The 144,179-nt window shown below is 44.9% G+C and overlaps 1 protein-coding gene and 1 long non-coding RNA gene across 5 annotated transcripts; one reads left to right on the top strand and one right to left on the bottom strand.

Moving 5' to 3' along the window:
- Positions 1-39,023: 39,023 nt before the first annotated feature.
- LOC146813192 (olfactory receptor 5V1-like) lies at positions 39,024-126,431 on the bottom strand. Of its 4 annotated transcripts, none has more exons than XM_085620082.1 (4): positions 126,302-126,431; positions 126,089-126,212; positions 125,911-125,994; positions 39,300-41,845 (listed from the first exon to the last, which is right to left on the bottom strand). In XM_085620082.1, the coding sequence occupies exon 4, from the start codon at positions 41,800-41,802 to the stop codon at positions 40,855-40,857; it is 948 nt and encodes a 315-aa protein (XP_085476208.1). In that variant the 5' UTR covers positions 41,803-41,845; positions 125,911-125,994; positions 126,089-126,212; positions 126,302-126,431; the 3' UTR covers positions 39,300-40,854. The 4 variants fall into 4 exon arrangements, 2 of the variants coding, with proteins under 2 accessions (XP_085476208.1, XP_085476209.1); XR_014966963.1 differs by lacking the exon at positions 39,300-41,845 and adding an exon at positions 125,359-125,569; XR_014966964.1 differs by lacking the exon at positions 125,911-125,994 and having other exon boundaries at positions 39,024-41,845.
- A 4,858-nt stretch (positions 126,432-131,289) lies between these two features.
- On the top strand, positions 131,290-132,345 carry LOC146813191 (uncharacterized). Its single transcript, XR_014966019.1, has 4 exons — positions 131,290-131,402; positions 131,492-131,615; positions 131,710-131,793; positions 132,135-132,345. It is a non-coding gene; the product is annotated as an uncharacterized LOC146813191 (long non-coding RNA).
- The last annotated feature ends 11,834 nt before the right edge of the window (positions 132,346-144,179 follow it).

The following is a 144,179-nucleotide window of genomic DNA, read 5'->3' as shown; positions in this document are numbered from 1 at the left end:
CCAACTTCAGAATATCCCTCCTCCTCAGTTTGAATGCGCTCCTGAAAGCTTGCATTTATCCCTCCCTTCTGACAGCACCCGATACACAATGGTTATAGTTGGAGTTCCACCTTGGGCAAAAGGCACATACAAGAATTGTCAAAGCCTTATATACAAAAGCTACACATTAGTGAAATACAGATTGTTATCCAGCAGTAACTGACAAATTAATGATGGCCTGCAGAGTAAACTGTGTCAGCTCCACAGTAAATCTATGGAGGGGGATTGTGTAGTTTTACAAATTTTGAAGATCCTGAGTGTGTCCACTTTCTACTGTCATGTCTGAGTATTTCTTGCTCTAATTTTGGGAAAATAAGTGGACGCCGACTAGGATATTTCTATCCACCCTCTCCAGATTACATCTTTAATGCTCAACATAGATGAACACAAAGCACCTGGCAAAAACGAAAGGTGAGTATAATTGGCAGCGTACTACTACACGGAACTCCATGAAGTTGAACCAAAACTCTGTGACTTACGCAACTTCGCTCCGTTCCGTCAGACTCCCAATTAATAAAACAGAAACCTCATATACTTTTGGTAAAATAACAAATATCTCTGTCTTTACATGCTTAAATGCATATAGTCATTTCACAAAAGTGAAAGTGAAAATTTAACAAGCAGTCAGAGACCTGATGATTTTGGGATCCTCCTTAACCTAGGGGAAGAACCAAGCAGATGCCTTGAAAACAAAGAGCACATCTCGATGAATGATTCGATGGTGGTCCCATCCTCTTAGGACCACCCTGATCACAGTTATGGGCAAAAATACAATCCCAACCAAAGGCCCTGCAAAGCATTATGGGACAAGATTAGCAGTGGGCAGTGAATATTATAGTATCCAATATCAAAATAATTCTACAAAGAGCTGCAGTTCAACTAGTCACTACTAGGTGTCCCTCACAAGTCAAATGCAAAAGCATTGACATTATTATATCAAGCTGCAGTTACTAGGTGTCCCTCACGAGTCAAATGCAAAAGCATTTAAACCCTTTCATGAAGCTGCAGTTCCACTAGTCGTTACTAGGTGTCCCATAATGAGTCAAATGCAAAAGCATTTGACTTGAGGGACACCTAGCAACGACTAGTTGAACTGCAGCTTGATGTAATAATCTCAATGCTTTTGCATTTGACTCGTGAGGGACATCTAGTAATGACTAGTTGAACTGCGGCTCTTTGTAGAATTATTTTGATATTGGATACTATAATATTCACTTCCCACTGCTAATCTCGTCCCATAATGCTTTGCAGGGCCTTTGGTTGGGATTGTATTTTTGCCCATAACTGTGCTTAGAGTAGTCCTAAGAGGATGGGATGACCACAGAATCGTTCAGCATGATATGCTCTTTGTGTTCAATGCATATGCTTGTTCTTCCCCCTAGGTTAGGGGGGACCCCAATTTCATCACCTCTCTCATTGCCTGATAATTTTCATTTTCAAAGTTCACTTTTGTGAATTGATTATATACATTTTAGCATATAAAGTTGCTTTATCACAGCATTTGTGGGTGTAGTTTAGTAGCTTCCTCCACTATGTGGAGGAACAGAGTTTTTGCCTGAATTCTGTGGTTTTAATTAGGCCTGGGCGAAAAAATCGTTCCGTTCGCGGAAAATGCGATAATTTGACATTTTCGCGTTCCGCGGAGAGCACGAAAATGTCAAAAATTCCGGTTTCCGCAGCTTGGCGATAATTTGTTTCTTGCTCGCGCTGTGAAATAATACGTTCTCGCTCGCGCGCGATCGCCTTACCTGAATCCCTGCGTGTGCCGACAAGTTTTCTTGATCCGGTCGCGTTCTCCATGAGTTGTTCTATTGTTTTTAGCCATTTGCGCGACAGTTCGCGCCCGTGCGTCGCGCGATCACGTCTTTCTTCTCGTGATCATGCACCGCGAGACAACTCAAAACAATATGGCCGTGCCCGCAAGCAACCACTTGGGTAAGTTGGCGACCCGCAACCATGCAGAAAATCTCGCGAACATGCCGGAAAAAAACTTCGGGAAGACAGTCTTAGAATCTGTGTATAGGTAGGGAAATAATATATCTCAATGTTATCGGCAGGTGATTTTAATATCACTAAGTGCACTCATATTTGGAATCGTATTTGTGGGTTTACTAATGTTCAAGGGGCTGACATTAGCCTCATTATACAGTGAACTTACAATGAAGCTCTACTTCAGATAATTTTAACACACAATTTGACCTTCTCCTCGGATTGTGTATGCCCAGTGTAAATGCAAATCCTCTAACCTTCACAGGAAGAGGAAATGGGAGACCTATAGATTTCTTGCTTCTGACAACAGATCTCGCACAAATCCTTGTGTATTACGAGGAGTGCATTTTTCCCTTCAGTGATCATAATCCTATTCTCTTATGATTCTCAATCAATCGTCATCCAGGGACATCAGACATAAACAAGCTGCCTGTTAGCTTCTCTGCAAATAAAGGGATTTTAATGAATTGGGGGAATGTTGAATCAAGTAAGTTTTTTAACAATCTGATCACAGTAGCTATTAATGATATTACATGCTGTCTCTCAAAGGATATGGCCCGGGATAACATCTTGGAGAGCTTTATTGAAATTAGTACAATTGTGTCACGGGATTTATATATGAACAAACCACTGAAAGAGCAACCCGCTAAATCATGTTTTAGCCCCAAATGTGCGCCAGCGTTCAAGGAACTAAAAATGGCTACAAATAAGACCCCATGTAACATAGCTGACATCAGGGTAGCTAGAAATAATCATAAGCAAGTCCTCGCGAATAGGAGGCAAGAAATCTGAATTATGGCTTGAGAGTATTTAGAAAATCTGGTTGTTTGAAAGACAACAGTCTTTTTTGGGAAACAGCAAATCGGCCTTTTTTTCCCAAATAGCCAAGCCACTGACATTGTATGTCATATTTCTGAACAAGACTGGGTGGATCATTTCACTCTCATCTCTAACTTGGATTATGAAGGGGATGGTCATGAGAAGGGCTTTATATCAGACTCCCTAACATTAAATGAGGAGTGGCTAGTAGACCTTCTAGCCCCGATTTGGGTCCCAATGGATCTATCTAAACATGAGATAGACTTATGGGCCCCAGGTTTAACTAACGTCTTAAGAGCAGAAGCTAGAGGTAACTTAATTGACTCCTAAAGAGAGGCCACCATAATACTAATTTATAAAAAAGGTGGTCAGAATCTACTGGCATGCTACTGCCCAAATTCATTAATAGATTCTACAGCAAAGATACTTGGGTGGGTCATCTTGGACAAATTGGAGAATTTGGGCAGAGGTTACCCCTTTCTTCTCACCATTCCAATAAGGCTTCTGACCCAGTTTAGGGACCGTAAAGCAGGCTTTCAACTTAACTCTAATTTGGAGGATGTACGTCATGGCCAGGAGAACTGCCCTTTATTGTGCCTTTGACTTAGTAGATAGGAGGAAATTGTAGGAAATAATGGAACAGGCGGGTTTGACCACCTTTTGCTGGATCTTGTCAGACACCTGCATAGAGACACAACCACGCAATCTGGGCACTGCACAATACCAATAAGTTTTACTATATTAGCCCCTTTCCTATTTTTATTTTATATCAACTCCGTATATGCTTTTTTGGTTCATGCAGGAAAGACGTCCCAAGAATTGGCACCCATGCAGTTTTGGTACTTTTATAAATGGATGATGCAGTTCTTATAGCATCAACAGCAAATGGCCTCCATAATAAGGGTGGGCGTAGTGGGCGTAGTGGGGCTACGTGAAGCAGCACGTAGTGTGCCCAAATCTACGCACACTACGCGCTTCGCGTAGCCCCACTACGTGCCACCCACCTCCCGCCCGCCCTTCTTTTAAATAATATAAGCAATGAAAAATAAATTAAAGTAAGTCGACTTACCCGTAAGCGCGGCGTCTCCGGGGCTCCCTCTTTCTGTTTCTAATTTCTTCTGGCAAATGCGCATGCGCGGACGCCCGCGCATGCGCATTTCTCGCAAGAAATGCGCATGCGCGGGTGTCCGCGCATGCGCATTTGCCAGAAGAAATTAGAAACAGAAAGAGGGAGCCCCGGAGACGCCGCGCTTACGGGTAAGTCGACTTACTTTAATTTATTTTTCAATGCTTATATTATTAAAAGGAGGGCAGGCGGGAGGTGGGTGGCGGGTGGCAAGCAGCTACGCTTCGCCCTCGGCGTGTGCGTATCGCTGCCCTGCTTCGCCTACTTCGGAAAGTGCGAAGCAGGCAGCGCTACGTACACTACGTGGGCGAAGCGTAGTGCTACGCCCGGGGTTACTCCATAACCTTTAAATTGGTTTTAATGATTTTATGACAAAACTAAATCTTATGGTAAATCACCATGAATCATTTAGCATGTGGGCCCACACTCACTTAATCCATATGGTTTAATATTGCAGGGGTGCTATAGAAAAGGTACCTTCTTTTAAATATCTATGCTTTCTGTTTGACTCTGATAGGTTGTAGGAGAGGTTAAACAACCAGAGAATGCAAAATATTGGGGCAGACTGTGAAATTACATTTAGATTTGCCAAAGGTTAGTCCACAAACCAGTCAAAATGAGGACTTAGCTTTAGCGGAGCAAGTGCTTTTCAATTGATGCATATGCAGCGATCGTTGGGGATGTGCTGCTCCATCGAAGTTACAGTCAGCTGAAAACACATTTTTGTGCAGTCTCCTAGCAATACCCCAAACTACCCAAATTCTCATCTCACACTTGGATTTGGAAATGGGTTTTTTGGGAGATTTGTGTGGGCATATCGCCTTTACAATTATGGTTGAAGTTATGGAGCACTCCTGAGAGTGGATTCTCCAGGGAGGTATTGGAGGATTGTTTAAATCTCAATAATATGACCACCATCCCTTGGTTGACTTATGTTAAAAACAGTTTTTCCAATCTAGGTTTGAGTGCCCTTTTTGATTCTCCTGAATGTATTGACCCTCAAACAAAAGATAGGGTCAAAAAGAATTTCGCTTCATACAGAAGGAGACCAGAAATTAGAGGTACCTTAGCATGGGCTCAGTAAATAGTTATATGGAAATTCTTAATGCACCAGGCACAACATCTTATCTAACCTGGCCTATTAATCACCAGCACAGATTTTATTTAACAAGCTTAAGACTAAACATGGTCCATTATTTTGATCCCTTTCCTTAGGCTAGCTCCTGGGTTGGCTTTCTTTTTCACAGCCTATATGATGCCATCTCCTCTCAATCTACTGTGCAAGTTATGCTATTTTGCACCTTGTACCATAAGTCAAGAGCCCAGTTTCCATGCCCAATTCGCTTGCACAAGCATTTACATTTCATAAAGAAGGACTGGGATACCTACAGTCTTTAGCTACACCAAAAATCTGCTTTTCTACAATTAGCTATATTACTGCAGCTATAAAGCTTAGGAAAACTATGCATCTTAAATCATTAATTGTGGTTTTATAGGACATTTAATTGATTTGTATCTTTTTATCTCTGCTATGATTGTGAATATCGTATTTATTTCTGTGCTTTTATGGCCATTTATGTGGCAGAATAAAGAATATTGATGAGGATGATAACAAGCTGAAACAATACAGGTATTCAACTTTTTATAAAGTGCTTCAAGCACACTTATCACCTACGTTTGTTTTATTTTGTATAGCGCCTACACTGCCTATACTCCACATTACAGCACTGGCACAGGGAGCAGGAGTGAGGGTAAGCAAAGAAATTAAAAAGAAAAGACATGCAGTTCTTCAAAGGACACTAGCGGAGTGGAGTGTTTTCAGAGCAATCGGATGTTGTACAAAGCCTGAGTTGTGGGATGAGGGTGAAGGAGGGGTGAGACTGAAACCACCTACCTCCAAGAAGTGTGTGTTAAATCATGCAGAGAGAGATCCTTTCATCTAGGCCTTGGTGCATGGACTTTATCATCATGTAAAACATAGGAAGGCAATATTCCTCTTCATCGGTGGCTTGATCAGTTTTGTAACGTCCCTAAGTGAATTTTTACAATCATTTCTCAACTCGAAAATATTTGTTTTCAGTCGTAAATATCTCAATACCTACATTTGCAAAATTTAACATCAGCCAGGAAATGCAATTTTGGCTTTCAAAGATGTCTCTGAAGCATACCTACTCAAAATACTTAGGCCATGGGGGACTTTGCCCAGCAAATATTTTTGGCCCTCTGATGCCCTGATTAAGCATAAAGAATTTTAATAAACCTAAAACAGTTGTCCTTTTCTTTTTTAATCTACCCGCAGCAGTGAGCTTTCAGCCACAGTCCGGGTTGCCTTGTCCGAGTCAGGATTCCGAAGTTGCGGGCCTGGGGTGGTGGGGGGGTGGTGCTTACTAATTGTGACCATTAGCGGTCTAGTTTTTTGCCGCCGTCCATGCTGAAAAGGCTCTAGGACCATGGGGTCACCCTACACAAAAAGAAATGCCTGCTGTTCCAGCAACAAATTGAGTTCTTCGGCAACACCTTCATGCAGGAAGGAATAGAGGTCGATCCCCGGAAAACCCAGGCCATCAAGGATGCGTCAGCACCTCTAACAGTGGCTGAGGTCGGCAATTTCCTCAGGATGGCCACATACTGTGGTCGCTTTGAAGTACTGGGTATTTTAGACCCAGCGGTGCAGGGGCACACACCCTATGACTTCGGGGTTTCACCCTGTTCCGGACCTACAGAAACACAGAGTCTTCTGGGTGAAGTCAAAGAATCGTTTATTGGCTGCAGACCAATGACAGGTATCCTAGAAGTACAACAGCGTGTATGTTCTCAGGAGACTGCTGAAAATCATAGGAACGGACTTCTCCTTAAGTACAAAATATCATGCTCCAGGCATACATTCCTTGGTTTACGATATGGTCATATAAAGGCATACATTACAAACGAAAAAGCAGAGTCATGATGACCATCCCACATTCCAGTTCGGCCAGCCCACAATGATTTACACAGGAAGGTTCAGATCCCATGTTTGAAGTAAATAGACCCCCCAATAAATATGAGCATCTCCTGTTTTGGGAAACAAGTCATAAAGCAAGAACAAGCAGGTGTGGAAGAGATTAGCCGGGGGATTGTGTAGAATGAAAGGGTTTTATGACGGGTCAAGCCCTGATACGAATCACAGGTGGAAGGAGGAAGGGGAGCTCGTGAGACCGGTTTGACCCGGGGCAGCAGAGCCAGCTGCCCAGGTCACAGAGAAGTCAGAGGGAAAGCCCGTGTACTGTGAGGCCCGTATTAACTCCATCATAGCCTATGTGAGGGCAATGACAAGATGGCCACTGCTTCCAAAATGGAACCCGCGTAGTTGAGCAGAATACGTGTACACAGTGCATTCGTAGCTAGAACAGCACATAAAGCACTCGTACGTGCCGCATTTACCATTTGCGGTTCGCTAATACCAAAATAGACAGAGGTAGGGCCCTGTCCCCTACGCGGTTCCGAATACCAAAGTACGACAGACCCTCCTTTTGCCCTTACATAGGCAATCACTATACTCATCTTAATCCGAGTCTAGGTCAATGTTCACGAAGTCATGGAGATGTTGCTGTAGCATCATCCTTTTACTTAGCTCGTCCCTCGATACAGGTTTCCTTACACATAAGGTAGCACAGAGGCCACATATCACAGGAGCACACTGTATGCATAGACAGAACAGGAAAAGAATGGCTAAGATCATTCCAATGACCATCAGAACTTTCCAACCCCAGGCAGATATCAATTCCCAGAACCATCCCATCAGTGACCAATCTCCCTTATCCACGTGTATGGCTTCAGATATTTTATGGAGTTTGGAGATGGCTTGATACACTGTTGGAGCATTATCTGGTATGAAAATGCAGCAACTGGATTGGATGACCTTGCATACCCCACCGCGGTCTGCAAGAATAACGTCTAGGACCATGCGGTTCTGCAAAGTCATAAGGCGATCCGCTTGGAGCTCAGCTGTCAAATTACTAAGGGCACCAGCCGTTACATTGACGGTGGATTCAACCACACGAGTCAGCTGTCTCAGGTTCCTACTATTGACCATAGGTCCCCAAAACGGCAGGAAACCCAGGAAAAAGTCTCCTGCTTCCTGACCGGCAGTGTCCTCCTTACTAATCACACCTCTCACAACTCTGGTCTTGTGATAGTCAGAGGCAGCAGTAAATGTCGGCGGTAGCAAGTTCGCAATATAACATGTGCCCGAGAAATCAGGGGGCAACCACGTATATGCTCGGTCATGACAGATGAAATATGTGCCCTTAGCAGCCAAAAACGCAGGGGAAAACTGTGACGGGAAAGTGTACGTTTCAGTACAGTCACTTCTTCCCAGCTGAGCCCTAGGGTTCTGACCATTACCCTGTAAGCAGAACCGACCCATGTGGGGTACGACCCAGATTGGAGATGAGATTTTTCGCTGTCTTTCACCCAGACTGATACTATACCCCGTCGCGTTCCATCCTACATAAGGTCTCAGCTCTTCTTTGGGAATGGACGAGTATGCATTAATATCCCTACTCATATCGGCAACTCCTTTCATCAAAGCCTTATTATTGGTGATGGGTCTGATGGAACGCGGTGGGCGAGGGGAGTATGTATCTAGGGCGTAGAGAAACATGGTTTGGAATGCCCATGGCGATCCATTGTAACTGTACGGTAGCACCAGGTAGGGAATACCCTTGTTAGTGGTATGGGGCATTAACCCACAGACCCAGCAATTGGTCGTATTCATTACCAGTTGGTGCTGGTGCAAGAGTTGGATAAACGAGTTATTTACGAACTCTGATCGTCGGGTCTGTTCGTGCTCAGGCAAAGGGTGAAAAGAGTGAGAGGAGGCAGTAGAAAGAGATATAGGCTGTTGAGTGGGTGCAATGGGTTTTGGAGCAGAGAAAAACACACATCCTATAATAAACATCATGGTACTACACAGTGTAACAAAGCACAAAAAGACAAAACATTTACTTTTTACAATTCTACACATCCTTGTTTGAGAGTTCATTTCCTCAATCGGTCTCTCCATCCTACAAAACTCCATCCTCTACTCGGGCCGCTCGCGGTGGATGAGTTTCTTCTGCTAAGGAGTACGCCTGTCAGTCCAGGGTAACGCCCTAGACCAACCAGAACCGTTGACCTAGCGTCTTCGGCCTGTACCCCAAAGTCTTGGCACCGCGACCCTGCGGCAGAACCCGGATGGTGGTTCGAAAAACAAAAATCAAGAAAGTCCTTCAGATGGGAGAGAAAAAAATGTCAAAAGGGAAATAATGAGGAAATCTTTATTTGTCCATGGGCCTAGGTCTCAAGTTATAGCGGAGACGGCCAGGTGCTGTTTGGTCTTGAAACAAAAGTTCAGGCTCAGTGGTGTCCAGTCGATTTGATGGCGGCACAGCTTCCTGCAGAATATTGTCACTCTCTTGGACTGAAGCTGTGTCTTTTAGGCGTGCGTCACTGAATGGTACAAAGCGAGGTACAATGTCTGTCTCTGAGTCGGCGATACCCTCGTTGACCCACTGGTCATATGGCAGAGGCAAGGGAACTACCTTGCAGTGAGTACCATGAATCCAGTGCTTCTTCCCTTTCACTCGCACTGCTGATCTTGTCGAAAGAAGAACAAGATGGGGGCCGATCCAGCGAGGTTCGTCGTTGCCCTTACGATGGAAATTCCGGACCAGGACCCACGAGCCAGGGTTGATGGGGTGTCCAGGAGGTTCAGAGGCTTGGGGAAGAGTATCATGTACCTGTTGGTGCAAAACACGCAGTTTAACAGTCAAATCATACAGGTAATCGAGCAGTACTGGATGCTCTATTTCACTGAACTTCGTAGGCCTTGGCACACCCCATACGTTGGCCGGGCGGCCAAAGACTACTTCATAAGGACTAAGTCCCACTCGTGAGTGTATCGTCATTCTGGTGGACAAGAGTGCTAGAGGCAGAGCGTCAGGCCATTTAAGACCAGTGCTCGCCTGGATTTTGGCTAACTTGAGCTTTAAGGCTCCATTGTAGCGTTCAACTAGTCCAGCTGATTGGGGGTGATTTGCAGCGTGGAATTTCTGCCTTATGCCTAAACCTTCACATACATTCTTCATCACTTTACCCACAAACTCACTACCATTATCACACCATACCATTCTCGGCATCCCAAACCTGGGGAAAAACTCCTTCACAAGGGCTTTGGCTGTGGATAGGGCAGTGTTATCTTTCAGAGGATAAGCCTCTACCCATTTGGAAAAAGCACAAACAACCACCAATACATATTTCAGGTTGTTGCATCTTTCCATGTGAATAAAGTCCAGCTGCAAAACTTCGAATGGACATGATGGGGGTGCAAAGTGACCGGCCGGAGTTGGGGTTCCCCTACCAGGGTTGTACTTCAAGCATACTATGCAATTCTTGACCACATTCTCTGCACACTTGGGAATCCCAACATTCTGCCATACTGGAGCCAACAACTTACAGATACCTTTCGTACTGATATGCGCCATTCCATGTGCCATAGTAACCACTGGAAGCACATATGCATCAGGCAACAACCATCGTCTATGTTCTGTCAGGTCAATCCAACAACCATTCTCATCCAACTTACCCATACTCTCTCTCCACTTGCTTAACTCTTCTTCTGTAGCTTCAGCCTGAAGCGACTTCACACTCTCTATTGTGTTCTCACACATTCCCACATCATTAACCCATCTTGCGGGGCCTGCAACATACATTCTAGTCTTCACATTCTGTGCTGTCTCTCTCGCGGTCTCATCAGCAAACGCATTCCCACGTCCAACATCATCTGTGACTTTCCTATGCGCACTGCATTTCATGATCGCAACTTGCAAAGGTAGGGTCAGTGACTCAAGGAGATCATTCACCAACTTGCCATTCTGAATTTTAGCTCCATGCGACGTCAGGAACCCACGCTCTTTCCACAAACGCCCAAAATTATGAGCCACGCCAAAGGCGTACTGGCTATCTGTGTATATGTTCACTCTCATTCCTTCAGACAACACACATGCTCTCGTGAGGGCGATCAATTCTGCTGCTTGGGCCGAATTATGTGGCACTCGTGCAGTTTCCACGACCGTATGTAAAGTCGTGATAGCATATGCAGCAGTCGTGTCACCATTAGGGAGCTTGAAACATGACCCATCTACCCATAAAGTGCCATCACATTCAGTCAGGGGAGTATCTTTGAGATCTACTCTCCCTTTCGTCTCTTCTTCTGTCCTGAACAGACAGTCATGTTGCTCAATCTCATCTGAGTCTGCTGGAATCGGCAATAATGTGGCTGGATTCAGCGTATTGCATCTTTTTATGTGTATGTGATTCGCTAACAGTGTGAGTTCATACCCTGATAATCGCGCACTAGTCAAGTGTTGTGTCTTGGTTCTATTTAATAATGTGTCTACAGCGTGTGGAACCATGACAATCAATGTGTTGTCCATTACCAGACCAGCAGATTGTCGGATAGACATCGCTGCAGCAGCTGTCGCTCTCAGACAGCTTGGCAATGCCCTCGCTACAGGGTCCAAGGTGGATGAAAAATACGCGCATGGGCGCGGTCTGTCGCCAAAAGGCTGTGTTAACACTGACAACGCACATCCATCTTTCTCGTAAACATACAATGTAAAAGGCTTGCTATAGTCAGGAGTGCCCAACACAGGAGCTGAACATAATGCATTGCGTAATTCCACAAAACTTTTCTGACACTCTTCAGACCATGGGATAGGATTCGGTGTGTCTTTGCATGTTAATGCTAATAAAGGTTTTGCCAACAAAGAAAAACTAGGGATCCAATGCCTACAGTATGAGGTGATGCCCAAGAAAGCACGCACTTCTCTCTGTGTCTTTGGCACACTCAACTGTGCAATGGCTTGAATTCTTTCTGGGGTCAGTCTCCTTCCCTCCTTCGATAAGAGATGACCTAAGTAGGTCACTTCTTGTCGACAATATTGCAGCTTAGAGAGAGACACTTTGTGATGGTAAGCGGATAAATGGCGCAACAGTGACAATGTGGCTCCTTTACAGATCTTTTCAGTATCCGCAGCGATCAGTAAATCGTCCACGTACTGGATCAGGATAGCGCCACTAGGTAAAACAAGTGCATCAAGCTGCGCTTTCAAAGCTTGACTGTATATGGATGGACTCTCGCAGTAGCCTTGGGGAGCGCGTTTGAAGCGGAAGCTTCGGCCTCCCAGACTAAAACCAAAAATGTCTCTGCTCTCTTCTGCAATTGGGATACTAAAGAAAGCATTCTTTAAATCGATCACTGAAAACCATGCAGCAGAGGCTGGAATCATCGTTAACAAGGCAGTTATATCAGGGACAACCGGAAACTGAGGCACAACAATCTTATTAACCTCTCTAAGATCAATCACAAATCTGTAAACAGGTGGCTGTGAAGGGTCCGTTCGTTTTAAGACAGGTAAAATCGGACTATTGCAAACGTTGCCTCTTGTCTCTTCAATCACACCCTTATTAATCAAGTCGCTGACAATGTCTAACAATGCTTTCTGGCCTTCATTAGAGATCTTGTACTGGGGAATACGTGGCAGTCTGACATTAGCCTTTAAAGTCACCACATATGGTGGTATTTCCAAGAGGCCCACATCATTGGGACCAGTAGCCCAAAGGGCATCCGGAAGGGATGACAATTCAGGTGGCATCGTGTTTTTAGACAAATACATTGGAGAAACCACTTGCTTGCCTAATGTAAGTTGTACTCCTGAAGGAGAACAATACAGTGTAGCGTGCAATCTTTTCAACAAATCTAATCCCAGCAAATTCTCACCACAACCTGTTGTCAGGATCAGGGGCGCTTTCAGCTCGCAAGGTCCAACGGAAAGTGACATGGGACTGGAAATCGGGTTCCTAACCGGGGCGCCAGAAAAACCTACTGAAACATTTATATCGCCAGACAAAGGTGCGCCAGGGAGTTTGGAATGCATGATTGAACTCTTTGCAGCACCAGTGTCTAGCAGAAAAGGCTCCGTTACATTTGCTGTAGTCACCTCAACATACGGTCCACTCTGATCCACTGGCACTGAAACAACTCCCTCTCTCTGTCTATGGCTATCCTAGTAATCATTATTCTCTGCATCACCATCTTCTGCATAATAATCATTATTGTAATACTGAGCCGTATTACTAGTCGCATTAGCTTGCTGATCAAAACTATTAATGGCGCTTTGGGGCGGAAGAGGACGCGCGTTTTGGGGAACACTCCCACGCCCTCTGCCTCTAGGAGCTTGCTGACCACCTCTACCTCTTGCGCCATACGCATTACCGTTCCGTTGCATTAATTTAGGACAACTATATTTAAAATGACCTTCCTCTTTGCAGTATGAACATTGGTTGGGACCTACAGGGACACGTGGTTGATAATACCCATTCATTTGCTGATTAGTCTGAAATTGTTGGGGTTGGTGATAGACACCTTGGGGTTGTCTATAATTATTACCGCCGCCACGTGGTGGATAGGCCTGCTGTAAAAGGACCTTTGTCTTTAGTTCCTTCGTTTTCTTCTCCGCTCTATCTTTCTCGTCTTTATCTCTGTTCTCATAATACTGTGCAGTAGCCAGTATTTGCGCTGAAGAAGAAACAGCCCAAGAACTCTCTGAATCTTTCAACTTTTTACACAGGTCAGGGAGTAAATTCTGCACAAACTTATCCACAAACAACCGTTGGCCACCCTCAGTACTCATATCTTGCCCACTGTGGTCAATAAACGTTTCCTCAAACCTAGTAAAGAAGTCTGACACTGTCTCATCTTTCTTTTGCTTACATGCAGATAACTTGTCCCAATTTACGCGCATCGCAGGCATTATTGTCTTCATATACGTGATGATTCTACCAGGCAATTCAGCTACTAAAGGTTCTGGTTTCGCACCACCCGTTTGTCTAGCATCAGCAGCAAAAATGTTAGCCCAGGTATCCCCTAGTTCTGCATTGTGATCTACATTACGAATTGATCCCCATAGAGGCTGTGGAACAACATTACCAAACAACATGTCTATGTCGGCCAGATTCATAATGCATGACCCTGCCGTCTGTGACAACTCTTTATAATAACCTGCTGGGTTTTTACGGGGATCAGGCAAGGACTGCTTAAGTGCTAACACCTCAGAGCGCTTCCATGGAACATGCACCCAAACACGTTGGAAATGCGCTGGCACAGCGGGGTTATTGCCGACAGCTGCAACTGCTTCTTTCCATACCGGGGGAACTTCTCTCATAGGGTATTGTCGCGCTTTTGCCTTTTTCCCCACAAGGACCTCTTGTTCAAACAATGACTGTTGGCAATCGTCATTCCTTAAGGACAATACAACCGCAACTGCTTTATCTACTTCGCGGTCCACAATTATACCAGTTCCAAAATCGAACCTCACTCTACACAATTCCTGCGGGTTCGGATTTCTACCACTATCCTCCAATTCTTCACAGAGAATTTCGCACATTTTCTCGAATACATATCTCTGTTTCGGGGCATCCCATTGATGGAAAGTGTGAACAACCGATCCACATCATACAGTGAAGGAAAAACGATCCATCTACGCGCCATGTGATCTATTACCTTTTTCTCATCGGGGTTAGGCAATTGGCTGCGCAACTGCTTACGCTGTACACCAGGAGTTGCACCAGATGACCCAAAGAGAGGCGACATTAATGTAGTAACCACATTGGCTAAACGCTGTCGCGCTGAAGGAGAAGCTGAGGCGAGAACAGGGGGAAAAACAGAGGGAAGAAAAGAGGATGTAGAGACAGGTACTGGAGTGGTAGAAGGAAGAGCGTTAGGGGAGGCAGTTACTGAATTAAGCAAAGTCGCAGGAAGTGCGGGGGTAGTTGGAAGCACTACCGGAGGCGCTTGAGAGGACTGCGCTACAGGAATAGGAACTGGTTGCAAAGCAACTGGCGGTTGCGGCAAGGCTTGCAGTATATGCACTGGAGGTGGCATATTTACAAGCTGGGGAGGCGCCGTGGCAGTTTGAGCATACGGGGGTGGCGAACTCAACAAATGTGACATTAAGGGATCTTTCTCCTTTTCTTCTGACCCATCCTGCTTAGAATGTGGCAAAGCTGGGTAACATTTGTCAATCCCTAACTTACGCTGCCTGTGCAATTGCTCATTCATTTGCTCCTCTTCATTATCTTTAAATTGTACAGCTGCTTGCATTACTGACATACCTCCCTCTCTCTTATTCTTTTTCGCTAGCTTAATTTCCTTCTGTTTGGCTTCCTTTCGCCATAAGCGGAAAGAGTCAAACATCGCCGGCCGGGCTTTCTTCTTAAACAATTTAATTTCCAGGTTATCTAAAATATCGGTATCAAAACTACCATTTTGGGGCCATTTTAAAACACCGTCTTTCCTGGTGTAGTGGATCCACACTTCGTTATATGCAATGGGGCCTACGCCATGTTTCACATAGAGCTCATAAGTTGGAGTTCCAACCGGAGGAACCGGACATGATTCTTCCAGCTGGAAATCTTTTCCACAACCCAAACAGAATAATCTACCAAATAGTCCAGAACCAGGCATCTTCGCTCACTAGTCTAGATCCAAACGTCAAAGGATTATCGATTACGATATTCTCGTGAATACACGAGTCCTCTGGCTTTGGGGTTTGCAAACACCAAATCACCAATTACCAAATCAAATCAAACGATCCCGAGGGATACCAAAACAAATGGGAGACGCTCCACTTATACTTAACTGAATATTGCTGATCGATGACGTCACCAGAAGACTCTCTCGATTGTTTCGCTCTCTCAAACTCGTCAAGGGTCCAAAACAGGTCGATTAATCAGGGCAGCAGTCCTTCGTAGCCGTCGGGACGCGGAGAACCTCGCAGAAAAGACTTTCGGACCACGTCGACATGCAGGGGTCGATGAAGTGGCGGCCTTCCTCCGGAATTTCCACACGAAGCTCCTCACGAACCTCTGGCTTGGACTGGTACCGCTGAAATCGGCCCGAGTTGGGCGCCAAACTGAAGTACTGGGTATTTTAGACCCAGCGGTGCAGGGGCACACACCCTATGACTTCGGGGTTTCACCCTGTTCCGGACCTACAGAAACACAGAGTCTTCTGGGTGAAGTCAAAGAATCGTTTATTGGCTGCAGACCAATGACAGGTATCCTAGAAGTACAACAGCGTGTATGTTCTCAGGAGACTGCTGAAAATCATAGGAACGGACTTCTCCTTAAGTACAAAATATCATGCTCCAGGCATACATTCCTTGGTTTACGATATGGTCATATAAAGGCATACATTACAAACGAAAAAGCAGAGTCATGATGACCATCCCACATTCCAGTTCGGCCAGCCCACAATGATTTACACAGGAAGGTTCAGATCCCATGTTTGAAGTAAATAGACCCCCCAATAAATATGAGCATCTCCTGTTTTGGGAAACAAGTCATAAAGCAAGAACAAGCAGGTGTGGAAGAGATTAGCCGGGGGATTGTGTAGAATGAAAGGGTTTTATGACGGGTCAAGCCCTGATACGAATCACAGGTGGAAGGAGGAAGGGGAGCTCGTGAGACCGGTTTGACCCGGGGCAGCAGAGCCAGCTGCCCAGGTCACAGAGAAGTCAGAGGGAAAGCCCGTGTACTGTGAGGCCCGTATTAACTCCATCATAGCCTATGTGAGGGCAATGACAAGATGGCCACTGCTTCCAAAATGGAACCCGCGTAGTTGAGCAGAATACGTGTACACAGTGCATTCGTAGCTAGAACGGCACATAAAGCACTCGTACGTGCCGCATTTACCATTTGCGGTTCGCTAATACCAAAATAGACAGAGGTAGGGCCCTGTCCCCTACGCGGTTCCGAATACCAAAGTACGACAGCTTCATCCCAGACCTGGCCACCATGGCAGAGCCACTCCGAAGCCTCATTCGTGCAGACGTCATGTGGCAATGGGGCCTGGCCGAAGAGGCAGCGTTTCAAGCTATTAAGAATGCTCTCCTTGATCACACCACACTTGTGTACTTCAACCCCACCAAACGGACAGAGATACTTGTGGATGCCAGCTCCGTAGGTCTAAAGGCAGTCCTCACCCAGGAGCAAGAGCCAGGACACTGGCCCGCTCTAGGCTATGCCAGCAAAGCACTCTTCCCGACCAAGAGACGATACACCCAGATTGAGAGGGAAGCCCTGGCAATCCTCCGGGCATGCAGGCATTTCCACCTGTACATATGCGCCCACCCGTTCAAGATCATCATGGACCATCAACCCCTGGTGCCGCTGTTCAAAGGTTTGGCACCACACCCACTGCCACGCATCGAATGGTGGGTCGTCGGGCTCCAGCAGTACGAGATGGTTGTAGCATACCGGCCTGGTGCCAAAAACCCTGCTGACTTCCTCTTAAGACACCGCGCCCCAGCGGAAGACGGGGTGAAGGACCGGATGCTGACTCCACTGAAGCCCACCTGAACATGATCTCAGCGCTAACGTGCCCTCGAGCGCTGAACCTTGAGGAGGTGGCAGTCACAGCGGAAGCAGACCCACTCATCGCCAAAGTCCGTGCCGCCGCCGCTTGAGGACACTGGCGTCACTTCCTACAGTCAGCCAACTCGTGGTTCGGTCCACAGAAAGAGAGCCTAATGCACATGTGGAGGGTCAGGAGTGAGCTGAGCGCCACCCATAGAGGAATCCTGCTAAGAGGGTCTCGGATCATTATCCAAGCATCTCTCCAGGCACGAGCAACGCAACTTGCCCACAGAGGGCACCAAGAGGTGGAAAAGATGAAGGCCTGCATGCAGGAAAAGGTTTGGTTCCCAGGCATGGATGTCCGCTTCGACGAGACCGTCCAGAGGTGCCCCTCCTGTCAAGTGACGAGTGGCCTTACGAGGCCTGCACCTATCCACACTGAAGAGCATGGGAAAAGCCCCTGGGAAAAACTAAGTGTGGACTTTGGGAGCTTCCCGGATGGCCGAGTCACCCTAGCCCTGATTGACAGCTACTCCAAGTACCCCATTGTGGAGGTTGTCATCTCAACGGCCTTCTCGCATATTGGCCAAGCACTGGAGAAGATATTCACCATGTTCGGATGTCCGGAGGAACTCAAGAGTGACAACGGGCCCCTGTTGCAAGGGCACGAATTCCGAGAGTTCCTACAACACCACGGCATACGCACAGATGCATCACCCCGCAGTGGCCCCAAGCCAACAGCGAAATCAAACGCTTTATGAGGAGCATCAATAAATGTCTTTGCATTGCAGTAGCTGTGCACGCCGACCCGGAACAGCACCTACAGAAGTTCCTGTGGGAATACCGGAACACCCCTCAGAGCTCCATGCGCAAAGCACCTTGGGTGCTAAAGTTCAATGGCACCCGCTGGGATGGCCTCGCTACTGCCCCGGGGTGGAAACTCTCTCCCTTTGACGAAGACAGCACCCTCAGGAGAAGGGAGAAGCATAACAACACCACCAGCCAAGCCTGGAGAGCCATGTCTCGCCAACTGCATCAAGGGGATATCGTCAACATGAGGGCCCGGGGGCCCAGAGGGAAATTCCGGACTCACTATGAACCTGGGTACTGGACAGTGATCGATGTGAAGGGAACCATGGTGACAGTCAACAAAGAAGAGGAGACTGTGACTCGTAACATCTCATGGTTCAAGGAAGTGGTCAACCCAAGCCACTGCACAGAAGCGACCAACGACCCCGAAGAACCAGGGGCTAGCCAAACGGAATCCAGAGAAGCAGAAGACCACCATCCTGAACCAGCCTCGCCGCTGAGGGCTCTGGAGGCAACACAAGAGCCTCCAGACATGCCTCCCTAGCCCAGAGTACCAACCCTGGATCCCAACTCCAGCCATGGTCAGCCCAGGTATGCTCTGAGAGACAATCCCCAGCCGAGTACTCTACTGAAGGACTTTGCCTGCCAAGTGAGTGAGCTGTAAAACTTATGGGGAACAGTCAAGGACTGAGTTGGGATGGGCTGTGACCATTAGTGGTCTAGTTTGTTGCCGGCGTCCGCGCTGGAAATGTCCTACCCCTGCGCCCATGCCAGAAGGCGGAGAGCATAGTTAAAAAAAGATGGGCGGAGCTGCGCTAGGCAGTCCGCGCATGAACACTGACATGGTATGAGCGACCCGTTATTCGCAGCAGCGTAGACACGCATGGCGCCCAATCCTGCCAGCTGTAAGGCCTAAATGACAGAAGACTTGCTCAGACTGACTCCATGCTCACTCAGCACCTGGACCAAAGCTGCGCATGTCGGGTTGGGCAGTTGACTTTTTTTTCTGTCCAACCTGACATGCACTTTAGAGGCCTCTCCACCTTTTCCATTTGTGAGCCAGGTAGAAACACAACTGTAGCTTCCATGTCACCTAATGAGCAGTGAGGTTGTCTGCTCGACCTTACCCTTACATGGCTCTCATGCTGTTTTGGTAACATGACAGCATGGGAGCATCATATTGATTGCCTGAAGAGAGACAGTAACTAGGCCTCACCCTCCGGCAGTCTGTCTTCTCTTTTAATTTTAACTATACTGCCCAGCGCCACAGTGATTGTTTTTACAGTTTGGCTGCAGATAAATAATTAATGAGTAACTTGATAGAAGCTCTTAGAGGACAAAAGAGCCTGATGGATGTGACTTGGACTGTGTGACAGCGTGGATACATGGTACACCTTAAGAGCTGTCCAGACTCCCAGGTAACACTATAGGGCCGATTAGGATGGCGGGCGGACTTTCGTCCTCCCGCCACCCTAGCGGTGCTGGGACCGGCTGCCATTGGTGCAGCAGTCCGGCACTGGCAATTAGGATGCCACCGCCACCGTGGCGGTGGCATCCCCTATTCCCAGTATTGTGGCGGGTGGTGCTGCCACAATGCTGGGAATGCACATTGTGCCTTGGCATGCACAAGGTGACAGGCCCCACGCGGTGCCTGCCACTTTGTCCGTGCCAATTCAGGGGGGTATGATAGGTAGCCCCATCTGCCCCCCCACACCCTTAACATCCTGGGTGCCCGCAACGGGTCCCCAACTGAGAAAAACTCATGCCTTTTCGTGGCGGCAACTGCTTCCCGCTGCCATCATAATATGGATGGCGGTGTCTAGCAGACACTGCCACCATATCAGGCCCTTTTTCCACCTGGTCACCTGTGTGACTGGCGGAAAACCGGCGGATGGTCTTTCCGTCTGCCGGGGTACCCCGCCATACTAATGTGGCGGGGGGAAATGGCATGCGAGCGGAGGAGAATGTTGGGCGGATCACCACCGCCATGCAGGCGGTGGCAATTTGCCCGACATTCTAATAGATCCTATGTTCCGTTCATCCTGTCTGTGGTTTAATTAAAAGTCTGCATTGTGTTTTGTCTGCTTTAGCCTAATCACACTCTCCCCAGAGCTAAGAAATAAGTCCTTACTTGTTTTGGTTTATTTTTTAATACATATTTTATTTTATTGATATGAGCCGCGGGCTGCACGTTTCACCTCTTTCTCACTTTCTGGCCCATTTCCTCCATATGTGTCTTGCTCTCCTCTTGATTGTTCTGCACCATGCAGTCATCCCCAGGTGGGAGAAGGGGGTATCAAAAGGAGGATATTGCTGAGCCTCTGTACCTGAGGTGGAGGAGAAGGGAATGCTTCACACCATTCTAGGTCCCTCAGTTGATTGCTCATCAGGAACGCCCCTTAAATACCCAGCACGGGGCTTGCCTAAAGCAATTAACAAATTACTTGTAAAACTAGCCACCAGGCTCCTCTTGTATCACACCTTGTTGGGCAGAGGCAATATGATTGCCCTAATCGGTGCTGTCAACACTACCTCAGTCTTTAAGGCAATGCTGTTTTTTAATTCCCAATGTATGTGTTTGGCTGATAATACTCCCTTGTCCAGAGTAGGCATGAATGCTGTTACCCTTTGGTTTGGAAAGCATTGATACCTTGTGGTAATTGATGTGCTAAGATCCTTAGGACCAGTCGTTGTCATGGGCATTTGCTACCATATAGTCTATTCTCTCTTCCTTCATCTCGAGGGGAGTTGGTTTACTGTGTGTGTAGGTGAAATAATACCACTGTTTGTATCTGTAATATCGATTCACAACTCTTCATAACATGTATAAGCTTCACGAGAAAGCTGAAATGTTAGGGTCCAAAGTGTGGGAGAACAAAGTTCTTGCTGCAATATATTCTTTTGAAGTTAGTGACATTTCAGACCTCAGTTATGCATTTCAAAATAAAAGAGCTCTGGCATATGGCATATTCTTTCTGAATTAAAGTCTATCAAAGCGTGGAGAAAATCAATGCATTTCTTAAATGAGGAAGTGGCATCGATCAACACATCACATATTTTGTGTTTGCGACAAGTACTAAGGTACTTTTGATCAACGGGCCCTGCGTGGATCCTGTAGCTGGCCTGTGCTCGATCATGGGCGGTCTGGACTCTGACTTTGTAGAGATCGAGCACAACCAAATAACCCCTTAAAGCGCTATTTGTTTCTAAGACTAAGAACTTCATGTAATCTTTAAAATTGATATCTAAACTTCTACTTATTGGATTTTTCTCGTTTTGGTCTTTTTTCATTTATACCACCATGATCTGTTTTTCTAATCCAGTGTGGAGTCTTTTTGTGGTGTATATAACTGTTTTACTGCACAAATACCTAACACATTGTCTCTTAAGTTAAGCATGTCTGCTTTGCGCCAAGTTCCCAGAGAGTAGACACTGGTTAATTTTTGCTGTGTACCTGATTTACCCTGACTGGAACTGTGGTTCTTGCTTGGACAGGGTGTATACTCTGCCTACCAGAAACCCAATTTCAAACAGTACTCATAGGTTGAAACCTATGTTTGAATGATGGTGTTCATATTTCTGGTTTCCAAGAATACAGCAAAAAGACTGCTTTGTATTATTTCCTGTATAACTTTACATAGTGTATAACAATGAATACCAAAACTGAGTTGCATTAGTTCAGTTACACTTTTTTCCTGCTCAGGGGCAATATTGAGAAATATCTTTCCATGCATCCCCTACTGTTTACATTCCCTCTAAGGAAAGAGATTCAAAACTGCGCTTTGCAGCATTACAGGAGGTTGGAAATGTGTTGCGCAAATGTTTGTGTAAGTACAAATGATTTCCAGAGAATTGCTACACTGGAATGCCTTTTCAACACATCTAGGATAATATACATTCAATTTATAAGTGCATATTCATCATCTGTGCATAGCAAACGTTATTTTGAATTCATACATCAATATCTATGGTGAATGTCAATGAATGCAGCTTTCAAACACTGATCACAGCTTCCTTTCTGCATAAGTATAAGTAGAATCATAGCTAAATGGAATGCATGACATACATTACATAGTTTTATTTCTTAGCAAAAATTGCATAGTGGCAATCACCTCACAGCACAGGTGGACCTCCATTAGCCATATGAGACTGATAATAAACAACACTTGTATTGGCTCTTGAACGTGAACATGAAATACAATCACAAGTGACTAATCATAATTATAAAATGCAATCACATGTGAGGTCCAATTAAAAATATGCCACTTTAACAGCAACATTTTTTTAAACTTTCACATCTATGGTATGCTTCAATGGAAAATACATTGAATTCATGTCTGTTGAACTATCAACTTGGAGATGGGGTAAAATGTATCGTAGATCACATGTCGACTACATGTAATACTTTTATACTGTTTTGTCACGTGTCATCACAGCTGTACACAATGAGCATTATCAAACCCCACAGATACCTTCACAAATTCTTGAAGTGAATAACAATTCTATGTGCCATGCTTACACAAGAATGTGCCATGTCTACATTCAAAGTGATTTTCCTTTGTGATTTGTTTCAGATACGTAGTTTGGTTTGCTATATGTATAACTTTAGAAAAATATATTATTCTCTGAGCTGGCTTCTTGGGTGATCTGCTGGTGAAACTGGGGCTGAAGGCACTTTATATGGCTTTTCTAATGATGAAGTAGAGAATTAAAAAAAAAAAACTTAAATTACATGAAGGAAAATAAACCCAGAGGATGATTTGACATCTAAGAGTTTTAAGAATATGAACAAAAGCTTAGTGTCCTCTTCTCAAACTCTTCAGTCTGCCAGTAACAGACTCTGACCTAACTAGAATGTCGGATTAAAGAACTGACCAGGCAATATCTTTGGTGCTGGATGCGAAGCTCAACATGACTTGAAAAGGAATACCTTTGATCTTAACTCTCTGTTTGCATTGCAGGCAGATTATGATTGCATGATGCTGAAATGAACATGATCACCTATGGCAGCACAACTGTGATGTGGGGAATCTACTAGTGTGATACAGATATTTGGAAGGCTCAATGTACATGGCAGTTATGGATGTTTATGCACCTTGTGGCTATGTGAAGTTAAAGATATCTTTTTACCTTTTACTGTGCCATTCCCAATATGTAGTTGCTCAGGAGGAGGAAAAGTTCCTTTCCTTAGACTTACTAGAGAGACAAGCCATCTTTAGGAGGGGAACATAGCTTTGGAAGAAATATCTGATGCCATTAAAGACATGTCATCTTGGAAAGCTCTGGGAGAGAAGGCTTTGGTGACAGATTTTTTAAAATAAGTAGACTTAATTTCTGCTCTTTACTGCATAGCAGCTTTAAAGCGGTTGCAGAGACAAGCTTTATTTATCATGAGTCAGATTAACCCTCTAAATTGAGGAGCAAACCTATTCAAGTATGGTTACTTGTTTCTGTCTCTGGGTATTGCAAGACTGGGTCCAAACTTTTATTTTTATATTTAACTGACACTTGAACTTTATTACAGTTAACACTTGCAGGTCCATCAAAAGATTACCTGATTATCTTTTTTTTAGCTTATACAAATGACCCCAATTTTCCCCGCACAGAAACCGTCATGTTACCTTGCATGAATAGGATTGCCGTTTTACATACTGAGGATTATCTGCTAATTTTTTTAGTCCCAGTTTGAAGAGACGTCCAGACACTACCACTCAATAGACGCAATTCATAGGAATAGCAGTCTTCACGAAATTATTTAGAGTTATGTTTAATCATTGTGCAGCATGTGTGTGTGAGTGTGTGTGTGTGTGTGTGGGTGTGTGCATGAGTGTGATTGTGAATGTGTGTTCACATTTTGCTTACATGCTTTGCATTAGATAGGAAGATATATCAGTATTATTAAACTCTCCACACCAATGGAATTGCAGTCATGGTATCCACCCACCAAATCAGTAAGTGTTAAGCAGGAAGCTCTGGACAGAGAAGACCAGCACAGGATAGGAGTCTGGATTTAACTTGTGGCACTGCCTATCAAGGTCAATTATTAGGATCTGATATTTTTGGCCATCACTTGGTCTTGTGAATGGAGGTATTCCCCTGAGACCAGACGTCTCAGCTAGTGCCTGCCCACACATTTCCAATGGCATGTATCAAATCTGTCTTTCTGATTTGCTGCTACTTGCCGGTGGACAATAGTTCAGACTGCCAGTAAGTGTAAGTTCTGCATTATTTGCCTTTAAGACCACAGACTTGTGTGGGTAGAGCTGCATTTTAAACCACATTTTAATTTGGGCAAATGGATCTTATTAATATATCCAGATTACTGCTTGAGACTCCCCTATGAACTAGCTGTATTTATATACTTTGCAGAATTCCTTAATGAACCTGACCACTAGTGCTTTAAAGGCCACAATTAAAAAAATACAATTGTTCACAAATTTCTGAGAACTTCACAATTGTCAATGACCTCCACTAAAATTGCATGTGTGGTGAATGATGCTGGCACACTGTGTATAACCTGCACATTTATCACTCTGTCTTCCAAATGTCTTTTCGAATAACACCAATAATAAAACAAAATCACTCCTTACTCATTCTTAGTCTACTACAACATTCATTGAGACAAGGTTAATATAGTGATTTTTGGTGTAAACTTACATTTTATTAAGTATATTTATTGTTAAAGTTTGAAAACTAATACCAATTGTGTGCATTTCTGAATTATTATAAATAGATTTACATAAGCAAATATGTAACATTGACTCTATTTCATATCATTAATTAATTAATTCATTCATTTCAATGCTTTTTAAATTAAATACAGTAATGCATTTTTTGTTGCGTCACAGTAAAGTGATCAAAATTACATTGATGTAAAAAAATCACAGCAGGATCAGGCTTTTATTCTTTTGCTTCGGAAGGCTTTTTTAGACTGTATATAATGGGGTTACACAGAGGAGTTATAATGATATAAGACACAGACAGACACAGGCATTTTATTTTGTTTTTCATTGCAGGTGTTGACGTTGGTCGCATATATGTAGAACACACAGACCAATAGAATGCTATAACCACAGTGAGATGGGAGGCACGACCATCCTTAGACTGTATTTTTAAGATAGCTAATAAGATGATGATGTAAGATGTAATGATTAAGATGAATGGTGGTATTCCAACAATAACACCACCAATGCTTGAACAAGAAAGCTTCAAGAGGGCTGTTAAATCACAGAAGAAATGGTTGATTGTGTGAGATTTACAAAACGAGAGCAAATATGTTAAGATGTGCTGCAGTGGGATCACAAAAAGTACCACATAGCTTCCTGTAGCCAGCTGCATGCTCAAATATAGTCATGATAGTCGTGTACCATAGGGGATTGCAGATTGCTACATACAGATCATAAGCCATGAGTGTAGGAGAAAAAACTCTGTGGAAACCATAAGTATGAAACAAATAGAGTTGCAAAAGGCACTGTGCAAGAGAGACATGGATGCCCTTAAGAAAGAAGTGAGACAGCATAAGTGGGATAATCACTGACAGGTACATAATGCCAATAAAGGATAAGTTTGTGTGGAAGCAAAACATGGGTGTGTGCAGGTGTGAATTGAAATAAATGATCAGCAATATAAGAACATTTCCCAGCAGGGTCATGAAGTAAATCATTAAAAAATGTAACAAAAAGGGGAATGTGCATCCTTGGAAGGTCTGAAAGTTCCAATAACACAAAGTCTTTAGTCAAAGTCAGACTTTTTCAATTTACTCTTTGAGTGCTGCAAATTATCTGAAATACAAAGACACACATTATTTGATGTTATTTTGCTCAGGATGTCCAACAATGTTCACAAATGCATTACACAATGTGTATGCAAAAAACTAAAATATGCAATGCGATTCTGGTAACATAAGAGACAAATTCTATACTTTGCGGATAGCAAGAGCTGTATGTATTTATTTTTAGTTGTGATGTTTTAAGAATTATGTAGAGTTGTGATCCCTGATCTACATCAATGCCTCGCCTGACAACAGAACGATTAGCCTAAAAAATATCATTAACAATGCACACACTGTACACATTCTATATCCTTGCTATTTTAGTAACTTGGATCATGAGCAACTCATTGTCCATTAGCTTTTTGTCTTGTGTCTAACAATATAACAGGTACAGGGCAAAGGGCTGGTGTTCATTTACTATATTCAAGCTTCATTCACCCCAGATTTTGCATTAGACTGCCAGGCATGACATTGCCACTCTTTGCACCCATTTTCTCAACTAAAGAGACTAAAAAACATCCATCATCACCACCCAATTGACTTCCTAGGACAATTCTAACACATCAGTAGCCTGCATGACAGGACCACAGTACCACAACAAAATGTAGAACAGATAGAAGCAAACATAGAGTGACCTAAATAAACCTCAAAGTTAAGTGATTGAGAAAGTAGAAGGAAGGAGAAAAACTTTAAAAAGTGGAATATTAGAGTGAGACTGTTTGTAGCATTAGGGTGGACCTTCTCTTGAAATGAGGAATCACAGAAAAGGCAACAACATGCCTAGGTGTAAAATGAAGAATAACAAAATCCAGATTAAATAATAGTTTTGCTATTCAAAGTTTTTTCAAATAAGGAAAAGGAGAAGAAACATGCATCTCTATGAACAGAATAGCAGAAATTGCACATGAAGTTATACGTTCATTTAATTTATTTATTTTCAAAGTCATAAATGACCAAAATCTATCTTCATAGTATAGAGAAGTTAATATGAAATTCTCACATTTAACGTATAAAAAGGAACACAATTATTAACAATATATTAAACATGACAATTAACAACAGGTTTTATCATTAGTTTGCATCAGCAAATCTTTCAATTTAGTTTTGAATGGAGTAATAAAAAAATGACTCTCTAGTGCACCTAACTTGCAATATCCTTATGAAACACATGGTTGTACTTTAGCCCAATTATTACTATTATTATTATTATTAGTAGGTAGTAGTAGTAGTAGTATTACTATTATAATAATATTAACTATATTAATTATTATTATTATAAAATTATTATTATTTTCATATCTTCTGCTGTATATTATAACGATATTCCAAGCCATAAAGAAGATCTGTTACTATGTAGAGGAATAAGGAAGATGTCTGAGTGCCTTTATATAGTCAAGGAATTCCAAAGTGACTTTTACTGTATGGCAGATTTATTTTACTTCTTAAAATACATGGAAACACGATCACCCTTGATAAACACTACGAACATAAACTTTAAAAGCACAAACGGTCCTGGGAAATTGAACACACCAAAACAGATATAGTATTATTTGCAAAACAATTTTAGAATCTATTTAAAGTAAATTGGATAAAAAAAATGTTGTGGCTCCAAATGTGTAAAAACATTCATAGATTCAATATTTTCTATAAGGACTTACAGTGTGGGAAAAATAAATATATTACCATATGTATCTCGTTTCTACTGATCACGTTATGTTTAGGAAAACAAATTCAATTAATGAAAAGCCAGTTTCCATTTCCCTTGTTTAAATCACAGCTGTAATTATGCCCTGTTACCTGTGGATGGTTCTGGCAGTAGGCACCGAGCCTCAGTACTCAACTTTATATCTCATTTCTTCTGAGAAGCTGTCTCATTTCTTCATTACAGGTGACAAGAGACAATTTGCCGATGGAATGCAAATTAGAGACAGGCTTTTAAATATGGATTGCAGGCCTCAGTATACCTACAGCTTCTAATACTGCTACTACTACTACTACTAATAATAATAATAATAATACTACTAATACAACTGATATTCGTATTACTATTACTGTAATAAGAATAAGAATATATTATAGAGTTAGTGTTCTGACACAAAAAGAGTTACTGTTATGATAATGGAAACATGTAATGCTGTTTAACCCTTTCACCGCGGCGGGAATTCCGCCGCGGTGCTGGGGGGTGCGGGGGGCAGCGCGGTGGCGCTGTGCTCATGACGGAGCCGCTCCGTCATGAGCCACGGTTGGGCTGTGCTCATGACGGAACGGTTCCGTCATGACTCCGCCCAGTTGCGTTGTCCCCCCGCACAGGCGGGGAAACAGCGCCGCGTAGGCGGAGCGGCCGCCAACGGGCGTGTCATGACGGAACCGTTCCGTCATGAGCACACGGCAACCGTGGCTCATGACGGAGCGGCTCCGTCATGAGCAGGGAAGGGGTTAAAACATTCCTTTTTGATTACAGTCAACTTATGACGTAATCACAGTCAGGTATAGTAAGAAAATATTACAACTCCTTTATAATAATGTCACAGCTCATATACTACAGTCTGCAGAACGTGAGAATGGCAGATCATAGAGTGGAGCAGATTCACACTTGTTTTTTAAATAACAAAATGCATGTCTTCCGTCATCACCTGATCAGGAGAAATGCATCAATATATATTTATAAAGTGCACTGATGGACCTAGTTGTGAAGATGCAGCAATCTCCCCTCCTGTTACCCCACATTCTGAACTAAAGCTGCTTTTGAAAGTGACTTATGTAAAAGGTCTCATAATGTATCTTGCACACAATTGCAAGCTGAACATTTTGGTGTTTACATAGGAGAGATTTCGCATGGCATCTATGTAACAGAGACAAAACATCTCTTTGATGAGAAACAGAAAGAGGAAAATAATTAAATAAGGTATGTGGCATGGCAGATGTATTGTAAGAAATAAAATGCTTAATAAGGTAGAAAGATATTGTAAGTAACCCCAAAATCCCAATACTTAATAAAGACACTCACCTGTTGGACTTAATCATATATGTAAAGTTTATTTCTGACTTTATTTCTAATTAAATACTGCATTTTAATATTGGAAAACACCTGTAATAAGAAAATGACACTACTACTTTCGGGTCAACTCAGAGAGGCAATTGTTTCTCGGAACAGTGAGAGATGATGATGCACACCGCTGGAGTACACTCCTGTTGTCAGTAGCAGAAATAAAATAAAACAGTTGTATCTCTTGCAGTACACAGAGAATGAGTTCAAGTGTGTGTAAATCCTCACCCTTGCACCTTCTGGGCAAAGAGGACATGTCTGTCTTGTGCATTGATACATGAAGGTACCTGTCAGCTTGCCCAACTCCTCCACAGAGATAGCGGTGCTTTTGCCCTGCATCACATTCATACACAGATAAGCACTATGAGCAAACCAGGAAAAATACCAGGTTGGCAGCACCAAATAAATGCAGTAATCATTCCCAAAGCGATTTAACCATCTATATTCTGAGCAGGATAGATGATAATATTTCTTGAATGTCTGTTTTTCACAGATGTAACAAGGCTGTAGCCTGTCCTGGACGTTAAAGTAACAGTGTTTTGCATTTTGAGTACTGCAGTTTATTTGTAAACAGTAAAAAGTGTGTAATAAAAATTCAGATCACACAAAGCACTCTGGACCAAAAAGTTATACTGGCTGAATGTCTGGTCTCAGTGTGGGAAATGACAGCAGTAAGGCAGTGGCAATACATATTATGAGTAATAATATACCCTCAACCATACATGAAAAGGATATTGCAAGTCACCTCAGAGTTTTCATACCCTATAAAAGCTATTGGTCATCATTTTACTGTCTCTATGGGGCCTTAAAAGTTGTCATTGTCTTGTAATACACAGAAGCCTACAAAAATTATAGGAAACCCATATTTAGGTGTGAATTACAGTCTAGCTGGGAATTCGGTGCTCACCACTACCGTGACATGAACACTAATAAAGTTACAGTTAATAGGAACGGCTGGTCATTAGCAGAATTTTAGTTGGTGTTTCTCAAATCGGCTTATTAGCTCTCTTCCTTATGTTTTTTTTACTCTAGGACATAAGGAGACTTTTCTGTGAGACTATTGAACGCTTTCCACAGCTGGGGTCCTCCACAGAAGTACAACAATTTTGAGTTGGGTTGGTCTTCTCTTGTTTCTGGCACGCCAAGATTTCAAATTCCTCTTTCATATTTCCAAGCCACTCAAATGTCAACTTGGTTTAAGTTGCACCATGTAGGCATTCCGTGGGTGGAGCACAGGTGTTCCCATGCATCCATCCTTATTTGTGAAGAGATAGAGACATGGAATTGAGGCAAAATTGTGTGCCTAGTTGAGGCTGGTAGTGTGAGGAGAAATATCCTTAGTTTGTTCTTGTAATATCCTCTTTGTGTGTGTGCTGAAATCTGCTGCTAACATACAAAGAAGCATGGGCTCTAGGGATAGTTTTTGTGCAGGAAGGTACCCCTTTTTATTGCACTTTATTTCTTTCTGCATATAGCATTTTAATATTGGAACACCCCTATAATAAGAAAATGACATCACTACTCAACTGTAATAGCATAATAGGTCAGTTTAGAGAGAAAGAGATACATATTTCTCGGGAAGTGTTAGATGAGATTATGCACATCACTGAAGTACAATATCTGTGTGTCAGTAGCAGACATATAAATAGATTTTACCTCTTGCAGCAGACATAGGCTGTGCTTGATGTCTGTGGATCCTCACCCTTGCTTTTGCTGGGGAAAAGGAAATGTCTGTCTCATGCACTGATGAAAGTACCTTGTCAGCATACATTGCTGCCCAAAAACTATCATGACTATAAAGGAAGGGTGCCTGCTTACAATCTGAATATGACTGTACACATAAAGCATGATCTAAGAGGCCGGCAGTTTGGGAATAGCTTGGTATGTTGCAATAGAATGGACCTGATAGTCCTAACCTGCCATTACATTCTATATTTCTTGAGAAAAGAGACGCTAAGATTCCAGTCTTAGCATCTTCCATATGCTGAGACTGATCCACTTACCTTAAGGAAAGATAGCAAAATGTATAGTTATCCAGGAGAAGACACATACTCCATGACAGCATCCCAGAATGCCAATGTATTCGTAGGCAGCAGGATTACATTTTACTCACAGAAGATGTGCAGTTGGGGTTATTGAGCATTGCAAGGCAGTAGTTTAGCATTATAAAACGAGGGGTGGTGACACCTTATGATGCCCAGTAGTGGTCTTTAGAGAATTATTAACTTGTCCTTCCCTTCTTCCTCACAAGCATCATATTTTTAAGGTAAAGTTGATAGGCACCTCTTAGGTGAGCACACCGTTTTAGATGTTATGAATTATAAAAAACTAAAACGCTTTTACTAATTAAGTCACTGTCCTCACCAGGATTTTAAAGAACAGTGCTGCCCCTCTGTTTCCTGTTTTTTGCTTGCCCTAACTGGACAAGTGGATGACTATGCGTGGGCAATGCCTTGCTCATGCACAAAATCTCGGGAACGGAAGGAGGAGTGGTGAATATGTGATTGTGGTGCATGTCATTTAACTATAGCATGCACTTTAAGGATCTACATTTGACATCATAGGTTTAAATCTGAGAGAGTCCATTTAGCTGTTCATCCTACAGAGAATTACTTAAAAAGTACCAATGAGTTGAGTAACAATAAAGATCCAGTTTCATTTAATAGCATCAGAAGGCCACTTCAGGGGTGAATTCATGCTTTGATAACTTGGGGGATCTGAGTTGGGGCCTGTGTGCTTGGATCTCAGACCACCTGAACTTAGTTTGCCCTGATTGTCAAGAGAACTTTTAGAGTAAATGTGATACAGTGTTTGTGGAAGCACTGTATGATGGTCCATGCAGACAATTAGCCCAATCCTAGAGTTGCAGAGCAGCAGGCTAAATCCCAAAAATGTGGTGAATTTCACACCAATGCAGAGAGCGTACTTAGAGGGGTGGATTATGGATACCACTATTCCACCTGAGTTCAAGCACATTCATAGAAAACACATATTGTGACTGTAAAGGTGTGGTGTCCTCACCAATACAAATTGGAGTTGAAGAAAATCTCTTAGTATGTTTTTCCACATCCAGCTACATCCATGTTTCACTATCTACAGCAAGTATAGATAGCCATTGAGCTTGCAGTGTAACTTTCACCTAAGAAAAGGGGGTAAATGGGATCTTAGAACCTATTTATGCCCCTTTTGTAACTATAATCAATGCAATGTTTGTGGTGGTGGAGTAGAACTAGGATGAATTTTCTTAAGAGGTTTGAAAGGAATCTTCCTCCCTCTGGAACTCATGGTTACAGATGTGGCAAGGAAAGTTTTTCTACGAAGACTGAAAGCTCAGATGCACAAGCTCCATAAACGTTCATGCTTGGTGCAAGCATAGAGATCTACACATGGGACTGTCAGTATTCCTACATTCTCCTGTCACTTCGACAGGTTGAATCTGTGCCTGTCTATTACCACTTTACAAGTCAAATGTAAAGGCCAACGCTGAGGCCTAAGCAAAGTCTGGGAGCATGGGATCTTGAAATATTTTGAGCATCCTGATTTCTTAAACATTTCCTCAAATGTTATCCAAGTTTAAACCTTCTGACCATAAGTTGAGATTTCAGCATAGGAAGGGAGATGATTGTGACCCGCCCCAGCATTTTCCAATTTTGCAGTACCCTGTTTTTTAATCTCTGCTGTAAGTGAACCTCACTTAACGTTCCTCACTTACTGTAAGCTCTGATAAAATACCTTGGAGTGCTAACTACAACTGCCTGCCTTTTGTTCTAAGACCTCCTGCTGTGCAGCTTGGGTAAGTTGCTGTGCATTTAACTACAGCATGCACTTTAAGGTTGTATATTTGATACCATAGGTTTAAGTCTGAGAGGGTCCATTTAGCTGTTCATCCTTCAGAGAATTATTTAAAAAGTACCATTGAGTTGAGTAACAATAAACGGCCAGTTCCAGTTAATAGCATTAGAAGGCCACTTAGGGATTGAATTCATGGTATGGTAAACAGGGGGATCTGAAATGGGGCCCATGTGCTTGGATATCAGACCACCTGAACTTAGTTTGCCCTGGTTGTCCAGAGAGCGTTTAGAGTAAATGTGATGCAGTGTTTGTGGAAGAACTGTATGATGGTCCATGCAGACAATTAGCCCAATCCTAGAGTTGCAGAGCAGCAGGCTAAATCCCAAAAATGTGGTGAATTTCACACCAATGCAGAGAGCGTACTTAGAGGGGTGGATCATGGATACCAGTCTTCCACCTGAGTTCAAGCACATTCATAGAAAACACATATTGTGACTGTAAAGGTGTGGTGTCCTCACCAATACAAATTGGAGTTGAAGAAAATCTCTTAGTATGTTTTTCCACATCCAGCTATGTCTATTTTCACTATCTACAGCAAGTATAGATAGCCATTGAGCTTGCAGTGGGGATCTTAGAAACTATTTATGCCCCTTTTCTAACTATACTCAATGCAATGTTTGTTGTGGTGGAGTAGAACTAGGATGAATTTTCTTAAGAAGTTTCAAAGGATTCTCCCTCCCTTAGGAACTCATGGTTACAGATGTGGTAAGGAAAATATTTCTACGAAGACTGAAAGCTCAGATGCACAATCCCGATAAACTTTTATGCTTGGTGCAAGCATAAAGATATTCAAAGGGACTGTCTCTGTTCCTACATTCTCCAGTGACTTCGACAGGTTGAATCTGCGTATGTCTATTACCACTTTACAAGTCCAATTTTAAGGACAACGCTGCGGCCTAGAGCAAAGACTGGGAGCCTGGGATCTTGAAATATTTTGAGCATCCTGATTTTTTAACCCCTTCGGTGCTCATGACGGAACGGTTCCGTCATGAGCCACGGTTGAGCTGTGCTCATGACGGAACCGTTCCGTCATGACCACGCCCGCGCAAGAAACCGTCAGCACAGCGGCGGAATTCGCGCAGCATGGAAGGGGCTAAACATTTCCTCAAATGTTATCCAAGTGTAAACCTTCTGACCCCAGGATGAGATTTCAGCATAGGAAGAGAGATGATTGTGATCCGCCCTAGATTTTTCCAATTTTGGAGTACCCTGTTTTTGAATCCCTGCTGTAAGTGAAACTTACTTAACATGCCTCACTTACTGTAAGCTCCGATAAAATGTCTTGGAGTGCTAACTACAACTGCCTGCCTTTTGTTCTAAGACATCCTGCTGTGCAGCTGAGGTAAGTGCCTGTGCATTTAACTATAGCATGCATTTTAAGGATATATATTTGACATCATAGGTTTAAGTCTGAGAGGGCCCATTTAGCTGTTCATCCTTCAGAGAATTATTTAAAAAGTACCATTTAGTTGAGTAACAATAAACGGCCAGTTCCAGTCAATAGCATCAGAAGGCCACTTAGAGGGTAAATTCATGCTTTAGTAAATAGGGGGATCTGAAATGGGGCCTATGTGTTTGGATCTCAGACCACCTGAACTTAGTTTGCCCTGGTTGTCCAGAGAACATTTAGAATAAATGTCATACCGTGTTTGTGGAAGCACTGTATGATGGTCCATGCAGACTATGAGCCCAATCCTAGAGTTGCAGAGAAGCAGGCTAAATCCCAAATATGTGGTGAATTTCACACCAATGCGGAGAGCATACTTAGAGGGGTGAATTATGGATACCACTCTTCCACCTGAGTTCAAGCAAATTCATAGAAAACACATATTGTGACTTTAAAGGTGTGGTGTCCTTACTATTTCAAATTGGAGTTTATGAAAATCTCTTAGTATGTTTTTCCACATCCAGCCATGTCCATTTTTCAATATCTACAGCAAGTATAGATAGCCATTGAGGTTGCCGTGTAGCTTTCACCTAAGAAAAGGGGGTACATGGGATATTAGAACCTATTTGTGCCCCTTTTCTAACTATAATCAATGCAATGTTTGTTGTGGTGGAGTAGAACTAGAATGGATTTTCTTAAGAAGTTTCAAAAGAATCTCCCTCCCTCTGGAACTCATGGTTACAGATGTGTCAAGGGAAATATTTCTATGAAGACTGAAAGCTCAGATGCAGAAGTACCCTAAACTTTCATGCTTGTGCAAGCATAGAGATCTTCACAGGGACTGTCACTGTTCCTACATTGTCCAGTCACTTCAACAGGTTGAATCTGTGCCTGTCTATTACCACTTTACAAGTCAAATGTTAAGGCCAACGCTTAGGCCTAGACCAATGTCTGGGAGCCTGGGATCTTGAAATATTTCGAGCATCCTGATTTCTTAAACATTTCCTCAAATGTTATCCAAGTTTAAACCTTCTGACCCCAGGTTGAGATTTCAGCAAAGGAAGGGAGACGAGTGTGACCCGCCCTAGATTTCTCTAAATTTGGAGCACCCAGTTTCTGAATCTCTGCTGTAAGTGAACCTCACTTAACGTGCCTTACTCACTGTAAGCTCTGATAAAATGGCTTGCGGTGCTAACCGCAACTGCCTGCCTTTTGTTCTAAGGCATCCTGCTGTGCTGCTGGGGTAGGTGGCTGTGCACTGGTTGCAAGTGAACGTAAGTTAGCAGTAGTCTGCACCCATATGTTAGCAGAGTGGGATTACTGTCTAACTCAGCTCAAAATCAATAAACTAGTAGCATGTTGCAGATGGATTCTTTAATAAATTGATTATGTCCTGTGCAAGCCCAACAATTTAAATGGGGATCCAAAAAGAAGTATGCCCTGTTATCAATATAGTGTGAGTCTGAAGTGCCTTCTTATAGGTCTGTTCTGCTTTACTATACTCACACTGTAGTTGAATACTGCACCACAATATCATCTTTGTATTGGCTAAATCTAGAGAAGAGATTAACATATATTTCTGTAGGTTTGAAATGTTCCAGAGTGCACAAGACAATTCCTGTGTGGGGGTGACCCCCTGACTCCTGCTGAAATGTTTTACCTGAAATTTGGGGTCATGGGGTAATCTTGAGAGCAGACCCCAGCTGAAGGAGATTACCAGGAATTCAGACAGAAGCATCATAAACTTAGAGCAGCGCCCTTTTGCTGAAAGGTGGCAGCAGGGCACTGAATATACCAAAAAAATGTAATATCAGGCTGATGAGATAGAGGACAGAAGGGCATAATTTGAAATCTCCCTCGTCAATGGAGGATAATTCAAGAATTAGCACAAAGAAAAACATAAACAATGTATACACCAAACTACCTGAAACAAACACTCAAGCAAGGGAACTTTCAGAAATGGTGCTTGATCAGACAATAAACTTCAACAATTTTTTTTAGTGCCCATTATCCTCTAACTGTGTCTCCTGAAGGGACCTTAAAGGATATTAGAGAGGTCACTTCACAGTAAACAGATTGAGGCACAATTCATGATTGGTGACCCCACTAACTGGATTAGTTGGATACAATTTTAGTGGACTCAACATTTACATGGGTTCTTGGACAATATTTATCTGGATTATAGCAGGGATCCAGGTAAAAAGTTAAAATATCTCACCAATGAACTTTACTACTATTTACCCTCAACATGATTAAAACGATGATTTGATGGATATAAGATGAAATACAATGGTTAATCTATTCACTCATTACTGCTGAAATGTTTTGACTGATAGCTTAGCTCCTACGTGTCAATGGCCTTCAAACTCCCTGCCCTCCTACTGCAAACATTAAATGCATAATATTGAGACAAATTAGTCTCATACCTGTTTTACACGATCCAAATTAGATGTTAGACCTGGCTTCCTTCGTGTGGTTTCCCCAAACCTTTTTGCCCCTTGACTTCCTGTTTTTCTGACTCAATTTTTGCTGGCCTTAGTATTCTGCATAATAAATCCCTGCTCATCAATGCTAAAGTGCATGTGGTCTTTCCCTAAAACATGGTAACATTGGCATATACACAATTGGCATATTTAATTTACATATACGTCCCTAGTAAAGTACACCACCTGTGCCCAGGGCCTGTAAATTAAATGCTACTAGTGGGCTTGCAGCACTGGTTGTGCCACCCACTTAAGTAGTCCTTCAAACATGTCTCTGGGCTGCCATTACAGTGCCTGTGTGTATTGTTTTAATCTGCCATGTCAACCTGCCAAGTTAACCCTCTTTCCAATCCAAACCTTCATTTAGAATACATATAGATCATCCCTAAGGTAGGCCCTGGACAGCCCCAAGGCCAAGGATGAGTGTTTTTGAAAAAAGGACATGTACTGTTAAGTTTTACATGCCCCGGTAGTGAAAAATTACTACATTTCTTTTTCACTACTACAAGGCCTATCTCTCCCATAGGTTAACATTGGGGTTACCTTCTTACATTTGGCAATTGTATTTTTATTGGTAAAAGAGCTATACTTTGAGGTTGGTGTATCTGAGCTCACAATTTTAAATCACATCTTATTGGAATGTCGGATTTTTAGTTGTAAGTCTGAAAATGTCAGTTTTAGAAAATTGCAATTTTCTCACTTTAACCATTTTGTGCCACTGCCTATCTCTAAATATACATCTGGAGTGGGTGACAGCTGGGTTTTGTGCATTCCCTCTAGACAGCCACACACAAAGGGAGCTTATGTTTGCCTAATGGGCAATTCACATCCAGATGGGTCATCACCAGGCTGATGGATCATCATGTGCAGGATGGGAGGGAGGAGCTGATACTTGCACCTGAATGGGGCTGTGCCTGTACCCACACAAAGGGATGCATACCCCCTGTAGTGAGTCTGGAGTGAGGGCAGAAAGGGCAGGGACCTTGTGCACTTCAAAGGCCTCTCTTTGAAGTCTCCCCTACTTCTAACTGGGTATTGGTACTGGACCCCTGACACCACCAACTCAATATACTTCGGCACCTGAGGACACTCTGCAAGAAGGACTGCTGTCCTGCTGAAACGACTGTCACTGTGCTGGACTCCTGCTCCACTGTGCTTGACCTGCTGTCTGCTGTCCTTGCCTGATAGTGAGAACGACTGGATCTGCATCTCGGCATCCCCAGAACTAAGTGACTCCAAGAACTTGTTTGCCTGCTAAGCCTCTGGGACATCAAAGACTTCATACAACCCCGCTACAGCCTCTGGAATCTGATAAATATGAGTCCAAGTGGAATTGTTTTTTTCTGGTTGTCTTTGCTATAATCCCTGCATTGTCATTTTTGCACCAGTCAGAATCAATGCATTCCCTTAAATGCCAACGTATCACTGCTTCAAGGACATCTCAGTGTCGGCAGCACAGTTTGACATTGATGCATCACCTTCCTCATCATGAGTTCGAAGACAAAGCATCTTCCAAAATGCATGACTTTGGAACTGACACATCACCTATTTTGTAGTGTTTTTGGGCCCACATATATCTTTCTCTTTCTGTCAAATGTTATACCGCTCTCTTGGTCCTCTGATGGACCTTGTTTTGTGCTGAGAGAGGTTGGATATGGATAACTGGACTATAAACTAGAAATAAGACTTTTGTAAATTACTCTCAAAACAATGATGTAAGGTATAAGATTATTACTGTAAGCTCAAATCTCCTAAAGAAACATAGGCGAGCAAAAATCATATACACCAAAAGCTCACTTAAATCTATACAGAGCAATATCATGAGTATTTGATGCTCTGAGATCTCTCTATATGATCTCCCCTAGTCATCTGTAAACCCAAATTACTAATGCACATTCATGTGGATAGGAATAAATCATGATAGCTGAGTCAATATGTAAGGAAAGATAAGGGCATTGGTAAATTTGCAATCAGGCCATAAGACAATTTTATGAATTTCTAATGAAATACAAAAAGATCAAGAGGTTAGGAAGGAACATGTAATATATCAGTTTGAGTAGTATCCCAGGGGTAAGAGACCACAAGTGCATATAGAATATGTGTCAGTTCTGGAAAGGAAGCCAGATGAGTCAGACTAGCCAGGAAAGTTTTCCAAATTCTTCTTTAGGGTTCGTTGTCAGCATGCTTGCAGAACTCTATCAGTAAAGAAAAATCCAGCAGCAGCCCATGCATCACCAACACCAGCAAACAAGCCACTTCAGCAATGTCTGTTAAATCAGGCAATAATTTATTCTTAACGTTCCGGAGGTGCCACCTCCTGGAATCACCTTATCTGGTCCTACCACTCAGTCCATTGGTCAGTTCATATAGGATAGGTGTCAGATGACATAAAGAAGGTACAAAATGTGTAGAAATAGTTGGGACAGTTACGCAATCCTTAAGCAATCCAATATGTGAAATGTAGGAACAATGCTCCTTTGGTCCTTTTGCTCCTTTTGCAAGAGAACACAAGCAAGTTCACAAAGACAGTTGACCTGGACTGCAACAAAAAAAGTAGCAATTTATTTTGTACAATATTTGAGAGCTCAGGAAAGAAAACATTGTTTCACGTTATTGGTTGTACTGAGGAATTCTCTCACAAGCAGTGGATTTAACAAATCAAGCAGTCAGGCCCATTTTAAATTAGGCTAACATAACCTAAAACATATAGAATTATTTAGCATGCATTCATAGGAAGTTTAAGACCTTGTGATTGTAATATAACTCTGATGTACTTGAGATAATTTTGTTTGGTTGCAAATAATTTGAGTCTGTGTGATGTATTACTGCTTTTTGTATGAGCCAACATGTAAATATATTTCATAATATAGAATTAGATTAAAGTTTCAGGTGAGTAACATCACTATATAGGTAAAATGCAATCTCTGAAAGTTTCCCAGATGTATCGTTGAGTAGAAATGTGTAACACCTACTTTCTCTTTTGCCATTTTGGTGCACACTTTTACACACATACACACATAAAAGACAGATTTGGTCAAATTCTCCATCATAATTAAGTTTAAACAAAATGCTTGAAACTTTTTTTTTAGCAATATGAATGAACTTAAACATGATTAGAGGTAAATTTCAGAGCATTAGAGTTCACCCTCTACACGTTTTTAGCATACGTTAATAAAATATAACACTTTGTTAATCTGTAAACCACATTCTATATAAGCTAAACAAACAATTTAATCTTTTCTGCATGCAGTTAACATGCAGCAACTAGAAATTCTCTTGTCTTGTCATGTTTTCTTGAATGTGCAGTTGGTGCACGTTTATCATTTTTCTCTCCGGAAGTGTCATAATCAGTTTCTCAAGTCATCAAAAGTAAGTTTAAATGTGGTTTGCTCTCCAACACCTACAATCCTAAGGATCGTCACCAATGCATCGCCTCTGACTTCTCCTGGTATCTTGCTTCTCTCTGTCAACACTTCTTCTCTGAAGGTACTGTTTGCAGTGGGTCCTGCATGCCTCCTTTATCTGAACTGCACTCCAGCACAGTCAGACTGACTTTTCAGATTTGAACTGGTCAAGCATGACCAGACAGTCCCGCTGAGCACTTTATGTTTCTAAGCACCATATTGAATGTTTGTTGTTTTGATCTAGTTTTGCTCATTACATTTGGCTCTATTTTGTAATCTGCTTATTTTCGTGTGGTGTTTTCACTGCTTTACTGTGTTTATCGCTGCACAAATACTTTACATACTTTACACATTGCCTCTTAAGTTAAGCCAGCCAACTCTGTGCCAAGCTACCAGAGGGTGAGCACAGGTTAGTTTAGGGTGTGTATATAACTTACCCTGACTAGGATTTGGGTCCCTACTTGGACAGGGTGCATACCTCTGCCAACTAGATAAAGTATTTTCATTCTGTTCTGTCTGTTTTTGTGATCTTTTTCTCTTGAACACAAAAGTAAAACTCATCTGCATTTTATCCTTTACTTGCATTGGTATATATCACTCTCAGAAAAATAAAATCGTGTTACATACCTGACACTTAAATTAACATCATCCAATAGGCATGTATTTTCAACAAATATTAAATTGAAAATGATTACCACTGAATGTTTCCAGTCTTAAATTTATGATTTGCCTTTTTAAGGGCATTTTTAAACTCTGTGTTTTTCAGACTGTATATAATTGGGTTACACAGTGGAGTAACTATGATATATGACAACGATAATATCTTGTTTTCTTTTATTGAATATGATGATGTCGGTCGCATATATGTGGAGCAGACAGATCCATAGAACAGAATAACCACTGTGAGGTGTGAAGCACATGTGGAGAAAGCCTTTCGCATGCCTTCTGTAGACTGAATTTGAAGCACAGTTGATATGATTTTGATGTAAGTTGTTATGATTAAAACAAATGGCATTAATCCAACAAAAGCACCAATGACATAGGTAAACACCTCAATAGTATGAGTGCTAGTGCAGGAAAGTTTCATAAGAGCTGTCCCATCACAATATAGGTGGTTGATTATGTGGGACTGGCAGTAGGAAAGTCCAGACATTAGTACAGTGTGTGGTATTGCATCAGTCAGTCCAACCACCCAGCTCCCCGCAGCTAACTGGAAGCACACTGCTTTATTCATTATGATCGTGTAGTGAAGAGGATTGCAGATGGCCATATATCTATCAACAGCCATGACTGCTAGGAGGAGAAATTCTGTGGAAACCATAAATACAAAAAAATACACCTGCAGCAGACATTCAGTAAGAGACATGTATGTGCCCTTAAAAAAAAAGTGGGCCAGCATTTGAGGGAAGATAAATGAGGTGTAACTGATATCAAGGAAGGACAAATTGGTAAGGAAGAAATACATAGGAGTATGAAGACTTGCAGAATAATAAACTATGGCCATTATGAGTAGGTTTCCCATCATTGTCAGCAGATACATCATCAATAAAACAGCAAAAAGTGGAACTTGCAACTGCAGAAGATCTGAAAATCCCACGATGAAGAAGTCAGCAGATGAGGTCAGGTTTCCTTCTTCCATATGACCACAGATGTAGCTGTCAATTGTTCAATGATAATCTGATCTGAAATGAAATACACAGAAAATGTAAGAACACAATATTTTTCAAAGATCACTGCTTCACCACATAGCACTTAAAATGTCTCATTTTAAATTATCTACCCCCACTCTCCCAATGAATGGGGTTCCCAGATGCTGCACTAATCAGGTTTCAGGGCATGGCTGAAGGTGAGGGCAATACACCCCTGCCTGCTGCAATTCTTGTGAACTCTATAAGTTCAGGAGAGGGCACACACCCTATCTGCAAAAATTAAACCTCGAGCCTAGGGAATGGGGTCCCATGGGAATATCACTCGTTACTTAGCATGCGCTTAGTACGCATACCATTACAACGCGGTCGTTAGAACGACCGCTTTGTTAGTTCGCATACCTTTACTACCCAATTCGGAACAACGAATTGCAGTGGGTGGCGCTGGATGTTGGAATAGTATCATTTACTATTCCAACTCCAGTCTATGCGGACACTAGGGAAGGTGTTGGATTTTAAATCCAACACCTTCTCCTCCTAACGCAAGTCGCTGTTCCAACTTGCGTAGTAAAGGTATACGAACTAACAACGCAGTCGTTCTAACGTCCGCTTTGTAATGGCATGCGAAGAATCGCATGCGAAGTAAACGCTGTTCACCGTCCCATGGGCCTTGTGCAGACACTGAGGGAGGCCGCAACTCCTTGATCCTTCTCGGACCCATAATCTATGATTAAAACTTTCACCCTAGGCTTAGGGAGAAGGGACTCCCTATCCTGTCTCCTTATATGATTTGTTTAACTTTTCTTCAGGACATGAGACTCAACGTCTCCGAGCCCTAAAATGGCTGCCACTACATATTTGTTGATGTGGTCACAGCCAATCTGATTTTATCTTTAGATCTGTTAGCATTGTAGATCCTCTGGTATCATTGTTCACTTTTCCTAAGAAAAACACATTTTGGGACCCCCCTCCCCATTAAGTGTTGAGAAAATAACCAGGCCAAAATCAAGGCACTGCTGCCAGCCACCTGATCTGCATGGTGAAAGGCAGTATAGAATGGGGGTTGGCCGGCTGTAAGGTTGCTTGATGCAGGACCTTATTGTAAACATCTTCTTTTTTGGACATTATTGAAGGTTTGAACCCCTTTAATGTCTAGGGAGGTGTTTTTTTGTTAGGTGGGTGACAATCTGTAAAAAGAGGGGCTGTGGATGACTAGAAAGATATACCATATGATTGGTGAAAGAAAATTGGCCAAATGTGTAGCGCTTTGAATTACTTGAAGCCCACAAGCCCTATAGAACACTGTCACAGTGATTGAAGGAGTTCATCAGTGATGTCATTAACTATGTCATTTGAGATGGAATAAGTGATGTTCTTAATGAGGTCCTTTAACATGTAATTAGTGATGTAATATGTGGGGTCATTAGCAGTGTATGGCAGAGGTGCAAGTTACAGTTAGTTCAGTGTTTGTTTTTTGTTTTCTAAATTATAGTTTTTATCCAATTTCAACAACTACACTTGCAAATAAAGTCCTGATCCAGCATTATATGCAAGAGCAGAAGGTGAACTTATAACAAAGGAACAGATCTTTAAGGGCTGATACAGCTAGCTATTGTGGGCTAAATGGCTTAAGGAAACTCTTGATGTCCTAATTTTAAAAATCATCTTCCAGAAGATACAAGTGGTTGCAAAAACCATCAAAGTTCCAAATATTCAAAAGCTTTCCTGCCTCCTACTGTGACTGGCTGCTGATTTCAGGATGTCGGTTGATTTTTAAACAGGGATAGTAGGAGGTGTGAGAGTGGACAGCAGTCAGTCCCTGACTCTTTTTGTTCGGAAAAACATATTTTCTTTGTTTGGCCTGGCCGAGGGAAACACTGATAGAGAGGTAAATTCTCATGTCCCTCCTTGTTTGGCCCCAGGGACACTTAGCAATGGTAGGAAGGAGAGGTGAAGGCTAGCTGTGTGCCCTAAGCCACAAAATCTGCCTCGTTTACCCCAGCAGTCAACATATCTTGAAAAAACAGGGGATCAGGACACTAGAAGGATAATAGCAGTGGTCCTATACCAATGATTATTGTCCACTGCTGCCTCATTGCCTTTATTGGAACTCCCATCATTCCTATTTCTAATTACCTCTACATACTTGCCATCACAATCCTTGAATGATATTCTACTAACTATGTTTTTTAGACTGATATTTCTGTACATGATGGACTGATATACAAATGTATGAATGAAAGCTTTGCACTGCTAATGCGTCTTTGAGCTCCTCGTTCCACCTGAATTTCCTCACTCCTATCTCCATTACATTATCCTCTTACACTCTCCCATCTATCTTCCCATCTGTCTCCTTTTCCTCCTCAGTCATCATTATGTTTGTTCTCTGTTCTTCCTTTTTCCTCTTCTCACCATATTCATCTATCCCTCTCTGTTTTCTCCCATTCTTCTCTCGCCTACTGTTCCCCATTCTCTTCTGTCTCTTCAATGTGCATCTAAATTTGGCTCAGTAGTTTTCCTCCCCTCCATCCTACTATACTTCCTGACATGCTTATATATGCCCCCTTTCTACTGCTCATCCTTCTTTATTGCTGTTTCTTAACTCCTTTTTTGCCTTCTCTTATCCTTATCTCAGTCCCTCTATGGTCACTGTGTCCTTTCTTTCTGCCACTCACCCTTTCCCTTCCAATTCTTTCTGTTCTCAATTACCCCCTTATACTCTCTTGAGAGTTTCTTTTTTCTTTTTCTTCCTTCTGCCACCTCTATAGCTTTCTGTTTTTATATCTTTTATTCTTTTTCAGCCTTTTCTGCCATTCCTGCCTCTCCGTCTCTGCAATCAATCTCAGCTCCCTGATTACCATCTGTATCACCTTCCTTCCTGCCTCGTTCATTCCTTTTTTATAGTAAGACCTATCTTTTTTTTTGTTTTTCTCCTCTCCTCATCTCTTCAAATTATTTGTCTTTCAGTTCTTCCCATGCATATTACCACTCCTCCAACGTGTTGCTTTCTGTTATCTGTCCTCCATATACCTTTCTCAGCCATATCATCATTTTTAAGCTGTGTCCTTTCTTTGACCTTCATGCATTATCTCACAATCTCTACTATTTCACACTTTTGGCTCCTCTTCTTTTTACTTGCTGCTCTATCACCCTTTTGCTTTTTCTGCCTTCCTCCCTTTTCTCTCTCCCCTCCTTTTTTCATATTTTTCTTCTACTCTATGATCTTCCACCCTCTCTCCCTTTCTTTTTTCTATCCTAAAGCTATTCTTTAATTCCTGCTTGCTGTCATTTGTTTTTCTCCAACACCACTTCACTACGGCAATCCATCAGTTACATTCAGACACTGGGGTGCAGATCACGATCCTGTAAAAACCGGGTACGAGCCGTCCGACGGAGCATATTCTCCGTCCGACGCGTACCCGGTCGTAACAATATACAAACATGGAAGTACGATTCGCACGGAAATACTATTTCCGTAAGAATCGTATGAAACCCCGACTGACGAAAATAAACATACAAATGTGATCCGGGAAAGCGCCAACGTGACGTCGGGTCGCACGCAGCCTGCCATACACGAACCAGGAAGTACGATTCGCACCGACGTCATCCCGCACGGACAATATTTTCCGACAGCCAAAAACTGCCGGGAAATCAGGACGACGCGAACAAGGAGTACCTGCACGCGATGGACAGACATGGACCCGAACCTACGTGTCATCCCGGCCCTCATAGCAGTCGACCTCCTCTACAGGTTACGACGCAGACGCCGCAGAAGGTCAGAACAACAAAGGGAGGGGGGAAAGGGGGAGCAGGAGCAGGGGCAGGCCACAAAACCCCCACCAAAATCACACAGCACACATGCCCTGGACATACCTGACCCCCAGGCCCTGGTCACTACGAGGGGGTGGGGGCGTGTCCAGCAAAGCCAGCGTCCGCCACAACAGAAGTGCTTGACGACGCAAACCGGCAACACAACAATACAGGTACATCCCGTACCCACGCCTTAAGAGCGTGGGTATGAGTTGTACCACGCCCACACCTACGTCACCCCAACAATGGCGGGACGGCTGTACCCACGTGGCAAAGGCCTGGGTACGGCCCGCACAAGCATTCCATAGCGTGGGTACGGATATGTACGGACCGTACCCCCACCCCCGTATGCATGAAGCGTACCCCCCACCCCAACAGTGTAAGTACAACCCATACCCTCACCCGCGTACGTATGGAGCGTACACCCCACCCCAACAGTGTAAGTACGACCCGTACCCTCACCCACATACGTATGGAGTGTACCCCCCACCCCAACTGTGTAAATACGACCTGTACCCTCACCCGCGTACGTATGGAGCGTACCCCCACCCCAACAGTGTAAGTACGACCCGTACCCTCACCCGCGTACGTATGGAGCGTACCCCCCACCCCAACAGTGTAAGTACGACCCGTACCCCCACCCGCGTACGTATGGAGTGTACCCCCCACCCCAACGGTGTAAGTACGACCCGTACCCCCACCCGCGTACGTATGGAGCGTACCCCCCACCCCAACAGTGTAAGTACGACCCGTACCCCCACCCGCGTACGTATGGAGCGTACCCCCCACCCCAACAGTGTAAGTACGACCCGTACCCCCACCAGCGTACGTATGGAGCGTACCCCCACCCCAACAGTGTAAGTACGACCCATACCCCCACCCGTGTACGTATGGAGCGTACCCCCCACCCCAACAGTGTAAGTACGACCCGTACCCTCACCCGCGTACGTATGGAGCGTACACCCCACCCCAACAGTGTAAGTACGACCCGTACCCTCACCCACGTACGAATGGAGCGTACCCCCCACCCCAACAGTGTAAGTACGACCCGTACCCCCACCCGCGTACGTATGGAGCGTACCCCCCACCCCAACAGTGTAAGTACGACCCATACCCCCACCCGCGTATGTATGGAGTGTACCCCCACCCCAACAGTGTAAGTACGACCCGTACCCTCACCCGCGTACGTATGGCGCGTACCCCCCACCCCAACAGTGTAAGTACGACCCGTACCCCCACCCACGTACGTATGGAGCGTACCCCCCACCCCAACAGTGTAAGTACGACCCGTACCTCCACCCGCGTACGTATGGAGCGTACCCCCCACCCCAACAGTGTAAGTACGACCCGTACCCTCACCCGCGTATGCATGGAGCGTACCCCCCATGCCAACAGTGTATGTACGGACCATACCCCCACCTCGTATGCATGGAGCGAACCCACACCCGTGTATGTTCTAAGCGTACATATCCTGATATAGGAGGGTTGGGTACAGAATCCTCCCAGCAGTGCCCAGACACAGGAGGGGTGGGTGCCTAACACTCCCAGCAGTGCCCAGTCATAAGAGGGGTGGGTGCAGAGTCCTCCCAGCAGTGCCCAGACACATGAGGGGTGGGTGCAGAGTCCTCCCAGCAGTTCCCTAGTCACAGGAGGGTTGGGTGCAGAGTCCTCCCAGCAGTGCCCAGACACAGGAGGGGTGGGTGAAGAGTCCTCCCAGCAGTGCCCAGTCACAGGAGGGGTGTGTGCAGAGTCCTCCCAGCAGTGCCCAGACACAGGAGGGGTGGGTGCCTAACACTCCCAGCAGTGCCCAGTCACAGGAGGGGTGGGTGCAGAGTCCTCCCAGCAGTGCCCAGACACAGGAGGGGTGGGTGCAGAGTCCTCCCAGCAGTGCCCATTCACAGGAGGGGTGGGTGCAGAGTCCTCCCAGCAGTGCCCAGACACAGGAGGGGTGGGTGCAGAGTCCTCCCAGCAGTGCCCAGTCATAAGAGGGGTGTGTGCAGAGTCCTCCCAGCAGTGCCCAGTCATAAGAGGGGTGTGTGCAGAGTCCTCCCAGCAGTGCCCAGACACAGGAGGGGTTTGTGCAGAGTCCTCCCAGCAGTGCCCAGTCACAGGAGGGGTGGGTGCAGAGTCCTCCCAGCAGTGCCCAGACACAGGAGGGGTGGGTGCCTAACACTCCCAGCAGTGCCCAGACACAGGAGGGGTGGGTGCCTAACACTCCCAGCAGTGCCCAGTCACAGGAGGGGTGTGTGCAAAGTCCTCCCAGCAGTGCCCAGACACAGGAGGAGTGTGTGCAGAGTCCTCCCAGCAGTGCCCAGTCACAGGAGGGGTGTGTGCAGAGTCATCCCAGCAGTGCCCAGACACAGGAGGGGTGGGTGCCTAACACTCCCAGCAGTGCCGAGTCATAAGAGGGGTGTGTGCAGAGTCCTCCCAGCAGTGCCCAGACACAGGAGGGGTTTGTGCAGAGTCCTCCTAGCAGTGCCCAGACACAGGAGGGCTGGGTGCCTAACACTCCCAGCAGTGCCCAGTCACAGGAGGGGTGTGTGCAGAGTCCTCCCAGCAGTGCCCAGTCACAGGAGGGGTGTGTGCAGAGTCCTCCCAGCAGTGCCCAGACACAGGAGGGGTGGGTGCCTAACCCTCCCAGCAGTGCCCAGTCATAAGAGGGGTGTGTGCAGAGTCCTCCCAGCAGTGCCCAGACACAGGAGGGGTTTGTGCAGAGTCCTCCCAGCAGTGCCCAGACACAGGAGGGCTGGGTGCCTAACACTCACAGCAGTGCCTCTGCAAAGAAAAGGGTGGAGTACCCACAGATCCAATGCCCACAAATGTCAGTCAGGTGCACAAAGATCCTGCAGTACATGTACCACATGTGTGCGAGGCTGGGAGTATACACATGCATAGCGCCAAAAAGAAAACATGTACACATGAAGTCATGACAACAGTCTACATACACAAGTACAGTGACCACCAAGGACGCCACGAATGATGCAGGTGGAGACATCGCTCAGCATGCATGGCCCAAGTCTAACGAGTCCGTCACACACCCAGCCAATGTAGACACAGCTCAGCACCACATATTGGAAAGACCCTGCAGGGAAGATGTCAGGTTACACAGAGGAAGGAACACACCTTGGGACGATGTCACCATGCAGTAACTGCTTACATGAACAAAGTTATGTAGCCAACAGCTTGTGATGGCACACAGATACCAGGATCCACCCTATGACCAGCACAAGACTACAATTCCCACACACCCAACACACATTATCACCACCCAAAATAATGGGGCAGGTCGACCAACAGCAGTACCAGACAGACAGTAGTGTACTAAGGAAAAATAAATTGCTTTATTCAGCATCCAAAAATCAGTTTGTCCCTTGAAAGTTCAAAATGTTCAATGCCCATAGGGCAATCCAAAGTTCAAATCCAGGTGGGGGACACAGTGGGACGCGTGTCCCCTAGCTTGCCTGCACAGTCAGACTCCTTCGTCTTCCAGAGCGGGGAGGGCATCATGTGGGGGGGAAGGACCAGGCACCGCAGGGACATGAGGGCGAAGGGTAGGCGTCGAGGGTGCAGGGATGGAGGACTCCACCACAGGGGATGGGGCAGGGCCAAAGGCGGAGGCCAGGATGTCGCTGCACACCTTAGCAAGGTCCTTCAGCGACTCCCCTGCACCTGAAGGAACCACAGGCCCCAAGGAGGGGGGGGCGGAGGGATGGGTGGCAGCGCCACTGGGGGAGGGTGTGGACAGGGGGGGGACTCAACCACCCTGACCGGGGACTCCCTTGACCGCTTGCGGGGTGGTGTCACAGTGGGGCTCAGGGACAGAGCGGCCATGAAGGAGTCTTTGTCGGATATGTGGCCAGGAGAGCTGAGGAGAGGGGATTTGGAGGGAGTGGATTGGGTGGAATGCAGACTCCCACTCTGGCTGCGTGGCTTACGTTTGCCCCCCGACCCAGTGGGTGTGCCTACTTCACTCTGTGTGTGCGTGCCAGGAGGTGTGCGTAAGACCGTCCCTGCTGGTGTGGTGCCTGTGTCTGTTGTGGTGGGTGCATGCTGATGTCTGGGTGTACGTGGGACAGGCATGGGAGTGGGAAGTGTGGATGGGTCAGGGGTAGGGGGTTGGACGTAGCGCTGCAGGAGACCCACTGCTGCAGTCAGTGTCGAGTCAATGGACCTCAGCAAGTTGCGTTGGTCAGCCTGCGATGAGAAAATGCCCTCCAAGTATGCCTCCATGTTGTTCAGCACTTGGCTGTGGCCATGGAGGACATTAAGCATCGCAGCCTGACCAACCTGCAACTGCCGCTGGATGTCCACAGACTCAGCATTGGCGGCAGCAGTGGAGACAGGGGCAGGGGTTGCGGTGCCTGGCAGGAAGGAGACATGTGGTGACCGGGCACGCTGGGAAGGGACACCAGCAAGTGGGAGGCGGCTGATGGCAATGGAGGGGGCGGGGAGAGATGTTGTGCCGCTGTCAGCTGCTGGTGCAGCCTCCGCCCACTCGGAGAGATCATCCTTGGACCCGTCAGCTTCATATTCTGTCGTGCCAGTGGACAGGTCCTCGGCCTCACTCTCCTCCGCCTCAGTTCCACTCAATGTGCCAGCCACGATGTCAACGCTGGCACTGGTGCTCGGTCCCTCCGCTCCGTCTGTGCTCATGTCTCCCTCCGTGTCCCCCAACGATGCTGTGGGCAAGGTGAAGAGACAGCAATTAATCATACACCTGTATACATATGTCACATGAGTCCAATCTACATAGGTTACAGTGCATAGCCTGAAAAGAAAGATCAGTAACATCTACAAAACAAGGTACAGATGTAGGGCATGCATTACATAGTTGGTTGACCCACCATGCCACTGAAAAACCATGGAGAGCATGACACAATGGCAAATGACATGAAATGGAGTTTGACAGAGGAGCCAGGCCCTGGGGACAATCCAGCACTGCATCTGCACCACACAGCGTTGCCGAAAATAGGGATGAGCAGGGACCATATCCATGAACTTGAGGCACATGCTGCATAGGTAATACTGAAAACATGCCCACCATGACTGGCTCACTGCACCTTGAGTGTATGTCCAGACAAACATCACACACTGGCCAGACCTAGCAAGGAGACATCAGGTTTTGACATGTAGGCTTTGCCCGCACCAACCACCCCCTACATGAGACAATTTGTTGAGACACAGGAAGCACTTACATCTCTTAGTCTGGGTGAAATACACATGGGCTGGATAAATGCAAGATTGGACACAAAATACCCAAGGTGCGCCTGTCCAAATAATCATGTACAAATGGTCATCATCAGATGATTGTAACAAGACACACAGGCACTGGCCACCGTGAGTATGAACAAGGAAAATCAGGTCAGGCTGTACAGTGGACACTTGTACTACATTTTACGTCAATATACATGGTGCCAGGGGACAATGGCACAGAGCACAACCTATGCTGTAGACACTGAGAGTGTCCACATTTTGTGATGACACACATGACACCTAGGAAAATATGCCCCAGGGGACAGTAGTGGCCACACAACTCCATGGTCCTGAATGGGAATGACTGCAACACACGCCACCATCCCTGCACTATGCGTATCGCACACTCATGCACATCATGTCACAGGCCACAACATAGGACATGCGTGCTGTAAGGCATGACACTTGAGAGACTAACTCCCATGTCTGGACTGTACTGAACTGGACAGGGCACTGGCAAGGTCCCAAAACCTGTTACACACCACCCCCACACATGATGCTACAGGCATAGTTCACGTGGATAAAGTGCCAGCCTACATAACCTTGTGAAGGAGTGACTACACACAGACCAGGGAACACATTGCAAGGAGGGGAAGGGAGGCAGGAGAGCACCGCTATACTGTGGGTAACAGGATCTGCACAGCACCTTTAAACCCTGGCAGTGTATTCATGCAACTGTGCACTTCCAAATGCTGGTGACACACAACAAACACACATGTACCTACCCCCTTCCTACTGCTGCTTCTCCTGTAAGCGCCTGTCCAAGTCTGGAAATACCACCGCCAGCACACGCTTGTGGATGTGGGTCAGACAGCGGCGCCCGCGGTTCTTATGGGTCTCAGGTGAGTCCCCCAGCAGGACCCGTGCGATTCTCCGCGTCCAGCACCGGATATCCTGCCAGCGTTTCCTCACCTGGGCCAGGCGCCGCTTGTGACCCTCCGTCCTCCTCACGGCACTGGCGGCGTTCATCCAGATCTGCTTCTTGGCAGAGGCGCCTACCTGTGAGGATGAACAAGTGACACTACATCAATACACCTGGCACATGTCACAGAGACACATATTAGAACAAATTTGCTGTTTACAACAAGGCATAGTATGCATCCAACGCATTGCACCTTTGTCATAGGGACATGATCCTCTGGGGAAGGGCAAAAGCAGTACGTGCCATTGAAAGTACACAGGTGGAGTGAGGGCAACGACACAATCAATGATCCAGGCTCACACTGTGCATCACAAGCTACACCAGGATAATGTGCAGCACCTCTAAGCAGTCACATGCCACAGGCCACTGACGCTACCTCAGCAGAGTACACAGACACACACAGGCACAGGACATTCACCTGCCATTGCCAAATGCAGCGACAAACCTCACTCTGCACATGTGCTACTAGACGGGGGGGCTCACAGGTGTGGGGCTGGCTCTGCACGTCAGACACACAGCACTGCTCCCTGCTCACATCACATGGGCAGGGTATATCCATCCCTCATGCAGCCCGGGTGCCACACTCCACATAAGCATCCACCCAGATGACAGGGGACTTACACACACACCGATGTCCAGGGTACGAACACATCATGTGGACACTCTCAGCACAGGTACACAGAACTAACACACATCTGTGGGTACAGTCACCTGTCACACTGGGCTGACCACATAATCACATGAGGACTGTAGAGGCTACATTCCCAGGAGGACAAGACAGGCAGAATGTGGCATGCACCATGCAGTGATTGTCACAGTAAACACAATGCAAGTGAGGACGGCAGACATGCACCACAGCATGCTCTGGCTGGGAGACATCCGGCATTCCCCCCCTGGGACCCCCCCTACAGTACATAGCATGTGTGTCACACCTGGACACAATGCCAGAAGTCACAGTCACAAACAAGGGACACAGTCTGTGCTAGTAGACTCTGCACTCACCTGATACCCTGGTCACCCATACAGCAGGGGGTACTGTGGGAGGATCACATCCAGCAATGCCAGGTTCTCCTCCAGGGTGAAAGGCTGTGACCTCTCCACAGACTTTGACATGGTTCCAGGGAATCAGTAGCAGCAGCTGGGTCGTAGAATCCAAAGATGTGCAGGCAAGTGCTCCCTCATGGGACCTGGCTGCCTTATATCTGCCTTGCTGGCCTGTTTCATGCACAGGAGTACAGAGTGATTGGTCACTCACATTTGCATCCTATGTTTCCTCCAATCCCTTCAAACCTATCACAGTCAGTGGGTTCTGATTGTGTTTTTTTCTTGAGCATGATGTCAACTCCAGAACCACATTGCAACAAAGTAGATTTCTTCAAACTGACTTCTGCTGTGCACCTGCTGAAAAAAATTCAAACTTTAAACTTGGTCTCCATGACAACCAGCATGCATGTAGGCCTTTATACTTGTCCCTCATGTGTCCCCTATGTAATTTGGAGTTTCACACACATGTACGGTGCGTACCGGGGCCCTAGGGCACCCCAAAAGCATAGCAACGGCCCGTACAGGCGTGTGTACGGTCTGTATCACTATGGGTGTGCTCGCGTATGCGTACCCATAGTGATAGTGAGCGTACAGGCATGTGTACGGTCCGTATCACTATGGGTGTGCTCGCGTATGCGTACCCATAGTGATAGTGAGCGTACAGGCGTGTGTACAGTCCGTATCACCATGGGTGTGCTCGCGTATGCGTACCCATAGTGATAGTGAGCGTACAGGCGTGTGTACGGTCCGTATCACTATGGTTGTGCTCGCGTATGCGTACCCATAGTGATAGTGAGCGTACAGGCGTGTGTACGGTCCGTATCACTATGGGTGTGCTCGCGTATGCGTACCCATAGTGATAGTGAGCGTACAGGCGTGTGTACGGTCCGTATCACTATGGGTGTGCGTACCCATAGCGATACGGACCGTACACACGCCTGTACGCTCACTATCACTATGGGTACGCATACGCGAGCACACCCATAGTGATACGGACTGTACACATGCCTGTACGCTCACTATCACTATGGGTACGCATACGCGAGCACACCCATAGTGATACGGACCGTACACACGCCTGTACGCTCACTATCACTATGGGTACGCATACGCGAGCACACCCATAGTGATAGGGAACGTACACAGGCCCTCTGAGCGAATGTACGGTGCCTTTCACGCATCACAGTGGTGACAGGCAGCACACAGGAAGGAATAGAGCTGACGTACTTGTCCATGGATGGACATCAAGGCATTGTCTGGGCATTACTACATGTGTGGGGCACAGGTGTGAAAGTCTGTGATGTGGCACATTACTCCTGAGTCGAGGAGGCAACAGATGTATGATGTGATGTGTACAGATGTTATGTGTGATGGTGCAATGTGTGCCAGCCATGCCCTTAACTCCCTTGACATGTGTGTATGTCGTACTGCACACTTGGGATGAGCGTCACTGGCATAGCACAGTCAACAACACACGCAAGTGTCCCCTGATGCCCGCTACAGGGGTTACCACACCAGACATGTCACTACCCACGGTGCACGATGTGTCTATGTCATGTATGTGTGGTGTGTTCCCATTAGCTTGATGTTGGTGCTCCCTCAAAAGCATCAGCTGTTGCAGCAACCAACATGTGTCTGTGTGTAGATGGACATGGCACACTCTTACGCACACCAGGCCACATGTGGTATCGGATGTGATGTGCGTATGTATGCATGGGACACGGAGTAGCATAACAAGGACATGTCTGCATCCTCTCAATGTATGTGTGGTGAGTCATTACATGTACACCTTATTGGCAAGGTGTGTGGGCTGTCCTAGTGTAATGTCATGTGACCTGTGGCTCTAGTGTTCCGCTACCTGTATCTGAAATCGACATCCTACTTCTGCTGATGTGTTGATGTATGTCACTCCTGTGTTGCGTCTGGCTGTTCATTTACACTGGGACACAGCTAATCCCATGCCATGGGATGTGTAGGTTCACAATCTCCGTGTGGAGCTGGGTCTTGGTAGGAGTGTCACCTGGCAGCCATACGTGTCCAGGGCATGTGGCACATACCTGACTCCGTATGTAGCATATGTGTATTGATAGATTAACATGTGCTCAGTACAAGTAAATTGTTGTTGTAGTGCACTCACTCTTCCTTGTCACTTCCAAATTACTGCAGAGCGCCGCCTCTTCCCCGACCAATTCCGGACTTGGCTGACATGCGGGAGAATGACTGTATCCGGTGCTACCGCTTCCCCCAACCGTTGATTGAGGAGTTGACGGCAAGGCTGGCACCACACCTGCAACCACTGCACAGGTATCCTACGGCACTGACACCCAAGCTGTAGGTAATGGCAGCCCTACATTTTCTTGCCACGGGTACCTTTCAATATACCATAGCTCATGTTGGTGGCATGTCCCAGAGCATGTTCAGCCGTGTGCTGCATGATTTCTTAGAGGCCATGTTGCTTCACCTGGATGAGTTCATCCATTTCCCAACTCCTGAACTGTTGACTGGGGTCAAGCGTGGATTCTATGCCCTGGGAGGGATGCCCCATGTCATTGGGTCCATAGATGGGACACATGTGGCTTTGGTACCACCACAGGCACAGGAGGTAGCGTACAGGAATCGCAAACACTACCACTCCATCAATGCCCTTGTGGTGTGTCTGTCCAACATGGTGATTTCACATGTCTGTGCTCGTTTTCCAGGATCAGCACACGATGCCTACATCATGAGGCGTAGCCGGGTGCCTGAAATGATGACGCAGCTGCGCAACGAACGAGCATATGTTGTTGGTGGGTACACTCTGTCTGTCCTGTATTTTGCGTAGACTTACAGCACGACCGCTTCACCTGTCCTACTCATGTCCATGTGGTTTCCATGTAGGGGACGCTGGCTATCCCAACATGCCAAGCTGATCACACCTCTCCGCAACCCCATCACGCCGGCCCAGCTCCGCTACAACACCGCCCATGGCCGGACAAGGCGAGTGATTGAGAGGACATTTGGCCTCCTGAAGAGCCAATTCAGATGCCTCCACAAGACCGGCGGCGCCCTCCCATATGTCCCGGCGAAGGTCTGCAAAATCTTCATGGTCTGCTGCATGCTGCACAACATGGCAGTTGAGAAAGCTGTGCCACTCATCCTGGATCAAGATGATCAGGACCATCCACCTGTGGAGGACGAAGGGCTTGGCAATGGGGCTAGTGATGTGGAGGATGTGGTTCCGCAAGAGAACATCCGGAGTCGGCTCATACGCGACTTCTTTGCTTAGTGGTGAGTACCAGTGTCTGTGTGTGCACGCATTGGTCCCCGTGTGGCATGTGTTGCGATGTGTGTGTCCATCTGCATGTATGCCACGTGAGTCAGAGGTGTGTGTGGATGTGTCACTGGAGTGATGGTGCCAGTGATGAGTGTATTTCCCCAGTCATAATTGTGACCTAGCATGTTGTCATCCTTACATGTGTCGAGTACATGCACATGCAAGTGGGTGTGCTTTTTGTGGCTGACTTCTTGTGTGTCTCTCATCCCCAGGTACTTGCGCATGCTGTCTGCTGGTTGCATTGTTGTGGCACTGCTATTCCTCATGGACACAACATCGTGTGCTGACTCAGCGTTACACGCACGGACAAGTTTGGAAGTCTCCTTAGGGTAAGGGATGCCTCAGGGGTGTATTGGGTGTGGCTGTTGTTTCTGATGTGTGCACACTGCCCCTGTCGATGTTTGGTTCCTCTGCAGACATGTCGCATCACCATGGGACACATTACATGTAGCTGGGTACACCTGAATAGATGGTCAGACTTGTTGACAGTCATCTGTGATGGGATAGTGGATTGTGATGATGGCATCAATGTGTGTAACACTGCCCTCGGACACATACGGTTTGCATTGGCTTGACATGATGTGGGACTTCCACATCAGAGGATCAATGGTGTATGGCAGCCTCTCCGTGAGCAGCAGGGGGTGTTTAGCTGTTGGCCAACACTTGTGTGCCAGTTCCATGGCTATCACGCATTTGTGCAGCAGAAGGGGGTTCCAGTGTTGGACCCACATGTTACTCCACATGACCTGTTTATGTGTACTCCGAGTTGCCTCTGCATTCCCAAATACATGAATAATAAAGGTGTCCCTATGCCTCCAAGGTGCCTATTCTCAGTCAATGCTGGTGTGTTGCCACGGTGCATACAGCATGTCTGGCATGGTTTTCCGTGATAGTGGCTATGTGTCTATGTGTCGAGTAGCAAGATGCAAGCCGTTTGTGTGGGATTAGACTGTGTATTGTGCATGATGTCCATGACTGTGTGGGTATTGTGACATGTGCCATCCCCATGCATCCAAAGTTGGCCAGGCCACCATTCTCTGCATCCACCTGACTCAAGCTTGCAGGACATGGTTCTGCCACCTGTCCACACGTACCTGGGTGCCCCCCAGGACACTCCACATGATCCCTGACCTCTGCGCATGGCTGTCGCTGTACTCACTATGTCTGTCGGCACGGTTGTGCGGCCACCCCCTCAGCTGGTTGGGCCCATCACGGGTGTGTATGGTGCTCCATGTGTGTCTTGCCTAATACATTGTGAGCCATGTGTGTCCTGTGCCAGACTCTGGCCCCAGGGTGTGGATGGTTGGAGTCATATGAGAACTCTGGCATGGTTAGACTTAACAAGACACATGTAAGGTAATAATGCAAAATGTAGGCATCATCTCTTTATTGTGTAACTTTTATTTTTGTTGGGGTATGTGGGGGGGGGTATGACATGAGGGGCTTTCCGGGTGTGTGGAATCCAAAGTTCACTAGGGGAGTTGGTGTCCTTTAGGGGTGGGCGGATTTTGCGTAATTAACTTTCGCAAATTATCGCGAAAATGTTTAAAATTATCGCAAACAAGCGGAAATATCGCGAAGATGCGGAAGTTTTTTTCTTGCATGTTCGCGAGATTTTCTGCATGGTTGCGGTTCGCCAACTTACCCATGTGGTTGCTTGCGGGCGCGGCCATCTTGTTTTGAGTTGTCTCGCGGTGCATGATCGCGAAAAGAAAGACGTGATCGCGCGACGCATGACGTCACTGCGGGCGCGAACTGTCGCGAGACAGCGCAAATGGCTAAAAACAATACAACATCTCATGGAGAACGCGACCGGATCAAGAAAACTTGTCGGCGAACGCAGGGATTCAGGTAAGGCGATCGAGCGCGCGCGAGAATGTATTATTTTACAGCGCGAGCAAGAAACAAATTATCGCCAAGCTGCGGAAACCGGAAATTTTGACAATTTTCGCGCTCTCCGCAGAACGCGAAAATGTCAAATTATCGCAATTTCCGCGAACGGAACGAAATTTTCGCCCAGGCCTAGTGTCCTTGCCATTGGAAATCCTCAGAGTCCATGCCACAGTCTTTGTCAACATTGGTCAGACAGTGACCAGCAAGTCCATGTGGCAGAGAATGTCTTTTGCTGATGAGCTGTTGTTGGTCCAGTGGGCCAGGTGCCAGGCCAGGTGTCCTGGGAGATGGTGCTGTTGTGCCGACCCTCACGGTCTTTTCCGTGGACGACCCGCCCTCCTGCGGGATCCCTCAGAAGCAGGCCGTGATGTTGTTTGGGATGCTCCGTCGGATGTCTCCTCCTCCTCCTGATCCCTCCCTGTGGGTGGTGATGTTCTACGCCTGGCGGCACAGGGAGGGTTGCCCATGTTGTCGGCTATCCGACGGAGTGCACTGTGAATTCCCCTGAACACCGTCACAAGCTCAGCCTGTCTGTCCTCCATCCGCCCTTGGTGTCGCAGTAGACAGGCATGTTGCTCCGCATGTTGCTGGGCCTGCTGGGTCTTGATCTCCTCGAGGATGGACACAACCTGGGCCATGCCCGTGGTGTCCTGCCGGTATGTGTCCAGGATGTTTCTGACATGGGCATATACCGGTTCCGCAGCCAACTGGTCAGGCTCACGCCTCCGCCGTCCTCTACTCCCACCACCCCTACCCACTTGCACCTGGCCTGCCCTTGTGGGCACATCGGGTCTCCGGGACCCCTGAGGGGTGGTATTAGCGTTGTCGCCTGCCTCCTCCTGGGTGCCCGGTACACCGTGTCCCTCCTGGTGAGCCTGGATGCATTGTGGTGGTGGGGCAGGGATCTTGGGTGTCTCCTGGGATGTGGCAGGAGTGGGGGTGGTGGTTGGCCCAGTTTTACCTGACGCAGGTGCTGCAGGTGGTTGGACACCAGAGGGGCCAGGTTGGTTGGGGTCGTCCACAGAGTGGTGAGAGTCGTCGCTGCTGGTGGGATCGGCATCCCGCAGAGCCGGGTCCTGTGAGTCTTCCCCCCCAGTGTTGGGGGGTGATCCACGACGTTGACCTGTGTGTGAAAGAGACAATGTTATTTATGTTCCATGCAACATCCATGTTTCATTCGTTTCAAAGTTGGCACATTTCCTCTGGGAATTTGGATATGTTTTGCATTCCATTCACAGTGCACTTGTACATGGGTATATCCCTTGGCCACAGCTTTTGAGACTTTACCTATGTGTGGCTCAGTCTTACTTGTTTTGTCAATTGTGACTGCAGTCAGCATTGGAGTGAGCAGGTGTGGCGAGCCATGCATTGGTGCCTTCCGTGTTGCACTGTACGTGGGCACATGGAGTTGTTCCACACACTTATATAATGCAGGTAGCTGGCGTTGTGCTCGTACACAGGTTGAGACATGGCCCTGTGTTTGGCCATGGAGAAGAGAGGGGGATTGAGGCACTGGCCACCCTTGTCTACATGCACGCAGTCCACCTGCTGATGGGCAGACATTCCCACACCCCACAAGGCTGAATTGGTCTCCCTGTGTGTCCCTTTCTCACTCCCTCTCTGTCCCCCTCTCCCTCCCTCCCTGTGTCAGCCTCCTCCCTCTGTCCGTCTCCCTGTGTCTCCCTCCCTCTCTCTCCCCCTCTCCCTCCCTCTGTGTGCCACCCTCTGTCACCTCAGCCCAGCTTCCTAGGCACACACTTTTAGCAGATCTTTGAATGGCCCTTGGCTTGTTGATGTGAGTTTGTTTCTGATCTCCAGGCACCCATTGGGTGTAGTGTGTGTGTCTGCGCTGCTGCTGTGGTGGTGTGTACTGCCACTCTTTCACAGTGTTGGCTGTTCATTAGCTGCTGTCATGTGCAAAAAGTGCCTTCACCCCCATGTCTTAATGCAAGGCGTCCGCCATTTGCTGGCAAGTCTTTCCTGTGTGGGGACACACTGTTTGTCTGGCTGTGACCTAGGCCATATGGGCAAAGGGCATTGTTGTCTGCTTCTGAGTTGCACTATGTGATTTTTGGGGCCCACACTCCCGCCATCCGGCTTACCGTGTCTTGTGTTGGTGTTTTCTGTGGCCTGTGACTTGGCATTGTCCAGCTGGGTGCATGGGGCATGGTGGCGCTAGTGGCATGTGCGTGTTCATGGAGTGTGGTTGAGTCATGCGATAGCTTTGGGTGGTTGCGTGACTGATTGTGAGTTTGGTTGTGGATGACGTTCCCTCAATGTGAGGTGAGTTGTTTGTGTACTCACCCGGGTCTCGGAGTCCTTCTAATCCGTCCACTGCCACCACCGGCAGTATGGCCATCACCCTCTCCTCCCAGGGATGGTATTGTACGGGTCTGCGGGGCGGCCCTCCTCCTGTGATGTTGGCCTGGTTGTGGTCGTCGGTCATTTTGGCTCGGACCCTCCTCCGCAGATCGTACCACCTGGCTTAGCATTCACGCCTGGTCCTTCTGGTGGACGCAACAGCATTCACAGCATCGACAATCCTCTGCCACATGGCTGTTTTTTCGGAAATGCTGGTCTGTCTGACCAATGTTCCAAAGAGGTGTGGCTCGACTCTGAGGATTTCGTCGACAAGGACCTCCAACTCTTGGCTAGTGAACTTTGGATTCTTGTTAGTGGGCATGGTGAGGGATGTGGGTGTGGATGGTTGTGGGGGGTGTGGGTGTGGATGGTTGTGAGTGTGTGGGTGTGGTTGTGCAGGTGTGTGTGAATGTGATGAGGGGGTGTTTGTGAAGGTGTGTGTGTGAAGGTGTGCAAGTGTAAGGTGTAGTAAAGGTTCAAGTATGGTGCTGTAGGTTGTCTGTGGGGTCTGGCAGCAGTGAGTCTGTTGCAAAGGCTCATGGTTTGTGTGTGTGGGCCCTTTTTATTGGTCCATTGGTGGGTGTGGCTGTGTTTGAACTTTGGGTGGGTGTGTTATAAGGAGTGGTTGTGTTTTGGGCCTCTGTTTGGGATTTTGGCAGTTGCAGGTCAGTGAATGTGTTGTATTTGTGCTTGTTGGACATGTTTTGTGGCTTTATGCCATTCGAATAGTGTATTCTTGTGTTGTTGTGCTTTGTCCTCGTTGTGTACGTGCGTTTTTAGCGTGTGTACGGTGTGTACTTCGCCAATTTTGTTGTACAGTGCTGTCCTTGTGTCTGGCTTGGTACGACTCGTACATGCGCGATGTTGGGTGAAAGTGCTGGTGTTGGGGCCTGGGGTGCGCTCCGTACTTAGACTGTTGGGGTGGGGGTACGCTCCATACATACACGGGTGAGGGTACAGGTCGTACATCCACGGTTGGGGTGGGGGTACGGGTCGTACATACACGGTTGGGGTGGGGGTACGCTCCATACATACACGGGTGAGGGTACGGGTTGTACATACACGGTTGGGGTGGGGGTACGGTCCGTACATACACGGTTGGGGTGGGGGTACGCTTCATACATACGCGGGTGAGGGTACGGGTCGTACATACACGGTTGGGGTGGGGGTACGCTCCATACATACGCGGGTGAGGGTACGGGTCGTACATACCCGGTTGGGGTGGGGGTACGGTCCGTACATACACGGTTGGGGTGGGGGTACACTCCATACATACGCGGGTGAGGGTACGGGTCGTACATACACGGTTGGGGTGGGGGTACGGTCCGTATATACACGGTTGGGGTGGGGGTACGGTCTGTACATACATGGTTGGGGTGGGGGTACGCTCCATACATACGCGGGTGAGGGTACGGGTCGTACATACATGGTTGGGGTGGGGGTACGCTCCATACATACGTGGGTGAGGGTACGGGTCGTACATACACGGTTGGGGTGGGGGTACGGTCCGTACATACACGGTTGGGGGTACGCTCCATACATACGCGGGTGTGGGTACGGGTCGTACATCCACAGTTGGGGTGGGGGTACGCTCCATACATACACGGGTGGGGGTACGGGCCATACGTACATGGGTGTATATACACGGGTGGGTATACGGTCCGTACGTACGGGGGTGTACATGCACGGGTGGGGGTTCGGGGCGTACATACGGGGGCTGGGGGGGTGGTTCGGCGCATACATACGGGGGCTGGGGGGGTGTTTGGCACGTATGTGGGCACATGTCTCCATGGTTGCTATGGGAGTTCGGTGCGGATGGTGTTTTTTCCATCCGATTGTAACATCGGACGCACGGGATGGATCGTACTAGCGCGGTCGGACTTCACTTTTCACATTTGTACGGTAAATCGTCCGAGGATGTGTCGGACACATTATCCGACCCGAGGACGTGTGGGGAATAATTCCCAATGCGATTCGTATGGTCTTTTTCACATGCGAATCGTAGTTGGCAGTTTGTACGGCACTTGTACGATTCGTACGGTAAAAAGACCGGATACGAGTCGTACGGGGAATTTTTTTACAGGATCGTAATTGGCACCTGGGTCTCTCAGGTTCACAAATAAATGATTTTCTGCTCTTTTCCAGACTTGTTCTTTGCCAATATACACACAGGCTCCCTGTTTCTGGAGTTGACGATCTATTAACTAAACTAGAGCTGGTGCTCTTTGACCCACTCACAATGCTGGTCTCTGGAGACACTGCACAAGCTGCTCCACTGATAGCTATGCTATGGACATTTTAACACTGTTCCTAAGTATTCTGAAATTATCATTGCTGCTTGGCGTCTATTTATTTCTTCTTAAATGTATTAGACAGCTGGTTTGCTACAGTAATTGTTTGGTGTTTCACAGGAACTACTACACACACACTTTTAAAGCTACAAGACATTTTGGTAGAGTAATTGTTTTAACAAACTATGTATAATTTATGTGGTGGATAGATCATATTTTACAAAGCATAGGTCTTGACCCCTTTAGTACTGAAACAGATGTCCTTTCACTCAGCTAGTGGTGAGCAGTGAGCCAGGTCGACTGTAGAGGAAGTGAATGAGTGGGCATGGCCTGGATGCATCGCTCGCCGTAGGAAGCAAGAGCAGGTTCGCCACTGGTTCCGTCACCTAATTCTGCCATTGACACCAGGCACGTATGTGGGCACATGTCTCCATGGTTGCTATGGGAGTTTTTCCATCCGGTTGTAACATCGGACGCACGGGATGGATCGTACTCAAAGTTGAGGAATTAGTTGCTGGCTTTGTGGCGAGACTCTACTGACCTGGGGGAGAGGCCTGGTGTGCTCCACCAAGCTACAAGCTTCTCCAAGTTTCTCCCAGGTGCCCCCTAATGCCTATCGGAGCCAGGCTGTTTTGAAGAGTGTTCCACGCCTCTCCCCAATAGGAACTGGGCGTGCTTGTGCCTTCCTCCCTAAGCTGCTAGTCAACACCTTAAGGGAGGGGTGAGGCTGTGCACCTTAATTGTGGCAAAGCTGCAGAAACTAAAAACTGGCATCCAATACCTGCGGGAGGCAAAGGTAGCAAAGCATAAGGACACACTCCCCTGGTTCTAGACTACCAGCCCATTAGCCCTCCAGTAACCCACCATTGGAGCTTCAGAGTTATATTGGTGGCTGGTGATAGACCCTAGACAGTTGGCAGGGTCACAGAAGGCAGGCCCAGAAGTAGACTGAGCTATTCCGGTGCGACTTGCTTCCCCTGCGCCCTGTCACCTCACACAATGTCCTCCATTTGTCCACCTATGAGTGTACTTGCTTGTAGCACCACTATTGCGGACAGAGGTAAAACGACTACGGCCAGGACCCAAGTTATATTGCGCAGCCTTAGTCATGCGATCCGGCAAATCACGGTGGCCGAAGGTGGCTAAAAAGGGGCGAAGGAAGAGCTCGGATCATCCACTAGACCTAGGTTCGCCAGAACAGATACTTCAACTAACTCCATCAACACTAATAAGAGCGCACCAGTCTGACTCAATAGCGCATGTGACCGCAACTAACACTTCATTAGGGGTGGACACTATATGCTACCAGCCAAACATCACCTCCAAATGTAACTTTTTAAAAGATGCAGGGGCAGTCCTCTTCTCCACGAACATAAACATCAAGGGGCTTCCTGTCCCCTTAATGCCCGTGTGATCATTCTTAAAAGGGCTCTGCCCCTCCCCCAGCCAGAAGAGATCTCAGGAAGCTGTATGGCTCCCAAGAGTCCTGAAGTCTCTAAGAACCCCTCCCATAATTAAGATGCCCTTGTTGCCCTGGGCAGAGAAGAGGAGCAGCTTGTTCACCTTGGTGCAAGAACTCTCTTTAGTCCCTCAAATTAAGTGGAACAAGAGTTGTCAGAGAAAACAGCTAGGGAGACTGACTCAAAACCTAAGGCTGCGGGTGACTCAATGCAGCCTTTGTTCTGCTTGTCACTGGGAGGAGAAGACTTGTCTCATCTAATCACTCAACTAGAGGAAGAGGAGAAAAAGCAGATTTCCCTTGGGCCTGAGGCTTTATTAACCTACAAGGCAGGACTCAGTCCAATGACACTCGAGCAGCCTAAGAGAGCGTCACCACCATTTGATGTCCAGGGCCACAAAGGATGCAAAAAAATCACATGGATCAAATCAATTGGCCACATTGAGGAAGATTCACAAACCCTTGCGAAAGTCCTCTCTTATCTCCATTCAAAAAGTATAGGAGAACATGCTGGCCTCGTATGGCAATCAAGCACAGAAAAACTTTAGGCTTTTACAATCGTCAAAGAGGAACCTGTTAAATGGTAGCGGCAGTTTCAGTCGATAACCTTTCAAGTATTGCCCGGCGGTAATCGCCTCTTACACCATTCGATGATTAACCAACAAAAGAGGCAGGCGCCGGAGACTGGAAGGCAGGAAACAAAGTTTTATTCCGTCGGAGCAGAACAAGTCAGATCGGACAGCAAGGTATCGTCTCGAGGTGCTCTAACCACATCTCTGAGGCCTGGCCTCTTATACACAGGTTTATTGCTTTATTACATGTGATACATTCTTGTTGAGACTTTGATGTATGGAAAGACATCCTTGGAATCCCCACTTCAAGCTTGTTCCTACACATATCTACAGTAGAAGTCCCCACCCCACCCATAGTAGGAGATGGCTATCACACAGCTGGACATTCCGCCAATTCCTGGGGGTGTGTGCGACTGGTCGGGTCTCAGGGGGTGGGGTGTTGATCTACTGTAATCCCTTTGATGTGGGGTGTTTCCCTTACAGTAGGGGCAATAAACTGCTTCCGCAGGGCTAGGTGATGGCCTGGGATCGGTTCGGACAATCGGGCGCAGAGGAAGGGGGTTATCAAAAGGATGTATGACCATGTATGGGATGAAAGGAGGTGTTGGTCAGGCGCGGGATGTGGTTCCATGGCAGGGTCACACAGAAGGAGAGGGTTTATGGCCCATGTATGAGAGAGCGGGGGTGGCCGGTGCGCGGGGGGCTGTTCGCAGTGCCAGAGGGACGCGCTGGCGATCGGCAATGAGCGGGGAGAGGGGCCATGGTGTCTAAAAATGGCCACCGTGTGTTTCTGCGTGCGGCGCTGGAGAGAGACAAGATGGCGCAGATAATGTTCAGTTACTAACTAAATTTCCACAGTCCTCCCTTTTAACATATCTCGCCAGCTTGTTTAGTTCGCATCTATCCCCATAATACCTCGTACTTCTACTTCATACAGGGCTTTCATTCGTTCTGCTTCAAAGTTCAGAGTCTTTAGGACAGACAGGAATGATCTGGCACAATTGTACATAATTTCATGTAGTTGATGTGATAGGCGAGGAGGTAGTGCATACAAAATTACATCAGCTGCGTCATATGTCAGACCCGGAGATAGGAGGAGGGAAGCTTGCTTGAACACAAACAGGATACCGTAAAAATGTTCTTGCAAAAGAAGGAATATCACATGCATTACTTAAGGCCTAGACTTCGTGTGGATCAAGCTAGACAGCATAGTCATGTGCACGGCTGATGTTATACAATTGTCATTATACAAAGTTAATGTTTCTTAACTACCAGTGTACAGTTGGAAGTGACCGATGTAATATCATGAAAACTCGATTGGAAGATAGTCAATACGAAAGCGGTTGGGAGAGGAATTCAACTCAACATGAGTTCCAGTCAGGGAAGGGAGTTCTTCTTTCCAGTGTCCTATTATAGCGAGCCATCACTGGTAAGCTCTCATTGTTCTTCTTCTTTCGTTGGCACTGTTGAGCACCGGCGGTGGAGCTAAGGTCCAGCTCAAATCCATGTTTTCACGTTGCAGGGTGTGACCATTCTTTGCTCTCGGATCACAGTCCTGTTTTGTCCTGTTCCCTAACTGATCTTATCATAGGTACCTTGAGGCGGGGTACCCGCATTTCGTTCTTCTTCTGTCAAGTCAAGTTCAAAATCCCTTATGAAAAAGAGGGGGGGATAGGGGCGTGCTTTTGGGAGGCCGAGGGAAGAGGGGGTGGAGTGGGATCGGATCAAAAAGCGGACCAAGGAGAGCAGAATCTTTTAGCACTGAGCCCATCAATCGGGCTCGACGGGCTGGGACTTCAGGCACGAGCTGATCAGTGAGCGGGGGCTTCGGGATAGCCCTTCTTTCTATCGCTTTCCATGCTGAGAATGGTGCCTCGTCCCGCATCTTTTTGCTCCATGGCTCCCCCTTGGTCGACGCCATAGATGTTACATGATCCGCAGCCAGGCTGTGCGTCACGTCCGACCCCTTTCCTCCGATGGCCGCATGTTATCTTTGAATGAGTACAAGAAACAGAATCTTAGAGAACTGGCAGGGAAGACGTTTACACACTTCATTCTCTCTCCCAACCCCAAGTAGTCGGGGAAACGTTTATCGGTCACTCTATGGCGGATGTCTATTAACTCCTATGTCGGTGTATGCTACTAACTCATTAATCATTGCTGTGGTGCAGGTTTGTGAGTGTTCCTGCAAATTTCCATCATCAGGTCTGCTAGGTGTTGATTCCTGTACCTTATAAACGTGGCAAGAAGTCTGACATCTATCAACTTCCTCGTCTATCAAAATTCGAACCGGCTTCTCCGGCAGAGACTCGTCGTTCTAACACAAGCCCTGTTGATTCATATTTTTCTCCAGAGACTGCTAGGTTTATGAAAAAGTGTGAGGTGCTACTGTCATGGGCTCACAAATATCTGTTTCGGGGAGGAACACAAGCTAAACATTTTTTTTTTTTTTTTGAGACAATAGTTAACCCTTATCAGTCTTAGGCGATGTATCTTTAAAAACAAGGTCATCAGCTGTATTGCTTAAAATATCCAGGGACGGCTAGTACAGAACTGGGACTATTCTGGAAGGACGGGCTGCTTAGACGCTCTATTTCTGTGCAATGGGCGGGGCGGTTCTGAGCGATGGAGGTGGAGTCGTTAGAGCCCTAAAACAACAAAAACCACTGACATATAGTTCCCGTTATAAGGGCCAGATTGGGAGACATCAGTCGTCTTACCTGTCCTTTCTTTCTCCATTTTACAGAAAGGAGAGGTAGTAGTGTGGCAAAAATACGGTTGTTTCGCTTCTGTCAATTTGTTCGAACACTGTCGTGTTTAGGCCAATTATACATATACTGACGAGGTACAGTGTCGTCATCTATTCAAAAAGAGGGCAAAGGAGCCTTCAGCGAGGGAGAGAGAGAGAGAGAGAGAGAGAGAGAGAGAGAGAGAGAGAGAGAGAGAGAGAGAGAGAGAGAGAAGTGCGCATCAAGTAGGCTATTTGGTACACGTACGACATAAAACGAGAGAGAGAGAGAGAAACGTGTACGGTAATAGGTTACTTGGTGTACACACAACATAGAGCAGCACGGGTCACTTTTACGTATAAAAAAGCTGGGGGAAAACATAAATTCAACGTTCATGCACACACAAATACTGGATAGGGTGTAACAGTACATACATCAAGCACAGAAACCTAAGACGAAGACACAGAGCTATATTGGGTAAGGGGACCTTTTCTTTCCTATCCTTTTTCTATGCGTGCTGCGTATTTTCAGTATTTTCCGTGATTCATTTTGGGGGGGGTGGTCGGACTTTTTACTCCCCTCCCTTTCTGGGCAAATTTGTTGGAGGCCTCATTTTTGAAAAATACTTACTCCTCTTTTTCCGGCCGGACATTAGTCCAGTCGTGTTTATACTCACGGTGGAGCCTTCCGACCCCTGGGCAGGCGGTGATCCAAACTGAGGCAGAGGAGGAGTATCGGTCGGACGTTCAATGGTACAACTCTTATTTTCTAAGTGGATGGAAGAAGAAGTGGTGAATCTAAAACATGCCAGTATCCCTAACTTCTGGGCTGAGGGGAGGTTTTGGATGAACCCCGACCTGGGGTATTCTTAACTTCTCTTAGTTAGTCAGCACAAAAATCGACTCACTGGTGGTACATTTGGGTCATCAGTTGGAGTCGGGTTCGTCATACTGAAATGATCCTTCGAGTTTCTGGCCTAAGTCACCCTCCAATTTACTAGCTTCCGGGAGAGGGAGAGTCGTATCTTCAAACGAGGAGTTACCATATTCGGGTTTATTTTCCCATCTCCTTGATCGATAGGCAAGCATTTCAGTCATACAAAGACGTTCTCTCCAGCGACCCAGGCATATGCAATACATACACATTCATACCGTACAATCAGGGCACGTACGAACAGTCATACCATACAGTTTATCACGTTCTCAGTGATGGTTTGCACTCCACGCACCATCTCACAGCGCTTGTCTATGTCTTTCCCTACATGGAGCACGGTGCGGTCCATGTCCACTCCATTCTTCAGTCGGAACTCCGTTGTAGCCTACAGAGAAGAAAAGAAGGGGGGGGGGGCAGCATTCAAAGCACATCAGCGTGCATACACACGAAAAAGTTCTACTTACCACGTACCAGACTAGCTGCAGGAACGTATAATACCACAGATCTTGACTATCCTTTTCGCATCGTACTATATCCTTCCTTTCTACCATACCAAAAATGCTTTATTTTATTTGTCCCTAAATTCGAGTTCCCTCTTCGTGCATTTGTTTCTCAATTAGTCGTATATTATGGGACAAAATACAATACCTTACATTCGGCAGATACCTTAAGTTACGGTCAACCATTTTCTAGCAACTCTGGAAAAAGACAGGTGTGATGGATTCAAATTTTCACCGATCCAAAATTCAGGAAAAGGGTCTGCATTATCTGTCTTCCATTGTTTGGGAATGACAGCCGTTATTCAAAACCTTACCAACCTAGGCGATTGTTATGACGCTGATTCCATAATTCCTTCGAAAACCCTTTATTGTGAAAATGTCAATATACAAATACGGGCCTACAACCGTTTAGGCCGGCCACGGTGCAAGAGGCGTCGAGTATCATGAGCAACACTACCTTAACGCAAAAATAAAAATAATCAATAATGAGAAGACCAGCATCAAATAAGGTTGTTCGCATGCCCAGTCAGTACCCTCCCCGTCCCCCCGCCCGCCATGTGCAAAAAGACCGTATACATATCCCTTAACATCAATGCCAAGTAACCGGAATGCCATAAGGAGTTGTAGGTCCCTCCTACATCGGCGCCATTTTGGGGCGAGGTTGGGTGGGTCCAGGGTACAGTCTAAATGTTTCCACTAACTAGCGGCCGGACCAGAATCCCTTTCGGCAGTTCAAAAGTTCTGGATAACGCCAACGGAAAGAATAGACAGCACAAACCGTGACTCGAAGGTGGGGAAAGCAAAGTTTTTCTTTTTCCTACCGGGTCATGCTGAGGTTCCACCGGAACTGATTCGAGTTGGTAGTCTACAGTGTCTCCTGGTAATTCAAACAGAAGCTGGCGTCAGCATGAGGGCACCACAATCTCGCAGCAACGCCGTGGTCCTTTCGGTGAGCGGGACAGCAGGCGTGTCTCTCTGCCGACGCCCTGAATCAGTCTCTCTCACGGCACCAAATGGGGACAAGGTGGCTGCCGCCCGGGGCAAAGACAAGTTAATGTGGAATGATCGAGCAATAGTGACGGTTGCCCCCACCGGAATTCCGCGGGAGTCGATGGTCGATGACTCCCGTAGGATCTGCAAAGCTGAGAGGACATCTTCAAGGGTGGGGTCCCTGCCCGAGCAGGCAAGCTTTCGAGTTCCAAGGTAGCCCAGAGCCATCTTAGTGGACCAGGCCCGAATCTGAAGAGCCGGCCGCCATTTTGAGAGTCCTGTGGCAGCAGCAGTTCTCCACCACAGCCACCGGAGTGGGTCCCCCGACCAGCCAACTGCGGGGGGCCACTTCTTGGGTGGAGCGCTAGTGGAAACTTGGTGCAGAAAGGAACCTCCGCCTGGGTGGTCGTCCGGTAGGTGAAACGTTAATAGCTACCCTGCTGCAGCTGGCCGGCGAGTGAAACGCTAAGGGGTGCCCTACTGCAACTGAGGAGCCTCCACCTGGGGAGGCGGGGGAGGCCCGTTTGCGTCGCCTCCCCCCCAGGGCACCCCACGCCGTCTTTCTATGCTGCATTTGTAGGATGGCCAGACCAGTGCAACAACTTGCTGGACACCACCTCAGAGCCGTCCGGATCTCGGCGCACCGTGTTGCCTCCGGCCTACTCGCACAACAGTCCGCCACTGATGCCGCCTCACAGGCCGATGGATTTTGTGGGCGTGTTTATAGCCCAAAGCCGACTAAAAGACAGGTCAAAGCATCCCAGTGTTGCTACTCCGAGGAAGGAGGGGCATGGACTGTGTCAAGCGGACGGTGAATGCTTTGGGATGGGTGTTGCGGCAGGCTGCCATGTAAATAGTTGTTTAAAAGAGTGTTTTAACGTGTTTTACCCTGTTGGAGTGTTGCATATACCTACAAGTTATTAAAGCGTTTTAATCATACTACTTTGTTGGAGTGTGGTATATATAGGTTGGGAGGGAGCGTATGGAGGGGGCATATTGATGATCAGAGGACCTAATAGCAATTCATCGTTTGCCCGTTGCTTGGAAGGCAACTCAGGGTAGAGCGTAGAGGGGGTCCTAACAGGGCACTGGCCTGACGTTTCAGATTCTTGTTTTTGTTTAGCTTCCTTTCTCTCCTTTATTTCTTCCTCTAACTTTCTGGCGGCAAGGTGAGCTGCCTTTCGTAGTTCTTTTTCTACCTTTACTTCTTCTCTCTTTTTCCGTTGCGTTGTTTCTTTGCGCCACATGCCGATACTGTCGAGCATAGTGGGCGTCGTTTTATTGCTACGTAGAGCTATTTCTAGCGTTTCTATTTTATGGTCATCAAAGGATCCCATCAGTGGCCACTGACTTTCGGAGTCCTTCTTTGTATATTTATGCCATAGTTTGCTATAAGCTACAGCGACTAGTCCATATTTAGTAAACATGTCCTTATTAGGGGTGCCTTCCAGTGGAGCCGGATGGTTCATCTCTAATAAGCGGTCCGGGCAGAACCAACTACCAATCAGTGGGGAGAAGATAGGCATGACGGGTTACAACGGGGACAAAAGTCTGCACTACCTATCTTTTCACTGCTTGCAAAGACTAGACAGAATATCTCTATTCCACGTTATTTGTAAGCAGAGAATACCTCAAAAGAACCAATATCGAACAACCAATGTTCGGACAATCAATCAATGGGGAGAAAAATAGGCATGACAGATTACAAAGGGGGACAAAAGTCCGCGTTACCTACCCTTCACTATCTGCAAAGACTAGACAGAATATTTCTATTCTACGTTATTTGCAAACAGAGAATATCTCAAAGAGCACTATTCTTCAAAAACAATCAATGTTCGGACAATCAATCAGTGGGGAGAAAAATAGGCACGACAGATTACAAAGGGGGACAAAAGTCCGCGTTACCTACCCTTCACTATCTGCAAAGGGAGAGAGAGTATTTCTACTCTTCCCCGTTTGTAGGCAGTGAATATCTCAAAAAGAACAATCAAATAAGCAATACTAGTATTTTCAATCAAGCAATCAATCGTTTCGCAATTTGTCGTGTTACACGACCTTACCCGGACCGCATGGACAGTTTCTCGTCTTCCGTCTCCAGCGCCCGATCGTCCTCTACTCTCCGTATTTGCCGCGGCACTCCTGATGGTTCCCAGTCAGGACCGTAGATCACTCGAGAGAGGTCTGCTCGGAACCAGTGAAGTTCGGATGATCGGCTGCCAGACGAGGGTCTATCAGGCAGGAGCTCTTCCCGATCGTTGCAGTCGTTCACTCTGTCGTTGGGACCTCTCCCATTGGATCCACGTGTCGCTGATGGGCCCCACGCTTGGGACGCCAATTGTTAAATGGTAGCGGCAGTTTCAGTCGATAACCTTTCAAGTATTGCCCGGCGGTAATCGCCTCTTATACCATTCGATGATTAACCAACAAAAGAGGCAGGCGCCGGAGACTGGAAGGCAGGAAACAAAGTTTTATTCCGTCGGAGCAGAACAAGTCAGATCAGACAGCAAGGTATCGTCTCGAGGTGCTCTAACCACATCTCTGAGGCCTGGCCTCTTAAACACAGGTTTATTGCTTTATTACATGTGATACATTCTTGTTGAGACTTTGATGTATGGAAAGACATCCTTGGAATCCCCACTTCAAGCTTGTTCCCACACATATCTACAGTAGAAGTCCCCACCCCACCCATAGTAGGAGATGGCTATCACACAGCTGGACATTCCGCCAATTCCTGGGGGTGTGTGCGACTGGTCGGGTCTCAGGGGGTGGGGTGTTGATCTACTGTAATCCCTTTGATGTGGGGTGTTTCCCTTACAGTAGGGGCAATAAACTGCATCCGCAGGGCTAGGTGATGGCCTGGGATCGGTTCGGACAATCGGGCGCAGAGGAAGGGGGTTATCAAAAGGATGTATGACCATGTATGGGATGAAAGGAGGTGTTGGTCAGGCGCGGGATGTGGTTCCATGGCAGGGTCACGCAGAAGGAGAGGGTTTATGGCCCATGTATGAGAGAGCGGGGGTGGCCGGCACGCGGGGGGATGTTCGCAGCGCCAGAGGGACGCGCTGGCGATCGGCAATGAGCGGGGAGAGGGGCCATGGTGTCTAAAATGGCCGCCGTGTGTTTCTGTGTGCGACGCTGGAGAGAGACAAGATGGCGCAGATAATGTTCAGTTACGAACTAAATTTCCACAAACCCCAAGGGCACCAAGAGTCATTCTGGGTTAAAACACTTGGAATCTTGCAGAGCTCTGTGGAGGCAATGACTTCCCAAGCCAACAAAATGGATATAAAGATCAGCCTTCTGAACACTCTAGCATTGTAAGTAGCCAGAATTGATCATAATATTTCTAACCTAAACAACCTGATAAAAAGGAGTCAGTCGGGCACACAGGGGCCCAGCCAGGGATGCAATTGCTCCTCATTTCTTCATAAGTTATATATACTTTCAGAGATGATGTCAAAGCTAGTGGGCAACTCGCAGGTTGTGGTCAATGTAAAAGCCCAAAAGAACAAGGGTGGTCGCAAGAAGAAGAAAAATGAGTTGATAATGGAAATCAGGCTGATCAAGGAGATGGCTCAATGGTGACCACAATAGCTGAGGCTTGGAAACCACAGCAAGAGAACTCAGGACACAGCACCACTGAAGGCAACTGCCTGATCGCATTAATTAAGGGCACCAACCCGGGTGATAAGTCGCCTCCTTAGCTGGACCATATGATTCTGGCATGAAGCAGTAGAAGGGGAGACAAAATGCAAGAGATAAAAAAGGAAGGGCCACAATAAAAATCTAATTCTGAAACATACCATGGTGGCCTACCCATTCTTCCTCACTATATAAAGACCACCCTTGCTGCCCTGGTCAAAGAACAAAATCCTCCCAGCTTCTTGGAAGTGGCTACCACAGATGCAGGTCTAACCTCAGAGCTCAAAAGACCAACACTACAGAAACTTCCCAAGCAAGTGACCCACAAGAGATATCACTGTGCCAGTCATAACAGAAACATTAGATCCCCGCACAGACCTTCCAACATCAGCTAAGTGGAGCTGGGGGCCCTACTGTCTGTCTGAACAACTCAAACAGCAATACGAATGGGGAAACTGTGCATCAAATGACCAATACCAGGAAATCCCCCAAGCAAGTGCCTCACATGGCACCACAGGATCAGTCATGATGGCCATACTGGGGCACCAGACAACCCTCCCTCAGACATCCAACCTGGCAGGTCAACCTCAGACTCTAAACACAGATGATGGGGGACCTTTTGTCTCTCTCAACAACATGAGAGAAATAAGAGTGGGGCAACAGTCATGTTCCTTTAACAACTGTGAAAATCCCATAATCAACATGTTCTACCAGCTCCAGCCAAAAGCGACCCTGCAGTACCTACCCACCTGGACTGGAATCTCTATCACCTACTAAGCTACGTGCTGGCTGCCAAGACAATTCGCATGTCACAACTAAAACAGCCTGCATGCTATTTTATTCGGAATACATGTCCAGGGGTCCATTTGACAAATTACTAATTGAGGTACTATCCTCAAGCTAGCTCAATCAATGGAAACTGGAAATTTCCCTGGTAAACGTTTATATCCACCCAAACACCAGCTCATGGACAGAGGTCTCTGACAAGCTGATTTACATCACTATAGGCCTTAGGTCAGAGAAGTTCAGCAAGGACCTTATGATCTCAGGTTACCTCAAAATGTGGCTAATGAGTGCACTACCTGCAAATGAGATGACATAGGCACAAAATAGGCACTGGATGACACCAACTCAAAATTCCCCGGGGTGGCACAATGATAACAAGAGAGGGCAGTTCTTACAAGGCAATCTTGAACACCTTGGTCTTAGAGCTTTATATGTCTGAATACTTTATTACAAACCGCCTTGCCTCTCATATGTGTAGAGGTGTGCTGAGGTTCTCAAAGTTGAGGAATGAGTTGCTGACTTTGTGGCGAGACTCTACTGACCTGGGGGAGGGACTTGGTGTGCTCCAACAAGCTACAAGCTTCTCCAAGTTTCTCCCAGGTGCCACCTAATGCCTATCGGAGCCAGGCTGTTTTGAAGAGTGTTCCACACCTCTCCCCAATGTTATGTTATGTTATATTATGGTTATTTCTAGAGCGCGTGACTCACCCTGGGGCATCTCGGCGCTATACCTGGTAGAGATCTAAAGAGAAAGTGAAGGGGAAAGAAAAGACCAGCGGGAAAAAAAACAGAAGTAGCTCGCAAGTGATCAAAACAGAAAGGTTTTCAATTTCTTCCTGAAAGTGATGAGGGAAGGGCATTAGCGTATGGAAATGGGAAGAATATTCCAATAGCGGGGTGCGAGATATGAAAAGGATCTCCCACCTGAGCGGGTAAGGTGAATTCGTGGGGTCTTCAGGAACCCTAGTGTATTTGACCTAAGGTCACAAACTGAAATTTGTTTGGTGAGTCTGCGCGCTAGATATTGAGGGCCTTTTCCGTTTAAGGCCTTATAAGTGAGACAGCAGGTCTTGAAATATGCTCGTTTCCCTATTGGGAGCCAGTGAAGATCTAGCAGTAAAGGGGCTGACGGTGATCCCGGAGGACGGTTTAAAATCATTCGCGCGGCAGTATTTTGTATGACCTGCGGTTTCCTAAACAGTGTCGGGCCTAATTCTGCCAATAGCGCGTTACCGTAATCAAGGCGAGAGATCACCATGGCCTAGACCAGCGTTTTACGATGCTTGGTAGGTAAATAGGGAAGTATTTTTCGTAGGAGTCGTAGGCTGTAATAGCAGGAGCTGGAAGTTGCTGCTACATGGTCCTTCATGGATAGAGCTTGATCAAGTTTGAAACCCAAGTTCTTTACCATGTGTTTAGCGGTGGGGGGAGTACCCAGATTGTTGGGCCAGCAGCCCTGGACCCAGCACAGAGAGGCTTTCCCAATTAGCATAATTTCTGTTTTGCTGGGATTTAATTGAAGATATTTCTTAGTCATCCAGTCGGCAATGTTGCGGATTCCGGCTGCAAAGCGAAGGTGTTCGAATTTTGCTTCTGGGTTGATTTTAAAAATGAGCTGGGTATCATCTGCATAGGAGATTATCTCAAATCCATGATTCTGCTATCTTTGCTAACGGGGCCATGTATAGATTAAACAAAGTGGGACTAAGGCAAGATCCCTGAGGAACCCCTTTGTCCACGCAGTACTTGTCTGAGCGGTAAGGTCCCAGCATAATCGTCTGGCTTCTATCCGACAAGAAGTTCTGTATCCATTTTAAAGCCTGATCTTGAATACCGCACGATAGCAATCTCTCCAATAACTTGGCATGTGAGATAGTGTTGAATGCTGCAGACAAATCCAGGAGGACCAGAATAGCTGATCCTCCGGCATCCATTTCTAATCTCAATGAGTCCGTCACTGCCAGGATCGCGGTTTCGGTACTAAATCCTGGCCGGAACCCTGATTGGGAAGGATCTAGGTGGTTGTTAGATTCTAGGTAGAAGCGTAACTGTCTATTAATAGCCGATTCAAGAAGTTTGCCTAGCAATGGTAGCAAAGATATAGGTCGGTAGTTATCCAGTATGAGAGGGTCTGCGGCCGGTTTCTTCAAGATGGGTTGAACAAAAGCTTCCTTCCATGCTGGAGGAATAATACCCGAACTGATAGAACAGTTGAAAATTTCTTGAATTTCCGAGGCGCAGCATGGGGCTAGGAGGGCCATAATTTTGGGGGGACACAAGTCACTAGGAAAACCTGATTTAGCAGAGGATATTAGTTTAGAGACTTCCGTTATGGAAAGAGGTTGAAATTGTATAAGATTATCAGAAGACTGCTGGTTAATTTCTGTGGGGCTCCTACAGGGGGTTTCGAACTGGGTTAGTGGGGGAGGGAAATTAGCGTAGATCAGGGAGATTTTCTCTTGGAAATGAGTCGCAAGGGAGTTGCAGAGATCCTGTGATTCCAATTGAGGTGGTATGCATACTTGGGGTGAGACAAAGTCTTTAACTATATTGAATAGTGTTTTTGAGGAATTAGTGGCCTGATCAATTTAATTTAGAATAAAGAGTTTCCTTGCTTTTTTTATATTTTGATGGTATTTTGATGGAGACATTTTAAAAATATGTCTATCATGAGGTATCTTGCTGGATCTCCAGCGTCTCTCCAGGACCTTACATCTTGTTTTTTCCGAACCGAGTTCGCCTGTGTACCAGTGGACTGATGGTCGTTGTTTGAAAGGGGAAAGATTTTTCCCAGGGGTCACCGAGTCAAAAGCCTGAGTTAATCTGGAGTTGAAATTCTCCAGCAGTCTCAGGGCCGGTGGATCTGCCGGGGTATCTGCCTGAGAGTGTACCTGATAGGCGGCCTCAAAAGCCTCTAGAGATAAGTTATTCCAAGGTCTACGGAGTTGCTTAGGGCACGGTCCAGTTCGTGGTTGAACCATTGCCTGATGCTGTCGAGTGGAAAAAGGGACCATAAAGTGGTCCGACCATGTTAGGGGAAGGGGGGGAATGTCAAATAAATGCCCCATATTGGTAAAGATCAGGCCTAGGGCATGACCTGCCTTATGGGTAGGGGCCGTTGTCAGTAGGGAGAGCCCGATTTGAGTTAGACTACTTAGGAGGTGATTCACCTCAGGGTTCATAGCATCTTCGCCGTGGAAATTAAAATCTCCGAGCAGCATAAAGTTGCTGGGTGCTAGAGCCTGCATGGCAATCAGCTCAACTAATTCATTTGCAAAATGAGTCCTGGGTCCTGGTGGGCAATAGATCAGGGCCCCATTCCAGCAATCCAAGTGCGGTCTGGTGACTTTAAAAAATTCTAATTCCAGGCCATCCGTGCTATGTGTGACAGTCCATTGGACATTTAGATAATTCTTGAAAGCAATAGCGATCCAACCCCCCTGTTTTCCCTGCCTATCCAGATGGATGAAATTGTACTCATCCGGTATAGCAAGATTAATCTGAGGGTGGTTAGTGGGATTTAACCAGGTTTCGGTCAGAAAGCATAAATCTGGAGTGTGGGAGCTGATCATGTCCCAGATTTCAATCAGGTGTTTTGCCAGTTATCTAACATTACATAAAATGAATTTTGGAGTATGCTGGACTGTCTCGGCATGGTCGGTCCTTGACGATACGTCTAACTTGCAGCAGAAAGAGCAGATTTTACATGCTACTGGTCCTTCCAGGTTGCAAGGAAAAGTGTTTGGGCAACTAAGCATGGGAATTGGCTGGGAGACTATCCTATTCTTAATGTCTAGTAAATCTGTGGTGGAATAGGTTATCTGAGTCACGCTGCGGGAAGTAGTCATGACTTGGGCGGCCGTTCCTGGCTTAGGGCTTGTAAGGGCGCGGACGGGCGCAGACGGGCTTGCCGAGGGTGCGCCTTCGGCGCGCCCGAGGCGCGCCCACTGCGCGCGTCAGCTGCGCGTGCGCTCAAGCTGGGTCATTTATGGTGGAGAAGCCCGACAGCTAGCCCGCTACCTGCTTGACTCACCCAAGATGGCGGTCGTCACCAAGCAGCGAGACGGGCTTTCCGCGTCTGGTATTCAAAGCGTGGCTCTCCAAGAATCAGGAATCACAAAGTATTGACGGTAAAATTCAGTGCAAAATGGCAGGTTAAAAAGAATTAAGTTACAGCAGCAAAACGATTTTTATAAACGAGCTTAAAATATCCCCCGCTAGCGCGTGTCTCCCGGCTTCCGCCTCAGGAAACTATCAGGTACCAATAGAAACTGGGCGTGCTTGTGCCTTCCTCCCTAAGCTTCTAGTCAACACGTTAAGGGAGGGGTGAGGCTGTGCACCTTAATGTGGCAATGCTACAGAAACTAAAAACTGGCATACAATACTTGGGGGAGGCAAAGGTAGAAGGCATAAGGACACACTCTCCTGGTTCTAGACTACCAGCCCATTAACCCTCCAGTAACCCACCATTGGAGCTTCAGAGTTATATTGGTGGCTGGTGATAGACCCTAGACAGTTGGCAGGGTCACAGAAGGCAGGCCCAGAAGTAGACTGAGCTAGTCTGGTGCGACTTGCGCCCCCCTGCACCCTGTCACCTCACACAATGTCCTCCATTTGTCCACCTATGAGTGCACTTGTAGCACCACTATTGCGGACAGAGGTAAAACGACTACGGCCAGGACCCAAGTTATCTCGCGCAGCCTTAGTCATGCGATCTAGCAAATCACGGTGGCCGAAGGTGGCTAAAAAGGAGCGAAGGAAGTTCTCAGATCATCCACTAGACCTAGGTCCGCCAGAACAGATACTTCAACTAACTCCAAAAACACTAATAAGAGTGCACCAGTCTGACTCAATAGCGCATGTGACCGTAACTAACACTTCATTAGGGGTGGACGCTATATGCTACCAGCCAAACATCACCTCCAAATGTAACTTTTTAAAAGATGCTGGGGCAGTCCTCTTCTCCAGCAACATAAACATCAAGGGGCTTCCTGTGCCCTTAATTCCCATGTGATCATTCTTAAAAGGGCTCTGCCCCTCCCCCAGCCAGAAGAGATCGCAGGAAGCTATATGGCTCCCAAGAGTCCTGAAGTCTCTAAGAACCCCTCCCATAATCAAGATGCCCTTGTTGCCCTGGACAGAGACGAGGAGCAGCTTGTTCACCTTGGTCAAGAACTCTCTTTAGTCCCTCAAATTAAGTAGAACAAGAGTTGCCAGAGAAAACAGCTCGGGAGACTGACTCAAAACCTAAGGCTGCGGGTGACTCAATGCAGCCTTTGTTCTGCTCGTCACTGGGAGGAGAAGACTTGTCTCATCTAATCACTCAACTAGAGGATGAGGAGAAAAATCAGATTTCCCTTGGGCCTGAGGCTTTATTAACCTACAAGGCAGGACTCAGTCCAATGACACTCGAGCAGCCTAAGAGATCGTCACCACCATTTGATGTCCAGGGCCACCAAGGATGCCAAAAAATCACATGGATCAAATCAATTGGCCACATTGAGGAAGATTCACAAACCCTTGCGAAAGTCCTCTTTTATCTTCATTCAAACAGTATAAGAGAACATGCTGGCCTCGTATGGCAATTAAGCACAGAAAAACTTCAGGCTTTTACAATTGTCAAACAGGAAACCCAAGGGCACCAAGAGTAATTTTGGGTTACAACACTTGGAATCTTGCAGTGCTCTGTGGAGGCAATGACCTCCCAAGCCAACAAAATGGATGTAAAGATCAGCCTTCTGAACACTCTAGCATTGTAAGTAGCCAGAATTCATGAACATATTTCTAACCTAAACAACCTGATAAAAAGGAGTCAGGCGGGCACACAGGGGGCCAGCCAGGGATGCAATTGCTCCCCAGTTCTAGATAAGTTATATATACTTTCAGAGATGATGTCAAAGCTAGTGGGCAACTCGCAGGATGTGGTCAATGTAAAAGCCCAAAAGAACAAGGGTGGTCGCAAGAAGAAGAAAAATGAGTTGATAATGGAAATCAGGCTGATCAAGGAGATGGCTCAATGGTGACCTATACAGCTGAGGCTTGGAAACCTCAGCAAGAGAACTCAGGACACAGCACCACTGAAGGCAACTGCCTGAGCGCATTAATTAAGGGCACCAACCCGGGTGATATTCGCCTCCTTAGCTGGACCATATGATTCTGGCATGAAGCAGTAGAAGGGGAGACAAAATGCAAGAGATACAAAAGGAAGGGCCACAATAAAAATCTAATTCTGAAACATACCATGGTGGCCTACCCATTCTTCCACACTATAAAAAGACCACCCTTGCTGCCCTGGTCAAAGAAAAAAATCCTCCCAGCTTCTTGGAAGTGGCTACCACAGATGCAGGTCTAACCTCAGAGCTCAAAAGACCAACACTACAGAAACTTCCAAAGCAAATGACCCACAAGAGATATCACTGTGCCAGTCATAACAGAAACATTGGATCCTCGCACGTACCTCCCAACATCAGCTAAGTGGAGCTGGGGGCCCTACTGTCTGTCTGAACAACTCAAACAGCAATACAAATGGGGAAACTGTGCATCAAATGACCAATACCAGGAAATCCCCCAACCAAGTGCCTCACATGATACCACAGGATCAGTCATGATGGCCATACTGGGGCACCAGACAACCCTCCCTCTGACATCCAACCTGGCAGGTCAACTTCAGACTCTAAACACACATTATGGGGGACCTTTTGTCTCTCTCAACAACATGATAGAAATAAGAGTGGGGCAACAGTCATGCTCCTTTAACAATTGAGAAAATCCCATTATCAACATGTTCTACCAGCCCCAGCCAAAAGCGACCCTGCAGTACCCGCCCACCTGGACTGGAATCTCGATCACCTACAAAGCTACGTGCTGGCTTCCAAGGTAATTCGTATGTCGCAACTACAACAGCCTGCATGCTATTTTATTCGGAATACATGTCCAGGGGTCCATTTGACAAATTACTAATTGAGGTACTATCCTCAACCTAGCTCAATCAATGGAAACTGGAAATCACCGTGGTAAACGTTTATATCCACCCAAACACCAGCTCATGGACAGAGGTCTCTGACAAGCTGATTTACATCACTATAGGCCTTAGGTCAGAGAAGTTCAGCAAGGACCTTATGATCTCAGGCTGCCTCAAAATGTGGCTAATAAGTGCACTACCTGCAAATGAGATCACATAGGCACAACATAGGCACTGGACGACACCAACTCATAATTCCCCGGGGTGACACAATGATAACAAGAGAGGGCAGTCCTTACAAGGCAATCTTGAACACCTTGGTCTTAGAGATTTATATGTCTGAATACTTTATGACAAACCGCCTTGCCTCTCATATGGGTAGAGGTGTGCTGAGGTTCTCAAAGTTGAGGAATGAGTTGCTGGCTTTGTGGCGAGACTCTTCTGACCTGGGGGAGGGGCTTGGTGTGCTCCACCAAGCTACAAGCTTCTCCAAGTTTCTCCCAGGTGCCCCCTAATGCCTATCAAGAGAGGGCAGTCCTTACAAGGCAATCTTGAACACCTTGGTCTTAGAGCTTTATATGTCTGAATACTCTATGACAAACCGCCTTGCCTCTCATATTTTACAAGGTCCGGGGCTCTTTTAATTGACTACACCTCTGTCAGTCTCCCCCTGCTTAACAACATCATCTCCTTTGGCTTTGGAGAAAAAATGGATGGCGTCCTCAAGAGATATTCTTCAACATTGGGTTTGATTAGTGTACAGTAGACCAAGGGATTGAAGGCCACACAATTAACCTCAAATGTATCAAGTACACTACTGACACCCTCCCAACCCTGGCCTCAGAAGCTAAATATCTACTGTTATATATTCATATCTTTGAGAGAGACCCCCTGTCTTGTTGGGTAAGGTTTACTGAAAAATGTGCTAGTCTGCATGCTAAGCTCGTGCAAGACAAAAATAATAAATCCAACACGCAAAAGTGGGCCCTCAAACAAGGATGAGGAACAATTCACTTGATAAGGAGGGTCAAAAGGAGAATCAAACAGCCTTGGAGAACCCTTACAAGGTCACCAATGGGCCCAATAATATTATGCACAATAAGGGAGGCAAGAAGAAATCTAATGGTGGAGAAAAGGAACAATCAAAGTGAGGGATGGGTCTTCTTCTGTACAAAATGACTGTATGACATCAGGTCAAACAATTCCGCAAACATTTGGTGATCTGTAAATGAAGTGGGCAAAATTCTCTGAAATGTGGTCTCCTCTATCATCCCATAGCCAATCTAGTACCACTTAATGTATGACCACTTCAATCAGTTGGCTCAGTCGGATAAGCACCACAAAGAAGGAGATAGCCCCCCCCATCCCAGGAGCAGTGATCACAAAACATTCTGGTGCTCTATTACTGATACTTTAATCCAGAAACAAATAGCAAAGGACCACAGAGAGGGGGCACCAGACCCAGGCAAAATTCCACCAGCCATTTACTAGGAGGATCCAATACACAGGGCTGCACAACTAACCCCACTATGCTCAACCATCTTGCAGCTGAAAAGTGTCCCCCCTTTATGGCATGGCTTGATACTCATACCGATATTCAAGTGAGGTGACAAAGGGGTCCCTGGGAATTATCATTTGGTAGCTCTAATTGACAAGAACACCAAATACATTGCAGGGTTGCTACTAGGTGAGCTCCTGCTTTGGGCAGAGACTAATTATATCATTTGGATGACCCAAAACGGGTTCACTAAGCACACAGGGACTGCGGTGAACCATATGGCACTCTCCCTATTATCTTATCATGAGGAATCCAACAACCAACCAATTTTCCTGGGCTTTATCAACAACAAGTCTGCATTCGATAGGGTAAACAGGGAGAAGCTTTGGCAGAAATTGTCACCTCCTCAACATGCCAGAAGGCCCGCTCATGGCCCTGGAATTACTGCATCAAGAAACAGGGTTCAGAATAAAAATTAGAGATGTGTCTCGCGTGTCTAGGCCAATTAAAACCACGCATTGGTCTCAAGCAGTGTTGTATCCTGGCACCAACATTATATAACTTGTTCTTATCTGATCTGACCCCTACTTTGAATTCAGTTAATTCCCATCTGCCCAAACTAGGGGGCTCCTGAACCTGCTGTACCCGCATAATCTAGTACTGATTAGTTGAACCAAGACTGGCCTGTAGTGCCTTCTGGATGCTACTTCAGACTTCTCAACTAGTAATGGCCTTCTAATCACCAAAAAGGAAACCAAGATCCTGCTGCTTCAAGGAGCTAGACTACAAAAACCAATATGGTTCCTAGACCAAGAAAAGTTAGCATCAACTTAAGGTTTTAAGCACCTTGGATTCCACTTCAATAATAATGGGAGACTCGGCGACTAATTAAATGAAATAAGGAAGAAGGGCATCACCTTATCCTTTCCCATTAGGTCTCTTTACACAAAACAAAAATGCCCTACGCTTATGCCTATGCCTATGCCTCCACAAACAAAGAATCTACTCACCTTAACTTATGGAAGCAAGGCTGTTAAGTGATGGGACAGCACAAGAATGGATAGAATGCTTCTCAAGATCAACAGCAACATTTTTCAGATTCCTTCCCATTTATCTCCAGCCCAGACTAGGCTGGAGTTTGCATTTATAAGCTGACACTGGCAGGGAAGGTGGCCTTTACAATGTGTTGTCACAAATTCAGGTCAGCAAAAGAGGATTCACTGGGCCATCACCTTTGGTCTGAACTGAAAACAAATCAAAAGTCAGTGGCAAAGTCCTACCTGTCTGAGGTCCTAAGCACACAAGTGCCTAGGACCCCTCAATTATCCATCAAGAGTTTAAAAGCTCAATGCATACATGGCTGGATGACACTGCACACCTATATGCATCTGAAACTGCAGCATTATGTAAGTGATCTTTATAATGTTTGGACCAAGGTACAGTTCATGAAACTCATGATGGGGATAATTCTGACCCTAATTTATTATCCTGAGTAGAAAAGATGTGAGGAACAGGTGAATTGTCAGCTATGCAACCACGGTCAGGAAGATATTATCCCTATTCTGCGCTTTTGCCCCACCATTGTGGCAGAACGGAGGGAGAGGATACGAACAAGGTGGAATGCCTGGGTCATAAGGTCCAGCAGGGAGGTAGAGTTAGCCTGCTTTGAACCATTGGACATTGAATTAAACTGTGCACTGATGACATGTATTCATTGGTTCTTAAAATGGTTGGAGGCCATGTCTCCAGCACCTAAAGGGAACCAGTGTGGTTAGACAACTGGTTTCAGCCCAATACTCAGCTCCTGATCTTTTATGAATGTGCATAGGCTGCACGCTGCGTAAAGTCTTCACACACCTAGCACTTACTCCAGTGGTCTATTGAGCTAGTAATGCAGATAGTGTTTTTATCCCTTACTGTACATTGCTTGGATCACTTTGAAAGACCTTCCCTCTAAAGACTCATCAAGTGCACGTTATGTCCTAGAGCTTGCAAATGCACCTTTTTAGCATTAACAGCTTAAGCCCTTTAACCAACGTGTGCTTTTCCCCAGTTATTATTCTAGTTTAAGTACATTGAAGTTTTTCCGTTGCACAGGTCCACCAGTTGGCTAAAGTCTTTAGATGCCTAGACCCTTGCACATGTACCTCCTAACGACAACAGACTTGAATTTTAAAAAAATACATTTTACCAGTCTGCAATCCAACACTTTCCCTACTGTTTCCCTACTGCTGCACTGACGGGTGTAAGAATTGTAAATGTTACCCCTCTGCAAGCAAACACTTTCCCTACTGTTGCACTGATTGGAGGTGGAACAGTAAATGTTACCCCTCAACAATCCAACACTTGCCCTACCGTTGCTCCGATAGAAGTGGGGAAAGTAAATGTTAACCCTCCGCAATCCAACTCTTTTCCCCACTGTTGCAGTGACTAGAGTGGGAATAGTAAATTTGAACGCTTCGAAATTCAACATTTTCCCTACTGTTGCATTGACTGAAGAAGAGAAGTGCAGAAAGAACCAACCGAGGTGCAGAAAGAGTCTAGAGGGGTGCAGAAAGAGGCAAGAGAAGTACAGAAAGAAGCAACAGAGGTGCAGAATGAGACAAGGGAACTGCAGAAAGAGGCAAGAGAGTTGAAGAAACAGGCAAAAGAGGTGCAGAAAGAGAGACCAGGGCTACATACGGAGGCAAGAGAGGTGCAGAAAGGTAGAGGAGGGATGCAGAAAGAGGCAAGAGGGATACAGATATTATTTTCAAGAGAGGTGCACAAAGAGGGAAGAAAGGTGGAGAAAGGAGCATGAGGGGAGCAGAAAGAAGCAAGAGAGGTGCAGAATGAAGCAAGAGAAGTGCAGGAAGAGGCAACAGAGGTGTAGAAACAGACAGGGGAGGTACATAAAGAGGGAAGAGGGTTGCAGAAAGAGGCAAGAGAGGTACAGAAAGAAGCAGGTGAGGTACATAAAGAGGCAACAGAGTTGTAGAAACAGACAGGGTAGGTACATAAAGAGGGAAGAGGGTTGCAGAAAGAGGCAAGAGGGGTACAGAAAGAAGCAGGTAAGGTACAGAAAGAGGCAACAGTGGTGCTGAAATAGGCAAGACAGGTACAGAAACAGACAAGAGAAGTGTAGAAAGAAGCAAGAGAAGTTAGGAAAAAGCAGTAGAGGTGTAGAAAGAACCAAGACAAGTAATAAAAGAGACAAGAATATTGCAGAAAGAAACAAGAGAGGTGCATAAAAAAGCAAGAAAAGTGCAGAAAGAGCTAAGTGAGGTACAGAAAGGGGAAATAGAAGAGCACAAAGAGGCAGGAGGGGTGCAGAAACAGGCAAGAGAGGTGAAGAAAGATAAAGAGAAGTGCAGAATGAAGCAACAGAAGTGCAGAAGGAGCTAAGAGAACTGCAGAAAGAGGAAAGAGAGTTGCAGAAACAGGCAAGAGAGGTGCAGAAAGAAGAAAGAGTGGTACAGAAAGAGGGAAGAGGGGTGCATGAAGAAGCAAGATAGATGCAGAAAACGGCAAGAGCAGTGCAGAAAGAACCAACAGAGGTGCAGAAAGAGGCAAGAGGGGTGCAGAAAAAGGCAAGAGAAGTGCAGAGAGACGCACAGAGGTGCAGAAAGAGGCAAGAGAACTGTAGAAAAAGGTAAGAGAGTTGTAGAATCAGGCAGATGAGGTGTGGAAAGACAGTACGGGGGTACAGACAGAGGCAATAGTGGTGCAGAAAGAGGGAAGAGGGGTGCAGAAAGAGGCAAGAGGGGTACAGAAATGTAAAAGAGTGGTGCAGAAAAAGCAATAGCAGGGCAGAAAGAGGAAAGAGAGGTGTAGAAAGAGGCAAGAGAGGTGCAGAAAGAGGCAAGAGGGGTACAGAAATTTGAAAGAGAGGTGCAGAAAAAGCAAGAGCAGTGCAGAAACTTGAAAGAGAGGTGCAGCAAGAGGCCAGAGACCTGCAGAAAGAGGAAAGAGAGGTGTAGAAAGAGGCAAGAGAGGTGCAGAAAGAGGTAAGAAGGGTACATAAAGAAGCAAAAGTTGTAAAGAAAGAAGCAAGAGACGTGCTGAAAGAAGCAACAGAGGTGCAGAGAGAGGGAAGAGGATGGCAGAAAGAGGCAAGAAAAGTGAAGACAGAAGCAACAGATGTTCAGAAAGAGGCAAGAGAAGTGCACAAAGAGGCAACAGAGATGTGGAAACAAGCAGGAGAGGTGCAGAAACAGGCAAACCAGGTACAGAAAAAGAGAACAGAAGTGCAGGAAGAGGCAAGAGAGGTACAGCAAGAGGGCAGAGGGGTGCAGAAAGAGGCAAGACAGATGCAGAAAGAAGCAAGTGAGGTACAGAAAAAGGCAACAGTGCTGCAGAAAGAGGCAAGACAGGTGCAGAAACAGGCAAGAGAAGTGCAGAAAGAGGCAAGAGATGTGCTGAAAGAAACAACAAAGGTGTAGAAAGAAGCAATAGAAGTGACAAAAGAGACAAGAGAGTTGCAGAAAGAAACAAGAGAGGTGCGTAAAAAAGCAAGTGCAGTGCAAAAAGAGGCAAGTGAGGTACGGAAAGAGGCAAGTAAAGTGCAGACAGAGGCAAGAGAGGTGCAGAAAGAGGAAAGTGAGGTCCAGAAACAGGCAAGAGGGGTGCAGAAAGAATCAAGAGAAGTGCAGAAAGACGCAACATAGGTGTAGAAGGAGGCAAGAGAACTGCAGAAAGAGGCAAGATAGTTGCAGAAACAGGCAAAATATGTGCAGAAACAGGCAAGTAAGTTGCAGAAACAGGCAAAAGAGGTGCAGATAGAGATTACAGGGGTGCAGAAAGAAGCAAGAGAGGTGCAGAAAGAGGGATGAGGGGTAAAGATAGAGGCAAGAGGGGTACAGAAATTTGCAAGAGAGGCGTAGAAAGAAGCAAGAGCAGTGTAGAAAGAATCAACAGGTGCAGAAAGAGGCAACAGGGGTGCAGAAAGAGGCAACTGAAGTGCAGAAAGAAGCAAAAGAGGTGCAGAAAGAGGCAAGAGAACTGCAGAAAGAGGAAAGGGAGGTGCAGAAAGACGCAAGAGAGGTGTGCAAGGAGGGAAAAAGGGTGCAGAAAGAGGCAAGAGGGGTGTAGAAAGAAGCAAGAGTGGTGTAGAAAGAAGCAAGAGAAGTGCTGGAAGAGCAGAAAGAGGGACGTGGGGTGTATAAAGAGGCAAGAGAAGTACAGAAAGAGGCAACAGAGGTACAAAAACAAGCTGTATTGGTGCAGAAAGAGGGAACAGGAGTGCAGAACGTGTCAAGCGAGGTACAGAAAGAAGGAAGAAGGGTGCAGAAAGAGGCAACAGGGTTGCAGACAGAAGCAAGTGAGGTGCAGGAAGAGGCTAGACAAGTGCAGAAACAGGCAAGAGAAGTTCAGCAAGAGGCAAGAGAAGTGCTGAAAGAAGCAACAGAGGTTTAGAACGAAGCAAGAGATTCATAAAAGAGATAACAGAGTTGTAGAAAGAAACAAGAGAGGTACAGAAAAAAGCAAGAAAAGTACAGAAAGAGACAAGTGTGGTACAGAAAGAGGCAGTTGAAGTGCAGCAAGAGGCTAGAGAGGTACAGAAGGAGGTAAGTGAGGTTCAGAAATAGGCAAGAGGGTTGCAGAAAGAGGCAAGACAAGTTGAGAAAGAAGCTACAGAGGTGCAGCATGAGGCGAGAAAACTGCAGCGCAAGGCAAGAGAGTTACAGAAACAGGCAAAAGAGGTGCAGAAAGAGAGAACAGGGGTGTCGACAGAGGCAAGACAGGTGCAGAAAAAGGGAAGAGTGGTTCAGATAGAGGCAAGAGGGGTACAGAAATTTGCAAGAGAGGTGCAGAAAGAATCAAGAGCAGTGCAGAAAGAACCAACAGAGGTGCAGATAAGGCAAGAGGGGTACAGAAAGAGGCAGCTGAGGTGCAGAATGAGACAAGAGAGGTGCACAAGGAGTGAAAAAGGGTACAGAAAGCGGGGTACAGAAATAAGCAAGAGAGGTGCAATAAGAAGCAATAGAAGTGCTGAAAGAAGCAACAGAGGTGCAGAAAGAGGGAGAGGGGAACAGAAAGAGGCAAGAGGAATGCAGAAGAAGGCAATTGTGGTGCAGAAAGAGGCAAGACAGGTGCAGAAACAGGCAAGAGAAGTACATAAAGAGGCAAGAGAAGTGCTGAAAGAAGCAACAGAGTTGCAGAAGGAAGCAATAGAAGTGATGAAAGATACAAGAGAGTTAGAGAAAGAAACATGAGAGGTGCAGAAAAAACCCGGGGAACTGCAGAAAGAGACATGTGAGATACAGAGAGAGGCAAGTGAACTGCAGAAAGAGGCAAGAGAGGTTCAGAAAGAGGCAAGAGAGTTGCAGAAACAGGCAAAAGAGGTGCAGAAACAGGCAAGAGAGTTGCAGAAACAGGCAAAAGAGATGCAGAAATGGAGAACAGGGGTGCAGACAGAGGCAAGTGAGGTGCAGAAAGAGGGAAGAGGGGTGCAGAGAGAGACAAGAGGGGTGCAGGAATTTGCAAGAGAGGTGCACAAAGAGGGAAGATGGGTGCAGAAAGAAGCAACTGAAGTGCAGAAAGAAGCAAAAGAGGTGCAGAAAGATGCAAGAGAACTGCAGAAAGAGGAAAGAGAGGTGCAGAAAGAGGCAAGAGAGGTACACAGGAGGGAAGAAGGATGCAGAAAGAGGCAAGAAAGGCAAAGAAAAAGCAAGAGAGATGCAGAAAGAAGCAAGAGAAGTGCTGAAAGAAGCAAGAGGTGCAGAAAGAGGGAAGAGGTGTGCAGAAAGGAAGGAGAAGTGCAGACAGAAGCAACAGAAGTGCAGAAAGAGGCAAGAGCAGTGCGGAAAGGCAACAGAGGTACATAAAGAGGGAAGAACAGTGCAGAAAGAGGCAAGAGGGTTGCAAAAAGAAGCAAGTGAGGTGCAGAAAGAGGCAAGACAATTGCAGAATCAGGCAAGAGAAGTGCAGAAAGAGGCAAGAAAAGTGCTGAAAGAAGCAACAGAGGTTTAGAAAGAAGCAAGTGAATCATGAAACAGACAACAGAGTTACAGAAAGAAGCAAGAGAGGTGCAGAAAAAAAGCAAGAGAAGTGCAGAAAGAGGCAAGATAGTTGCAGAAACAGGCAAAATATGTGCAGAAACAGGCAAGTAAGTTGCAGAAACAGGCAAAAGAGGTGCAGATAGAGATTACAGGGGTGCAGAAAGAGGCAAGAGAGGTGCAGAAAGAGGGATGAGGGGTAAAGATAGAGGCAAGAGGGGTACAGAAATTTGCAAGAGAGGCGTAGAAAGAAGCAAGAGCAGTGTAGAAAGAATCAACAGGTGCAGAAGGAGGCAACAGGGGTGCAGAAAGAGGCAACTGAAGTGCAGAAAGAAGCAAAAGAGGTGCAGAAAGAGGCAAGAGAACTGCAGAAAGAGGAAAGGGAGGTGCAGAAAGACGCAAGAGAGGTGTGCAAGGAGGGAAAAACGGTGCAGAAAGAGGCAAGAGGGGTGTAGAAAGAAGCAAGAGTGGTGTAGAAAGAAGCAAGAGAAGTGCTGGAAGAGCAGAAAGAGGGAAGTGGAGTGTATAAAGAGGCAAGAGAAGTACAGAAAGAGGCAACAGAGGTACAAAAACAAGCTGTATTGGTGCAGAAAGAGGGAACAGGAGTGCAGAACGAGTCAAGCGAGGTACAGAAAGAAGGAAGAAGGGTGCAGAAAGAGGCAACAGGGTTGCAGACAGAAGCAAGTGAGGTGCAGGAAGAGGCTAGACAAGTGCAGAAACAGGCAAGAGAAGTTCAGCAAGAGGCAAGAGAAGTGCTGAAAGAAGCAACAGAGGTTTAGAACGAAGCAAGAGATTCATAAAAGAGATAACAGAGTTGTCGAAAGAAACAAGAGAGGTACAGAAAAAAGCAAGAGAAGTACAGAAAGAGACAAGTGTGGTACAGAAAGAGGCAGTTGAAGTGCAGCAAGAGGCTAGAGAGGTACAGAAGGAGGTAAGTGAGGTTCAGAAATAGGCAAGAGGGTTGCAGAAAGAGGCAAGACAAGTTGAGAAAGAAGCTACAGAGGTGCAGCATGAGGCAAGAAAACTGCAGCGCAAGGCAAGAGAGTTACAGAAACAGGCAAAAGAGCTGCAGAAAGAGAGAACAGGGGTGTAGACAGAGGCAAGACAGGTGCAGAAAAAGGGAAGAGTGGTTCAGATAGAGGCAAGAGGGGTACAGAAATTTGCAAGAGAGGTGCAGAAAGAATCAAGAGCAGTGCAGAAAGAACCAACAGAGGTGCAGATAAGGCAAGAGGGGTACAGAAAGAGGCAGCTGAGGTGCAGAATGAGACAAGAGAGGTGCACAAGGAGTGAAAAAGGGTACAGAAAGCGGGGTACAGAAATAAGCAAGAGAGGTGCAATAAGAAGCAATAGAAGTGCTGAAAGAAGCAACAGAGGTGCAGAAAGAGGGAGAGGGGAACAGAAAGAGGCAAGAGGAATGCAGAAAAAGGCAATTGTGGTGCAGAAAGAGGCAAGACAGGTGCAGAAACAGGCAAGTGAAGTACATAAAGAGGCAAGAGAAGTGCTGAAAGAAGCAACAGAGTTGCAGAAGGAAGCAATAGAAGTGATGAAAGATACAAGAGAGTTAGAGAAAGAAACATGAGAGGTGCAGAAAAAACCCGGGGAACTGCAGAAAGAGACATGTGAGATACAGAGAGAGGCAAGTGAACTGCAGAAAGAGGCAAGAGAGGTTCAGAAAGAGGCAAGAGAGTTGCAGAAACAGGCAAAAGAGGTGCAGAAACAGGCAAGAGAGTTGCAGAAACAGGCAAAAGAGATGCAGAAATAGAGAACAGGGGTGCAGACAGAGGCAAGTGAGGTGCAGAAAGAGGGAAGAGGGGTGCAGAGAGAGACAAGAGGGATGCAGGAATTTGCAAGAGAGGTGCACAAAGAGGGAAGATGGGTGCAGAAAGAAGCAACTGAAGTGCAGAAAGAAGCAAAAGAGGTGCAGAAAGATGCAAGAGAACTGCAGAAAGAGGAAAGAGAGGTGCAGAAAGAGGCAAGAGAGGTACACAGGAGGGAAGAACGATGCAGAAAGAGGCAAGAAAGGCAAAGAAAAAGCAAGAGAGGTGCAGAAAGAAGCAAGAGAAGTGCTGAAAGAAGCAAGAGGTGCAGAAAGAGGGAAGAGGTGTGCAGAAAGGAAGGAGAAGTGCAGACAGAAGCAACAGAAGTGCAGAAAGAGGCAAGAGCAGTGCAGAAAGGCAACAGAGGTACAGAAAGAGGGAAGAACAGTGCAGAAAGAGGCAAGAGGGTTGCAAACAGAAGCAAGTGAGGTGCAGAAAGAGGCAAGACAATTGCAGAATCAGGCAAGAGAAGTGCAGAAAGAGGCAAGAAAAGTGCTGAAAGAAGCAACAGAGGTTTAGAAAGAAGCAAGTGAATCATGAAAGAGACAACAGAGTTACAGAAAGAAGCAAGAGAGGTGCAGAAAAAAGCAAGAGAAGTGCAGAAAGAGCCAAGTGTGGTTCAGAAAGAGGCAAGAGAAGTGCAGAAAGAGGCACAAGAGGTGCAAAAGAAAAGAGCAAGAGAGATACAGAAAGAAGGGAGGTGCAGAAAGCAGAAGTGATGTGCAGAAAGAGGCAAGAGAAGTCCAGAAAAAGAAATAAAGCTGCACAAAGAAGCAAGAGAAATGCAGAAAGAGGCAAGAGAGGCACAGAAAGAAGGAAGAGTGGATTGAGCACCATTTGCACTAATTTGATACCCACATTTAAAATAAGTAACAGGCGGCCATTCCAGTTTTGCAAAGGGCCTTCCACCATGCTGTAAAACTTGTCGCTGGACTGTTCCCATGAGGCACAGGGTCAGACTGATTTGCATATGGCCATGTCTGAACTGGGGTGGCGGAGTGAGCTAAAGAATGATGATGGATTAAGCCCAGATCAGTTGACTGGGGGTGAGTGCTTGCAATGTTCAACACTCCGTCCATCATCCCCTTTGGGTTTGCTTTGTCCACCCTAAGTTGGCAGGGTATGCCCAGACGTGGGTCCCTTGCTCACTTTGCCACTGGATTCACGCTAGCCTGGCTGATGACGGCTGATTAGCCAGAAACCGGTCCCAGGATGCTTTTTTCTGGTCCAGGGAAGACATGGCTTGGCAGTTCGGGCTGGACTGTTCCCATGAGGCACAGGGTCAGACTGATTTTCATATGGCCAAGTCTGAACTGGGGTGGCGGAGTGAGCTAAAGAATGATGATGGATTAAAACCAAATCAGTTGACTGGGGGTGAGCACTTGCAATGTTCAACATTCCGTCCATCATCTCCTTTGGTTTTGCTTTGTTCGCCCTAAGTTGGCAGGGTATGCCCAGACGTGCATCTCTTGCTCATTTTGCCACTGGATTCAAGCTAGCGTGGTTTATGACGGCAGATTAGCCAGGAACCAGTCCCGGGATGCTTGTTTCCGGTCCTGGGAAGACATGGCTTGGCAGTTCGGGCTGGACTGTTCCCACGAGGCACAGGGTAACACTGATTTGCATATGGCCATGTCTGAACTGGAGAGGCGGAGTGAGCTAAAGAATGATGATGGATTAAACCCAAATCAGTTGACTGGAGGTGAGTGCTTGCAATGTTCATTACTCCGTCCATCATCCCCTTTGGTTTTGCTTTGTTCGCCCTAAGTTGGCAGGGTATGCCCAGACATGAGTCTCTTGCTTACTTTGCTACTGGAGTCAAGCTAGCCTGGCTGATGATGGCTGATTAGCCAGAAACCTGTCCCGGGATGCTTGCTTCCGGTCCAGGGAAGACATGGCTTGGCAGTTGGCAGAACGTCCATCATCCCCTTTGGTTTTACGTAAAACTTGTCGCAGCATTTCTGGTAACGTTTGAGCTGTTTGAGCTAGATATACGTTTTTTTGTTCAAATATGCACATTATGCAGCAGATGATGGATTATGTTGTAAAGGTGGAAACTATCTAATTATGCGAAATTCGGTGCTGCCGAACAGTCGCATAATTCAAGTGGCCCTGCTCATGCATCTTTGGGAGCCAACTACCCCTCCTATTATCTCCACAAAAGAGGATTGCTAAGTTCTCATAGCAGGCCACGCCCCCTTTTCCCACCACTCTGCAAACATGCTCCATGGAGCGCTCTTGGATGTGGGATGAAATCCCCTTGACTCCTGAGGGTCCCTGTGGGCCTACTAGCCCTCCTGTTATTTCTAGTAAGCCCCACACAGCTGGATTGTTGAGAGTGGTCAGAGGCCACACCCTCTTTTCACACCACACTGCAAACGCACCTACTGGTGCACTGCTGCTCTGGGGATGAAGTTCACTTTAGTCCTTAGGTATTCAAGACAGAAGAGGACCTCATCACCTGACCAGCAGTGCGCCAAGAGGCACTTTTGCAGAGCCCTAGGACCTGGCTCACCCGTGGTCTTAAAACAAAGGAAGCGCGAGAGCCCGCACTTTATTTTAAAAAATGTTCTGCCGAATTTGTGGTCCCTATGCGCATCCTGCCGAAATTTCCTATAAAAATCCTAGGGGTTCAGGGTTTCTCTACCATGCCCCCTTTTCTTATTTTTTATATTTTTTTTTCACCTTTTCCTTTTGACTCGGTTCAACCAAGTCACAAGATGGCTGCCAACACTTCTTGGTTTGAAGTGTTGGCAGCCAATCGGAATCAAGCTCATGCTCGGGAGGATTTGCAGATCCACCACGGTCACCAGATACTACTATTTTCTTTTTTTATATGAATTTATCAGGAACTACAGAATGGATTTACACCATTTAAAGCAAAGAGTGCACTCTGGACCAAGAGCTACCTCTCTGCTAAATTCGGTGTAATTCCGTTCTGCAGTTCGGGCTGTAGCTGCGGCAAATATTTCATTTGGAAATTAACATGGAGAAAACGTGTTTTGGGTACCCCCTTTTTTCTCGGCCCCCACTTCACGAACCACCCCGAAACATTCAAGACAGGAGCTGACCTGAGCAGGGCATACATTTTAAAAAGTTTGCAAAGATTCAACAAACAGCACCAAAGATATTGGAACAATAATAAACGCTTATATATATGTGTGTGTGTGTTTGTTTTATTTTTTATATATATCATTTATTTTTTATATCATATTTTTAAAAACTTTAAAATTATAGCATAGTTTAAAATTATTAGATTAAAATATTTTCACATTTAATGTAGGAATTTAAATGTATATTTTCATATATATATGTAAGTGGTTAATTTTTTAAAATATGTATTATAGTTTTATTTCTTTATTAATTAATTAAATACATTTAATGTATGTTATATTACTGTTACTTGAAATGTGAATAATAGGATTTGTACTTCTTGTAGGAAAGGCCATAATCAAAAGTATTTTACTGTTTGTATAAGTAAGTCACTGTGAATTTTACGGTTTTTTAATACATTTCATGTGTGAAGGATGTGGATTGATGATATATGTTTTTATTGTTTTATAAATGTTTTATAACCTGTGGGACAAGAAACCAAATGAAGATCACAGATATATTTTTGTTACTTTGCGTTTATAAGCTATATTACCTCTAATATAACTCATGGAGTTTTGAACTGTATCAAAGCTGTGCATTAAAATTGCAAGCATAGATTTAGATTCTGATTGCTTTTCCCTCAATCTTTTGTTATTGTAAGATTGCTAGAAGGATTCCTTTGGGTTGTAAAATGTTATTATTGTTGTACCCCTGATGCAGCGGAGTTTACCAGCTCTACACATTCATACACTGCTGGGATGCCTTCGGGTAACCATGTGCTTTATAAATGCTATTTAATTCATTCACACAACACTCATTTGGGCCCATATACATTCATACACTCAATGAGCTGGCAAATATCCACTGGTCATCAATTTTGTTTTACCCTAGGAAACCTTTACACCAGTATTCTCACTATTCCTGTCTCCTGAGTAAATGCACATTCGAAAGATCTAGTAATAGATTAGAATAGGGAGGAAAAAAAAATACATTAATCTTTTATTCAAAGAACCACAGACTCAGAAGGAGTTTTAAAAGTTTATCTGAATTAATAATTTTGTGAGTTAAATCAGAATACTCATAGACACATCAAGATTCTCCATCAGGAATAGTAGTTCAATTCGTTTATAATTCAATTCACATTAATTAATCTCATATGATGACAGTACCTGAGGAGAGAAAGACCAGAGAGCAAAATACGAAGCACAACCCACAGAACTATATTTACCTAAAATGGTGTGAGGACCTAGACATCAGAGTATCAAGGATTCAGGACAGGGAAGGTGACAATTTCTAGTGTAACGCAAGCGTTACACCCCTCTCTGGTGCTACTCTCTCAGGCTCGGGCTCGTTCGGACCCCTTCCTAGATGTGCCTCCTCGGCTATTCCGCAAATTTTCCCTAGTGCTGGATTGTTCAGTCAGTTTGAAGCAAAATTGGGCAGCATCTCAGGATAGCATCGGCATCTCGTGGTTTAAGTGTGTCTAACTATCTAGGACTTACCTCTGTTATACCAATTCAAATGTATGATCCACCCCCAAATGTTTCAATTCCATGTTCACCCGCAATTTGATTGGGCCAAGCAGTGGGGTGAGGACATCAAACCATACTAAGGGGCATATTAACAAGGCGGCGTGTCTTGCTGACTTAGCGCCCATTTCCAGCACGCCTAACTTTGCATCGCTAATGAGATGCAAAGTAGGCGTGGCAGTGAAATCAACCATGGAAAATATCGCGAAGGCAGCTTTGCGATACTAACAAGGAAGGGTAGCGATTTTTTAAATCGTGTGAAGTATGCCTTAAAACAGGAATTTAACGTCTGTTAAATTCCTGACTAAGGCATACTTAACATGGGGGGTGGATTCTGTGCCTAAGACCACAGGCCCTATCATCCAGGATATCGCTGTTTTCCACCATGGAAAATGGCAATATCCACACTCTCTCTGGAATTTGTATCGCCTCAGCGATGCGCGTTGTTAATAACGCACTAATCGGGCGATAAACTCCAGAGATAGCCGGCGATAAATATGCAAGCGCGCTTTGCGATATTTATCGCCGGCCCTTGTTAATATGCCTCTAAGTGTAATAATGTTCTATTGTCCAATTCCCCGCCCCTTAATTTTAATACCCACAAGCTTTATTCCCACATGCATTTCATACGTGGATCAATAAAACTATAATACAATGTTGCATCTTCTTCCTCTCGTAGGGTCAAGAGTTGTTCTTCCCATGTCCTTGCTGGGCTTAGGGATTGACAGCCAGTCAATGATCGCATTGGTCTCAGGACAAGCAGATGTTGCACATGCATAGTTGCCACAAGGAAACAGAGATGCGGTCACCCTCCAAGGCCTAAATATGAACTATTAATAAAGTCAGAGAAGAACATGTTGGAATGCTAAATTAAATGAATTCACTGTATACCCCTTACTTCTACTCTAACCCCATCTACTTAATATTTATTTTGCATTAATAGCTCAGTAAAACTTGCATAGGTTAGTTGCAGCACAGCATGTGCATTAGTGCGGGGGTTTAGAGCAGCCATATTAAAAGCTATTGCGCAGCTGCAAAGATTTCCCCCAAGCGACAGAAAACGTCATACCACGTAGATGTGATAGACGCATGCGCAGAAGAGTTCTCGCGTTTTTGGCAGCCATTTTAGTACACTCTGGTTATTCATTAGTGAAGCACATAGAAAAGTTTCCCCTAGATACGATATGTAAAATGTGGTGCAAATTTTGTATTCACAGGCAGGTTGGTTACAATGTTACAGGTTATTCGAGAGGATTGCATACGAGCAAGTTTCTTTTGATACGATACCTTGCTCCATCACCCCCAATTGTGTTATGTTTCAAATCCTGAGTTTATGGGTTAGATTTACTGACACTTTGTATCACAAACCTGGTGCAAATTGTTATTTTGTGGTTTACTTTCCAGTGCAAATCCTGAATTGTGTTGGAAAGTAGCCCTATAGTAGTACTAAGTGATTTTTAGGTCAAGGTGGGAAACCGCGGATGGTACATAGATGTTCCCATGCACTCACCTATAGATTATGATTCTAATATCTTCTTTATTAACTTTGGTAGAAAAAGATTTACATCAAAAAATTAGATCTCCTCAAGGCAGTAATAAAGTTGGAGTAAAGATTTATTTTCCACAAACCTTTCTGACTTTGCATGTGTGCTGCACCGTACAGCACACATAAAAATCGGTAAAGTTATGAACTTTGTCAAAGCATATATTTTTGTGCCAGAAGGTACCTTCCATTATAAAACCCACGTTTGTCATCATGCATGTGAGAAGGTCATCCTTGCAGCCCTGATCGCCCTCAGTTTTTCCTTGAAACTGGCTTTGCAGACTGTCTTTAAAGTTTAATTATATGTAAATTCGACTTTGGAATTAAAGGTTCTTTCTTAATGATGGGTGGTTGCTTGGTAAGTTTATATAATAAAACACCTTATAACATTAAATGTAATATAACAAAATCCCCTTTACAAATCAATTTACAGGAGACTGCGCCTCTACTTTACACTCATCTATATATGAGTGCACATGCACCAAGGGAATGAAGGTATAACACAGCACAAGTGTTGCTGAGAGCATGTGTCGATGACGGAAATGCAGAATCTGCTGTGTGCATAAAGCTGGGATGCACAATGCATACAATCCAGAGACGATCATAGCCACATGGGGCTCCTTGCACAGCACAGCTGTGACGAACTTGAAAAGGGAAACATCGTTTACAACGCGGGGATTACATCACGATGCCATTACATCGCGGTTTTTACAATGCAAGTCGTTACAACGACTTGCGCTAGATGGCGCTCTAGGACAAGGAATAGTATAATTTACTATCCAACACCTTCCCTACTGTACGTCGACTGGAGTTGGAATAGTAAATTATACTACTCCTAAGTCCTATTCCTTGTCCTAGAGCGCCATCTAGCGCAAGTCGTTGTAACGACTTGCGTTGTAAAAACCGCGATGTAATGTACCGCGATGTAAATGTATGCGTTGTAACGTCATACATCCCTTGAAAATGATGGAATAAAAGTTGTTGATGTTCACATTGGACATTTCAGTATTTAGTCATGTTATTTTTTATGAACACAAATGTAAGCAACAGAGCGAACCAGGTTTATTCAGCCCCAACTCAACAAATGGCATATATTGTTAAACATGAACATGCAATATCAGTTCTCTCTGTGGGTGATGAGCTTCAATGTCCTGTGTCTCCCCACTATGGCGTCTCCCCTTCTTTGAAGATCCAGGCCCATCTGTCGCAGACACTCTGCTAACCCTTAAGGGCTGGTGCTATGTTAGACCTGTGGGCTGCATTACCTGTCGGAATGTCTCATTTGTGCAAGGCTACTGGCTGCAGCGCCGCTGCGATGAATCATTCCAACTTGGGTGAGTGCTCTGCATCTGCACAGCCATGTTATGGCAGATACCAGCCTTTCCACGGAGCACCATATAGGCTGCAGTGGGTTTTAAGGATGCATTTGCCAATGCCTGTTGGCATCTGAGTGAGCAGCCAAGACCTGGAGCAGGCCCTTCACTGCTGCAGTTATTAGATCATACCAGGTCAGATGACTTCAGGCCCCTCACACAGGGGTCTCCTGTGCTCTCTGTCATGCTACTGAGCTCCCAGGTGACCCTAAGCTGTTTCAGGTGAATCAATACCATAGTTCTCTCCAAACCACAGATCTGTAAGGCAGTAGGAGTGCCTAGTGTTGCCTTGGGTGAGTAATTATGATGGCTGCCTCAGTCCTGGCCTGGCTTCTTTGGAAAGGTGGCTCTCTGAGGCCAACCAGACTGTGTATTGTCAGTTTCATTTGCATCTACAAATATGGTGTGACATTTATTAACCTCAGAATATTTAGCATATGACTAAATTGTAAAACACAAATAAATTAGATGTAATGTTTGTAGACTCTATTATTGATGGCATTTGGATTTCCCTTTTAGATACTTTATATTAGTAAAATGTGTTATTGAAGGAAAGGCTCATACTATAAGGACTACATTAACCATGATGCATTGGAACAGATGCACATTAAACTCACTTGCGAACTTGGAAATGGAGCAAGCTTGGCTATTATTGATGCTCCAGTCGTGGTCTCTGGGTGGAAAGCGCCTTCTATCCTTGTTCCACTAGCGATGAGGGCATCTTGGCGCTGTGGTCCCCGCCTGTCGCTGCTGCCTCCTGCCTCTGCTTCCCACAGTCTCTTCTTCTCCATAGATTGAAGCTCTTACAAATCTTTCAGGACTTCCTCCATTCTCTTCTTTGTAAATCCAACAGCCATTAAACGCCTTGCATTTGCCTCCTTGTCTGTTTCTTGTGATCTCTGGAATGGCGAATGAGGCATTTCCAAAACGTTTTTGCACTCATCCACCAACATTTTTCATTTCATGTTCCTAGTCACTGAATGAATGATTTATTTATTTCCGCCCTGCCCCTGTCGTCCTGGCTTCACAACGTGTCACTTTTTGAGGCTCACATCAGGGTTTGTGAGGTGTGCTGTTCTCCCAAGCTCTGCCACAATGCGCCTGCTTGACTGCCCAGGCCTCTGACGTCATCAGTTGCTGCTCAACTCATGATTCACTGTTTCGAATGCAAGTTCAAAGGCAAATTGGAAATCGGTGTTTAATGATTGTGAACATTTGGAACTATTAGTTCACTATTTAGTAAACACAATGCATAGTACATATATTTTTTTTTGAAATTGACGAATGGCCATTTCCTTTGTTTGTACATTAGGCCCAATTATCTGTCTGGTCAAGTTGCATTTTTTCCATGGGTCCATCTCTGCGTCTTTCATGAACCCTTGCACTTTCTTACTTAGTTTTGTATCCGGAATTCAGTTTATGCGCTTTTCTCCTCGCTGCAGGTTCCAATGCCGGGAAATATAAGAAAAGTCTCATCTTTGTATTTATCGCCAAAACAAAAAAGTAGATAACTAAGGAAATGCATTGGAAGTTAGAACCTCTGGCGACCCAGCCAATAAACTGTACTGCCTGGAACTGGAGGCTTTACGGGGACAGTGCCAGGAGCAGCTGGGGCCAGGAAAATGCATCGTTTGGCAGATGAATTTGGCTTTCAACATTTGGATTAGGGGCCTTGTGTTATGGGTGAACTGCCAGTGGAAGAGGTAAAAGGAGAAGTGAGAGGTCGCATTTCAGACCTGCTGTTCGCTGAAAGTACAAATTCTGTTTTTGAAGGCTGGCGGTTCAAATCTTCCAGATAACAGCTGAGACAAGACTGAAACAGGCTTCTAAAAGATCCATACTATGCTATTTTCCTGCTCATTCACCGTCTCACTGTTATATTTGCCTAGTTCTCCCGTGTTTGCTCTCTGTGAAATGTCATTCCGTATTAAAATGATTTTCGGTGATTCTTGGGGAATGATTAAAGAGGGAAAAAGGATCCCAGGCTCTAAAATAAAGATATGCACCAGTCGCTATGACTGAGCCCCCTTCGACCTTGCTCTGGCTGGACACCATCCTGCCACAATAGACATATCTCACTCATAGCTCCTAGTCAGGGCATGCATGGGGTTGTTGGGCATTGGGATCCCTCTGTTGCATGAGTGCAGACTCAGCTTGCTCAAATTGTTCCCTGTCATTCCTGGAAGAATCAGGAAATTCTGCCCCTAGAAAGGGTTGCCCAAGTTCTGCTCATATCAATAACTGTGATTGCTCTTCCAAATGCTGCCATGCTCGCATAAAATAGACGTTGAACAAATCTACAGCAGGAAGCTGTATCCCTGCCTTTCAGTCGCTGCGTGGTGGGCTATTCAATCAATCACCCTAGGGTTTATACAGTGCGCGGCTCCTCAAGGAGTGTACCGGCGCCACTCCTGTCCCACACTGGATTACTGGGCCTGGACTACTGGCATTTCACTCTTTTGTTGCTCAGTGCTACGTTCTTCCCCTGCCGTCGCTTCACTTGGTGCGTATCCACAGTGCAATTCAATCAAAAACACTTAGGGCCTCATTTACAAGAGGTCTGCGCCGCCGAAGCGTCACTTTTAATGAGGATCCATCGGTGCAGGCCTTTCAATCATATGGTGTACGTTAATGCAGCGCAAATTGTTGCGTTGTCTCACACTGTGATAGAGAGCCGTGCCCTGGATGTTACAATGGTTGTTCCCACCTAACAACCATGGCATTTGACACATTCCCAGATTTATAGCAAGTTGTAAACCAGGAAGTGCAACAAAATCCTACACCTCCCCAGTAGTGGGGTAAGGGTTGTTGTCTTGTAGGAAGGTGTCCCTTCCTCCACAAATACAACCTGATTTCAATGCAGACACCTTTGCACCATGGTGCAAGGGGGCATTCGTTGGTGCAAGGCAGCCATTTGCGCACCAGCACTGTGAAAGAAGACAGGAATTTGCTGTATTTTATAGATATGGCACATTCCTGCCCTTTTCTTTTAATGTAGGGTGCACAACCAGAAGCTTGTGGTGCTGCCCTACACCAAAATTTTGTAAATGTGGGCCTTAAAGCTCAACCACCTCAAACCCCCCTCCAAAACAAATACACACTCAACAGTAAATGTAAAATGGGATATTTCTCTGACAGCAAAATTAGCACAGAAAAGATCACTTTGGGCTATTGTGTTTCTCCCAGTAGCACCTTCCATAGATATCCCAAATGCACAAAATTAGCTTCCATCACAGTTTACCAGACAGACCATGCAACAGATGTCAACACAGCTCAAAGATGCCAGAGATCCAGCAACATCTGACTTAGACTGTCTCCAATAACTCTTTAAGTATTATGCCACCTCCCTAAGCAGATTGGCGACACATGATTTCATCCAATACATCTTTACAAGACTAACTGTCCATTGAGCATGAGACTGACACCCAAAAAGTGATGAACCAGAACACACACACACACACACTGAGTGCTGCTCAGCACCCAGACAGAGGCAGAGGAACGAGGCAGTACTGGTAGGATGTGTGACAGCATTATAACAACATGCACTCACTTATTCAGTACTGTGGAACCACCTCACAAGTAGCCTAGCTAGACCTCATGCAAGGAGCCATCATCATTGAAGCACATCATCGCCAGAGGCGGTTGTATGCCTCAAGGTCTTTGCGGGTGTATCATCTGACGTAAGTATTGTGTTCTATGCATCCATTACAAAAATATCATCATATAGGATAGAGATTGAACATTGTTTTTTTACACAGTGTATAAGGAAAGATATTTTTGTCAGAATTTATTTCTGCACAGATATTCTTTTAAAACACATCTAAAACACCCCTGGAGTACAGTGTGATTTTTAACTAACTTGCAACTCAGCTCAATGTCACAAATAATGTGAGTGTGGGTACCGCTAAGTTGGTAGATTAATCAGAGTGAAATGTAATTCTTTCTCAGAAAAATAAAAACATAGATGAAATACCTGAATTAATCTCAGCACTGGTAATTCTTTGTTTATGTGATACTCGATGCAACACCATTTCAACCGCAATCCTCTGCTGATGCTAATACTGTATTTCGACACTTATTTGCCCATGTCTTCTTCCATTAAATTTTAGCTATACATATATTACAAATATTTTTTTTTCATAAAGACACATATGTCATCAGCAGAAGATTGCGGTCGCGTGAGTTATAGTTGCCTGCACTAACTATAATGCGGGAATTTCATTGTTTTTTTACGAGTGAAATGTACAGCTAACTATAACATGTGTGAAACCTATGGTTTTTTCAGTGAATTTGCAAGATTTTTTTAATGCTAATTCCTAACTATAACGTGTGTGAAACCTATGGTTTTTTCAGTGAATTTGTACGTTTTTTTAAATGCTAAGTTACCATTCGTGGCGTGCGCGCCCAGTTAACGCAGTTCATACCGTGCGTGGGAAAAACGCGTTTTGGGACCCCCCTTTTATCTCAGCCCCCGCTTCACGAATCCCCCCGAGACTTTCAGGGTAGGAGCGGAGCGTAGCGCCCCACCTATTTTGAAAAATTCGCAAGGATTCGTCGACCGGCGCCAAAGTTATTCAAAATAGAATGTTGCGGATTTCCTATGGAAACGTGGTCCTAACTATAACTACCTACTGGCGACCGGCAGTAGGTAATATATATATATATTACCTACTGGCAGTCGCCAGTAGGTAGTTATAGTTAGGACCTATTTTCCATAGGAAATCCGCAACATTCTATTTGGAATAACGTTGGCGCCGATTGATGGACCTTTGCGGAATTTTCCAAACTTTTGGCCAGCTCCGGTTCGCTCCTATCCTGAAAATATCATGGTGATTCATCAAGCGGGGGCCGAGAAAAGAGGGGGGTCCCAAAACACATTTTCCCCATGCATTTTCCCATAGGACCTGTTGACGCCGCTACAGCCCGAACTGCTGAACGGAATTACACCAAATTTGGCAAAGAGGTAGTCCTCAGTTTAGACTCGTGCCTTTTGCTTAAATGGTGTAAATCCGTTCAGTAGTTCCTGAGAAAATTAGAGTTAAAAAGATAGATATATCTGGGCGGAGCCTAACCACACATCTCACCGTGAGATCTGATTGGCTGTCAGTACTTCATCCAAGAAGTGTTGGCAGCCATCTTGGGACCAATATACATGATAGCACCTCATTAAAAAGCATTGCAGTTAATAGAAGGTTTTAAGACTTTAGTTATATTATAAAACATTTGTTGATAATACCATACTCATTTTAGGAATTGTGGTGTGTTCTAAGGTGATTTTACCATGTGAAAAAGCCTTCTGCTGTGATATCATGAATCATGTTTGAGAGAAAACTATTTTCTCATGCTTTTCCCACAGAGGTTTGGAAGGTGATCTATAAGCTAAACTGAGAGCAAATTTTCTGTAAATTCACATTATCTTTCTCAGTCATGTGAGAATGAAGTCTGAAATTCTCAGTAAAAAATGTACATCCAACAAGGGCAGACACTGTCAGTTGATTCCTTTCTGTTCTACTGCAGCTTCCCAGAGTGTTCTAAAGAAAATCTAGAGCGCTAACAGTCCTACTTATCACAAACGTATTGCACACTTGAAGCCATCTTGATTTGAATAAAGTGGTAACTCTTAAAACATTTAATTTAAAAAGGAACAACATGAGGGGGTTCATTTTGCCATAGAAAGTATGATTAGTGCTACAGAAAGAAAAATTAGGGCACATTTTGAGTGACTTCTCAAATCCTCTTCTATTTCATTAAAAAATTCTGACATGCAGACTGAAACATGCACTTTCAATACCAGCAGCAGATTTCCCTGGTGAGCAGTAGCTTTACTACAGTGATCTAATAAGCAACTAGAGTGCTAACATTCTGAATGTATGGCTCATGTGTGACACATCTGAATGCCTTCTTGATGCAATCAATGTAAAAAACTGAAAGTATTTCCTACTGAGGAGGCTGTAGTAAATGAGGAAATTAGGAAACTTCATAACAAATAAGTCTCCCAAAATGGCCACCAGAGACAAAAGAGCCCAAATGTAGCCCAAATATCACCCATGATGTAGCCCAAGTATAGCCCAATGACAGAATGTCCCAGAGTGTTCTAACGAACAACTAGAGCGCTAACAGTCTTACTTCTGACAAAAGTATGGCACACCTGAAGCCATCTTGATTGGAATAAAGTAGTAAAACTTAAAACATTTAATTTACAAAGGAACAAAATGAGGGGGTTCATTCTGCCATAGAAATTATGATTAGTGCTGCAGAAAGAAAAATTAGGGCACATTTTGACTTCTTAAATCCTCTTCTATTTCATAAAAAAATTCTGACATGCAGACTGAAACATGCACTTTGAATACCAGCAGCAGACTTCCCAGGTGAGCAGTAGCTTTACTACAGTGATCTAATGAGCAACTAGAGTGGTAACATTCAGAATTTATGGCAAATGTGTGACACATCTGAATGCCTTCTTGATGGAACCAAAGTAAAAAACTGAAAGTATTTCCTACTGAGGAGACTGCAGTGAATGAGGAAATTAGGAAACTTCATAACAAATACATCTCCCAAGATGGCCACCAGAGACAAAAGAGCCCAAATGTAGCCCAAGTATCACCCAGATGTAGCCCAAGTATAGCCCAATGAGAGAATGTCCCACAGTGTTCTAACGAACAACTAGAGCGCTAACAGTCTTACTTATGACAAAAGTATGGCACACGTGAAATCATATTGATTGGAATAAAGTGGTAACACTTAAAACATTTATTTTACAAAGGAACAAAATGAGGGGCTTCATTTTGCCATAGAAATTATGATTAGTGCTGCAGAAAGAAAAATTAGGGCACATTTTGACTTCTCAAATCCTCTTCTATTTCATAAAACAATTCTGACATGCAGACTGAAACATGCACTTTGAATACCAGCAGCAGACTTCCCTGGTGAGCAGTAGCTTTACTACAGTGATCTAATGAGCAACTAGAGTGCTAACATTCAGAATTTATGGCAAATGTGTGACACATCTGAATGCCTTCTTGATGGAACCAAAGTAAAAAACTGAAAGTATTTCCTACTGAGGAGACTGCAGTAAATGAGGAAATTAGGAAACTTCATAACAAATAAATCTCCCAAGATGGCCACCAGACACAAAAGAGCCCAAATGTAGCCCAAAAATCACCCAGATGTAGCCCAAGTATAGCCCAATGACAGAATGTCCCAGAGTGTTCTTAAGAACAACTAGAGCGCTTACTGTCTTACTTATGACAAAAGTATAGCACACCTGAAGCCATCTTGATTGGAATAAACTGGCAACACTTAAAACATTTAATTTAAAAAGGAACACAATGAGGGGGTTCATTTTGCCATAGAAATTATGATTAGTGTTGAAAAAAGAAAAAATAGGGCACATTTTTAGTGACTTCTCATATCCTCTTCTATTTCATTAAAGAATTCTGATATGCAGACTGAAATATGCACTTTTAATACCAGCAGCAGACTTCCGTGGTGAGCAGTAGCTTTACTACAGTGATCTAATGAGCAACTAGAGTGCTAACATTCAGAATTTATGGCAAATGTGTGACATATCTGAATACCTTCTTGATGGAATCAAAGTAAAACACTGAAAGCATTTCCTACTAGGGAGACTGCAGTAAATGAGGAAATTAGGAAACTTCATAATAAATAAATCTCCCAAGATGGCAACCAGAGACAAAAGAGCCCAAATGCAGCACACATATCACCCAGATGTAGCCCACATGTAGCCCAATGACAGAAGTGTGCAAAACACTCATTTTTTGTGTATTTGCAGTTTTATATAGTGCAGGCTTGTCAGGTATTCCAGTGCTTTACAGGAGCATTGGTTACATCACACAAGATCAAATTCATTTTGGTTGTAGACGTGGGGAGATTAAGTGATTTGACCAGAATCACAGAATGTTGAGCTGAAGCAGAAACTCCAACCTGGTTCCCCAGTTGCAAAGTCTGCAGCTCTGGAAATAACACCACATCCTCTCCCCTAAGTGCAACATTTAATCAAGTGGTCAACTGGATAAAAAAACAAAAAGATTACAAATAATTAAAAGTTCTTTGTCGCTATTTGAAAACTCAGAAAAGATGTCCTCATTTTAGTTTTTTAGAGCACTAACCATAATTTTGATGCAAATAAGACCCTCTCATATATGTAATTTCTAAAGGAAATGCTCTAGGTATTACAGTTTTGATTACATCAAGATGAAGTCAGGCGTTCCACACTTTTGTAATTAATATAGAAAGTTAGCAATCTAGTTGTTCATTGGGATACTGTTGAGAGGCAGAGGCCAGGGCCACGGACTCTGAAAATTGAAGGCAGGTAGGAGAGTGCAGAGGCAACCATTTGACCACACTTGGCAGGCAGGAAGGTCAGTGGCAGCACAACAGACTATGGAGGGTAGTGGAAAGGGGGGCAGGGGAAACAAACCAACAATACCGGACTGGCAAGAGAGGCTGTGGCAATATAATAGACCATTGTTGGCAGAAGGAAGAGGCAGTGGTAGTACAACCATACATGCCAACAGACCCGTTTTAGCCAGGAAACGTCCAATGTTTTTAAGCTCAAATGGGCTTTATTTGATCTGTCTCCTGTCAACAATCTTCTCTTTTTCAATGTAACTCAAAGAAGAAAATTAATACCCCAGTTTTTTTTCAAAATCTCCCTCTTACCAAGTTCAAAATGTTCGCAAGTATGGTACATTGGATCATGGTAGGCAGGAGGAATTGGGTAGGGATAACAGAGGACAGGAGGGACATGGAGAGGTGCACCAAACTGACCCTACAGGGCGGGCATCAGGGTTTGCAGCAGCACAATACACCACACAGGGCATGCGGGACGGGAGTGCAGCACAACAATCCATAGAAAGCAATAGGGAGTGGACAGGACCATGCACATGGACAACAGAGAACAGAGGGGAAAGAGGCAATGGTAGCTAGCTGACCATAATGGACAGACAGGAGAGAAAGCTGCAGCATAACAGACCATAAAGGGCAGGAGGGACGGATCAGGGGCATTACAATGGAACAGACAAGCCAGGAGGGAGGGAATAGGGGTCTGCACATGGAAACAGAGGGCTGGAGTCAAGGGGGCAGGGCAGGAGCAGCAAGATGACCATGGAGGTCAGGCAGGATGGGCACTAGAAACATGACACACCATGGAGAGCAACAGTGAGACTATGATGGCATACACACAGACCCTGGAGGGAAGGTGGGAGGGGGTCAGGGGCAGCTAGCTGACCACACAGGGAAGGTGAGAGGGGTTATGGCAGCACAGAAGACCATGCATAGCAAGCGGGAGGGTTAGTGGCTGCACAATGGCTATGATGGGCAAGAAGGAGGGTGCAGGGGCATGCACAAAGGACCATGGAGGATAGAAGGGAGGGTCAGGACCTGGGCACAGACAAGAAAGTTCAGGGGAAGGGGCATCACAACAGACCGCGTGGGGCAGGCAGGAGGAGCAGTTGCAGCACAACAGACCAGGGAGCGCAGAAGGGTGTGGCAGTAAAATGGACCATGGAGGACAGGAGGAAGGGGATAGGGGCATGGCATGTGTACAGGCAGGGTGGAGGTGGCAGGGACAGGTTACAGTCATCTGACAATGCAAGGCAGGTGGGAAGGGAGTGGCAGCTCAACAGAACACTCAGAGAAGATAGGAGTGACAGGTCCATGGAACATGGTGGGCAAAAAGGATGGAGCAGGGGCCTGCACAAAGACATCGGAGGGCAGGAGGAAGGAGAATAGGAGCAGCAAGCTAAGCACAGGAGGTCAATGATGGGCCATAGAATTGGGCAATGGAGGGAAGGAGGAGTGGACTGGTACATCATGCTAAATGGAGGGCAATGGCAGCACATCAGACCATGCATGGCAGGAGGGAGGAGGCTAGTTCATGGATTCAGACAACAGAGGATAGGGAGGAGGTGGATGGGGCAGCAAGCTAACTGTTCAGAGAAGGTGGGTATTAGGAACTTTATTGTTTTTAAAATGTGTGTCTGTGCGAACTACTTAAAATATGAACAAGTATGCAGCATAATCTGACTTTTATTCAGGAAGAAGAGGACGTTTGTGACTGTGACTCCGGGCTCACATGGCAGAAACACCCCCTGACCCACCACCCCTATCGCAAAATGTAATGCCCGTGAAAAGGGTAGGTGGACGCAGTGTTATATAGAACATAGTCCTGAGAGCACGATTGATAATGAAAACTAGATACAGTATATGGTATAAACTATGCACCAAAAAGTGTGATATAAGATGAACCGGGGCGTGAAATATAATATGCAATACATTGTGCGCAATGACAGATTCATTGGAGAGCGCGAGATAGAACAGGCACTAGCGCTTGCTATGCGATATGCGCCTTGGAGTGTAATATGCACCGGGCAGTGTTGTGTAAACTAACTAGTCTCTAAAGTCGTAATATAAAATATGTGCTGGGGAGTGCAACGTTGCATATGCACTGTGACAAAGATATGGATCCCAAATTGTAATATGTATGGCATAGCGCTGTGCTTTATAACATAGGCATCGAGGAAGGCACGTTAGATGGGGCAATATAACCCGTACGAAGGCAAGTTTGGCATGATATATTCACTGGGTGGTGTTACAGTGCACATGGGTTAGAGAGTGTCATAGCATACGCACTAGCTGGTGGAAAACAACACAGAGGTGTGTGGCACTCGGCGGGCACTGGTGGGTGTAACACAGCATTGGGCTCAGCCAGGAGCGTGCTGTGACTCTCAAGTGAGGTTTGTCTCCTTTCCAGAGAGTTAAATAAAAAGTATTACACATCTGGCGGTGGATGTGTGTTTTATTAACCGTGAGGGGGGTTTCTTGCATAGTTTGGTCGAATTTTTGTCAAATCCTCTTTGAATGGCTTGGTGTGCGTGTGTATTAAATGTGCCCGTCAATAGCTACCCATGTTTGTATAAATAAACAACAAGGGTGTCTACTTGGAGAGTACCCACCGGTGGGGGCGCCGGGATTAGGCATGGTAGGGTGTCAGACACGTCAGAGCTTCACTAGCGGTGTAAATACATTCCATATGGATTCATTGCATGCATAGTCGCCTTTTAATGAATATCACACAAATCGTCATGGTGATAGGTACATACGGTTTGTCCAGCATGTCCTAGATGTTTCTATAAATATATATTTTTTTTAAATAATAAAAAACAAAGGCCGGCCCCGGGGGATGGGGTCCCCGGGGCCATAAGTTGCCTGAGGAGGGGGGCAACGTAGCCCTCCTCCTTAAGATGTTTTTTAAAAAAAGGCCATGACCCGGGGGTTGGGGTCCCCGGGGCCGATTAAGGCCTTGGGAGGGGGGCCACGTGGCCCCCTTCCAAATTAATTTTTTTTTAACAAAAAAAAATAGGGTGCAGGCCCTGGGGGATGGGGTCCCCAGGGCCAATAAATTAGAAAAAGAAGGGGGGCCACACAGCCCTCCTTCTTAAAAAAATAAAATAAATAAAAGACCGGCATCGCGCCGGAGGCCATGCTCCCTCCTTGCAGCACTCTGCAAAAGCGCCCCCTGGCCAGTTGTAAGTTGGGGAATGAATTCCCCTTCAATACTGAGGGTCCCTGAGGTCCAACTAGCCCAACAGGTATCTCAAGTATGCGCCAGGGAGCTGCGTTGCAGACAGGTGTTCTGAGGCCACACCCCTTTTTACACCTCTATGCAACGCAGCTCTGTGGCGCTTACTGGAGGTACCTAGTGGGCGAGTTTGCCCCTAGGGACCCTCAGGATTCAAGAGGACTTAATATCTCAACTCAGAACGGCCACAGGGCGCGTTTACACAGTGGTGAAGGGAGGGGACGGGGCCTGAGGTGACTTGTGCAAACGCCCTGTGACGCGTTTTAAGTTGGGGAAATAATTCCCTTTCAATCCTGAGGGACCCTGGGGGCCAACTTGCCCACCAGGTGCTTCCAGTAAGCGCCACTGCTCTGCGTTGCAGAGAGGTGGTGCAGGCCATGCCCCTTTTTACACCTCTCTGCAATGGCGCTTACTGGATGTACCTAGTGGGCTATTTTGCCCCTAGGGACCCTCAGGATTCAAGAGGACTTAATCTCCCAACTTAAAACGGCCCCAGGGCGTGTTTACACAGTGGTGAAGGGAGGGGACGGGGCCTGAGTTAACGTGTGCAAACACGCCCTGTGGCGCGTTTTAAGTTGGGGAAATAATTCCCCTTCAATCCTGAGGGACCCTGGGGGCCAACTAGCTCACCAGGTGCTTCCAGTAAGTGCCACTGCGCTGTGTTGCAGAGAGGTGGTCTAGGCAGTGCCCCTTTTTACATCTCTCTGCAACGCAGCTCTGTGGCGCTTACTGGAGGTACCTAGTGGTCTAGTTGGACCCTAGGAACCCTCAGCATTCAAGGGGACTTAATCTCCCAACTTAAAACGGCCACAGTGCGTGTTTACACAGTGGGGAAGGGAGGGGACGGGGCCTGAGGTGACGTGTGCAAACATGCCCTGTGGCGTGCTTTAAGAGGTAGTTTGAATCCCCTACCCTATTATATACTAGGGGCTTACAGAGGAGGGCATGCTAATCACAGGGGGACCCCAACGCATAGTGTTCCCTAGTGTATGTAGGTGTTTTCACTGTATTCTGAGTGTCTTTTAACATAGCACTGGCTATAGGACTGGTTAGTCAAACTCAGTTACCACCAGTATCCGTCTGAAAAAGTTGAGGGTTATTTCTGCTCTTCTGTTTGTTCTTTCTGCACGTTATCCTTCTTCCTGCACTTTTCTTCGTCTTTGAGGACTTCTGTTGCTTCTTTCTGCATTTCTTTTTTTTCTTTTCGTGCGTTTTTTCTTCTTTCTTCACATGTCCTATCTCTGTAGGCATAGTTAGAAATTAGCATTTAAAAAACATTTGAAATTCACTGAAAAAACCATAGTGATGTCATTTGAGATGTCATCAGTGATGTCATGAGTGATGTCACTGACCATGTCATGAGTGATGTAATATGTGAAGTCATAAGCAGTGCATTGTGGGCGCGCGAGTTATAGTTAGCTGAACTAACTATAACGGGGGAATTTCAATGGTTTTGCTACGAAAGAAAAGTCCAGCTAACTATAACGCCCCTGAAACCTTTTTTCAGTGAATTTCTAAGGTTTATTAAATGCTAATTCCTAACTATAAGGTGCCTGTAACCTATGGTTTTTTCATTGAATATATATATATATATATATATATATATATATATATAATTCACTGAAAAAACCATAGGTTTCACACATGTTATAGTTACGAATTAGCATTTAAAAAACCTTGCAAATTCACTTAAAAAACCATAGGTTTCACACATGTTATAGTTAGCTGGACATTTCACTCGTAAAAAACCAATGAAATTCCTCCATTATAGTTAGTGCAGGCAACTATAACTCACGCGACCGCAATCCTCTGCTGATGACCTCAAATATTACATCACTGTATTTAGACACTTATTTACCCATGTCTTCTTCCATTAATCTTTAGCTATACATATATTACAAATATTTATTTTTCATAAAGACACATATGTCATCAGTGATGTAATATCTGATGTCATCAGCAGAGGATTGCGGTCGCGTGAGTTATAGTTGCCTACACTAACTATAACGGGGGAATTTCATTGGTTTTTTACGAGTGAAATGTCCAGCTAACTATAAAACGTGTGAAACCTATGGTTTTTTAAGTGAATTTGCAAGGTTTTTTAAATGCTAATTCGTAACTATAACGTGTGTGAAACCTATGTTTTTTTCAGTGAATTTGTACGGTTTTTTAAATGCTAAGTTATGTTTTTATAAATTCTTTCTTGTTTTCAGATTTTTCACCGTGCGTGCACCGTGCGCGCGCTGTGGGCACTCGGTGCGCTTTGCGCACCGAGCACCCACGGTTCACAGTGCATGCCGTGCGCGCACGGTGTGCGCACCTCGCGATTTAAAAAAAAAAACATTTTTTTTCTCCCTTGGGGGTCCTTCTGTGACCCCCTGACCAAGGCTAGGGGGTGAGGAACTGTCCACTCTGCCCCCTTTTCACGTTCTCCACTTTTTTTTCACCCCCTCAGACTGCGAGAGACAAAATGGCGGCCGACACTTCCTGGTTTCGACCGATTCGAATGTTTACCGACATCTAACAACCAATCAGAATTGCACTCGCGCACAGCAGGGTGCGCGCACAGTGCGCGCACGGTGCACGCGTATAGATATTGATATGCTTTTAAATGCTATTTTGACAGGAAATACTGAACAGATTTACACCAGACCTGCAAAAGGCACTTCCTTGACCTTATGGCTACCTCTCTGCCAAGTTTCACGTAATTCTGTTCAGCCGTTCGGGCTGTAGCTGCGACTAAAGGTCCTATGGAAAAATGCATGGGGAAAACACGTTTTGGGACGCCCCCTTTTTCTCGGCCCCCGCTTGACGAATCACCCCGAGACTTTCAGGGTAGGAGCTGAACGGAGCGCCCCATTTGTTTTGAAAATTTCGCGAGAATTCGTCAACCGGCGCCAAAGTTATTCAAAATAGAATTTAGAGATTTCCTATGGAAACTAGGTTGTAACTATAACTATCTACTGGCGACCGCCAGTAGATAATATATATATTTATATGTACTAAGTGAACAAGAAACTAACATTTTGGCATTATGACTAACATTCAGCGCTAAAAGTAATTTCGATTATGCCAATACAAAAATCGATGTGTTTAGATTTGTTCGCAAATTGAAATTGCGTAAGTTCTATTCAACTCACAAATCTACCAAAACAACGGTATCTGCACCACCAAGTTTAAGTCCCACTCTATTAACGGCGGGTGATGCAGAGCTTCTACAGGACTTACTGCACATGCAGGATGAGACCGTAACTCTATCAGCCAATCCAGGTTTGGGTCATGGAGGATCAATAGCACCTACCCCATTTAAACCAAAATCAACATTTTGTCCCCTAATGTTAAAAGATAACATTGATATGTTTCAAGACAAAGTGTCACAAGAATTAATGAATCTGCATCAAAAACAAGCCAATGCAAATATGAAACATCGGTATCGTGATTTTGCCTATCACCAGCTTGTCAAGAAGTTGCAGAACAATGTAAACATTGTTATCCGCCAGTCTGATAAGGGCGGAAACGTGGTACTGTGGCCAAGAGACATGTACATGGAGGAGGCATTGGGCCAACTGAATGACAGGCAATGTTATAAAAGATCATCTATGACTGAGGTTAAACAGGCGTGGAATTTATTCCATACAAACCTAATGGCTTGGAGAAGTATGGGTTTAATAACAATGGAGGAGTTTAAATTCCTGAAGAATGACCATCCGGTGATGCCAATAATTTATTTCATCCCTAAAATGCACAAAAACAGCATGAAACCACCTGGCCGCCCCATCATTTCTGCTTGTAATAACATTATGGAAAACACTAGTAAATATGTGGATTTTTTTCTGCAGGAATTTGTAAAGAGACTTCCATCGTACATTCTAGATACAGGTGATCTATTGAAGAAAATAGAGGGAATACCGTGGCAATCAGGGTACCTCCTTATCTCTTTAGATGTATCCTCCTTGTATACGAGTATTCATCACAGGGATGGAATGAAGGCCATAGAGTATTACTTTAATCTGAGACCCATCTATTTTCATGAGCATAACAGAATGTTACTGTCAATGATTAACATGTGCCTTGAGAACAACTTTTTTCTGTTTTCTAACCAAGTATTCCAGCAGGTGAGGCGCGTGGCTATGGGGGCATGTTCCTCCCCTAGCTACGCCTGCCTACACTTGGGGTATTGGGAGGAACATGTCCTCATACCTACATACACTAAAATCATGTCTGAGAACATTGTGAAGTGGTATAGGTATATTGATGACCTTTTAATAATTGGGAACGGGCAAGAATGTGAAGCTAAACAATTTATAGACAATCTGAATAATAATGAATTGAACCTCGGCTTCTCTGGGCAAATCTGTGATACATCTATTTGTTTCTTGGATGTAGAAATCCAGGTTTGTTCCAATACATTACAGACTAAATTGTTTAGAAAACCCACGGCTGGGAATGCTATATTACATGCCACTAGTCATCATCCGGCACATGTAATTAGAAGCATTCAGTACGGGGAAATGCTTCGTATAAGAAGAATCTGTAGCAATGACATTGACTGTATTATTGCGCAAAGAGAGTGCAGGACAAGGTTTTTGAGTAGAGGTTACCCCATGGAACGCATTAATAAGGCCATATGCAAAGCTAATGAACCAGGCAGGGCACTTGCACTTACAGGCAGAAAGAAATTGGTTTCCGATGAGCAAAATGAGTCAAGATTGATTCTGACATATAATAGCCAACATCAAACTATCCGCAAGATCATAAAGAAAAATTGGGCATTGTTTGTGAATGATCCGGTATTGGGGAGCCAATTACCGAGATCCCCTAGTATCACATATAGAAGGGCAAGATCCTTGAGCAATTGCCTAGTATCTAGCAGCCCAGAAATCAGAACCAATAGTACATGACTCCCCTTAGCACAAGACTGTCTGTATACAGCACAAATTGACTTGTAAGACTGAGTACGCGGTGTATGTGCTGGAGTGTCCGTGCGGCCTGCGCTATGTGGGCAGCACCCAGCTGCAGGTGCATAAGCGGATACTCCAGCACCTACGTGCCATTACCAATGGGGACACCGCGTGCCCAGTCGCCAGACATTTCAATGAGGTTCATGATAGAAACTCGGCAGGCCTAAAATATTTTGCCATAGATACAGTCCCGCCCCTAAGAAGAGGTGGTAATCGAGAGTCATTACTGCGCAAATTAGAAACAAGACACATTATTCTCATGGACTGCAAAACACCTCATGGACTGAATGCCAGTGAAGACTATTTTACCTGTCTCTAACTTATTTTAATGTAAATTTATAAAGCTGCCTTCTCCCGCGACCTATATGGTCTTTTTAAAGATTTGATAATTTTAGAGTACTATCTTATACACTTGGTTTGCACATATTTATGTTAATTTATCTTTGCATCTTTGCACATATATCAATAGGATAGGAGTGGGGGAAATGACTGACATTTGTCCTCTATTTTCGATGAAATGTTTGTTAACATCTGAGATGTCGTACACAGAGCATAAAAACCTTTAGTATCCTCAAGGAGACTAATGTTTAACAAACAATCTTTTTAAACAGATATCTGAATATTTATATATGATATTTATTTATTTATTTATCTATATTTATATAGGCATAGTCCGTTTTTTTATACTTGAGAATTCACATATGTTTTAAAGTCAATATGTGGAGGATTCTGTGATTTATATGTTTTTATGTATGTATATATTTATATATAATCTGTGTAGATATCCGTACTCACTCCATTATCGTATTTTACGATGATTTTAAATCATGTATTTTACATTGATTCTGTTCTCTGATCTATCATACATAATTCTTAAGTTGTGATGTGATCAAAGTATGTTTTCTATATCTATTGCTAAACAGCACACCTGATGCAATTGGTAATGAGTTTTGCGCTTGCACTTTAAATACTTCCTTCACGCCCTCAAACGTTGTCATGTGATCAAGGCCCCACGAGGGCTGAAACGCGTAATGGCGGCATTGGTGTTGGGCACTAAATAAACGCTGGCACAAATTTACTTTGGGTTCGCTTCGTCTTTTCCAAGGATTGGTTACCTGTAGGCGATTTGCTTCATATATATATATATGTATATATATATTATCTACTGGCGGTCGCCAGTAGATAGTTATAGTTAGGACCGTGTTTCCATAGGAAATCCGCAACATTCTATTTGGAATAACTTTGGCGCCGGTTGACGAATCCTCGCGAAATTTTCAAAATAGGTGGGGCGTCAAGGATAGTGTTGACAAGGGGCTTGTGATGTGAAGTCTTCCATCAAAGATTTATTGCACACTGACTGCTTCCAAAGATGTTTCGGAGCTTGCGATGCAGAGTCCTGCATCACCATCAAGAATGCCATCGACTAAGGGCTTGCACTCTGAAGAGCTCTATCTAGGATGCATGATGCAGCAGTGGTTCTGAGGAGGCTATGGACTGTGATGTAAAGTCCTGTGCATTGAATCAGTCATGAGTTGTTCTGGTACAGAGTTTTGGGAGGCGATTTATCTATGATTGGGCTTCCACCACTTGGGAGGGCAGGACTTACAGCTGTCGGGCCCTGGTGCTAGGTACAAGGTTGTTGGAGACTGCCCTGTCCCTGAGGTTTTGGTTAAGAAGTCAGCCAAATGGCCATTGGAGTCAATCTGGTGGTCTAGTGTTCAAGATGCCAGTCCAGTGCTACTCACTCAGGCAGAAGAGAGGAAGGGCAGTAGGGCAGGACTACAGAATGCCAGTCCTCCTTTCAACAAAGCAGCACAACAGTACTTTCATAGGATCAGATGAGTACTGAAGAGTTGAGTCTGAGGGTCCAATATTTATACCTGGTGCCCACTTTGAAGTAGGAGAAAGTTCTGGAGGTTTCAGGCATCCCCTTGCTCTTGCCCTCGCTTGTCGAGGAACACAAAAGACTGGTGACCAACAGTATGTAAGAGAGTTCAGACAGAGCCCTTGTGATGTGCAAGCATGGAAGGTGACAGATCTACCCCCTTGTTTAGTCAGAGTTTCCCATCTTGACAACACATAAATTTCCTTTGTCTCCCTTTGTCTAATTTTCTGGAAGCAATAAACAGAGCCAAACTGCCAGCTACACCAAGTCCTGTGACCCATGAAGCAGGCTGCAGGCATCAAATAGCTAGGACAAGAAAATGCCAACTTCCCAAAGTGGAATTTTATGAATTATGACTTAAGATTCGATTTTACCATTAAAAATGGATTAAAATTACAATAGACACCCAATTCGATATTCTGACCTGCACCCGGTTTAAAGTTACCACTTAATAAATACAATAAGTTAACCCAATGTTATCCTACAGGAGAGGTTGGCCTTGCAGTAGTGAAATAGGAATTTAAGAGTTTTTCACTACCAGTACATGAAAAACTTAAAAGTGCATGTCCAACTTTTTAAATACACTGCACACTGTAATCAGAGTTGGTTAGGGTTTACCCTAGGGGGTCACTTATATGTATTATAAAGGAAGGCTTTGGCCATGTCCAGAGGTTTATTTTGACAGGTTGACATTGCAGTTCAAAAGTGCAAACACAGTCTGCAATGACAGACCTGGAACATCTTTTACAGGGCTGCTTAAGTGTTGGCACATTCAGTGTTGCAAGCCCTCTAATAGTATTTAATTGACAGGCCCTGGGTACATAGGGTGCCACTTTACTAGGGACTTATATGTAAATTAAAAATGCCTATTTGGCATAGGCCAATTCTTCCGATTTTGAGGGCGAGAGCACAAGCACTTTAACAGTGTTTCGAGGTGGTACAGTCCACACAATCAAAAGGCCAAAAAAACGAATTCAGCAAAAATGGCAGACGTAACGGCCAAATGTCTGAGGGGAGAGCACCCTGAGGCTGACAGGTGTCATCCACAGTAAAATGAGTCAAATACAGCTCTAAGGAGTCCCAGATCCACCTGTGAGCAGTTCCTTGGGTGAGAGTAGTGCTCTTTACCTCTTTACATTTTTAAGACTGAAAGGACCGGACCTTAAGGAATAAAACAATCACAAGTTGACCTCGCAACCCTGGGAGCTGCATTTACATTATACTTCCGTGGTAGAATGCACATGTTTTTGTGTTTCTTATTGTCATGGTAACTCATGAATACAAATTGTTTTTGCCACATTAATTTACTACTTATTTTTTCTGAATTGTATTACAACTGGAAGCCTTTAGAATCTCTTTAAATTACTTGATGGCATTAATGTCCATACAAGTAATTACTGTAAAGGAAGGGCCAGTGAGGGTCCTGCTAACCACTGGTGACCAGAACCTCAAAAGTACCCAAAAAACATGTGCCGCTAGGAGTTCTTTATACACAGTTTGGGACAGATTTAGCAAACCTTTGTACAGGTGCAAACTCATGCAAAGTAAAGAAAAATTGTGCAAAGTCTTGCTAAAATGTTTTCTTGCCAGCCCAAAACTATTTTGCGCTGCTACATTGCCCTAAACAAACACAAATGGCCCAAAGTTTTTATTTCTCCTACCTTTTTTCGCACTTCATGTGTGCTGTGGTGCCCATTAAACAGCCAATGTGTGAAATGCTTCAAAACAGGTCTAAGCATAGCGTTTTGTACTGAGGGTTCCTCCAGTTGAAACCCTGTGCTAGGCGCTATGGAAGCGCCGCGCAGCGGAAGAGACCACCAGAGCCGATCTTAGGGGGGTGGATCTGCGCTGTCTCTTTCTGCTCCGATAAATGCTGAGATGTTGTGAAAGAGGAAAATGGCCTTCCTGAGCCATGATGCCAGGAGACCGCTCTCTCCTTAAAACGCAAACATGGAGACCGCAGCGCATCGAGTTGTACGTTGTGGCATTGAATCTACAATACATTAAACAGCGTTAAGCCACAGCTAAAATTGCTTCGAAGGATGCATCGAATATACACCATTAACAATAAAGTGCTCTGTAAAAGGCGCTTCTCTGATTTAGAGCTGGTTTTCTGTATAAACGAAGCCTTCCTGTCTCCTCGTATGTCCTTCGTCCCTGCCCCCCCCTCAAGCATCCTTATCATCTTATTCAGATGTGGGATTCACACACTATTGGTGCACTCGAATGTAAAGTATGTGCCTGCTCAGACCCACACAGCTCACACAGTGCAAACATTCCTTGCCCACTTTCAAGCACTATATTTCCTTTAAAGTTTCCAAAAGTTTTTGGATGAAATAGCCCTGTACATGCTCCAACCCCTTAACACATCTTTATGAAACCCCAAAAAAAGTTGAGATGCAACTGGAACCAACATCCTGCACCTTGCTGAAATCCAGCAACTCAAAGTTATATTTTTGGGGTGCATTAGGATTTCTAGATTTTATTTTCAATTATAATTTCTGCTTCCGAAGCTTGGAGTGGACAATCTTACCACTAAAAGTAGAACATAAAAGAGGGTGGTGGCCGCGAGAAGGCAGAACTCCCGGAGTGAAGGGCACAAAGTGAAGAGAGAAGTCAGTTCCACCCGGAGACCCTCAGTCGCTGTTACTGCCGGAGTGAGATGCTTAAGTAAGTCAGTCTGCCACCTGGAGACCTTCAGTCGCAGTTACTGCTGGAGTGAGATGCTTAAGTAAGTCAGTCTGCCACCTGGAGACCTTCAGTCGCAGTTACTGCTGGAGTGAGATGCTTAAGTAAGTCAGTCTGCCACCTGGAGACCTTCAGTCGCTGTTACTGCTGGAGTGAGATGCTTAAGTAAGTCAGTCTGCCACCTGGAGACCTTCAGTCGCAGTTACTGCTGGAGTGAGATGCTTAAGTAAGTCAGTCTGCCACCTGGAGACCTTCAGTCGCAGTTACTGCTGGAGTGAGATGCTTAAGTAAGTCAGTCTGCCACCTGGAGACCTTCAGTCGCAGTTACTGCTGGAGTGAGATGCTTAAGTAAGTCAGTCTGCCACCTGGAGACCTTCAGTCGCAGTTACTGCTGGAGTGAGATGCTTAAGTAAGTCAGTCTGCCACCTGGAGACCTTCAGTCGCAGTTACTGCTGGAGTGAGATGCTTAAGTAGGTCAGTCTGCCACCTGGGAGGGCATCCCAGGACTGAGAGGGGCGCACGCAGAACAAGTACCGCTGCTGTGCAACTAATCAAACTAGGTTCATTTAAGTTTTTGCAGGTTGACGTTTGAGTGAAGTTGATTTATTTTTAACTATCTTTTGGTGACCTATAATTTACAATATGTGTCATGGACTATGGTCAGGACAAATAGCTCAGGCAAAAGGAAACAGCTTTAAAGTTTCAAAGAAGAGTTTCATTTCAATGAGCAACAGACAGCTGGTACTGTGACTTAAAAAACAAGCAATGGCAAAATCAACAGGCTGTCTATGATAACTATTTGCTTTACACAATGCTTTTTGCTTTATACTAGATGGCAGCTACAAGCATCCACCTGTCCACGGTGGCCACTTAGCATGTGCCAATTTTTTTTATGACCCAGGCCTGTTGGCTTTGTCACTTCAGTTGGATACAAAGGCCTGTACGCTCTTCTTAGTCGAATGCTGCACCAGATGCATGTCTGGCCAAGGTCTGATGATGGACACTGGTGAAGTGAAGGTAAATATTGCGGCTCGTTTAGCGAGCACCAAAACTATGCTCCTGTTAACCTTATTACACGTGGTTTGACTTGTGAGTCAGAATGTCTGGTTTGAAGAGATACAACTACATCAAATGATGAATAATATGGGGGCGTGGTTAACCAGGCCAAGGACTAGTGAAGGCAGGGGCGGCTGGTGTACACGGGCAAAATGGGCGTCGCCCTGCCACCCTGGCGGACCAAAAAAATGCCTGATGGAAAACACTGAGCAGCTATCAATAAATTGTGCTGGCTGCTCGTGCTCAGTGAATAAACATGTACAAAATTGGATTTTTCTTTAGGGGGGTGTGGGGGTATGGCCTTTGCTCTGCAGTGTCTGCACATGCTTTTGGCTAGGCGAAGATTTCTTCGACCTAGAGCCAGAAAGCAGGGCAGTGACGACACACTGGTGGGTGCAGCCTGTGTCTAACTAGCAGAATAACATTTCGATTTTGGGCGTTATTCCCTTGGCCCAGGGCGGAGCTGGAGGCCCTCCATTAGTTCCAATGGCCGAGGGTGGAGCAGTCCGGCAGGCTTAGAGTTTGTGGGGGTGTGGCAGTGGCCTTTGTCTCCTCCACCAGATCCAGCAACAGTTGTTGTTGTTTCAAGTGATTGGTTTGCTGGGGTCTGGGGGAGGAGTCGAAAGACCAAATCAAGAATTTTCCAGTTTGGGCTTGTGCATGCTCTCATTGGTATTGCCACGCTGTGCACTGCAGTCCTCTTGGTCACGACGAGGAGCCCGGCTTGAGAACATCGATCGAGTATGTCATCATCACGTCAGTAAAAGACAGGGGTAAGTCAGTGAAAGTGAGAAGCGACACTGTTTAACTGTTGTTTCTAATTTTTATCACTGTCTACTCTGCTGCGAATCCGAGAATTTACTTTACTGTTGCCTGCGGGCCCGGCTGGCAGGGTGACTGACTGACTGACTTTGATTCTGGAATCTGTGGCGGTAGTTGGGGGGGTGGTAGAGGAGGGTGCTCTGGTTACTGGCTTAGAGGCCTTGGCTCATGTTAGTGAGTTAGTGTATGTTGGTACATACACACGCCACGGCGCAGGTCGGACTCGGAGCAGACTCAACTTCAGACAGGGGCCCAGGCACAAGCAGAAAGGAAACAACACGCATTCCTGGCTCATAGATTAAAACATGCATGCCCGAACAGTCTTAGGAAGTTCGGGCATGCCTGCGAATCCAATATTAAAAATGTACTTTACTGCCGTCTGCTGGCCCGGCCTGCAGCCGGCAGGGTAACTACTGACTTTGATTCTTTGGCGGTAGTTGGGGGGTGGTGGGGGAGGGTGGCTTTAGTCTTGGCGCTTGTTAGTGACTGTCACTTGACTTAGTGTATGTTACTACATTTACATTACATACACGCCGTGGCGCAGGTCGGAGTGGACTCAACTGCAGACAGGGACCCAGGCACAAGCGGAAAGGAAACATGCATTCCCTGGCTCGGAGCAGACTTAAACATGCATGCCTGAACTTCAGAAGACTGCTTAAGTGTTGTTTTTAGTTTTGTCACTGCTGCGCTAATTAACTTTACTAACGCCTGGGGGCCCGGCCAGCAGGGTGACTTCTTTGATTCTGTTGCGGGGGTAGGGGTTTAGGGGTGGCTTAGAGGCCTTGCCCTGGTGGCATATGTACATTGTTGTGTTGTGTGTTTTCGTTTTGGTTTCGTGTTTTGGGCAATGGGCAGCAGAGACAGTCTGAGTGAGGCCCCTGTCCCCTGCGCGCCTTCCTGTGCCATTCTTAACCATTCCATTCACTGAAACTAAACTGCTGCTTATTCCTTTCGGTTTACATGGAGATTGGTGTTTTTACTCGTCCTTTTACCTTTATGAATGCCAGCCATTCATAAAGGCAGATGACGAGTAAAACCAATCTCCATGTTTAATCAAAACAAATAAGCAGTATTTTCAGTTTGTCTTTCAAGCGTCTTCTTAAAGACGCAGTTGGTTTGATGTTGAGCCCTTTTACCTTTTACCTCATTTAATCCCATATTGGACATGATTTTTCACACCTGTTGGTATAAGTGGGCTTCGCAATTTCAACAGAGCTGAGGCCTGCAAGAACTGCGTTTGTTAACGTAAAAACTTAACATGGCAGTGCCTCTAGGTAAGGGAAGTGTTGCACCGTGTCAGCTGCAGATGTTTAGCCAGGGTCTGGCTGGTGCCCTGCTCCTTAGGTCGACAACTTCTCGTCGTCTGGGTTCACGATGCACAATGATTCCATGGGAATGCTAACAAATCAGAGCAAGCGACAATGATTGACACCCATGGCATGCTTACAAAGTTGACAGTCCCCAAAAGCAGAGTCTGATACCTCGTGGCTAATGGCTTATCAAATACTTACCCAAGGAAAGGGGTGGGATGAGTAAATACAAGGTTCACTAGTAGAACAACAATGGAGATTAGTTTACGTGTACAAATAACGTTGTACGTTACTACCTAATACGTTTATACGTTTTTTGTAATTGCCCATACGTAAGCTATAATTGAAGAGGACGCATGGCGTGGATCTCCTTGCAGTTCTAATAGTAAAATAAAGAACTCTGCACCCCAAAGCCTATACATATTGGAGGATCCTAACATTTTAAATTGAAAAAATAAAATAGCATGATATCTGTTATCCTAGCATTAAGTAGACGCCCGCTGGGATGTTCCCCTATATTTGAATGCATTTGATTATTTGTGAACTCTGACAGTTGGGAAAACAGATATTATTTTACCACGGATACATGAATACTTATTTGCTGCAACGCAAGGCTTCTTGTTGCTAACACAGGAACAAGAGATAATCGTCACCACAGCAGACGGACAGTTTAGTTACCGGACTGCAGTGACAGCACATCATTCACGGAGAGTCCCTTTAAGTGAATGATCAGACTGTTCACTGTTATATGTAGTGCACTGCAGGGAGTAATTCTTGGAAGGCTATTGGAAACTTTTTTGTTTAGTTTACTCTTTTGTCGTACTCGTTTGCTTTAAACCATGTGATTTGTTCTGTGCACATAACTACATTCACCAAATGGGTGGCACGAGCCATCAAAATTTATGTGACAGTGTTAGAATAATTGGTTGGATGCGCAGCGTTTGTGATGACTTTCTGTATTGCTTCAATTGTCTGTATTTTAAAAATGAAGCATGTTTACAGTGCCCCAAAGAGCAATGCATGAATGCATTGTCTGACACATGACTTTGACATACTATAAAACATGACATGTTTGTTTCCATTATGCCTCCTTGTCTCCGCCTGTACTCCCGAGTTTCCCTCGCCTGCTTCTTCCCGCTCTCCTCAGGAATCAGAGCATACACTTCACAACTCTGTACAAAGACCCAGAAACGTGAGTGACTATGCTGAACTTAGTGGCCATGCTGGCGCAGTGGCGTGACATAGTGTTTTTACCAATAAGCGTCTCCACGACCACACCCATGCTTATCTTTACAAACTCCGAAGGATGAAAAGCAGAGGCTCGCCTGCCGTAGAGTCAAGCTCGTGACCTTCAGGCTCCACATCCATTGCTGACCCATGAACTCACCTCACTGACTGACTCATGAACTCACCCTACCCTTTCTAAACTGTTCTTCAGCTATACCTCACCCCTCAAAGGTGAAGGGTTAACCCCTGGGCTGAGATACAAAGATGCGGTGTGATTAAATGCAAATTTCAGCTCTGACAGCTCGAGCTTGCCAGAAAGGAGGCCAGTGGCGTACATGATGTGTGTTTTCATAATGTTAGTCAAACCTCTCTTGGGAACTTGACTCACAACACTGGCTGGGGTCTGAGGTGGTTCCTTGCTGTGCTGGTGCCCTTGAAAGTCCTATTGGGATGGGGGAGTGTTGACACTTGTCAAATTACGATGAGAAGTGCCGGCACTGTCCTACTGAAAGTGTACCCGTGCTGGCATCAAATACTGGTATATTATGGTCCCATTCAAAGTATAAAAAACTGCTGATGTATATACACCAGTATACTGAGTGCACTGCTGGATGAATATATTACATGATTAAGACATATTAGTTACTGAAAAGACAAAACTTGACCAAAAGAATAAACGATCTGAATAATGTGACAATTTAACAGTCCGTTGAATCACGGTGATTTATAATAAAAGTGTATTTATCATTCAATCACATAAATGACATAGAAATGTACAAGACAATAATTGAAAAGTAGCTCCAAACGAAATCCACATAAATGAAATCAAAATATCTGCACTCGGGCAGAGAACTTAGTCGTCAGTTCACAAGAAAACCCAATGCATTTCGGGATGTTATACATCCCTTCTTCAGGGGCAGCTGTTGAAAAAAATACAAGAATACATTTCATGACCTTGGAATTCAAAATGTAACCGATTTTAACATAAACAGACAGCGGTATAATACAGGGTGCAGCAGGCTGGAGCCCAAGGGAAAACAATGCTGGTCTATTTCAAACTGGAGCAAATGCGAAAAATAAACCCAGTGTCATGGAAGTTGTGCTAGTAAAAAAACTGCCAAAGAAGTGAAAAGAGATTGAAACGGAACAGAAATAATTCGGATAGTCGAATGGCTAATTACCAAAGGCCACCACCAAGTGCATAAGTAGAAAGAAAACGGTATGCCAGGATGAATAATGACGTAAATAAGCTGATAGTAACCTGGAAAGTTCTGGCCAATTGAATTGAACAACTGTATCAGAATCGGAATGTACAGGATGAGGAGAATGAACTGGGGCTTTATGCCTGGAACGGAAAAGCACAGAAAAAACTGTAGAACACAACAGTGAAACTGAAACTTGTATTGGAAACAAGTATGACGGTAAAAAAGGAAGCTTACTGAAAATGCAGCGAAAACAAGTCACTGGGCTAGATGTGTACTGTGTCCCAAATGTTCAAAGTGCTGGCAAAGGATTCAGTGGCTTGCAGGGAAAGACGTCGTGTGACGGCAAGCTGCGCAAACTCTACAATCAAAGTAGGGAGAACTATTTGAAGAAACGGATCCGAAATAATTTCAAAGAACTACGTGAAGGGAACTATGTATGCTGCTTACCCAGTGTACTGTGCACGCGAAGAAACCGGCAACCGATCGTGGCTCCTGTGTACATCCGTAAAGGTGTATGTCCATGGCGCGTTCTACTCGGAAGATTAATGCGCGCCCGTGATCACGTGATGAGTAAAAATGGTGCTCATAGAAATGGGACTGCTGAAGGCTGTGAAAATGAATACGCCAAGTGGTGCTGCGGGGTCACGCGGGGCGCAAGCTGAAGTAATGTAAACAGATGGGTGTAAATGATGAAAAGGAAAATTAGAGAGAAAACGTGTGACAGGAGTGGGGAACGAGTGAAAGTCAAAATGAGAATAAAAATAAAAAACGACCAGGTGGAAATCGACCAATGGTGTGCACAAAAATATTAATCAGATGTTAAGGTTCTTTAAAGTGGTGAAACACTGTTCACTGAAAACAGCTGGAGTGTGCTGGTAAAATAGAGGAAACAAACTATAAAACAACAATAGCTAAATTGAAATGAACGAAATAAAATGGAAGATCCCAAATTATAGAGAAAAAAAAAAAATAATAATTGCTCAAATTGAAGAGACCGTACAATCTAAACAGGTGGCTGGAGGGAAAAAGTCTGTGGATACATAAACACAATGAGAGACAAATGGGCATTGGCAAGTGCAGATAGACAGTCAAGAGGTCAAATGGCAAAGTTCGACATGTTATTATAAAAAGCACTGCATTTCAATTTTATAATTCAACCCGAATGGTAGCAAGGTGTGCAAAAACTTGGTCCACCAGACTTCTCTTTGTGATAAAAGTCTGTCTGTATTCAACTGTGTGTTTCGGGGCATCATCTCAAGTATAGTGAATCTAAGTTGTGCGATGGTGTGGCGGTGTTCTAACCAGTGTGATGTGAGAGGAGATTTGAGACTTTTGGTTCGAATGGAACTTTTATGTTCTGAAATTCTCACTTTCACTTTTCGAGAGGTTTTCCCCACATACATGAGTCCGCAGGGACATTTAATAGTATAGATGACATTGGTAGTGTCACATGTACCAGTGTATCTAAGTTGAATAGTTTTGCCTGTTCGTGGGTGGTTGATGACATTGCCAGTGATGACATTGTGGCAATTAACGCAGTTCTGACATTTTTGCATGCCTTTGTGCTCAACAACTTCTGTCGTGGATGTTGTTGATAGTAAATCTTTGATGTTTTTGCTCCGAGTGTATGTGAAGATGGGATCAGAGGAAAATAATCCATTAAAATCTGGTTCGTATTTGAGAATGTCCCATCTGTTTTTGATGATCTGTCTGATACGTCGTGAGCTGGTAGAGAATGTGGATACAAAGACATGTTTGTTGGAAGGGTTTTTGACTTGTGGAGTCAGGAGTTCAGTACGTGACTTCGTCTGAGTTCTGGACATGGCGGATTCAAGAACTGATTCAGGATATCCACGGTCCCTGAATTTGGTCACTTGGTTCTGGAGCAATGGTTCAAGATGTTGACTTTCGGAGACAATTCTCTTTGTTCGAATTAATTGAGAGTAAGGTAGGTTGCGGATGAGTGATGGAGGATGGAAACTGGAATACTGTAGGAGATTATTTCTGTCGGTGGGTTTAGAGTAGATTGATGTGATTAATGTGTTCGATTTTTTTGTGATCAGTACATCCAGAAAAGATAGTTGTGCATTGCTGATGGTATGTGTAAACTGGATACGAGGATTCTTTTTATTGAGTTCACCAATGTGTTGAACCAAAGATGCTTCAGAATCTTTCTAGATTAGAAAAATGTCGTCAATGAATCTTGCATAAAATGCAAGATTATCATTCCAGGTGTTGTTTGTGAAGATATTGTCGTATTCAAACTTAGCCATGAATGTATTTGCGTATGCCGGAGCACCGGAAAACCCCATGGACGTGCCGCTTATCTGTAAGAAAAAATCATTCTTCCATTGTAAATAACTGTGTTGGAGACAAAAAGTGAGAATCTCCAAGATGAAAACTTTGTTTATTGTGGTTTCTGGTAACTGGAGAAGTGCCCATTCGCAAGCCTCCACGCCTTCAGATAAGGGAATCGATGTGTATAATGCTGTCACATCAATCGAACAGAGTAGCCATGATTCCGGAAAATTGCTGGTTATCTGCTCAAGTAAGGTGAGAAAATGAGTGGTGTCTTTGATGAAGCTTCTCCATGTTTGAACAAACTTTTGTAAAAAATGATCAACTAGTTGTCCTGCCGGCATGAAGATGTAATCACAGCCGGACACGATGGGTCTGAATGGGGGATCATGTAGATTTTTGTGTATCTTCGGCAACATATACAATCTGGGTCGTCTAGGATGAGAGACTGTGAGGAAACTTCGAATTTTCTGGTTAATCCAATCCATTTCTTCAGCATGGTCAAGAATGTGTGCCAGTGTGTTCTGAAGTAAAGTTGTTGGATCTTGATCGAGTTTAATGTACGTGGTGGTGTCTTGTAGGTGTTGAGAAACTTTGTTTTCATAAAATGTACGGTCCATGATAACCAGGGCTCCTCCTTTGTCAGCTGGTTGAAGTATAAGCCTAGAATCATTTGCTAAATTGTTAATGATGGCTCTTTCATGTTTCTTTAAATTAGTTAGACGTGGTTGACAAAAATTCACTCGAGAAAGATCGTTCCGTATAAGCGTCTCAAAAGAATCCAATGATTTGTGAGACACTGGTGGCATAAACACTGATTTGGGTTTGAAACGTTGTAGCTCAGGATCAATATCTTCTGCAAAGTTTTGGTTGGAATCTTGGGAAGGTACCACATTGGAAAAGAAGTGCTTCAATCTTAAATTTCTCATGAATTTAAACAGGGATATCTCTACTTCTAGAGAATCGGTGTGATGAACAGGAACAAAAGACAATCCTTTGTTAAGAACCTTTTCTTGAGAAGAAGATAAAGGCACTGATGAAATATTTATGGTAAGTGTTTGCCTTTGCTCCTCAAATTCCGAGCTTCCAATTCCTTTTCCTTTTCTTTTGCTCCTCCTGACTTTTTTGGGTCTGGTGGGACGAGGTATTAGGTTTCTGGAAAGGTCTTCTACGAGAGTATACCTCAGCCCAAGAATCTGTTGTGTCAGATCGAGATCTTGAAGCCACCCGTACACCAGTATCACTTTCTGAGGAAACACCAACAACGAGCGCGACACTCACAGATAAGGATACTAGTACACAACCTTCTTCTGTTTCTTCTTCTTTTTTATCCAGCGGCCCACCGTCCAGTCGTCCACCAGACCCAAAAAAGTCAGGAGGAGCAAAAGAAAAGGAATTGGAAGCTCAGAATTTGAGGAGCAAAGGCAAACACTTACCATAAATATTTCATCAGTGCCTTTATCTTCTTCTCAAGAAAAGGTTCTTAACAAAGGATTGTCTTTTGTTCCTGTTCATCACACCGATTCTCTAGAAGTAGAGATATCCCTGTTTAAATTCATGAGAAATTTAAGATTGAAGCACTCGTATCCAGTTTACACATACCATCAGCAATGCACAACTATCTTTTCTGGATGTACTGATCACAAAAAAATCGAACACATTAATCACATCAATCTACTCTAAACCCACCGACAGAAATAATCTCCTACAGTATTCCAGTTTCCATCCTCCATCACTCATCCGCAACCTACCTTACTCTCAATTAATTCGAACAAAGAGAATTGTCCCCGAAAGTCAATATCTTGAACCATTGCTCCAGAACCAAGTGACCAAATTCAGGGACCGTGGATATCCTGAATCAGTTCTTGAATCCGCCATGTCCAGAACTCAGACGAAGTCACGTACTGAACTCCTGACTCCACAAGTCAAAAACCCTTCCAACAAACATGTCTTTGTATCCACATTCTCTACCAGCTCACGACGTATCAGACAGATCATCAAAAACAGATGGGACATTCTCAAATACGAACCAGATTTTAATGGATTATTTTCCTCTGATCCCATCTTCACATACACTCGGAGCAAAAACATCAAAGATTTACTATCAACAACATCCACGACAGAAGTTGTTGAGCACAAAGGCATGCAAAAATGTCAGAACTGCGTTAATTGCCACAATGTCATCACTGGCAATGTCATCAACCACCCACGAACAGGCAAAACTATTCAACTTAGATACACTGGTACATGTGACACTACCAATGTCATCTATACTATTAAATGTCCCTGCGGACTCATGTATGTGGGGAAAACCTCTCGAAAAGTGAAAGTGAGAATTTCAGAACATAAACGTTCCATTCGAACCAAAAGTCTCAAATCTCCTCTCACATCACACTGGTTAGAACACCGCCACACCATCGCACAACTTAGATTCACTATACTTGAGATGATGCCCCGAAACACACAGTTGAATACAGACAGACTTTTATCACAAAGAGAAGTCTGGTGGACCAAGTTTTTGCACACCTTGCTACCATTCGGGTTGAATGATAACATTGAAATGCAGTGCTTTTTATAATAACATGTCGAACTTTGCCATTTGACCTCTTGACTGTCTATCTGCACTTGCCAATGCCCATTTGTCTCTCATTGTGTTTATGTATCCACAGACTTTTTCCCTCCAGCCACCTGTTTAGATTGTACGGTCTCTTCAATTTGAGCAATTTTTATTTTTTTTTTCTCTATAATTTGGGATCTTCCATTTTATTTCGTTCATTTCAATTTAGCAATTGTTTTTTTATAGTTTGTTTCCTCTATTTTACCAGCACACTCCAGCTGTTTTCAGTGAACAGTGTTTCACCACTTTCAAGAACCTTAACATCTGATTAATATTTTTGTGCACACCATTGGTCGGTTTCCACCTGCTCGTTTTTTATTTTTATTCTCATTTTGACTTTCACTCGTTCCCCACTCCTGTCACACGTTTTCTCTCTAATTTTCCTTTTCATCATTTACACCCATCTGTTTACATTACTTCAGCTTGCGCCCCGCGTGACCCCGCAGCACCACTTGGCGTATTCATTTTCACAGCCTTCAGCAGTCCCATTTCTATGAGCACCATTTTTACTCATCACGTGATCACGGGCGCGCATTAATCTTCCGAGTAGAACGCGCCATGGACATACACCTTTACGGATGTACACAGGAGCCACGATCGGTTGCCGGTTTCTTCGCGTGCACAGTACACTGGGTAAGCAGCATACATAGTTCCCTTCACGTAGTTCTTTGAAATTATTTCGGATCCGTTTCTTCAAATAGTTCTCCCTACTTTGATTGTAGAGTTTGCGCAGCTTGCCGTCACACGACGTCTTTCCCTGCAAGCCACTGAATCCTTTGCCAGCACTTTGAACATTTGGGACACAGTACACATCTAGCCCAGTGACTTGTTTTCGCTGCATTTTCAGTAAGCTTCCTTTTTTACCGTCATACTTGTTTCCAATACAAGTTTCAGTTTCACTGTTGTGTTCTACAGTTTTTTCTGTGCTTTTCCGTTCCAGGCATAAAGCCCCAGTTCATTCTCCTCCTCCTGTACATTCCGATTCTGATACAGTTGTTCAATTCAATTGGCCAGAACTTTCCAGGTTACTATCAGCTTATTTACGTCATTATTCATCCTGGCATATCGTTTTCTTTCCACTTATGCACTTGGTGGTGGCCTTTGGTAATTAGCCATTCGACTATCCGAATTATTTCTGTTCCGTTTCAATCTCTTTTCACTTCTTTGGCAGTTTTTTTACTAGCACAACTTCCATGACACTGGGTTTATTTTTCGCATTTGCTCCAGTTTGAAATAGACCAGCATTGTTTTCCCTTGGGCTCCAGCCTGCTGCACCCTGTATTATACCGCTGTCTGTTTATGTTAAAATCAGTTACATTTTGAATTCCAAGGTCATGAAATGTATTCTTGTATTTTTTTCAACAGCTGCCCCTGAAGAAGGGATGTATAACATCCCGAAATGCATTGGGTTTTCTTGTGAACTGACGACTAAGTTCTCTGCCCGAGTGCAGATATTTTGATTTCATTTATGTGGATTTCGTTTGGAGCTACTTTTCAATTATTGTCTTGTACATTTCTATGTCATTTATGTGATTGAATGATAAATACACTTTTATTATAAATCACCGTGATTCAACGGACTGTCACATTATTCAGATCGTTTATTCTTTTGGTCAAGTTTTGTCTTTTCAGTAACTAATATGTCTTAATCATGTAATATATTCATCCAGCAGTGCACTCAGTATACTGGTGTATATACATCAGCAGTTTTTTATTGAGTTGCGAGGAGGGCTACCTCGTGTCTGAGTTGCACGCTTCATTTATTGAGATTCAACCATATAGACTCAATTTTTTGAATTTTGGAGTGCGCTATCTTACACAGAATCTGATACCCATTCAAAGTATGTCATCCCTGATGAGAAGTGCTGATACTGTGCCCTTAAAATAGGCTGGGCTGGTGAGAAGTGATGATCCTGTCCTCATAAAAGAATAGCTGTGCTGATGGGAAGTGATGGTACTGTTGCATTCAATTTATAAGAGCCCTGATTAAAAAAAAGGTTAATATTGTCCTGTTAAAATTAACACATGAGAATCCTGGCGCCGCCTCATTAAAGTATAGTCATCTGATGAGAATTGCTGGGCTGGTACTGTCTCATTACAATATAGCAGCCTGGCGAAAAGTACATTACTTCCACTTTAAAAGTATAGCAGGGCTGATTAGAAGTGCTGGCACTGGCGCATTAAAATATAGCAGCCTGCGAAGAACTGCTGGCAGTGCCCCCTTCTAAATATAACAACGCTGGTGAGAAGGGTTGACATTGATCTATTACAAGTACTTTGTGACTTTTAAAACGACAGCTTCACTGCTCAGAAGTGCTGCCGCTACTTCATTAAATGCAAAAAGAACAATTGATGGACAGAATTCAGAACAATGTCATACATTCACCCCAGTACAGACATCTGGGCCTAAATCCATTGTTTTTTTTGCTCACCATGCCATTCCAGTTTTGACCCAGCCATATGCAAATCAGTCTTGACCCTGCGCACAATGGGAACTGTCAGGCCTGAACTGCTACTGCATTAAAAGCATAAACGCCGTACTTTGAAGTGCTTATACTGTCCCATTTAAAGTGCATAGGCCCTATTGAAGTGCTGGTGCTGTCATTTAAAAGTATAGCTGCTCGTAGAGGCAGGGCTGGTCCCATACAAGTATAGTATCTCTTCCCTGAAGTGCTAATAACATCCCATTAGAAGAACAACATTCAGGCTGAGAAGTGCTTATTCTAACGATTAAAACCATAGCTGACCCGATGAAAAGTGCCAGTGCTAGCTGAGGAAGTACACCAACTCTAACGCCAAGAAGTGCAAAAACGGCGCCCATAAAAGTTCAACAGCCCTACTTCCGAAGGGCAGTCACTGTTCAATTTAAAGGACAGCATCCCTGCTAAACTATCTACTGAGAACAAGAAAAGATACTGAAAGATACGGTGTCATTAAAAATTCAGCAGACCGGTATAGGGTGATGCACTTAGGTTAAACAAATAAGTACAGGGGAGGGGACTCCATTGCAAGCATGCAACAGTCCTGGCATGCAAACCTTTCATTGTGTATTTTAAACTATAAAACGTACAGAGAAATTCTCCTGTACTTTTTATAGTTTAAAATACACAATGGAAGGTTTGCTTTTAAAATACATAATGAAAGGTTTGCATACCTGCATGTTTCACCACCTTTAGCTTTTAATATACTATCATTGTGCGCCAGCAGGCAGGGCCTGGCTCAAAGGCTGAGAATGCCAGGGGAAAACACAATTTGTGCACCTTCAGAATTCTTTCTAAAATTGTCTATTTCTTTAATGCATAATTGTTTTAAGCTAATAACTTCAAGTCTGGTGCTTTATTTTTTAGCTTAGCAGATATGCACATTATGTAATTAATAGCATCAAATGGAAGAGAAAAAGGAGGGAAAATGTATAATATCTACCAAAGGAGTTGTTTTCATCACGCAGATGGCTTGATTCCTTTTTTTAGTTGCAAGGAAATGTGAGTAATGTCCTAAAAGGCTTTAATTGGCACTTGCCATTTAAAGTGTTGAACCACTGAAGTTGAGTGATTTCAAATTATAGCTTGGAAGGAGGCAGTGTATAATTTAGACCCCTGTCCTGGAGGTCTTTTCCATTGACTTAACTTTTTTGGGACACATTTTCTTGAGGATTTTTTCCAGTGATTTGAATTCTTAGTCTTCCCCAGCACTTTATGAGACACTTTACTGATATTATAACTGACACCTGCAACCAAGTAAATCACCTGAAAGTATGTAACACTATTTACACATGTATGTTTACTGTAATTGCCTGCCTGGGTGCAAGAGTCCCAGCATGCAAAGCCACTTGAGTTAAAGGCCTAGTCCAGACTGAAGGTTCACTGTGGCACCCAGCGGTAGCACACACCATTAGGCAATACAGACATTGGCCATTACTGCCACTGCCAACCATAAGGTGAGTAGATTCCATCAACACAGCCTGCAGAATTCCTTTTTTGGGTTCACGCTGACCACTAACCAACTGCTTAACCCACACTACTGGAGAAACAGAGTTCAAAATTCAGGAGGTGCTACTTTTATTTTTGAATTGAAAGGAGCCATGAACAAGCTTGCTTTACAGAGGTTTAGCAACTTATTGTGATTATTTGTAGGATAATTTGCTTTGACAATTGACCTAATGTGTTTTTTGGAACAACCAAAAGTGGGGGTAAAGCAGTGGGGGGGGTAAATCAACAAAAGGGAGGGAGGTAGAGGATGAAGTGGTTTGTGACAGATTAAAAGCAAGGCCAAAGGTCATACCCGTCGCATGCCTGGGAACTGTGTAGTGGACATATGAGGGTTGGATGGTACTCGTGTGCTTCGGTTCACAGTACAGAATATTATCAGGGCCTGGCCTGACTCAGGAGTGAGATTTATTGCTGTCATCACACGCACTTGCAGTTAATCGCTTCCAATGCAGGAACACTAACCCTTACAGAGTATGCATACCAATGAAGTGGAACGTCACTCAGACCTGCCAACTCAGAAAATGTCTTCACCAGGGCTGGTCTTTGCCATGTGAGAGGGCTGGATCTTGGAGATTGGGTCTGTCTTTGGCGCTGCTGTTTCAAGTCAGGATTTCTAGCTGAATTGTTCCCTACTTCATATTAACTACTTGCTGGCTATCATTTGTATCTAGCAGAGATACTGTAAGCCTCATGGTAGTGAAAGGGCAGGGCCCATTTGTACTGGATCTTTCTAGAAATGCCAACTGATAAATCTTTTAAGCAGCATGAACGTGTGATGGGGAGAAAATCAAGTGAGATAACAAACCAATTCAAGGTAACTCACCTCAATACGTAATAAATCACAGACAACTAGAACAGGTTAGTTAGATTTATTACAATGCCAAAAACAGTAGGACATAAACCTCAGTACAATGGTATAAAGGTACAGAGGAAAAAAAAAAAACGTGTTTCCATAATTCCCTTCATTCACGTACTCCAATGATGGTCACACAGCCTAGGATGGACATTTCCACGGTGTTCTCCAGGCTGCTCTTCAGCAACATTTATTTTGCCCTTGTTTCCCATGCCTTTTTCTGTGCGAAACTGATTCCCAAGTATTGTCCCATATCACCTTACAGCATACAATTGTAACCTCTCCTTTCCTTGACTAGCTGCTAAAACAAAAACATTACTATTCCTACGAGAAAGCTTCTCCACCTGCAAAGAAAACATGAGATAGTACAAATCCACAGTACACATGAAATTTAACATTCAATCAGAAAGAGAACTACCAAGGACTGGTATTTCAGGCCTACAACTTGAGGTAACATAAGAATGTATTTCAAGCATTCATGTTACATAAATTGAGTTTAGCACAACTACATTATAATTCTGCTAATGCGGATTATCAAACTAAAATGAAGCATTAATTTAAACCACAACTAAAACATTATGAATGTAACACAGGTTTCTTCACATGAGTAATTCCAGCCGTCATGTCTATTTCCTATGTTATTTTGTTCATCGTCTAGATAATTGCTAAAATATGGCATGTAAATGCATTAACATGGTTTACATTTCTAACACATGTGTTTGCATGAAACATGATTATATGTGGGTGCGCTTGACATGTGATTATGATGTACCCCATCTAGTGTCCAAATTTACAGCTACTTTTTACTTATTCACAGGGGCCATCGATTGACCCAGTAACTGGCAGAAAGGCCAGCAAGCATCACTAAAAGACTCAAAGCACTGCCCTACTCCATCACACCACTTGGATCACTAGATCATTTTCTGTTATACAAAATGAATACAGTTGACCAGCTACTCCTCACACCATTTTTTAGGCTGAAAGAACAATAGAAAATGCAGATCAAAACTTTAAGACCTGATAAGCCTGAAATCAAGCTTGAACAGTCTACAAAAGATCGTGGAAAAGATTACACTAGAAAATTCACTACGACATGGTATACAAAGAAAATGTGGCTTACTGCTAGCACTACTAAAAATTAGCTGTTCTGCTTTCCCTGCTTACTGTTTGGTGGTGAAGTACCATGGACAAAAACAGGAGTTACGGATTTGAAGCATCTCTCTGAAAAAATAAAGAAGCACGAATCATGTAAATCTCATCTAGATAGCTCAATAAAGCTTGCCATGTTTGGAAGAATGAATAATGCTTCACAGCTGGATGACAGCTATCGCATTGGAATAAGGAGTCATAACCTAGAAGTTGATAAAAACAGGTAACTTTTATCTAAATTGACTGACTGTGTGCTTTTTTGTGGTGCTTTTGAACTGGCATTACGTGGTCACGATGAGCAGGAAGGCTCTTCAAATAAAGGAATCTTTAGAGTCCTAGTTGATTTTGTTACCAGCTTAGACAGTGCAATGGACACTCACTTAAAATCAGCAACAGTTTTTAACCCCTTGTACGCTCATGACGGAACCACGTCGTCATGAGCCACGGGCGGCGTGTGCTCATGACGGCGTGGTTCCGTCATGCTGTGGCCGTTGGCGGCCGCTCCTCCCACGCGGCTCTAATTCCCCGCCTGTGCGGGCTAAATAGAGAGTGGGCGGAGTCGTGACGGAACCACGCCGTCATGAGCACAGCTCGCCCGTGACTCATGACGGCGTGGTTCCGTCATGAGCATGGCGGTGCCGCGCTCACCTCTCTCCCCCCCAGCTCTGCGGCGGAATTCGCGCCACAGCGAAGGGGTTAAAGGCACTTCCAAAACCATCCAGAGTGAACTCCTGGACTGTATGTTGGAAGTAACAAGAGACGTCATATTACAGCAGCTATGAAGCTCTGAATTTGTGGCTATTCAGGCGGATGATACTACTGATGAATCCACACAGACTCAGTCCGTACTGGTTTTCCTCTATATTAATGCCAGCAATAAAGTTGTTACGAGATTCTATTGTTTTAATCAACTAAAAGATTCATCTGCTCATACAATTGCCACAACTTTTCTTCAGGAAATTAATAATATGTTCCCAGAGACCAGTGACAAAAAAAAGTCATTGCTCAAAGCTATGATGGAGCTAGTGTGATGAGTGGCGGCTCTGGGGAAGTCCAGAAAAAAGTTAGAGATGTTACCCCAATGCACATTATGCATTGCTATGCTCATCAACTTAATTTGATTATGGAACAAGCAGTATCAAGGATCTCAAAAGTAAAAAAATGTTTGGCTATTCTGGGTGGCTTTCCTGCTTTTTCTCACGATCTCCAAAAAGATCTGAAGTTCTCCAAGACATCGTTTCTAGAAGACTCCCAAGAGGGGCTACAACTCACTGGAATTTCCACATACGCACTGTCAATATGATCTATGAGTACAGAGAAGACTTGAAAAAATGCTTTAGGGCCATTGAAAGTAGTGGTCATTTTGAATCAGTTGCTGTACGCGAGGCTCATGGATTCATCAGAACATTGGAAGACAGAGAGTTTCTTTTCTTCCTTTTTTTATTTCATGACATAATGCCCCATGTGGACATTTTGTATAACCAGCTACAAAAGAAGGACGTAGATGCCTTATATGTGCAAACAAAAACAACAGATTTTGTCACCCACATCACCCATGTAAGGGCATCTGTTGACAATCTTGATGCTAGATTGGTGGTGGAATCTTGTTTTCAAGCCACAGAACTGATATAAAGGTCTTGGTCCAAGTTGCCAAAGAAGTTTGTGATACTATCATTGTCCACGCCAAAGAACGCTTTGAATTTACCAAACATCTTGTCAGTGCTACTTTACTCCTAAGTGACCACTTAGAAAAACATGACAAATCATTTCTAAATCAAATACTCAATGAAACTATAAAGGCATATCCCATGGTAAACATAGAAAAATTGAACTCTGAACTATCAATCATATATGGGAGGCATGAATTTCGAGGAGCTACTGGTGCCATTCCCTTAGTTGGTTTATTTGTTGAAAACAATCTACAAGAACCATTTTCAGAGACTATGAATCTGTTGAAGATTCTGATCACCACACCCATGACCACAGCAGAGTCCGAGCGGTGTTTTTCAACTCTAAAGAGAATAAAAACATTCTTAAGGAACACTATGATAGAGACTCGTCTGAATGCATTGGCCATGTTGTCTATGGAACAGGAACTTATCAGAGACATTCCAGAATTTAAAAAGCATACTATAGAGAAGTTTGTCACTCTTAAAGATTGCCGTGAAAATTTCTGTACAAAAAGTGAACATGGTTGACACCCAATAACCTTTTTGGAGGTGGTTTGACTCATACAGCTAAATCACAATGACACATTTTCAGCATTTTCCTAGTGCTTTACAAATCACAATCAGTTGCTGTTATAAGCTTTTTGTATTCCTCAAAAAGATTTGAGCACTTTTCATTTTTCCGTCTTTTGGGTTTGCATAGTTAGTTTTCTGTGTGTGTGGTCTTTATTTGCCGATGCTGCTTAAAAGTTTACATTTTATAAATTACTGTTACACGTTAAATATTATTGTTCCAATATAAAGAGTGGAAACCAAGCTTTGTCACTTTAACATATTTGTGTTTATTTAACAATATTTTCTTAACCATGTTAACCAATGGCTTTTCTTTTGTACATTACGGCCTCATTTATGAGGCCCCTTGCACTGCTGCAATGTCTCTTTTTGTGATGTTCCGTGGTGCAGGAGCCTGCTTTTTATTCACGAGGCAGCACTAAGCCACTTTTTTTGGCTTAATGCTGCCTCGTAAATATGTTCCCCTTTAACGCAGTTTTCTGCGTGCAATGCGTTTCCCAGCAACATCCATGGCTTTTTGACACTGCCCCAGATTTACGAGAAATCAGTAATCTGAAGCAGCACCAAAAACTTACAGAGGTACAACGCGGAGAAATCTCTTTATTTCTCCACATTTTTCTTTTTTTCTATACATATTGCCTTCTGCAGCACACAGAGAAAGAGGAAAACGCCTCTTGTAATAGCCTGTAATGCAGGCACCAGTGCACCATGGTGCAACAGTGCCTGCATTGGTGCACAGCAGCGTGTTGTGTGCCGGTGCATGGGGAAAGGACAGGAATGCGCCGTATCTGCTGATAGATACGGTACATTTATGCCCTTTTATTTTGCTGTAGGGCAGGACAGCAGGAAGGCCTACTGCTCTGCCCTACAGCAAAACCTCATAAATGAGGCCCTAAATGCAAACTACTTTCTTCACTGATTTCGATTTTTTTTCTTGTAATGCTCTACATTTGTATGTTTTATTATTTATGTTTCAATTTAAAAATTAAACTTATTGTGTTAACTCCTTTTTCTCTATTGTAAATTTTGAAACACATTATAAACCATATCTGTCTTTTTCAGTATATCTTTGCTTTCCACCCAAAATCTTGTCGTCAGGTATGTATGTTTTGCACCTCAATTTCTGTAATGTGGACTTTCTGTCAGTGTACATTTATAGTATATAAATGCTATATTTTGCAAAATAAACAGAGTTTTCTGAAATATAATTTCTGTTTGTCTCGCTAATCTTAAAAAAATCAAGGATGAACTGCAATCCTGGGATGGAGCTCTTTCGCCATTTAATTTTCAAAGTATTTGCAATATACGGTCTTACCAATGGTTTGAGCCTTGATGACTTCATTAACCAATACAGTAAAGAGGAAGAGATGTGTTACAGGTAGAAAACACTTAGAGAACCTCTTCCCATTGGCTGTGTGTGCTTGGCTTGGGGGTCGTTTTGCAAGCAGACCAGTTAGAGGCTTGGGCACATTTTTGATATGTTTGTAATGTTTTCTTCACACTTGTGCTTTAAAATGCTATATTTGGATCCCGTTTTTGCAAAAATTTACAGTAAATATGTGGTGTAAAACACACCATTTGAATACTTTTTGCAAAATGTTCTGGTGGGGGAAACCCCCCCGCACCCTCCTTTTTCAGTTCGGGCTCACTCGCTTTCATCCCGCATTGTACAAGGGTACACATTTTTCACCCCACCAGTTTCAAAATACACCAGCCGCCCCTGAGTGAAGGTCATTACACCCTTTGTGCACCCGGACCGAAACGGCTTTATGCAAGGCCCCAGCACTCTACACTGTCTTCGGAGGGTACACAGCATGATTGTCCTCTCTCAGGGCTCGACAGACTCTCAAGCCCTCATCTCCATTGATGTCGGAAAGGCCTTTGCATCTATTCAATTAGGATTTTTGTTTTGCCTGCTGGAGCCGATGAACTTTGAGCCCATCTTCTGCTGCTGGGTGCAAACACTCTACTCGAACCCCTGGGCAAGAATCCAGGTATAATGGGGCAACCTCCCCAACCATTGCCATTGGGCAGGGTAAACGTCAGGGCTGCCTACACTTGCCCATTTTATTTGCACTCATCATCAAACCTTTGGCAGAATGGAAACGGTGAGACACAGAAGTATGTGGTTTCCAGTGGCCTGACGTCCGCAAGGACCACATTTCACTCTATGCTGATGACGCTTGTTTATGCGAGGAACCCTGAGTCCCCAATCTCCGATCTCTTACACATGCTACAGGTTTATGCTGATGCTTCTACCATCACTGTGAACAAGTCCAAATCTTCTTATATCCACCCCAGCCCTCCAGGATGATATGCAGGCATGACCCTGTTCCTTTGGTCCATAGAAAACTTCTACTACCTGGGTATACAGATCACGTTCTCACAACAGCAATCATGGGCCCTTACCATCACACCTCTCATTGTTACATCCAGAAGGGACATGTCCCCCTGGGCCATTCTTCCCCTTAAGGTGGCCGGCAGAGGTGCATTACTGAGATTCCTCTACACATTGCAGAACTACCCTCACACTATACCCCCTCTTTCTTCTGTACGCTGCAAGCCAAAGAGACTCACTTTATTTGGACTCGGGGCCTGTGCATCTCTTTCCTTATGTGTGTTCTACACCCCAATGAGGATGGAATGGGCTTCTCCGACCTATTGAGTCAGCCACCTTGTCCCCATCACCGACTGGTTCTTTGCTGATCGCCAGAACCTCACCATTGCAGCAGAATCCGTAGTGTTGGAACCCCACAGTACCTTTAATTTACTCTATGGTCACAACATTCCCATGACCCTTTCCCCCATCACTCACTTGGAACTGCTTTCCTGGCACAAATCTCTGAGGTGAATTAGATGGCATGGGGTCCCGACAACAATGACACCGCTTGGGGTTGCGTCCAGGATGACATGGGATTCTATCGGCACCCCAATCCTGGGGGAAGTATGGCAGGACACAGCCATGTGCATGTTTCAACTCCTAATCACAACCTTCACAAAGCACGAGTCAACATTTTCCTGCCTTCTGTCATTACGACGTGTCCTTAAGGCCTCCCTGGACCCCTTAAACACGTTCCAAAATCCAATCTCCTGGAGGTGCACCTGCTGGATTCACATTTCGTTTAGAAAAGTGTATCCGGCATGTATTGCTCATTGCTTAATAATACTCCAAATCCTATGATTACCCTCAGGAAACTTCAGGAGAGAGAACTGGGCTCTTCGAAACAAGAAGACTGGGTTGAGGCAAAACTAGCCCCTAGATCATTTGTGATATAGATGAGACTCTGCCTCATTCATCTGAAATATCTCCACCACGTCTATTCCAGTCCATCAGGGTTGCATGGCATTGGTGACAGCGCACCACCACAATGTTGGGGGTGCCGGCACCCATTGGACTCCTTCTTCCATTTGGTCTGAGACTGCCCTAGTATCCAAACATACTGGTCACACATTTGTGCTACTTTTCCCCCTGTGATACACAACCAGTTCCATTGGATCTGAAACTGATTCTCTTGGGCCTGCTGAACACTTGGGTGGGAGCTGCAGCACCTGGCTGCTAGTTGGAGTGGGCGTCATTATTGGAAAAAGAGACGTCACTCAGCATTTGCAATATCAACATGCTCTGCCTTTTCTTGAATGATAAGGAGGATGGGCTTTGCTGCTTGTGAGAAGAAACACGTTTATAAATCTAGGGCACATACCATCAAATATGGGGGGACTGGATTTCTTACTCTGAATTTCTCCCTTCAATGGGGTGACCTTTTCGTTGTATACTTCTGCCCTTTGACTACCAGGGTACCATGAGTTTGGACTCAATGCAGCTCTATTATTGTTCTTGTAGGTTCTAAATTATTTTTCTGTTTGTTATGTTCTCTAAAATTAATAAACAGATTTATAAAAAAAATATGAATAATACATCAGCCATCCCTATCAAGGAACTGCTAATGGTCATTGTGCAGAAATAATGTGCAAAACGGGAGGCAATAGCATTACTAAATATGTTTCTAATTCACTTGTTAAAGTCAAGAATATTTAATTTAGGATTTACCAGATGATTTAGAACAATACCATGAGGATGTTGAAATATTAGCTTTAACTGGGATTCTTGAGGAGTACCCATATTGGTTTTTTTTTGTTTGCACTCTTGGTACAGAGAAGACACTACAAATGGCACTGTGGCTCATGATAAATCTAGTATGACCTGTGTCGCCAGCATAAAAAAATGGGTAATTCAAAGCCAGGATGAACTTAAGGATTTTGTTTCCAGGTACCAGCCCTGTAAGGTCCATACAATTAGGTAAGTATGCAGCTTTAGGGCACCACCTAGTCAAAGGACACAAGAAATATGTCCTTTTCTGAAGGTAAGGGGATAACTCAATGAGTTAAGTGCGATTTTGCTAAAGATCATTTTGAAAAGTAGCATCCCTATATAGTTGTTTCACTTTACTGTGCCCATGTCTTGCTGAGCTGGAGAAGGGTGTGTCACTTCCTGCAAATAGTCAGCTTGCCTTTACTATGATTGAGGCCTCAGTTTCAGTTCAAAGTTCTACCTCTTCAGTATGAGTCTACTTATATCAGAGAGGGATAATAATAATATAGTTGAGCAACCTGCAGGAACAAACTAGATTGATTGGCTGGGCAGGATTGGAAAATCAACCCAGCCCTGGCAATTCTGCCAGACCTGGGGAGGTGTGGGGGTAGCAAAAAGCAGCACTGTGTCTGCTTTAGCACTGCTGCCGATTTTGTTAGAGGGACCGATAATGCAGCACTGCTGCAAAACTGGCCCCAAGTAACAAAACCAGACCCACCTCTTGAATACCTGCCCCCACACTTCCGGCCCACCGGGAAAAGGCCTGGTGCCCGCTAAGGCCAGTCCAGCCTGTTGGTGGGTTTAATGTAAAGACAGAGCACTCATAAAGTTGAGATAACTAGTTGTACTAAGAAAAGTGGAAAAAGTAATTCTTCATGAAAACTATAGTAAAGACAACCAAGCTATTTTATAGGCCTCATCACATGAAAAAGTATTTCATGTACTTGAGATATGGGAACTACAAAGAGGGACATAAATCAAATATCGTTAGCATATAATATATCAAATAAATCAAAAAAGGCAAAATAACAACATACAAGGCTGCATATTTATCCCAGATCGAAAGGTACCTCAGCAGCTTTGAAAATA

The sequence above is a fragment of the Triturus cristatus genome, chromosome 7 (genome assembly GCF_964204655.1).
Source record: "Triturus cristatus chromosome 7, aTriCri1.1, whole genome shotgun sequence".
NCBI lineage: Eukaryota > Metazoa > Chordata > Amphibia > Caudata > Salamandridae > Triturus > Triturus cristatus.
This window is presented reverse-complemented; position numbering and strand designations above follow the sequence as displayed.

Coding starts and splice junctions, on each gene's coding strand:
- LOC146813192 (XM_085620082.1), bottom strand. CDS start 41,802: ATGGAAGAAGGAAACCTGACCTCATCTGCTGACTTCTTCATCGTGGGA.